Genomic DNA, 141296 nt, shown 5'->3' with positions numbered 1-141296 from the left:
TTGCTCTCCATGATTGACTCTATTGAAATCGAACATTGGAGCTATTGATATTAATTGATTCCTCTTCATTGGGGAGTTGGTCTCAGCCACCATATCAACAATTAATTTTATTACCACTATTCCTGATACCTCTAAGTCGATTTCTATCCAATTTGGTCCAGTGAGCTTAATGTAGCCTGAAAAACTCCTCATATTCTTTTTAAAGCTTAATGATGATGAATTTCATAACTCGACAAACCTCTTTTCCTACTGGGTCTAATTAGAGATTCTCTGATCAATTTATATTTATTAAAGGATTATATTGCTGCATTGAAACCTCTACTACTTTACCAGCTGAATTTTGGTGTATGTTTCACAGCCTTAGTCTCGATAAATGTCTCCAAATCATTTCAGTCATATGGTAAATATTGCCAATATTAACGATGAAAATATTGCCAACATTTTCTCAAAAAAAAAAAAAAAAAAGATGAATTATTAATGCAATTGTGACGGTTATTGAAATTGAGGCACCGTCATATAAACCTCTTCAAAATAAATAAACAAAAAAAAAAAAACAAAAAACCCTTGTTGCACCATCTGTAATGAACCCTCGTTGCTGGGGAACTTGATCTCCTTATTACTCTGGGACCTGGGTGTGTTTGTTTCAGCTTTAAAAAAAATAGATTTTGATTCAAAAGAATCTAGAGATTTATTTTTTAAAGATTTTAAAAAAAATCTGAAGTTATTTGTGTTTGCCTACTATCCATAAAAATCCATTTTAAAAAAAAAAATGAGTTCTAACATGCACATGTGTTATCTCCTTGTTGTTGAAAAAAATATATTTTGAGAAAAACTAATCCTAATAGCTTTTCATTTTAGTGTCAAAATAGATTTTTTTGATAAGATAATTTTTCTAAAAATCCTAAATAAACACTTAAAAATGAAAAAAAGTGATTTTTTTTAAGGGAAAAAATAGATTTTTTTTTTTTGGAAAAAATCTGAAACAAACGGGCCTATGTTTTTAGCAAACAAAAAAATCAAATGGGGTATTAAAATAACTATTGAAACTAATAATTAATCATTAAGAAGCGATTCTTGTTATCACTGATTGGGATCCAAAACACTTCTTTTTATGGAAAATGCTTTCCACGTTAATAGACTTTTAACGAGTCGCTATACGTTTGTCAGCTTTGTTTCATAAGACTTTAGACAGTGTATGTTTCTGGTTAAATGCCAACATAAACCTCCGGAAATTAAGACCTAGCCACGCTCAAGAGATGCCGTATTCTCTTAGGCTTTGTTTGCGAGTTTGGAGGGGAAGGGAGGGGAAGGCTTAGGAAAAAAGGAATGAACAAGTGGAAGAAATAGAGGAAAATGAGAGAGGAGAGCTTTGGGGGTTAACTTTTCTTTATAATACAAAACCCTCCTCATTTGGAGGAACTAAAAAATTGTATTGGAGAAGGGTTTTGGGGGGTTATGGAGGGTTAACAAGAATTCTTCAAATTTAATTTATGTTGTTATAATATTTTTAAAATTAAAAATAAAGTAATCATATGCATTAATTTATCATTCTCTAAGGCTTTGTTTGCGAGTTTTGAGGGGAAGGAAAGGAAAGGCTTAGGAGGGGAAGGGAAGGAAAGGGAGGGAAGGGAGAAAGGAGGGAAAATTTATCATTCTCTAAGGCTTTGTTTGCGAGTTTTGAGGGGAAGGAAAGGAAAGGCTTAGGAGGGGAAGGGAAGGAAAGGGAGGGAAGGGAGAAAGGAGGGAAAACCTTCCCCTTGTTTGGGAGTTAAAAAACCAACAAGGAAAGGAAATGGAGGGCTTATGTTATAATTTTACTATTTTACCCCTTTTTTCTCTTAAAATCAATACATTGTGTTATACTTTGTAATTTTTCTTGAAATTTATTCAAAGCAACTTATCTCATAAAAAGTAAATTATTACGATCTATTTTTTAAAAAACAGCTTATTTATAAAAAAAAGAAGCTTATTACGATCTCTTTTTTAAGAAACAGCTTATTCGAAACAACTTATTTATACAAAACAACTTATTATGATATCTTTTTCAAAAAAACAACTTATTCAAAACAACTTCTTTGTCCAAAACAACTTATTACGATCTCTTTTCAAAAAAACAACTTATTCAAAACAACTTATTCAAAACAACTTATTTATGCAAAACAACTTATTACGACCTCTTTTTCAAAAACAAATTATTCAAAACAACTTATTTATCCAAAACAGCTTATTACGATCTCTTTTTTAATAACAGCTTATTTAAAACAGCTTATTTTTACAAATCAGCTTAATACGATCTATTTTTCAAAAACAACTTATTCAAAACAGCTTATTTATACAAAACTGCTTAATACGATCTCTTTTTCAAAAACAACTTATTCAAAACAGCTTATTTATCCAAAACAGCTTATTACAACCTCTTTTCAAAAAAAACTTATTTATACAAAACAGCTTATTACCACGTCTTTATCAAAAACAGCTTATTCAAAACAGCTTATTTATCCAAAACAGTTTATTACAACCTCTTTTCAAAAAACAGCTTATTCAAAACATCTTATTTATGCAAAACAACTTATTACGATCTCTTTTTCAAAAACAATTTATTCAAAACAGCTTATTACCACGTCTTTTTCAAAATCAGCTTATTTATACAAAACAGCTTAATACGACCTCTTTTTCAAAAATAGCTTATTGAAAACAACTTATTCATCCAATAAGCTGCTTTGCATAAATAAGTTGTTTTTGAAAAAGAGATTGTAATAAGCTGTTTTGGATGAATAAGCTGTTTTTATAAGCTGTTTTTGAAAAAGAGGTCGTCATAAGCTGTTTTGGATGAATAAGCTGTTTTGAACAAGCTGATTTCGAAAAAGAGGTCGTTAAAAGTTGATTTGCATAAATAAGCGGTTTTGAATAAGCTGTTTTTTGAAAAGAGATCGTATTAAGCTAATTTGCATAAATAAGTTGTTTTGAATAAGTTGTTTTTGAAAAATAGATCGTATTAAGTTGTTTTGTATAAATAAGCTTTTTTGAATAAGCTGTTTTTTGAAAAGAGGTCGTAATAAGCTGTTTTGCATAAATAAGTTGTTTTGAATAAGTTGTTTTTGAAAAAGAGATTGTAATAAGCTGTTTTTGAATAAGTTGTTTTGCATAAATAAGTTGTTTTTGAATAAGTTGTTTTTGAATAAGTTGTTTTGCATAAAAAAGAGATCGTATTGAGTTGTTTTGTATAAATAAGTTGTTTTTGAATAAGTTGTTTTGCATAAATAAGCTGTTTTGAATAAGCTGTTTTTTGAAAAGAGGTCGTAATAAGCTGTTTTGCATAAATAAGTTGTTTTGAATAAGTTGTTTTTGAAAAAGAGATTGTAATAAGCTGTTTTGGATGAATAAGCTGTTTTCAATAAGTTGTTTTTGAAAAAGAGGTCGTAATAAGCTGTTTTTGATGAATAAGCTGTTTTGAATAAGCTGATTTTGAAAAAGAGGTCGTTGAAAGCTGATTTGCATAAATAAGTTGTTATGAATAAGTTGTTTTTTGGTAAGAGGTTGTAATAAGTTGTTTTGGATAAATAAGTTGTTTTGAATAAGCTGTTTTTGAAAAAGACGTGGTAATAAGCTGTTTTGCATAAATAAGCTGTTTTGAATAAGTTGTTTTTTGAAAAAAGGTCGTAATAAGCTATTTTGGATAAATAAGCTGTTTTGAATAAGTTGTTTTTGAAAGAGAGATTGTAATAAGTTGTTTTGGATGAATAAGATGTTTTCAATAAGTTGTTTTTGAAAAAGAGGTCGTAATAAGCTGTTTTTGATGAATAAGCTGTTTTGAATAAGCTAATTTTGAAAAAGAGGTCGCTAAAAGCTGATTTGCATAAATAAGTTGTTTTGAATAAGCTGTTTTTTGAAAAGAGGTTGTAATAAGCTGTTTTGGATAAATAAGGTAGCGTTTGACCCGACTAATTTCTGACTTTTCTACATAATAAAAGGAGAAGTTGGGCCAAACACATTTCTAGAGAAGCACTTAATATAAAAGGTTGCTTATTTTTCTAGTGTAAAATACACAAATAAAGTAGTTTTGCTAAAGTTGTTGAAACTAACTTTTGAAGTTCTCGGCAACTTTTTTCAATGTATTCCCCTTCGAATCCTATTGAGCACGTTTTATTTTTCATTTTAATTGATTTTTCAGACGGCATGCATGTGCTCTTCAATTGCTAATTGCTATGTATTATTTTTTGTTTGTTTTTACATTTTTTTTTGAAGACTTGTTTGTTTTTACATTTATTTTTGTTAATTGCTATAATTTGTTTATGTTAAAAAATGGTTATCTTCTATTGTCCGTATTAATAAATTGGTTATAAAAAACTACTACTCACAATTTTGTATCCTCGTACTTTTTATTGACAATGGTATACTATTATTATTATTTTTAAAGAAATACTATGATGTAAATTTAAAGGTCCATTATTTATATATTTAATTAAGATTTTTTTTAAAGATCATAAAGAATTATTTATTTAGGCCTTTTAATATAATTTACAATATCATAAAAAGATATCTATTTTTTAAAATATTTTACTGAACGTTCAAATATAATAAATTATATGTTTTTAAATTTTAATTTTTTATATTGTTTAGTAATATATATAAGGAATTTTTTTCTTTCATTTTTAAATAATTTAATAGTTATTAGATCCTAACAAGGCATTTTCATCAACAAAAAAAAAAATCATAAATGAGGTAATCGTTTATGAAATATCTTCAAAAATTACTTAAAATCATAATGTATGAATTTTTATATATCTTATTCTCCTCTTTATCTATAATATTTTTTTAAAAAATTGTTTCATTATCCCCTAAAAAAATGATTGTTTCTTTTAAATATATTTATTTATTTATCATAATTTCTTTTGAAATATGAAATTTCTTAAAATAAATTCATTTTAAATAAAAACTAGTATTTGGACCCGTGCGATGCACGGGAAGTTGATTATCTCATTGACTAATAAATATGGTAGTTGATCATGAAATGAAATAATAGTTGTTGTTTAGCATGAGTTAATGCTTCGAAAAGACGACAACAACAACAATAACAACCAAACATTATCCCACTAATTGGCCTTGACTACATGGATCAAAATATGTCATATTGTTCTATCATAAACCATATTTAGATCCAACTCATTAATCTATAAATCTTTCGTGATAGTTTCTCTTATAGTTCTTTTAAGTCTTCCTATACCTCTTGTAATATGACCATCCTCTATTTAATCTACCCTTCTTACGATAGAACCTACATATTTTCTCTATACATGTCCAAACCACCTAAACCTATTTTCCTCAACATTTATACTATAGGTGCTACTCCAACTATCTCTACAACGTTGTCATTTCTAATCTTATCTCATCTAATCTTACCACACATCTAACGCAATATTCTCATCTCCGCACACTTACTTTATTCTCGTGTTGGTTCTTAACCGCTAATACTTTGTTCCATAAAACATTGTTGTTCTGACTGCTGTTTGGTATTTTGTCACTTCAACTTAAATGACACATTTGTATCACAAAAAACACATGAGGCTTTTCTCCGTTTCAACCATCCTACTTGAATACAATATGAACCCAAGATTTTTTTGTTGAAAGAATGAAATTAAGATATTTAAACTGTGTAACTTGTATGAAATGATCTCCAACTTTCACCTCTACTTCATCTTTTGCTGAAATTACATTACATATACTATATCTTGTTTCTACTGGAACGAAGGTCTTACGTTTCTAAGACTTGGCTCCAAGTTTCCAACATCCTATTCAATTCTTCCCTTGACTCTCCAAATAAGTCTATTTCATCTACAAAACCCATACATCTTGGTGCTAGCTATTGGATGTATTTTTTTAACTACATCCAAAACTAATGTAAAAAGATAAGGGATTAGGGTTTACCCTTGGTCCAATCCTTGTTATGAAAAATACAATGATAGGGATTAGGGTTGACCCTTGGTCCAATCCTTGTTATATAAAAGTCATTGATAATGCTTCCAAAAGAAAAATAAAAAAAACCCCGAAGTAATTTAGACTTCAACAACATTTTTGGCTCAGAAAGTTGTTTAAGAGACTTAAGAACTTCTATAAATAAGTAAGATACACAATCATTTTCTAAAAAAATAGAGAAACACCAAAAAATTCGGAAGGAAATATGCAACAACTTTTTTGTTTCCAAAAAGTTGTAGTTACGAACTTTTATAAATAATATAAATAAGATTCGCGATCATTTTCTAAAAAAAAGAAATAAACACCAAAAAAAACAGGTAGGATATGTGCAACAATTTGATTGGCTCCAAAAAGTTGTCTAAGAGATTAAGAACTTTTATAAATAAGTAAGATACGCGATCATTTTCTAAAAAAATAGAGAGACCCCAAAAAATTAGAAAGGAAATGTACAACAACTTTTTTGGCTCCAAAAAGTTGTCTAACAGACTTAAGAACCTTTATAAATAAGATTCTTCCCTTGACTCTCCAAATAAGACTATTTCATCTACAAAACCCATACATCTTGGTGCTAGTTATTGGATGTATTTTTTTAACTACATCCAAAACTAATGTAAAAAGATAAGGGATTAGGGTTTATCCTTGGTCCAATCCTTGTTATGAAAAATACAATGATAGGGATTAGGGTTGACCCTTGGTCCAATCCTTGTTATATAAAAGTCATTGATAATGCTTCCAAAAGAAAAATAAAAAAACCCCGAAGTAATTTAGACTTCAACAACATTTTTGGCTCAGAAAGTTGTTTAAGAGACTTAAGAACTTCTATAAATAAGTAAGATACACAATCATTTTCTAAAAAAATAGAGAAACACCAAAAAATTCGGAAGGAAATGTGCAACAACTTTTTTGTTTCCAAAAAGTTGTAGTTACGAACTTTTATAAATAATATAAATAAGATTCGCGATCATTTTCTAAAAAAAAAGAAATAAACACCAAAAAAAACAGGAAGGAAATGTGCAACAATTTGATTGGCTCCAAAAAGTTGTCTAAGAGATTAAGAACTTTTATAAATAAGTAAGATACGCGATCATTTTCTAAAAAAATAGAGAGACACCAAAAAATTAGAAAGGAAATGTACAACAACTTTTTTGGCTCCAAAAAGTTGTCTAACAGACTTAAGAACCGTTATAAATAAGGTAAATAAGTAAGATAGACGATCATTTTCTAAAAAAATAGAGAAACAACAAAAAATTAGGAAGGAAATGTGCAACAACTTTTTTGGCTCCAAAAAGTTGTCTAACAGACTTAAGAACCTTGATAAATAAGATAAATACGTAAGATAGGCGATCATTTTCTAAAAATATAAACAAACAACAAAAAATTAGGAAGGAAAAGTGCAACAATATTTTTGGCTCCAAAAAGTTGTCCAAAAGACTTAAGACCTTTTATAAATAAGATAAATAAGTAAGATACGCGATCATTTTCTAAAAAAAATAGAGAGACGCCAAAAAATTAGAAAGGAAATGTACAACACCTTTTTTGGCTCCAAAAAATTGTCTAACAGACTTAAGAACCTTTATAAATAAGATAAATAAGTAAGATAGGCGATCATTTTCTAAAAAAATAGAGAAACAACAAAAAATTAGGAAGGAAATGTGCAACAACTTTTTTGGCTCCAAAAAGTTGTCTAACAGACTTAAGAACCTAGATAAATAAGATAAATACGTAAGATAGGCGATCATTTTCTAAAAATATAAACAAACAACAAAAAATTAGGAAGGAAAAGTGCAACAATATTTTTGGCTCCAAAAAGTTGTCCAAAAGACTTAAGACCTTTTATAAATAAGATAAGATACACAATCATTTTCTAAAAAAAAAATAGAGAAACACCAAAAAATTCGAAAGGAAATGTGCAACAACTTTTTTGTTTCCAAAAAGTTGTAGTTACGAACTTTTATAAATAATATAAATAAGATTCGCGATCATTTTCTAAAAAAAAAGAAATAAACACAAAAAAAAACAGGAAGGAAATGTGCAACAATTTGATTGGCTCCAAAAAGTTGTCTAAGAGATTAAGAACTTTTATAAATAAGTAAGATACGCGATCATTTTCTAAAAAAATTGAGAGACGCCAAAAAATTAGAAAGGAAATGTACACCACCTTTTTTGGCTCCAAAAAGTTGTCTAACAGACTTAAAAACCTTTATAAATAAGATAAATAAGTAAGATAGGCAATCATTTTCTAAAAAAATAGAGAAACAACAAAAAATTAGGAAGTAAATGTGCAACAATTTTTTTGGCTACAAAAAGTTGTCTAACAGACTTAAGAACCTTGATAAATAAGATAAATACGTAAGATAGACGATCATTTTCTAAAAATATAAACAAACAACAAAAAATTAGGAAGGAAAAGTGCAACAATATTTTTGGCTCCAAAAAGTTGTCCAAAAGACTTAAGACCTTTTATAAATAAGATTAATAAATAAGTAAGATAGGCGATCATTTTCTAAAAAAATAGAGAAACAACAAAAAATTAGGAAGGAAATGTGCAACAACTTTTTTGGCTCCAAAAAGTTGTCTAACAGACTTAAGAACCTAGATAAATAAGATAAATACGTAAGATAGGCGATCATTTTCTAAAAATATAAACAAACAACAAAAAATTAGGAAGGAAAAGTGCAACAATATTTTTGGCTCCAAAAAGTTGTCCAAAAGACTTAAGACCTTTTATAAATAAGATAAGATACACAATCATTTTCTAAAAAAAAAATAGAGAAACACCAAAAAATTCGAAAGGAAATGTGCAACAACTTTTTTGTTTCCAAAAAGTTGTAGTTACGAACTTTTATAAATAATATAAATAAGATTCGCGATCATTTTCTAAAAAAAAGAAATAAACACAAAAAAAAACAGGAAGGAAATGTGCAACAATTTGATTGGCTCCAAAAAGTTGTCTAAGAGATTAAGAACTTTTATAAATAAGTAAGATACGCGATCATTTTTTAAAAAAATTGAGAGACGCCAAAAAATTAGAAAGGAAATGTACACCACCTTTTTTGGCTCCAAAAAGTTGTCTAACAGACTTAAAAACCTTTATAAATAAGATAAATAAGTAAGATAGGCAATCATTTTCTAAAAAAATAGAGAAACAACAAAAAATTAGGAAGTAAATGTGCAACAATTTTTTTGGCTACAAAAAGTTGTCTAACAGACTTAAGAACCTTGATAAATAAGATAAATACGTAAGATAGACGATCATTTTCTAAAAATATAAACAAACAACAAAAAATTAGGAAGGAAAAGTGCAACAATATTTTTGGCTCCAAAAAGTTGTCCAAAAGACTTAAGACCTTTTATAAATAAGATATTATCAAACATTTGAACATAAAATAGATTTTGAAATAAAAAGCAGCATTCACCAAACAACTTTAACTTCATTTCTAAAGCTCATATTTTTAACTTTAAGTTTAAAGTAGCTTCTATGCCTCAAAAAAGTTGGGCCAAACGCACCCTAAGTTGTTTTGAATAAGCTGTTTTTGAAAAAGGCGTGGTAATAAGTTGTTTTGAATAAGTTGTTTTTGAAAAAGAGGTCGTAATAAGCTGTTTTTGATGAATAAGCTGTTTTGAATAAGCTGATTTTGAAAACGAGGTCGTTAAAAGCTAATTTGCATAAATAAGTTGTTTTCTGAAAAGATGTTGTAGTAAGCTGTTTTTGATAAATATGCTGTTTAGAAAAAGTTGTTTTGAAAAGAGATCGTAATAATTAGGTTATATCTAAAATTGTCAATTTGAATTATTATGAGGGCAAAATTGTCAATTTGTATGCTTAACCCCCCAAAACCCCCCAATTTGGGGGAACTTTAAAATTGAACAAATGAAGCCCTTCTAAACCCCCCAAAACCTTTACCTTGTTTTTTAAAAGTCGCAAACAAGGGTTTACCTCTCCATAAGCCTTTCCTTCCTCTCCCTTCCCCTCCAAAACCCAACTCGCAAACAAAGCCTAAAAAACTACTCTTTTAAAAAATTTGATAGATTTCTCTATTTTTCTTCATATTTTGCACCCCTCAAAGCCTTTCCTTTCCTTCCCCTCCAAACTCGCAAACAAGGCCTTAGGTACATAGGTTAGGTCGAATGAAGTGTTGCAAATATCCTCGTGCACTTTGATTAGCACTACTATCCTGATTTGTAAGGTTAGTTTGGTGTTACTATCTTTCACTCTCAAGTACTTATCTGGTTTATGTGCCCAATAAGTTACTAATAATGATAAGAGTAATGATATTTTGACATCCATTTGATGACAACTTTGTTGACAACCTTGTTTTTCTCACTTCTTATTGGCCAAAAACAATGGAGAGAGAAAAATGAAGAGAGAGGATAACAACATCATATGAGTATGAGAGAGAAAGTTGTCCAAAAGTTGTCAAAAAGTGGTTGTCAAAATATCATTTCTCTAATGATAATAATGCAAAGGTATAGCACACAAATCAATAAGCATACAACAGTACCAGTTAGTGGAACAATCATTGAACATGATAGAACCTATTCTACAGCTTGTACGCACGTTCTAAAGCTATAACCCTTTATTGTACTTGCAAACACAACGGGCTATGAGAACCATTTTTTGTCCAATTCCCAGCCTGCCTGCTTGATATGGACCATTAGGTTGGGACTAAGCTTTGCTGGACCCCAAATTCCCCAAAAGGTTAATCTCAGAATTCTGAGTTAATCTGAGTGTGTTAAGTTAAACTCCCATTTTAGTGTTGTATACAGATAGCAGAAGGAATTCCAAACTGACCCAGAACACATGACTTGCTTATTGACATCAAGATTCAAGTTTTTATGCAACCAAGGGACCATAGGTCTCTGACTTTCCAGCAGCTAGCATCTGGTCTCTCTTTTATGCAGTCCAGAAACATTTGTCATGGACCCAAGGCTGCACTAAAACCACACACCTCCTTCAACTTCCAGTTTTTGGTTTTCATCAAAAGGAGGCTTGCTTGAATTGAATCTTATCACCACAGGTTGTAGACTCCTGAGAATCAACCAAGCACAACAAACCAGTCAATGATTTGTACTTAAAATATATAATGTTTGTCAAACCCCCTTTTCTTTTACTTACGCCTAACAAATGCTATTTAAAAAAGCAAAAACACAATCTGTTATAAAAAATCTAATCCTCACAATCTCGACCATTTACCTTATTCATAATTTAAAAATAGGAGATAAAGATGTTGAAGTTAGCAATTATATTCTATGCTTGCTATTCAAACCAGTAAAGATACTTGCCAAACATGGAATGCTTAATAATAGTAATAATACCCCCAACAACAATAGCAGCCACAAGTTATATTTTATATGACATAATACAATACAAACCATAGGCTATGTAGTATGCTAATCCTCGTATAGTAAAACTCGTTACAAAGACTCAGGCTGATAAATAACCGATTATGTATCATTGATGACAACAACAGTAGTTCCAGTACCTAAGAATGAGAATCGGCGAATTAGCATTCCAAATAGTCCATTCTGGTGTTTGCCATCTTTTACCATCATTTTTGCTTTGCTGCCGCCTGCATTAGAAACAAGTCAAGAAAACAGGTAAGATATAGACGACAGAGGTCAAATAAATTATAAAGTATACTGTTATACGGCAATGGAACACACGGATTGTACAGAGAAGAGAGGACCAGTTTTTTTGTTCATCAAAATTGGTTCCTAATATAACCCTAAGATAATGTCTGATAGACAGATAACTAGAATAGAACAAAACCGAAAATGTTATGTGACCCGGCATCAAGTATATAGCAACAAATCCGAAAATGGTGTGTCCAGTTTATTTGTTGATAAGGCTCAATTTCGTCATCTTCACTAGAGTTTGTTATTGAATAGCATCAATACAAGAATAAATATTTATTTATAAATACCAGAAAACTATCAATTGCAAGAGCTGATGAAGTTGTCTTATTATCCTTACAGAATTCCCCCTCAATTTGGTTGCTATATAATTGATGTTAGGCTATATGGATTAATATTTATCACAATTATTATTATACTTAAATAATTAAAAAGCAAAAACACTCAAATTCCATTGGCTTCAACTACAATAACCAAAATACGAAACTGAAATCCAAGGGCAATATAAACCCTTTAATACCAAATTTATGGACAATAATACAAAACTCACACGTTGACGTGTAGAGTTTAAACAATGTTGTTAAATAGTGGTTTTGCGGGTGGCTTCTAGGGGTGAATTATAAACAAAAACAATAACACGTGTACCTTTCCACACATGATCCCTTGTCCCTAGCCCCATCTCTCTCACGTTTGGCTCAGTCACTTTGATGAGTTCCATAATACTGTTAAAACCCCCAAACCGTTCACCACCACCAGAACCTCCCTTCTCCAACAGATTCATTCAAAATTTTATATTTTAAAAATGCTTCTTTTCCTAAACAAAAAACTGTTACTACTTCACCGCCTCACTATGAAATCCATGAACACCCTTTCTCAAATTTGGTTCTGATTCAAAGAGAAAATGAGATCCGTGGTTTGTAATGGTCGATAACATGAATTGGGTCGATCGCATAACTCATTAACCCTTCCATATATACACATAAGGAGACAAAAGATGTTGGATCTGAGGGGCCAGTATGAACATTGCTGTTTGATGCTTGTGAAATTAACAAATATAAAAAGGAAACAGTTTTTGCGTGTTCATTTTTCAATGTTGGGAAATGAGAATGTGAAAAGGGTGAACAAGTGTCTATTAATGGAAAAAAGGGGAAGCAAGCGGTAGTGGGATGGGAGGTGAGAGAAGAAAGAAGCAATCTAGTGTATAATGTGTATACATGTGACTTTAATTAATTCAATGGCTCTCGATTATTATTCATAATAGTTCGCCAATGAGGGATTTCTTTGAACCCTCGCCCAAGAATCCACAGGGTTTGCGTATCTGAATTTGAAATAATTGCTATTGTTCTGCGATGTGCTATTAAATAAATACAAATGTTTTCCAATAGTGGTAGTGACTATAGCGGCGCAACAGCACTTTTAGTAGCAGAATTTTATCAACCCGCTATGTTCTGCGAACTTCAATTGACAACATTTGATTTTAAAAATTGTTCTGCGATAAGCTATTAAATACAAAATGTTGTCAAATAGTGATAGTGACTATAACACTTTTACATGGCAGAATTGGATCAACCCGCTATTTTCCACAAACTTTGATTGACAACATTTGATTTTAAAAAGTATATCAAAACCTAATGATTCACATTCACTACTTAACACAAGTTAAATCCAGATGCTATCTGACATAAATGATGTAAGAAAGTTGGTATCATACTGAACTTTAACGCGATCATTCATTAACTCAATAGAAGGAAAAATAAAGCGGGGAAAAATATTAAAACAGGAAAAGTGTACAAGCAAATGGCATACCTTTTGCAGTTTCATAAGAACAGAATCCTCAAAAGCTTGATAACCAGCCCCAACTAGTTTACTCGGAGCTTCAGGCTCGACAGACTTTGAAGCACCCCAAGAATCTGCTGGCATTGCAGGTTTAAGAGGTAAAACCAACAACGGATTCGCAAGATGACCAATCACATTTCCAATTGTAGCAACCTGAAGAAAGAAAAAAAAAACACAATCACAAATCAGCAAATCACAACAGCAACAAAACCTTAAACCCTCGGAACATAGCAAAATAAATTGATCAAAAACAATCAACCTCATTCGAAACAAACTCCAACTAAATTTACGTCACTAATCAGCAAAAACAACCCAGCACCATTAGAAACACCAACAAAACCTCAAATTTCCAAAATCCAAAACCCTTTTAAATGATTGTTCATTCTCTAAACCTAATAATTCAAAAATTCAAAATTTAAAAAAATAAAATAAGAAACTTACAGCTCCTTGTTTAGTAGCCATGACAACAAGAGCAGAACCCTTTTTCTTACTCCCTTTCCCTTTAATAACAACATCTTCAACTTCGCCGAATTTCGAAAACAATTCCCTCAATTTATCCGCTGAATAATCTTCACCAACCTTTTCCCACGAAACCTTCAAAACCTTTTCTTGATCAACTCCACCGCCACCACCATCAGAAGAAGCAGTGCTTTCTTTCTTCACACCCAAATCAGCTCCCGCTTTCTTCGCATGCATAGCACGAATCCTGGCAATCTCTTCCTTCAACTTCTTCGCAATCCTATCCTCCTCTTCCCTCCCTCTCGCCGCAGAATCAGGCGAAAAAGCTTCACGCTCTCTCTTTTCAAGATCGGAAACCATTTTACGGCGTTTTCCATCGCGCTGAGATTCACGGCGTTGATTTTCGCGCTTGACACGAAGAAGATCGTCGAATAATTTTCGAGCTTTTTCATCTTTGAGGATATCGTAGGAAGTTCGAAGTTGTTGGAAATTGGCGGCGGCGTTGGGGTCGTCGGGGCGTTTGTCAGGATGGAGTTCAAGGGCTTTGGATTTGTAAGCTTTGTTGATATCTTTTTGGGTTAGGTTTGAACCTTCTTCGCCGGAAGGTAACCCTAGCACCGTGTAGTGATCGATGTGTGCGTCCATTGCTTTGTTTACACGGTGTGTTTCTTTGCCGTAGAAAAAGAGAGAGAGATGAGTAGAGGGAGAAAAAAAAAGTATAAATTTGATCAAGATTTATTTTAACCCTCCGATAGTCCGATTTGACGAGAGATGAACAAAGTAGGACTAAAAATTATTTCATCAGAACCAAACTTTGATTTTCTTTGTACTTTGGTACAACTCAATGCAATCATTTGGTTAAGAAATTTAATTAGTTTATTAGGTAAGAAAAATAAATTATCGCTTAAAAAAATAAAAAATTATAAATTAAAATATTTTTAATCATAAAAAAATATTTATAAAAATTATACCAAACCTTTTTTCCTTTTCAAAAGCTCATAGTAATTTATTCTCTATTTGTTTTTTATTTATATAATTTAACTACCGATTTTGAAGTTTAAAAACTACTTTAAAATTAGAAAATAAGAATTTTGCGTTGAAGTTTTTTTTTACCGAAACAAAGTTAACTATTATCATTAATCATCCAATGTTCAATACAAGAAGGATAAGAATCAAAAATACGGTGACTAGCCCAAGAACAGGCCGCCCTAGCTAAACTATGAGCAACCATGTTCGCTTGTCTCCTAACAAACTTCACCTCGAAGTTGGAATGTAAAGATAACTGATAAATAATACTAGAAACAATAGCATAGAATTCCGAATCACCCTGGCACGGAGACGATAGAGCTTGCACTAGAGTAGATGAGTCGGACACGAAGACAACCCGGTCCCATCTGTTCGAATCAGCAAAGTGAAGAGTCTCGAGTAAGGCTACGGCCTCCCCCTCCAAAACTGTCATATTTGCCCGCTGCCATTTTGTTTGAGCCCGAATAAATTGCCCGCGGGAGTCTCTAACACAACACGCAAAAGATGTAATATGGTTACAGTCATGGAACGCGACATCCACATTGCACTTCAACCATGTCTCGCGTGGTTTCTCCCAAACTGAGTTGTTACCTTGCACTCTATTTTGCCCGTGTTGCACAACCGGTTGTGGGGGATGTTTATGAACTTCCTGCCATTGCTGCCATGTGTAAGAGCCCGATTTTTCGATAGATTTATTTTATTATTTATTTATGTGTGCTCGTATGTGATTATTGCCTCTGTGTGTATTCTTGGTTGGGAATTGTATAATTCGTGTTAGAGGGTATTTTAGTCATTTTGGATTCAGGGGTATTTTGGTCATTTTACGAGAAGGGGTAATTTTGTAATTTGATGAGGATTATTTTTAGTAATTATTTTATTAAGTTACTAGAGAGAGTGTAGTAATTATTTTATTACCGGTAAGTGACTGTTAGTAATACATTTTACCGTTAAATGAGTAGTAATATTTTGGGTTAGAATATCAATGGGTTTGGCCCATTAAGGCATTGTGAGTTGAGCCCAATTAAGTAAAGCCTATTTAAACACTAGTGTTAGTAGAGAAATAAGGTTTTTACCAACATTTGTCATTTGAGAAGAGATAGAGACAAGAGAAGAGAAAGGGTTTGAAGGAAGAGAGCTAAAGAGAGCTAGAGGTCCAAGCTTTGGGAGGTAAAGTGAAGCTTTAGCTTGAGTTTGTGGAGAATTAAGGTAAGGGGGTTAGTCTTTACTCATAATCACTTAGTTGTAGCTTCTACCCTAATTTCCTACATAAGTGCTTATTTGAATAATTGATTATTTGTGAGATTAATTGTGAAATTCGTGCTTATGTTGTGATGCAATGTTTGGGTATGTAAATTGAATGTTAATTGAGTGGTTGTTGATGGAATTGCAAGCTTAAATCATGTACATATGTATGCTTTGTGTCTTACCCAAAAATTGATGATATGAGATGTTGTTGTTGATTAATTGTGATGAATTCATGATTGGTTGTTGTTGTTGATGTTGTGAGGTGCTGTTGTTGATGTTAGAAACCTTGGGTAATCATAATCTCTGATGTTGTTATGAATTTGTGTTGTTCATGAAGTTTTCGTAAATATGGGTCAATGATGATTTTTGTTGTAAGGATGTTTTGATGCAAATTTTACATGATTTTGAGTGTCTTTTCATGTTTAGAAATGTTTGGACAAACCTTGGGATCAAATTTGGGCATTGGGAAGTCAAAATTGGGGTTTTGGGGTGAAAATGGAGGTTTTCCCGAGACTGAACTGTCATAACTCGCCACCGCGCTCGCGAGGCGAGTTGGATGCGAGCAGCAGGGGCTCCCTGGAGCTTACTCGCCTCGCGAGTAAAGTTACTCGCAATGGCGAGTTGCACAAGGCAGTACCCCCTATTTCGCGTTCTTGCATCTTTTTCCCTCGTCTCTGTTTTGATTTGGTTTTTGGGGTAAACATGAAAGTTCTAGATAATTTTGTTATCTTTCCAATGACGTTGGTTTGACTTGAAAATGATTCTTGGATTTTAAGTTATGAGGAAAATGCTCTAAGGATGTCTTAGAGGAATTTTTACGAAAACTCCGCATAACCACTTTTAAGTCAACCCAAACCTTATGGATTGTTTCCTATTTTCAAACTTGGGTTCTATAAGTTCAATTGTGGTTTTCAAACTGTGATGTGTTGAGTCTAACTTGTTTTGCTTAGAAAATGGGGAATTTTTGAAAAATGATAAGAGAGACGAACTTTGGGTTTTTCATGATTTCATTGCATTTAGCCAGTGAAACGTAAATGTATCCTCTACTGCACTTATATATGGCCTAGAGGTATACTTAGTTGAGGCATTGAATCTTGTTTACTTGGTTTTGGTTCAATACTTCAATTATTTTGAAAATGAGATATCGATAGACGAACTTGGTTGAAAATGGTTTTTTAAACCAATTACCTTATAAATCTTTCATGAATGGTTTTATATGATTAATTGATGATATGTGGATGATTGTGGACGATTGAATATGATGTTTATCATGAAATGATGTGTTGTTCCATTCTACTTGGTTTATGAAAGGTATATGGAATTGTTATGATATTTGGTAAGAAGATGCTGATATGTGTGATGATGACTCTTATGTGAATTATGGTTGTTGAATGTGTGGGCATGTATACTTGATAATGCAATGTTTGTTGAGATAGTCAATGTAATGGGAGATGTACTTTTACATTGTCGTTGTGATGTTGAAGTTGTGCATTATCGGGTCGTTGTTGTATGTCCATGCATCATATCATATTGAGTCGTATATTGGATGTAAAAGGAGGTGTACTTTTACATAGTTGTTGTAAGAGGAGGTGTACTTTTACATAGATGTGCAGTTGGCATCTAATGACTGTTGTTTCAGTACCGCATGCATGTAAGTGTCGAGAATAGGCGCGTTGCATATTGAAATGGAATCTTGATGTGATATGTGAATGTTGTTTGTTGGTGATAAGTGAATGCTTGCTTGTAATATTTGGATTGGATGAATGAATGAATATCTGGAGGTTAATTGTGTATGCAAGCTATTTGAAAATAGAATTGTCTTATTCATTTCAATTATTATTATTGATTATGATTAATGTAATGCTAACCTCCAGTGGTTTTGACCGCCTACCTGTCTGTATGGATGGGTAGACGCTGTGCAGGAGTAGTCCGCTTGCGGTGAGTGCTTGGATAGCTGGAGTTAGCCTCCGCTATCATTTTGGAGTTTAGTTTAGGGCTCTGATTAGGTTGAGTCGGTGTCCCTTTCTTTTGTTGGATTTTATCTATGTTGAGGTGTACTCGTTGTTGAGACTTTGGAGGATTTTATGTTGATGTCGATGTTTGACCATGGCATATGTATTGTTTTGATTTTGGAGATGTATGATTATATCCGCTGTGACCGATGAGATATTATATATATATATGCATGACTGTTGTTATTTTTTTTAGACGTAGCGTCGAATTCTTGAATATTTGCTATATTCGCATGTTTTATTGCTTTAATAGAGTTAGGGCGTTACACCATGCATCTATAGTGCCGTCCTCCCAATGCTTGTTGAAGTATGATGAGCGGCATTCCAAATGACATCATTACGTGCAGCCCAAATTTTCCAAAGAAGTAAATCCATCCGACCAGCAATGTCTCGGCTTTCGGAACGACATATATCAAAAACAAAATCTGCCAAACTGCTCACAGTTCCAACTCGCGGTTGCAGCACAGTTGAAAGGCCTGCCCAATACCAACTCTCACGCGCCACCGTACAACCCACAAAAGCATGCCAATCATCCTCAACATCCGTATCACACCAGGGACATATCACCTCACATTGTACATGCCGTGATTGTAGTCGGAGACGCGTCGGAACACACCCTCTGCAAATCCTCCATAACAAATTACGTGCTTTGTGAGGGGAATTCACATTCCAAATTTTATGCCACTCTCCTTCAACATGGAACTGATCAGTATGTAAAACTCCATCATAGCAAGTGTATAACCAGTCTTAACAGTATACTTCCCGTTATGTTCCATCATCCACACTATTTTGCATTGAAGTTATTTGGTAATCGTTCGTTACTTTTTCAAACTTTAAAAATAAGTTTAAACAAAAAAAAAATTGGTTATTATTTATCTTTTATACCAATGACTTTTTTATTGTATGTTATCATAATTGAATAAGACATTTAAAAAAGATTTTGATTATTATGCAATCTAATACTCATACTCTAGTACATTGCAGGTTGACGATTTTGTGTTGGCTGGGAAGCAGGCAGTGGTCCTTCAGGACAACAATTCTTTGGATTTGCGTATCGTCGGTCCTTGGTGTGATGCAATCACTGAACTGGATTACAGCCAAGATTCCCCTCCTGGGAATGGTATGTTTCCTTGTGATGAAGGAGTAGCAGCAGACTCTATTTCATTGGGAGACCATGTTTCAAAAGCTTTGCTTTATTTAAAGAGGCTTATGGTAGATCTTTAAAGGTGACAGACTCTAACTTGTCAGATTTCAATGCAAATGTTATTCACGATATGCAAATCTTAGGGTTAGTTCCTTCTGAGGTGCAACAATTTCTGAGTGAATCATGGGCTAACATGGCTCAAAATGTTGAGGATGAACAATTTCAGGTTGTGGTTCCAAGGAAGAAGAAGAACAAGCTAAAACAACATATCGAGCCTAGCAAAGGATTCAAAGTAGGTCCTCGTTCACCTCACTAGTTTGTTTTGTGATGTTGTTCTTTTTGCTTGTATGTTGTTCGTTCTCTTATGATACCGTTGCTTGCGTTTGTTTTCCCGGAGGGTTTTGGCTTTAGTCCCCCCGTATTTGTTTTTCCTTTCTTGATATATGTTTTGGGTGTTGCAGTAGGCAATCCCTCTGCTCCCCATCTTTTGCTTAAAATAAAAATAAAAATACTCTAGTACATTTGCAGGTGATGTCGTCATTGTTCCAAAATAAGTAACCATTTCCTCTCAATTCGCTCACTCCTCACACTGTATGCGCAAATAACAAATATCCTATGCTTGTATAAGAAGATTCTACCTTAAATAACATATATACACACATAATGGGATCATGCTATAAATAAGAATATTTTTTTTCAAAAAAATAAATAAATATAAGAATATCAATCAATTCTTCAAGTGCTATAAATTTTTTTTTTGACCGAAAGTGCTATAAAATTTTAAAACACTCATAAGTTTTCAAAATTTATCATATCAAATTTATAGTTCAAGTATAAATCAACAGACTAATGTGAATGCCCGAATCTTTTACTAGTTTTATTAGAGGTAGATTATACAAATCTGAACGAAATTTCACCGTTGCATTCAATAAAATTTTAATTCATAAAAAAAAACCGAAGGTTCTACCCTAAATTAAAACATATTTTGATAGAAAAGTAATACATCGTTAGTAGACTTATCCAACGAGTACAACATCAATGCTCATACATCTTATCCAACAACTCTTTTAGTACCCAATTTTGTCTCATTGTCCAACACTTCTTTTCTCAATCGTAAATCTCGCTTAGTATGAAAGAGGAACTGTTCAAGACGTGCAAATTGTCGAAACAATCGAATATGTCGATGTTGTTATCTTCCTTTAGATCATGCCCTTAAAATTCTGGAGAAGAATAAGAAGAAGCAAGACTCGTCACGGTGTTCACAAACCCACACTTAATGAAATATGCTACTTCATAGTGTTTTTTATGATTTAACTTCACGTTGTTCTTCTTGTATAAAATGAAGTTAAATGTTTTGATAAAGAACTATTGTGTTACTTAATAAAAGTTTTTCTTAAAAAGGTCTTTTAAGTTGAATGGTTAAATGAAAATAATTTTTCAAAAAGGAAAAACAAAATTCAAACCTCCCCTTTCTTGTGCTTAGTCTGTCTTCAATTGGTATTAGAGCTCTGATCTATTGACTTGACACTTAACAGTGTGATAGTAGAGGCAAATACAAGTGTAATGGATTGGAGGCATCCACCCTCACTCAAAGATTAAATATGTTTTTTTTCTCCATTTAACATGAAGTGTTTCCTTCAACAAAAAAAAAAAAGTTAAGTGTTCCCCCCACTGAAATCAACGATGTTTCAGACATATTGGTTTAAATAAAAAAATATTTGTGTATCTAATAAAGTAGAAATTTGGATAAGAAGCTCGTCAAAGACAACTCTTTTGGACGAGAGGTTGATGTGAGGTTTGGAATAGGCGATGAACGAAGGGGGTGGTTTGATCAATGATTGTTACAAAGGATCGAAGACGGTTGATGATGGAGAGAGACAATTTAGATACGGTAGAAAGAGACTTTAAAATGGGGTTGTCGTCTAGGAAGATTTTGAAGATGCACTCCCAAATCCCATATAATACAACCATTGTTAGGGATTCAGAAACTTCTCTCAATTCACTATCTGGTCAATCCCATTATATCTACAAAGCACTAAGGTTAATACGAACATTGTCTATGACACAAACCTTTGACACTGCTAATGTCAAAAGCTTAGGACACTGACACAAATACATTTATACTTATCATGATTAAATAATATATAAACATATTTTACAAATTAAGAGTGAAGATTTAGATATGCGTATAAATTGTGCAATTTATTTCATTAAATAATGATAATATAAAATAAGACATGTTAAGACAGATACAACAACCAAGTTTTACATTCCTAAGTGGGGTCAGAGTTATATGAATCAAACGATATCATTGTGATTTATCAAAAACCATGTCTTTTTCCAAGTCACTTATCTCAAGATCTTTCATAAATAGGTTGGATAAAGACATGATTTTTTTTTTATAGATCATCATGATATCGTTTGATTCATGTAGTCAACCTCGTTTTTGATTCATGTTGTTAAGACATAATCATCCTTGAATATTGTAACTTAACTAAAAAAACCATTCAGTAACATATCTTTTTTTGATTAAAGGAAGAGGAATTGAGAAACAAATATTGATTTAACAATAGAGAATTAAACTGTCTTAACAATATTTTATGAGGTGTGTCGACAAAAAAAACATTTTATTTTATGAGAAGGAAAAAAAAAAAGTAGATCATTTCGTAGTTAGGAAAAAGAAACACATTTTCAAGCTGCAAAGGAACTCACTGTGATATCTATGGCAGGTGGGTCAGAAGGATTCGTTGAAGCTGATAATGCAGAAGCCATCATTACCAGAATTGAACACAAAACCCGAAAGATCGAAACCTTACTCAAACAGTAACTCTCTCTCCATCTTATGAACAACAAATTTTCATTTCTGTGATTAATCAAATGCTGAATTTTAATGAATTATTGTTGTTAATTTTTATTTTATTTTTGCAAATTTAGGCATAAACCTGTGGAAGCCCTTAAAACTGCCCTTGAAGGAACCTACGCCATGACTAGTGATGAGCGTTGCAAGGTTTCTCCCTTTACTATTTTTATGCATTTTTCTAGAAAAATTTACACTTTATTACTATTTTGTGTTTTTATTTGATTTGGGTTGTTAGAACTGAAACATTGTTTTAGCTATTGTTACTTTAAAACTATGTAGCACCGCACTTTGGATTTAAGACATTTGGTGTCTCAAACGTGCCACTGTCTGACACAAACACGACGCTGACACATGTGATTACTTTCAATTACGTCATTTTTTTCAAATAGTTACCGGTGTCGATGTGTCAATGTCATGTCCAATATCTGTGTTTGTATCGGTGTTTCATAGATTTAGAGTTATGTACAATTGGAGTTTCCAAATGACTTTAAGACAACAACTTAGGGCATGTTTCAATTGGCTTATTTGAGCTTATATACTGACATATGTTTTGTGAGACTGTTTAAGAGAACTTATAAAAACGGCATATGACAGCTCTTTTCAGCTTATTTTCATAAGCTCTTCAAGATAGCTTATGAAAACAGCTTATAACTTATACAAAAACAATTTAACTTTATTTTATCTTTGGCATCTCTGGCTTTACAAATAGCTTTTACACAAGTGTTTATCATGATAATCCAATCACAATAAGCGTTTGTGCTATAAGCTACAAATGAGTTGTTTATCCAAACAGGACCTTATTGATGTTGAAGAAACAAAAAAGTTTTTTTTAAGCTGATTTCCTCCGGTAAAGACTAGTTTTTTTTTTTTTTTAACTTCAGTTGCAGTTTAAAGATTTATAATTTATTGAATTCACAGTATATTTCTCATGCTTCTTTTTTTTTCTTTCAATTTTGGTAGTCGGCACATTGGATCGTTGTGCATAGAGCAATAATGGCTATAAAAGATGTGGATGGGATGCTTTCTTCCTTGGAGCCTGAGTACTATGATATCCTAATGAAGTGAGTGGTGACATATTTGTTTGAGTTCATTTTTACATGTCTGATTGGATAGATTCTTCATTCTTTTCGGAATCTCGGATGCAAATTTGCTTGCTTGATGGTAACTTTTTTAATAATATGAGATTTATAGTTTGTGTTCATTGTAGCTAGGATTCCCTGCATTCCACCTATCGAAACTTAAGTCACAAACATCCTCAAGTTTGCCTTTCCTATCTTGACATGCATCTAGTTATTGACTTTTTATTTGGGAAGAAAAACTTTAAACAATCACAATGGACTTATTAGAATGCAAAAAATATTTGTCTTGCTTTTTCCATTTCATTCATTAGAAAGATAGAGGTGTGTAACATGTAATGTCGTTGCAAGCATGGACTTCCTGGCATGCTTTGTGCTGCACTGAAGCAACTACCGCTAGATATTGGAATCTGGAGCTATATTATTAAATATAAATATTTTCTATTTTTATTTTATTTCACTAGTGGAATGATAAATTGATGGCAAACTTATAACGTGGGTATGAACAACACTAAGGAACACTTAACTAAGTTGCGAATTCATTGGAGTATCAAGTTAAGAGGAAAAGGACAGTATCTTAATATTTTCTTCACTGTTGCAATTTTATTTTTGAACTTTTCTGGCTCTGTAATATCTATTGTATGTCTTTGTCCAAAAACATACAATCATCTTGATGGATCAAAAAGGACGTATAGGTAAAAGATCCTGATGGATTTGACGTCCAAATAGCCGTTCACACTTTACTTTGAAAAGCCTCAGCAGCCTCATAGCATATATTCTGCAAGTAATCAATCATCTTGAGAGATTCGAAAAGGATATTGATCTTTAGGGGAGAGTCAACTCTGCTCTCTCTCCCCAACTAAGCACCTTGTGAAATGTGGTAAAATTAACATACCCCTCATGTAGCCAATTCATTCTCTTCTAGCTGATTTATACATCAGATATCCGATCATCGGAAGCTAACCTGTACAAGGCATCCCATTTGCAATAAAACCTCACGCATTATAGAAAATCCTCTTATAGGGTAAAATCATAATTATTCACTCATTCAGTCCTACAAGTTTAATCATTCACTCAGTCAGTCTCCTATATGTTCAATCTCTCAGAATTTAGTATAATCTTGTGAACTGTTTGTTGGACTCTTCAGGTGGTGAATCTCATGATACTTAATTTCTTTCCAATTATGCTTAGTTCTAAAAGTTGGTTGCTTAAAAAATTAACAAATACTTTGTTCATTATTGTTGGAAAATCCGCCTTCACTGCGGTCTGCCCCTGGCCGCCTAATTGCGTTATTTGAGTATCCTTCAACACCTTCATTGTGTTGGGTTTGCAGGGGTGGATTTAGTCCCACATTGCTTAGAGATATGGCCTGTGTAACTTTCAAAACGTGTGTTGAGTGTTGATAATTTAGAATAAGATCATAGTTAAACCATTACAAACTCAAATTGTATTCTAGAATTCATACTTATTCCTACTTATAGGATACATATGCTTGAGCCGTTGAGTATAGTATTAGCTGCTTTTGATTCAAATTGTCATATTTTCACTTTATAACTCTAGTATAACATTAAATGTGATGGACTGGTGTGACAAGTTTTATGCTGTCATTGCCAACTCTCATCACTGTGTTAAAACATTGGTACTGAAGTGATGAAAATTTTATTCCATTATATGATGGCATGACAACTTATGTATGTAAAATGGTAACTTAAACTAAAGGCTATTATTTGTTTGAACAAAATTTCAAAATTGTTATATAAAAGTTGTAATTCTGTGTAAATGGCAAGTCTCTGGTTTTTTAAGAAAGTTAAGCAAGTATGATTACTGATATAGTAGATAAGTTATGGTTACTATTGTAGATACAATAATCTATGATATTTTCGGATTTCCATCTCTATTATTTGTCCTAAGTGGTTGTTATTCTCCATACACAGGTATTTATATAGAGGCTTATCTACTGGAGATCGTCCAACATGTGACCAATGTCTTCGGATTCATGAAAAATTGACAGAGAGAGCAGGCCATGGTTGCATTCTGCGTTTCTTGACTGATACTGTAAATACAGTTTAATTTCTTATTCTTTTCCTTTTGATGTTTTGAGTTACCTTTTATCTTGGTAATAATTCAGATGTTTGGTTACTGTCGAGTAAAACAAGTTTTGCCTCTAAATCACTGTCTGAACATTAGTGACAAAAGGTGGCTTTAGCTTAGATTCAGTTTTAACCAAATCAATTATATAAAAAATTAAATATTTTCAAAATTACCTTTCAGAAAAAACTTAAACACAATTTTGAAAGTGATGCATTCAGCCAACCGGAACGTGATATTTACAATACATGTGAGACCCACTTAGACATCAAAATATTTTTTAATAATTTATTTTATTTTACTTTAATAAGATATATATGAACCATAGAATAGTATGAACCACAAAATCTATCAATCTCACCAAATTCAGACATTACCTAGATTTGCTCAGGATTATTGTTGATGAATGGTCATATTAGGAGCCGTTCTCCTCATACCAAGGTGCATATTTGTTGATCTATGGTACTTTGGTTAACAGCTAATATCATTCTACTCCACTCAATGTCAGTTGCTTGCAATCGAAGCTAACAGCTCTTGTTATTGTTGCAACTAACTTGATCCTTTGTATTTGGCTATCTATATAAAGCCAATTATGAATAGTTCTGGGTGTTGAATGAAGTTGAAAAATCATAGTAATAGTCATTTAGAGGAGAGGGAAAGCATGCATGAAAATCATCCAAAGAGGTGAATTTGCTAGATAAATCAAGGTTCACAATGAATCTTGATGGGTGATCATTGTAATTTCTTCAATCATATAGTGAGCTTCAAGTCAGATCTTGTCCCCTAGATGTATGAGTTCTACTAAAAAATGGGTTACCAAATTCTTGTATTCATTTTTTTATCTTCCTTTCTTGCGTTTCAATTTCGTTTGTTTCGTATAATTGTTTTATGCAAGTTCTATGCCTGCTCAATACAAAGGTCTCAATCTAGTTCAAATTACTTCAAACAAATGGATTCAGATTTTATTTAAATTTTACTCCTAAAATCTTTAGAAGATTTAAGTTAGTCCACAGAAAATTTATAGAAAAACAAAAAGATTTGGTTCTACATTAATTTTTAACATCAAAATATTTCTTTATATATGTTAAAATTTTATAAATAAAAAAATTATCTCAATTTTTAAAGTTTTGCAATTAAAGTTTCAATTCATACCTCGAACCTCAACATAAGATTGAGGATTTCCACCTCAAGTTAAGATTGAGGATTTCCATAATGAAAAGAAAGAACTTTTTTTTTTAAGACGTCAAGTCTCGAACCAAAGACCACAAAATTGAGGAGTGAATCATGCAACCAAGTGATCCAAGGGAAATTGGCTAAGACACCCAATAGCAATAAACAAGCCAATAGAAAAAGGAGATTCAATATAATTACTAATTCTCAAATATTGCTAATAGTGTTGTTCGAGGAAAAGAAATAAAGTGTCAGAGTTTATATTTTAGGTTCGACAATCAACTATCAAATAACTAAATTTCAATCATTTGGAGAGAAAAAGAGAAATATAGCAAGTTTTTGTATAAGAGATAATGAAACAATACCACAGGTTGATTGAAGTGCAAGATAATTGAAAGAAAATCAAAAGACAGAGTAGAAGAATGGCAAAATAGAACAAGACAAATTGAATGGATAAAGTATCAACGCTAATATCTTTTTGATGCATAAAAAATAAATTAAACTGACATAAACTAAGTTGACAAGAAGAAGCAACAAATTGAAAATAGACTTGTTTGCTTCATGATCATGATTAAAGAAAGTGGTTAGTATCATAAACTCTCATGTTCCTTTCTCCTCTTCCTATTCATCTTTTTCAGTCTCCTTTCTTCGCGTGCCCACCTTTCTTCGAGTTTCAACTCTGCTGCCCACTCTTCCTTCAAATCTTTCCATTTGTTCTCAAAATTGTTACTGAACCTCGTAGCAATTTTGTGAACCTCGTCCTTCCAAGGGTAAAGCAATCCATGAGAGAATACAAACCTCATATCCTCAGCAAACTCATCCGGTGTTGAATAAAACTTCAACTTGGCCTCAATATCCTTTAAACTCTTTGGCATTGACTTCACCTTTGACTCGTCCTCTAAACCCTTCAAAAACTTGATGTCGAGAGGTTGTTTGAAAGCCCATCCATCTCTTCCTTCTAACATTCTACTCACAATCACCCAACATTGCCTCCTCTTGTATGGTTCCATTGGTTTCTTCACTTTCTCGATAATCTCTTTTGCAGTTGCACCATCATTCTTGATCATCTTTTTGCAGCCACCATCATCCTTTGAGTCCTTGGTAGAAATCTTTGAATTTTCTTTGTCAAAAGTTTTTTGTGGGTGTTGATGATCACTAGTAGCAGAAACAGTTGTTGGCTTTCGAGAAGAATGTTCCAACTTCATCCTCTTATTTTCTCCTTGAGAATGAGAACCATGAGGAAAATAGCGTTTTGAGGAAGCCATGTACAATGCAGTACGCAGACAAGTACAAGGAAAAGAGTGAACAAAGTTTTGATGAAAGCAAAGTGGCACTAGCTATAAGCTTGGATACTTTTCATGTGATGACGGTAAAAGAAAACAACATTGATCCTCCTTATATAGAAGAAACATGTAGCACTAATCAAATTACATAAAAAAAAAAAAAATCACATATTCTTTAAAGATTTGGACAGCTGGTAACTTTTTAATACCAAAGATTTGGTTAAAAAATAGATATGCACCAAAATACTCTACAACTTAAAATTTAAACAAATAAAACGAAAAATATATATATTTTGATAATTAAAGGGGGGCTTCTCTCAAAAAAAAAAAAATAATAAAGTGGGGCCGTGACATATAATACAGCCTACATGATTCCAACTAATTGCTTGTCCCACACTCTATAAGCTTGAACGATTTAAAACCTTCAATCCTTAAGCATAAAAAAGGTTTAAGTCTGTTTTTTAAAGGAAAAAAAAAAGGTTAGGTTATTTCTAATTCTGGCTATTTGTAAAAAGAAAATGTTACTTGAAACCAATAATGTTACTCCTTTTTTTCCTTTTCTATTTTTATTTAATCAAAATTACTTTTCTAACTATATGTATTATTATTATTTCTTTGAGACTCACAGGTTGCTCAAATTGAAAGGAACAACGGTGCAAGGTCCACTGTGATACAACCCTGAGCAAGCATACCTCCTCTTCTTCTTAGACCTATTTTTTTCTAAGGTAATTAGTATGAGACTTTATTCTTTAATATACATACAAGGAGACATCAAATTACACCCGAAACTTACTCCAATAAGCACATTCATTCAATACAAAGTTATGGCAGGATCAAGCGGTAGGGAATGAAGAAGTTGATAAGTCTGTGGTAGAACTTCCGGGAGTGTATTTCATTATTGAGAAAGCCCCGTTGGTTATGGCATATCTTGACAAAGTTAGTACTTTTCTTTTCCCTCTCAGTTTCATCTAATGAAATTTTCATTGAAAATAATGAAATTTGTATATTTTATATGTCCTTTTTTTGGAGAGTAACTCTATTAAATCTTCATCCCAAGTTTCAAACTCAGCCTTTATGTAGTTCTCACTAACTGTTGCATGTCTTATTTCAGAATTATCAGATTTTGAATTCAGGGGAGCATGGTGATTTTCTGCGAACGAAAAATATGAATCCTGATGATTATAGGCCAGACATTGTTCATCAGGTTAGCTACTGTTTTCATTACTTTGACAATGAGCTGATTACATGTTTTTGGATTTATTGCTGGATTGCCCAAAGACGCTATGTTGAGATGAAAACTTGTTCTTGAAGAGTCTAATTACAACCCAACTTCTGCCGTTTCTCTGAATAGTTATATTTTGTTTTATGTTCCATTGTAGTTTTCTTAGAAAAGTATTGTATAATATATGTTATATACTCCCTAAAAAGTTTGAAAGATTATCTCATTTTCTTGATGCACCTGACTCTGAATGTATATGGATTTTAGGCTCTCCTTGCAATAATGGGTAGTGCTCTTTGCTCGGCTGGTAGAGTAAGCGCTGTATTCATCAGAACCAATGAAGGAATTCTTATTAAAGTTGATCCACAAGCCAGGATACCAAAAACTTTTGGAAACTTTTGCAATATGATGGGTAAGTTTCTCTACTCATGAAATGTATTATTCCATAATCCATTCTCATTCTTGGCTTTGATCATCATATTGACATCTTTGCTTTTCTCCCACTTCAAAATACCTAATAATTATTTTAGCGGAGTTGCTGCAAAAATCCAGTACCAAATCAAAGGGCAATGAGGGAAGGCTTTTAGAGTTAATTCAAAATCCTGTGACTCAACACTTACCCGTCAACTCGCTTAAAATAGGTGAGTATTATAACTAGGCAATGGTGCAATGTCAATGTCTTCTCGTTTTCTTATGACGTGACACTCTTATACTGTTGTAGGTCTTTCGTTTAACTCGCCAAACACAGTTAAAATAAGCGACTTCGTTGCTGCTAACTGTGATAAGAATCTTGTATTTGTGGTAAGCTTTTGCAAGTCTTTATATACACTTTACAGATGAAATCATTTTTGTTATTTCATGATTGACTGTTGTCTACTTCTTCAGGTTGGTGCAATGCCTCATGGAAATACTGATGCCGACTACATTGATGATTTCATATCAGGTTATTACTTGAACAATTTTGTGTTTATTTCAAAACCAATTTTTGCTGTATTGTTAATGATTGACATGTCTTTTGCATATGGGAGAGAACAAAGTTTATATGATATCCCCTTCACGGTTTTATTTCAAATTCATGGTTCGACATGTGGTTACATTGCTTATTGTATATGGGAGAGATTCTTTCTAACATATCAAACTAATTACTCATTTTAGTAGAAGTAAAAATGAGTATCTGAAATGGCTATATCTTAATCTTGTGTATTGGATGCTGAGCAATGCCTGATTGCACTAGTTAAGTTGCCATAACATTACATATATTTACATATCAAACTATGTTAAAATAATGAGTAGTCCACGTTGCATATATACCATATAAAACTCACACACAACTCACTCTGATGACTAACGTTCAAACTCCGGTCATGATTTTCAACCTAACAAGTTTGTCAATTTATCTAAATTTTACGGATTTGGATGTAAAGTTTTTTATTTTTGGCTAAGGAAGTAAAGTTTTTAATTACACACTATGGGAATCAACCACAAACTTTTGGACCGGTAAATCAAAGATATATGATTATTAATTTATTATTCTAATTTTTCCCTTGTTTTGTTTGGCTATAGTTTCAGGTTATCCACCAAATGCTGACACTTGCCTCTACCGGATCTGCTATGCATTAGAGAGTAATTGGAATTTTTTTTAAATAAAAGATGGGTTTAAAGATGTTCTTTTTGTGGGAAGTACTAATATGGTTGAGACTACTACTATTTAGCATATAACATTTTACATTAGCCTTATCTAACAATGATCCGATTTAAAAGTGGATCTTACTATTTTTAGTAGACTTTAATAGATTATTGCATTTATTTTATGCATTTTTAGTTAATAATTTCTCTTTTTCTCTATTATAATATACTACTTTCTATTTATACTTCTAAATAAAATGATTTCCTTCTTTAAGACTAGATTCGAGCATAATTTGTCATGTTGTGAGAACTTAACCAATTTCGCTCGATTCAACTTCCGATAGTTGTTTACTTTGTTTTTGTTTCTCATGATTATGTTCCCTCCACTTGTATAGTCCTATTCAAGACACATGAGACACTAAATGTGGGTACATATCTCCGTCAAAAATTTAACTTGGTAGGCACTAAAAGTTGAAAGAAAATTTTAAGAAGATTAAAACGAAAAGTTGAAATATTTATAGAGATCAAAAGTTGAACATAACCATTTATCCAGAAAATCATTATAAGAAGATTGTTGGAAGCGCTTGACAAATCATTTTCATTAGCCGTTATTGAGGTATAACTCTTTGAAGAAGACATAACCAAGTTTCTTGAACTTAAATTAGAATATTGAAGAATAGTTAACTTTTGCATGATGTACTTGCAGTGAGTACAATATCTAAGACTAGGGTTTAATACTCTTTAGGTCATGCATTGAGAATGATCTCAAGAGGCGTATTTATAGCCTTTTGTGGGCTTATATTTTTGTGACTTAGTCCCCAAGCAACTTGGACCCTAAGTCATGTTCAGAGCATCTATATGCCTTTTGAGGTTACGCCCTTCAGAGGACGCGCCTAGGGCGTTTGGACCCTTCCAGAGGGTGTTGTGCCCTTAATTATATATTGACGGTCCATATGAGTTGACCAAAACCAAATGCAAAGATTGAATGATTTTTTACTTCGCTTGCCAATGTACTTTGATGTACCAGAGGCACATGCTCCAATTATCGTCTCGAAACTTCGCTTGCTTTCCTAATGCTTTAACATGGTAAAACATGTAGATGTCTTTCTATGCGTGAGACAAACGTTGGAGGATAAAATTGTCCACTTGGGGTATGACATACACCTTTTTATCATCAAAACCAAAGTTTAGGATTTTTTTCAAACAACTTTGGCTCAACAATCTCTCCATTTTTAATGATGACAAACATGTGTATTCCGACTAACAATTTTGCACTTTTAAGAGATAGAACAAACAATAAGATAATAAGGTTTAAAAGCTTCCCCTAAGATTGTGTCGGAGTATGTGAAATATAACACAATTTCAAGATTGTTACAGATGACTAGGGGTGTACAAAACTTAACCATGTCTTGCAACTCATCATGGCCAAATGCAATAAGTCTGATTTGGTCAAACAAAAATAAAAGATAAAAATGAGACAAGACAAGGACACATCTAAAATAGATATTAGGTTCCAACTACCACTCAATTTATCCGTCCCGTCCCAATTTAATTTGAAGATAATGACTATTTTTTATATTATTGTTGATACTCTCAAGCTATTTGCAAATAACCGGTATGGTTTGTAAGAATTTGAAATTTGGTTAAAATTAATCATATTGAGAGCATATAATATGTCACTCACAAATATAACAAGCCACAAAAAATCAAAGAAGCTTGCTTCAAAAAAAAAAATAAAGAAGCCCGTGCGACACGTGTAGGTCTCAATCTAGTTCAAATTATTTCAAACAAATATATTGAGATTTTATTAAATTATATGCTCCCAATATCTTTAGAAGATTTAAGTTGTTGGTCCAGAAGATTTAAACAAAAACAAAAATATTTGGTTCTACATTAATTTTTAACATCAACATATTATAGGTATTGCACAAGAGTGAATTAATATAAAGCCGGCCCTAGTTTTCTAGTGAGAGAAACTCCAACTTCTCTCTAAACTTTTTTTCCCCTTCGTTCATCGAGGAGGGGTGGTTTTAGGTCATTTTTTGACCTAGAATCACCCCTCTACATCTTTTTTCTCTTTTCTTTCAATCTAAATAAGTGGTTTTCACATAGATCAAGTTTCTTCTTTTGTGTTTTTTTGTGATTTCGTCGTCTAAGTGCGGTGTTGTGTTGTTCGTCGTCTTGTGCGGCGTTTGATTTTGCGTCTTGTCGCGGTGTTCGTTTAATTCCTATTGAAAGATCGACATCAGTCAATTACAAATTCAACAAATGATTTGGTCGTCAACGTTGCAGATCCGGAAGCATGTGAATTTCGGTGACTTAGGTTTTATCATATTTTTGTAGGCATTTTGCCGTTTTATGCTATTAACTTGGGTGCTGTGAGTTTGTTCGCAGATTCACCCTTTACGTTTTTAGCGATGTTTGTATCTGATGTACTCTATCAATTTGAATGAATGAATATCGTTTTGTTTTTGTCAAAAAAAAAAACATCAACATATTATATTTGTTCGAAAAGAAACATCAAAATATTCTATATATTTGTTAAGTTTTTATAAATAAAAAAGTATACTCAACTTTTACAAGTGGTGGATTCTAGGATGAGGGATCAATTAAGTCCCTCACCGGTGGACCACAAGAAATTACAGTTGGATTTAATCAATGTATCATATTTGTTGGAAACAAAATTAAGAACATCTACATCTTTCCACGCACAATTTTATCTCATCTCTTCTCCTATCCCTTTTGTTAGTTCCATCACCGACCCTTTCCTTTCTCTTCTCTTGTATCAACGTTCTTCTCCTCCAAGTCCAACTTGTTCTTCTCTTTCACCATTTATCCTCCATTATATTTCTTATAGTTCAATTGTACAATGATTCTTCCTATAATTTTCATCTTTTTGAAAATCACAAATTAGGGTTATCAAAGTCATTACAGGATTGAATTTCATGGTAATGCTGAACTCAACCAAAAGTTTGAGCACGCATGATCTAACCAAAAAAATGTAATTATTAAAAGGAGGCAAAACGAGAAAACCCAAACATGTTTTATTGCATGAATTTACTTATGGTACGTTTTAGAGATTAAAAAGGTGTTGGCCAAAGTGGATTTTATTCCCTTGAAGATTGAATTATAACTCAAGCAATGAATGTGATTGTATTCAATGAAGTCTGGTTATTTTCATTGTTATAAAACTAAGGGTGCTTCAGAGATTGTAGATTTATAATGGTAAATGGTTATAGTGTGGTATGATTCTGGAAGTTATTTAAAACATCAGATGCTGAGAATTGAGAAAAAATAAATAATGAAGATTGGGGCTGATAGAACGTAGGAGGAAGAAGAAGAGACGAGGTGGGAGAGATTGTGTGTGAAAAAGTAAAGATGCTCTCAATTTCATTCTGAATGAATTTGATCCATTGATTAAATCCAACCGTAATTTTTTCGTGGTCCACCGGTGAGGGACTTAATTGATCCCTCACCCTAGAATCCACCTTTAAAAGTGTTTTGTAATTCATAATATTATTGAAAGGATTTTTGAAGACGTATCGAAATTACCAATACACTTTTAATCAAATGGACATTTTTGTTTGGCTTAATACATCGTTTGGTCCCTTTTTTTAATGTCTAAGTTTTTTGATATGATTTTAACCATTTGATTGCATGTCCATTGTATTTAATAGTGAACCTTCGGCACCTAATTTTTTTCACTTTTCATCATCTTCTCTCTTCTCCTTCCTCATATCTTCATCTTTTTCATTCCTCTTTTTCATCATCTTCAACATCAGCTTCATTCTTCTCTCTTCTCCTTCCTCATATCTTCATCTTCTTCATTCCTCGTTTTCATCATCTTCAACATCAGCTTCATCAATCTTTAAAGTTAGGGGACCAAATTGAAATGAATCCAAAAATAAGTTAAGGGACCAAAGCATGTATTAAACCTTTTTGTTTTTAGGAGAACAAATTGTTGTATTTTTATCAATAATAATTAAAGATTCAATTCATACCTCAAACATCAAGCTAATAGAAAAATTCAATATAATTACTAATTCCCAAATACTGCTACTAGTGTTATTCAAGGGAAAAAAATTGGAGTGTTAGAATTCTTATTTCAGGTTTGATAACTAACTATCAAATAATTAAATTTCAATTCAAGCATTTGGAGAGAAAACAAAGAAATATGGCAAGATTTTGTATTAGAGATAATTAAACCATACTACACGTTGATTGAAGTGCAAGATAGTAATTGAAAGAAAATCAAAAGACATATACTTCCTCCGTCCTTTAAAGTAGGCCCCCTTGTTTTTTTCACGTTTCTTAAGAAAAGCTGTCAGTGTAACTAATATGTCTGTTTTGTGTGTTAATATTACCAAATTGTCCTCTGTTTTTGGTTCATAAACATTAAAAAGCTGGCATAAACTAACTAGACAAAAGCAACAAATTAACAATATACTTTTGCTTCATCATCATGAATAAAGAATTGTTGAAGAAAGTGGTTAATATCATAAACTCTCGTGTTCCTTTCTCATCTTCTTATTCATCTTTTTCAGTCTCCTTTCTTCACGTGCCCACCTTTCTTCGAGTTTCAACTCTGCTGCCCACTCCGCCTTCAAATCTTTCCACTTGTTCTCAAAACTATTAGTGAACCTTTATATATGTTAAATTTTTATAAATAAAAAAATTATCTCAATTTTTAAAGTTTTGCAATTAAAGTTTCAATTCATACCTCGAACCTCAACATAAGATTGAGGATTTCCACCTCAAGTTAAGATTGAGGATTTCCATAATGAAAAGAAAGAACTTTTTTTTTTAAGACGTCAAGTCTCGAACCAAAGACCACAAGATTGAGGAGTGAATCATGCAACCAAGTGATCCAAGGGAAATTGGCTAAGACACTCAATAGCAATAAACAAGCCAATAGAAAAAGGAGATTCAATATAATTACTAATTCTCAAAATAGTGTTGTTCGAGGAAAAGAAATAAAGTGTCAGAGTTTATATTTTAGGTTCGACAATCAACTATCAAATAACTAAATTTCAATCATTTGGAGAGAAAAAGAGAAATATAGCAAGTTTTTGTATAAGAGATAATGAAACAATACCACAGGTTGATTGAAGTGCAAGATAATTGAAAGAAAATCAAAAGACAGAGTAGAAGAATGGCAAAATAGAACAATACAAATTGAATGGATAAAGTATCAACGCTAATATCTTTTTGATGCATAAAAAAATAAATTAAACTGACATAAACTAAGTTGACAAGAAGAAGCAACAAATTGAAAATAGACTTGTTTGCTTCATGATCATGATTAAAGAAAGTGGTTAGTATCATAAACTCTCATGTTCCTTTCTCCTCTTCCTATTCATCTTTTTCAGTCTCCTTTCTTCGCGTGCCCACCTTTCTTCGAGTTTCAACTCTGCTGCCCACTCTTCCTTCAAATCTTTCCATTTGTTCTCAAAATTGTTACTGAACCTCGTAGCAATTTTGTGAACCTCGTCCTTCCAAGGGTAAAGCAATCCATGAGGGAATACAAACCTCATATCCTCAGCAAACTCATCCGGTGTTGAATAAAACTTCAACTTGGCCTCAATATCCTTTAAACTCTTTGGCATTGACTTCACCTTTGACTCGTCCTCTAAACCCTTCAAAAACTTGATGTCGAGAGGTTGTTTGAAAGCCCATCCATCTCTTCCTTCTAACATTCTACTCACAATCACCCAACATTGCCTCCTCTTGTATGGTTCCATTGGTTTCTTCACTTTCTCGATAATCTCTTTTGCAGTTGCACCATCATTCTTGATCATCTTTTTGCAGCCACCATCATCCTTTGAGTCCTTGGTAGAAATCTTTGAATTTTCTTTGTCAAAAGTTTTTTGTGGGTGTTGATGATCACTAGTAGCAGAAACAGTTGTTGGCTTTCAAGAAGAATGTTCCAACTTCAACCTCTTATTTTCTCCTTGAGAATGAGAACCATGAGGAAAATAGCGTTTTGAGGAAGCCATGTACAATGCAGTACGCAGACAAGTACAAGGAAAAGAGTGAACAAAGTTTTGATGAAAGCAAAGTGGCACTAGCTATAAGCTTGGATACTTTTCATGTGATGACGGTAAAAGAAAACAACATTGATCCTCCTTATATAGAAGAAACATGTAGCACTAATCAAATTACATAAAAAAAAAAAAAAAAAAAACCACATATTCTTTAAAGATTTGGACAGCTGGTAACTTTTTAATACCAAAGATTTGGTTAAAAAATAGATATGCACCAAAATACTCTACAACTTAAAATTTAAACAAATAAAACGAAAAATATATATATTTTGATAATTAAAGGGGGGCTTCTCTCAAAAAAAAAAAATAATAAAGTGGGGCCGTGACATATAATACAGCCTACATGATTCCAACTAATTGCTTGTCCCACACTCTATAAGCTTGAACGATTTAAAACCTTCAATCCTTAAGCATAAAAAAGGTTTAAGTCTGTTTTTTAAAGGAAAAAAAAAGGTAGGTTATTTCTAATTCTGGCTATTTGTAAAAGAAAATGATTTTTTAAACAGAATTTCAATATAACTCTCAGATAACCTCCTTCAACAAAAAAAAAAAACACTCTCAAATAACCATCAAATGGTTGGAAAAAACTTTAATAAATCCAAGCTATTGAAAGGCACAGATTTAATAATAAGAACAATGCAAAGTGAAAAATAACTTGACAGGATCATAAAAAGCATTGAGTTATTGCCTCGTTGAAAACACAATTGAACTTCTGTGATTTACACTGGGTTTATATTTTGCCCACGGTCTGTTATACTTTTTTATTTATCTCTAAGAATTAGCAAAAAGACGGACACAATTTTTTTGGAAGAAAGACGAACACATTTTTATTGTACTAACGTTTATGAATAATATTTTTTTATGAAATTTTGATTTTGATTAAAACTAAAAATATAAATTCAAACTAATCATGATTATCTATTTCAATGACACCAACAATATAACAAAAGAATATAATCTAAATTCTTATTTTTTCTAATGACACCAAAAACAATCTTTATTATAGAAAAAATTATTTAACGGTATACTTGGAATAATAAAAAGTAAGTATATATATACACTTTTTTTGTTGAAAGGAAGTAATATATATACACTTATTAAAAAAAACTAGACATATATATATACACATATAGAGCCCGTTTGTTATAGCTTTTTTAAGGAAAAAATCGCTTATTTTAAAAAAATAATCACTTTTAAGAGTTTTGCATCCGTATGTTACAACTTTTTAAAAAAATCAGAATCTAAAAAAAATCTAAAAACAGCTTCAAATGAGAAGCTGTTAAGAGCAGCTTCTCAAAAAATAGATTTTTTTAGAGGAGAGAGAAAACGTTGTTTAAAAGATTGAACTAACTTTGTAACAAAAAATTCCTTTTATATAGTTGTATCCAAACAAACTAGATTGTTTGTTTAAAAAAAGTGATTTTTATTAGCGTAAACAAATGCAAAATAGATTTTGATTTTTCACAAAATCTCTAAAATATAATCTCTAAATTATTTTATATCAAAATCACTTTTATTTTAATCCGTAACAAACTGTCCTTAAAGATTGAACTTGTAACAAAAAAATCCCTTTTAATATTTGAACTTAATCTTGTCAATTTCTTTACATTCGAAACAAATCCTAAAACATACTATATATACAATAAAACAAAATAAAATTTACTACTCTTTGTGAAACCAGAAGAATCCTGCTTGCGTGAGTCGTAAGTCTCTCTACTCGTTCTCGTTCCGTTTCATCTTCTTCCTTGTTACTTGAAACCAGTAATGTTACTCCTTTTTTTCCTTTTCTATTTTTATTTAATCAAAATTACTTTTCTAACTATATGTATTATTATTATTATTATTATTATTATTATTATTTCTTTGAGACTCACAGGTTGCTCAAATTGAAAGGAACAACGGTGCAAGGTCCACTGTGATACAACCCTGAGCAAGCATACCTCCTCTTCTTCTTAGACCTATTTTTTTCTAAGGTAATTAGTATGAGACTTTATTCTTTAATATACATACAAGGAGACATCAAATTACACCCAAAACTTACTCCAATAAGCACATTCATTCAATTACACCGTATTTGATAAAGATTTTTCAAAATCAACTATTGTATTGAAAGCTATATAAAATCAAATCTATTTTGTGTTTCAAGAAGATTGTTGTTGAAAATATATTTATGAACAATAAATTTATTTTTGTATAAAAAAAACGTATCTTCAGCGTGATATCCGTGCCAAATTTGAGTTATATTTCTCTATAAATACAGATCTTGTATAAGATAAAATATGAGAGAGTAGAAAAAGAGGGTTTAGAAACAAACAACAAACTAGGTTTATAGAGTTTTCTCTTGGCAACAAACACTAGTTTGAGATTGAATCACCATTGATTCACCTTGGAGAGACCGATTCTTGTTAACCCTTTTGACATCTCTTTGTAAAGTTACTCATCGTTATAGTGGAACTGAGAATTGCTCTCTCCCTAGAGTAAGTCAGTATTAGACCACCGAACTGGGTAAACAAATTTTTGTGTGTTCTCTCTCTTTCTCTTTTGTTTTCTATCTTTTGCTTGTGTTTATAATTGTCAACCACGCTGTTTTGGTTGCTTGATTAATTTGCTCCACACATAAGTATTTTATTGGTGTGATTTTTCAACGAATTGTTGGAATCTGTTTCATTGGTTCATGACATTTTTTGCAATCTGTTTGGTTCCTTTACAAACTGGTGTAATCAATTTTTAATTGGTTCCGGTGTTTGCTTTGTTTGATTTCATTGTTTTTTCTGTTCCACAGAATATGCTTTCAACACAGGATCAAGCGGTAGGGAATGAAGAAGTTGATAAGTCTGTGGTAGAACTTCCGGGAGTGTATTTCATTATTGAGAAAGCCCCGTTGGTTATGGCATATCTTGACAAAGTTAGTACTTTTCTTTTCCCTCTCAGTTTCATCTAATGAAATTTTCATTGAAAATAATGAAATTTGTATATTTTATATGTCCTTTTTTTGGAGAGTAACTCTATTAAATCTTCATCCCAAGTTTCAAACTCAGCCTTTATGTAGTTCTCACTAACTGTTGCATGTCTTATTTCAGAATTATCAGATTTTGAATTCAGGGGAGCATGGTGATTTTCTGCGAACGAAAAATATGAATCCTGATGATTATAGGCCAGACATTGTTCATCAGGTTAGCTACTGTTTTCATTACTTTGACAATGAGCTGATTACATGTTTTTGGATTTATTGCTGGATTGCCCAAAGACGCTATGTTGAGATGAAAACTTGTTCTTGAAGAGTCTAATTACAACCCAACTTCTGCCGTTTCTCTGAATAGTTATATTTTGTTTTATGTTCCATTGTAGTTTTCTTAGAAAAGTATTGTATAATATATGTTATATACTCCCTAAAAAGTTTGAAAGATTATCTCATTTTCTTGATGCACCTGACTCTGAATGTATATGGATTTTAGGCTCTCCTTGCAATAATGGGTAGTGCTCTTTGCTCGGCTGGTAGAGTAAGCGCTGTATTCATCAGAACCAATGAAGGAATTCTTATTAAAGTTGATCCACAAGCCAGGATACCAAAAACTTTTGGAAACTTTTGCAATATGATGGGTAAGTTTCTCTACTCATGAAATGTATTATTCCATAATCCATTCTCATTCTTGGCTTTGATCATCATATTGACATCTTTGCTTTTCTCCCACTTCAAAATACCTAATAATTATTTTAGCGGAGTTGCTGCAAAAATCCAGTACCAAATCAAAGGGCAATGAGGGAAGGCTTTTAGAGTTAATTCAAAATCCTGTGACTCAACACTTACCCGTCAACTCGCTTAAAATAGGTGAGTATTATAACTAGGCAATGGTACAATGTCAATGTCTTCTCGTTTTCTTATGACGCGACACTCTTATACTGTTGTAGGTCTTTCGTTTAACTCGCCAAACACAGTTAAAATAAGCGACTTCGTTGCTGCTAACTGTGATAAGAATCTTGTATTTGTGGTAAGCTTTTGCAAGTCTTTATATACACTTTACAGATGAAATCATTTTTGTTATTTCATGATTGACTGTTGTCTACTTCTTCAGGTTGGTGCAATGCCTCATGGAAATACTGATGCCGACTACATTGATGATTTCATATCAGGTTATTACTTGAACAATTTTGTGTTTATTTCAAAACCAATTTTTGCTGTATTGTTAATGATTGACATGTCTTTTGCATATGGGAGAGAACAAAGTTTATATGATATCCCCTTCACGGTTTTATTTCAAATTCATGGTTCGACATGTGGTTACATTGCTTATTGTATATGGGAGAGATTCTTTCTAACATATCAAACTAATTACTCATTTTAGTAGAAGTAAAAATGAGTATCTGAAATGGCTATATCTTAATCTTGTGTATTGGATGCTGAGCAATGCCTGATTGCACTAGTTAAGTTGCCATAACATTACATATATTTACATATCAAACTATGTTAAAATAATGAGTAGTCCACGTTGCATATATACCATATAAAACTCACACACAACTCACTCTGATGACTAACGTTCAAACTCCGGTCATGATTTTCAACCTAACAAGTTTGTCAATTTATCTAAATTTTACGGATTTGGATGTAAAGTTTTTTATTTTTGGCTAAGGAAGTAAAGTTTTTAATTACACACTATGGGAATCAACCACAAACTTTTGGACCGGTAAATCAAAGATATATGATTATTAATTTATTATTCTAATTTTTCCCTTGTTTTGTTTGGCTATAGTTTCAGGTTATCCACCAAATGCTGACACTTGCCTCTACCGGATCTGCTATGCATTAGAGAGTAATTGGAATTTTTTTTAAATAAAAGATGGGTTTAAAGATGTTCTTTTTGTGGGAAGTACTAATATGGTTGAGACTACTACTATTTAGCATATAACATTTTACATTAGCCTTATCTAACAATGATCCGATTTAAAAGTGGATCTTACTATTTTTAGTAGACTTTAATAGATTATTGCATTTATTTTATGCATTTTTAGTTAATAATTTCTCTTTTTCTCTATTATAATATACTACTTTCTATTTATACTTCTAAATAAAATGATTTCCTTCTTTAAGACTAGATTCGAGCATAATTTGTCATGTTGTGAGAACTTAACCAATTTCGCTCGATTCAACTTCCGATAGTTGTTTACTTTGTTTTTGTTTCTCATGATTATGTTCCCTCCACTTGTATAGTCCTATTCAAGACACATGAGACACTAAATGTGGGTACATATCTCCGTCAAAAATTTAACTTGGTAGGCACTAAAAGTTGAAAGAAAATTTTAAGAAGATTAAAACGAAAAGTTGAAATATTTATAGAGATCAAAAGTTGAACATAACCATTTATCCAGAAAATCATTATAAGAAGATTGTTGGAAGCGCTTGACAAATCATTTTCATTAGCCGTTATTGAGGTATAACTCTTTGAAGAAGACATAACCAAGTTTCTTGAACTTAAATTAGAATATTGAAGAATAGTTAACTTTTGCATGATGTACTTGCAGTGAGTACAATATCTAAGACTAGGGTTTAATACTCTTTAGGTCATGCATTGAGAATGATCTCAAGAGGCGTATTTATAGCCTTTTGTGGGCTTATATTTTTGTGACTTAGTCCCCAAGCAACTTGGACCCTAAGTCATGTTCAGAGCATCTATATGCCTTTTGAGGTTACGCCCTTCAGAGGACGCGCCTAGGGCGTTTGGACCCTTCCAGAGGGTGTTGTGCCCTTAATTATATATTGACGGTCTATATGAGTTGACCAAAACCAAATGCAAAGATTGAATGATTTTTTACTTCGCTTGCCAATGTACTTTGATGTACCAGAGGCACATGCTCCAATTATCGTCTCGAAACTTCGCTTGCTTTCCTAATGCTTTAACATGGTAAAACATGTAGATGTCTTTCTATGCGTGAGACAAACGTTGGAGGATAAAATTGTCCACTTGGGGTATGACATACACCTTTTTATCATCAAAACCAAAGTTTAGGATTTTTTTCAAACAACTTTGGCTCAACAATCTCTCCATTTTTAATGATGACAAACATGTGTATTCCGACTAACAATTTTGCACTTTTAAGAGATAGAACAAACAATAAGATAATAAGGTTTAAAAGCTTCCCCTAAGATTGTGTCGGAGTATGTGAAATATAACACAATTTCAAGATTGTTACAGATGACTAGGGGTGTACAAAACTTAACCATGTCTTGCAACTCATCATGGCCAAATGCAATAAGTCTGATTTGGTCAAACAAAAATAAAAGATAAAAATGAGACAAGACAAGGACACATCTAAAATAGATATTAGGTTCCAACTACCACTCAATTTATCCGTCCCGTCCCAATTTAATTTGAAGATAATGACTATTTTTTATATTATTGTTGATACTCTCAAGCTATTTGCAAATAACCGGTATGGTTTGTAAGAATTTGAAATTTGGTTAAAATTAATCATATTGAGAGCATATAATATGTCACTCACAAATATAACAAGCCACAAAAAATCAAAGAAGCTTGCTTCAAAAAAAAAAAATAAAGAAGCCCGTGCGACACGTGTAGGTCTCAATCTAGTTCAAATTATTTCAAACAAATATATTGAGATTTTATTAAATTATATGCTCCCAATATCTTTAGAAGATTTAAGTTGTTGGTCCAGAAGATTTAAACAAAAACAAAAATATTTGGTTCTACATTAATTTTTAACATCAACATATTATAGGTATTGCACAAGAGTGAATTAATATAAAGCCGGCCCTAGTTTTCTAGTGAGAGAAACTCCAACTTCTCTCTAAACTTTTTTTCCCCTTCGTTCATCGAGGAGGGGTGGTTTTAGGTCATTTTTTGACCTAGAATCACCCCTCTACATCTTTTTTCTCTTTTCTTTCAATCTAAATAAGTGGTTTTCACATAGATCAAGTTTCTTCTTTTGTGTTTTTTTGTGATTTCGTCGTCTAAGTGCGGTGTTGTGTTGTTCGTCGTCTTGTGCGGCGTTTGATTTTGCGTCTTGTCGCGGTGTTCGTTTAATTCCTATTGAAAGATCGACATCAGTCAATTACAAATTCAACAAATGATTTGGTCGTCAACGTTGCAGATCCGGAAGCATGTGAATTTCGGTGACTTAGGTTTTATCATATTTTTGTAGGCATTTTGCCGTTTTATGCTATTAACTTGGGTGCTGTGAGTTTGTTCGCAGATTCACCCTTTACGTTTTTAGCGATGTTTGTATCTGATGTACTCTATCAATTTGAATGAATGAATATCGTTTTGTTTTTGTCAAAAAAAAAAACATCAACATATTATATTTGTTCGAAAAGAAACATCAAAATATTCTATATATTTGTTAAGTTTTTATAAATAAAAAAGTATACTCAACTTTTACAAGTGGTGGATTCTAGGATGAGGGATCAATTAAGTCCCTCACCGGTGGACCACAAGAAATTACAGTTGGATTTAATCAATGTATCATATTTGTTGGAAACAAAATTAAGAACATCTACATCTTTCCGGTGGATTCTAGGGTGAGGGATCAATTAAGTCCCTCACCGGTGGACCACGAAAAAATTACGGTTGGATTTAATCAATGGATCAAATTCATTCAGAATGAAATTGAGAGCATCTTTACTTTTTCACACACAATCTCTCCCACCTCGTCTCTTCTTCTTCCTCCTACGTTCTATCAGCCCCAATCTTCATTATTTATTTTTTCTCAATTCTCAGCATCTGATGTTTTAAATAACTTCCAGAATCATACCACACTATAACCATTTACCATTATAAATCTACAATCTCTGAAGCACCCTTAGTTTTATAACAATGAAAATAACCAGACTTCATTGAATACAATCACATTCATTGCTTGAGTTATAATTCAATCTTCAAGGGAATAAAATCCACTTTGGCCAACACCTTTTTAATCTCTAAAACGTACCATAAGTAAATTCATGCAATAAAACATGTTTGGGTTTTCTCGTTTTGCCTCCTTTTAATAATTACATTTTTTTGGTTAGATCATGCGTGCTCAAACTTTTGGTTGAGTTCAGCATTACCATGAAATTCAATCCTGTAATGACTTTGATAACCCTAATTTGTGATTTTCAAAAAGATGAAAATTATAGGAAGAATCATTGTACAATTGAACTATAAGAAATATAATGGAGGATAAATGGTGAAAGAGAAGAACAAGTTGGACTTGGAGGAGAAGAACGTTGATACAAGAGAAGAGAAAGGAAAGGGTCGGTGATGGAACTAACAAAAGGGATAGGAGAAGAGATGAGATAAAATTGTGCGTGGAAAGATGTAGATGTTCTTAATTTTGTTTCCAACAAATATGATACATTGATTAAATCCAACTGTAATTTCTTGTGGTCCACCGGTGAGGGACTTAATTGATCCCTCATCCTAGAATCCACCACTTGTAAAAGTTGAGTATACTTTTTTATTTATAAAAACTTAACAAATATATAGAATATTTTGATGTTTCTTTTCGAACAAATATAATATGTTGATGTTTTTTTTTTGACAAAAACAAAACGATATTCATTCATTCAAATTGATAGAGTACATCAGATACAAACATCGCTAAAAACGTAAAGGGTGAATCTGCGAACAAACTCACAGCACCCAAGTTAATAGCATAAAACGGCAAAATGCCTACAAAAATATGATAAAACCTAAGTCACCGAAATTCACATGCTTCCGGATCTGCAACGTTGACGACCAAATCATTTGTTGAATTTGTAATTGACTGATGTCGATCTTTCAATAGGAATTAAACGAACACCGCGACAAGACGCAAAATCAAACGCCGCACAAGACGACGAACAACACAACACCGCACTTAGACGACGAAATCACAAAAAAACACAAAAGAAGAAACTTGATCTATGTGAAAACCACTTATTTAGATTGAAAGAAAAGAGAAAAAAGATGTAGAGGGGTGATTCTAGGTCAAAAAATGACCTAAAACCACCCCTCCTCGATGAACGAAGGGGAAAAAAAGTTTAGAGAGAAGTTGGAGTTTCTCTCACTAGAAAACTAGGGCCGGCTTTATATTAATTCACTCTTGTGCAATACCTATAATATGTTGATGTTAAAAATTAATGTAGAACCAAATATTTTTGTTTTTGTTTAAATCTTCTGGACCAACAACTTAAATCTTCTAAAGATATTGGGAGCATATAATTTAATAAAATCTCAATATATTTGTTTGAAATAATTTGAACTAGATTGAGACCTACACGTGTCGCACGGGCTTCTTTATTTTTTTTTTTGAAGCAAGCTTCTTTGATTTTTTGTGGCTTGTTATATTTGTGAGTGACATATTATATGCTCTCAATATGATTAATTTTAACCAAATTTCAAATTCTTACAAACCATACCGGTTATTTGCAAATAGCTTGAGAGTATCAACAATAATATAAAAAATAGTCATTATCTTCAAATTAAATTGGGACGGGACGGATAAATTGAGTGGTAGTTGGAACCTAATATCTATTTTAGATGTGTCCTTGTCTTGTCTCATTTTTATCTTTTATTTTTGTTTGACCAAATCAGACTTATTGCATTTGGCCATGATGAGTTGCAAGACATGGTTAAGTTTTGTACACCCCTAGTCATCTGTAACAATCTTGAAATTGTGTTATATTTCACATACTCCGACACAATCTTAGGGGAAGCTTTTAAACCTTATTATCTTATTGTTTGTTCTATCTCTTAAAAGTGCAAAATTGTTAGTCGGAATACACATGTTTGTCATCATTAAAAATGGAGAGATTGTTGAGCCAAAGTTGTTTGAAAAAAATCCTAAACTTTGGTTTTGATGATAAAAAGGTGTATGTCATACCCCAAGTGGACAATTTTATCCTCCAACGTTTGTCTCACGCATAGAAAGACATCTACATGTTTTACCATGTTAAAGCATTAGGAAAGCAAGCGAAGTTTCGAGACGATAATTGGAGCATGTGCCTCTGGTACATCAAAGTACATTGGCAAGCGAAGTAAAAAATCATTCAATCTTTGCATTTGGTTTTGGTCAACTCATATGGACAGTCAATATATAATTAAGGGCACAACACCCTCTGGAAGGGTCCAAACGCCCTAGGCGCGTCCTCTGAAGGGCGTAACCTCAAAAGGCATATAGATGCTCTGAACATGACTTAGGGTCCAAGTTGCTTGGGGACTAAGTCACAAAAATATAAGCCCACAAAAGGCTATAAATACGCCTCTTGAGATCATTCTCAATGCATGACCTAAAGAGTATTAAACCCTAGTCTTAGATATTGTACTCACTGCAAGTACATCATGCAAAAGTTAACTATTCTTCAATATTCTAATTTAAGTTCAAGAAACTTGGTTATGTCTTCTTCAAAGAGTTATACCTCAATAACGGCTAATGAAAATGATTTGTCAAGCGCTTCCAACAATCTTCTTATAATGATTTTCTGGATAAATGGTTATGTTCAACTTTTGATCTCTATAAATATTTCAACTTTTCGTTTTAATCTTCTTAAAATTTTCTTTCAACTTTTAGTGCCTACCAAGTTAAATTTTTGACGGAGATATGTACCCACATTTAGTGTCTCATGTGTCTTGAATAGGACTATACAAGTGGAGGGAACATAATCATGAGAAACAAAAACAAAGTAAACAACTATCGGAAGTTGAATCGAGCGAAATTGGTTAAGTTCTCACAACATGACAAATTATGCTCGAATCTAGTCTTAAAGAAGGAAATCATTTTATTTAGAAGTATAAATAGAAAGTAGTATATTATAATAGAGAAAAAGAGAAATTATTAACTAAAAATGCATAAAATAAATGCAATAATCTATTAAAGTCTACTAAAAATAGTAAGATCCACTTTTAAATCGGATCATTGTTAGATAAGGCTAATGTAAAATGTTATATGCTAAATAGTAGTAGTCTCAACCATATTAGTACTTCCCACAAAAAGAACATCTTTAAACCCATCTTTTATTTAAAAAAAATTCCAATTACTCTCTAATGCATAGCAGATCCGGTAGAGGCAAGTGTCAGCATTTGGTGGATAACCTGAAACTATAGCCAAACAAAACAAGGGAAAAATTAGAATAATAAATTAATAATCATATATCTTTGATTTACCGGTCCAAAAGTTTGTGGTTGATTCCCATAGTGTGTAATTAAAAACTTTACTTCCTTAGCCAAAAATAAAAAACTTTACATCCAAATCCGTAAAATTTAGATAAATTGACAAACTTGTTAGGTTGAAAATCATGACCGGAGTTTGAACGTTAGTCATCAGAGTGAGTTGTGTGTGAGTTTTATATGGTATATATGCAACGTGGACTACTCATTATTTTAACATAGTTTGATATGTAAATATATGTAATGTTATGGCAACTTAACTAGTGCAATCAGGCATTGCTCAGCATCCAATACACAAGATTAAGATATAGCCATTTCAGATACTCATTTTTACTTCTACTAAAATGAGTAATTAGTTTGATATGTTAGAAAGAATCTCTCCCATATACAATAAGCAATGTAACCACATGTCGAACCATGAATTTGAAATAAAACCGTGAAGGGGATATCATATAAACTTTGTTCTCTCCCATATGCAAAAGACATGTCAATCATTAACAATACAGCAAAAATTGGTTTTGAAATAAACACAAAATTGTTCAAGTAATAACCTGATATGAAATCATCAATGTAGTCGGCATCAGTATTTCCATGAGGCATTGCACCAACCTGAAGAAGTAGACAACAGTCAATCATGAAATAACAAAAATGATTTCATCTGTAAAGTGTATATAAAGACTTGCAAAAGCTTACCACAAATACAAGATTCTTATCACAGTTAGCAGCAACGAAGTCGCTTATTTTAACTGTGTTTGGCGAGTTAAACGAAAGACCTACAACAGTATAAGAGTGTCACGTCATAAGAAAACGAGAAGACATTGACATTGCACCATTGCCTAGTTATAATACTCACCTATTTTAAGCGAGTTGACGGGTAAGTGTTGAGTCACAGGATTTTGAATTAACTCTAAAAGCCTTCCCTCATTGCCCTTTGATTTGGTACTGGATTTTTGCAGCAACTCCGCTAAAATAATTATTAGGTATTTTGAAGTGGGAGAAAAGCAAAGATGTCAATATGATGATCAAAGCCAAGAATGAGAATGGATTATGGAATAATACATTTCATGAGTAGAGAAACTTACCCATCATATTGCAAAAGTTTCCAAAAGTTTTTGGTATCCTGGCTTGTGGATCAACTTTAATAAGAATTCCTTCATTGGTTCTGATGAATACAGCGCTTACTCTACCAGCCGAGCAAAGAGCACTACCCATTATTGCAAGGAGAGCCTAAAATCCATATACATTCAGAGTCAGGTGCATCAAGAAAATGAGATAATCTTTCAAACTTTTTAGGGAGTATATAACATATATTATACAATACTTTTCTAAGAAAACTACAATGGAACATAAAACAAAATATAACTATTCAGAGAAACGGCAGAAGTTGGGTTGTAATTAGACTCTTCAAGAACAAGTTTTCATCTCAACATAGCGTCTTTGGGCAATCCAGCAATAAATCCAAAAACATGTAATCAGCTCATTGTCAAAGTAATGAAAACAGTAGCTAACCTGATGAACAATGTCTGGCCTATAATCATCAGGATTCATATTTTTCGTTCGCAGAAAATCACCATGCTCCCCTGAATTCAAAATCTGATAATTCTGAAATAAGACATGCAACAGTTAGTGAGAACTACATAAAGGCTGAGTTTGAAACTTGGGATGAAGATTTAATAGAGTTACTCTCCAAAAAAAGGACATATAAAATATACAAATTTCATTATTTTCAATGAAAATTTCATTAGATGAAACTGAGAGGGAAAAGAAAAGTACTAACTTTGTCAAGATATGCCATAACCAACGGGGCTTTCTCAATAATGAAATACACTCCCGGAAGTTCTACCACAGACTTATCAACTTCTTCATTCCCTACCGCTTGATCCTGTGTTGAAAGCATATTCTGTGGAACAGAAAAAACAATGAAATCAAACAAAGCAAACACCGGAACCAATTAAAAATTGATTACACCAGTTTGTAAAGGAACCAAACAGATTGCAAAAAATGTCATGAACCAATGAAACAGATTCCAACAATTCGTTGAAAAATCACACCAATAAAATACTTATGTGTGGAGCAAATTAATCAAGCAACCAAAACAGCGTGGTTGACAATTATAAACACAAGCAAAAGATAGAAAACAAAAGAGAAAGAGAGAGAACACACAAAAATTTGTTTACCCAGTTCGGTGGTCTAATACTGACTTACTCTAGGGAGAGAGCAATTCTCAGTTCCACTATAACGATGAGTAACTTTACAAAGAGATGTCAAAAGGGTTAACAAGAATCGGTCTCTCCAAGGTGAATCAATGGTGATTCAATCTCAAACTAGTGTTTGTTGCCAAGAGAAAACTCTATAAACCTAGTTTGTTGTTTGTTTCTAAACCCTCTTTTTCTACTCTCTCATATTTTATCTTATACAAGATCTGTATTTATAGAGAAATATAACTCAAATTTGGCACGGATATCACGCTGAAGATACGTTTTTTTTATACAAAAATAAATTTATTGTTCATAAATATATTTTCAACAACAATCTTCTTGAAACACACAAAATAGATTTGATTTTATATAGCTTTCAATACAATAGTTGATTTTGAAAAATCTTTATCAAATACGGTGTAATTGAATGAATGTGCTTATTGGAGTAAGTTTTGGGTGTAATTTGATGTCTCCTTGTATGTATATTAAAGAATAAAGTCTCATACTAATTACCTTAGAAAAAAATAGGTCTAAGAAGAAGAGGAGGTATGCTTGCTCAGGGTTGTATCACAGTGGACCTTGCACCGTTGTTCCTTTCAATTTGAGCAACCTGTGAGTCTCAAAGAAATAATAATAATAATAATAATAATAATAATAATACATATAGTTAGAAAAGTAATTTTGATTAAATAAAAATAGAAAAGGAAAAAAAGGAGTAACATTACTGGTTTCAAGTAACAAGGAAGAAGATGAAACGGAACGAGAACGAGTAGAGAGACTTACGACTCACGCAAGCAGGATTCTTCTGGTTTCACAAAGAGTAGTAAATTTTATTTTGTTTTATTGTATATATAGTATGTTTTAGGATTTGTTTCGAATGTAAAGAAATTGACAAGATTAAGTTCAAATATTAAAAGGGATTTTTTTGTTACAAGTTCAATCTTTAAGGACAGTTTGTTACGGATTAAAATAAAAGTGATTTTGATATAAAATAATTTAGAGATTATATTTTAGAGATTTTGTGAAAAATCAAAATCTATTTTGCATTTGTTTACGCTAATAAAAATCACTTTTTTTAAACAAACAATCTAGTTTGTTTGGATACAACTATATAAAAGGAATTTTTTGTTACAAAGTTAGTTCAATCTTTTAAACAACGTTTTCTCTCTCCTCTAAAAAAATCTATTTTTTGAGAAGCTGCTCTTAACAGCTTCTCATTTGAAGCTGTTTTTAGATTTTTTTTAGATTCTGATTTTTTTAAAAAGTTGTAACATACGGATGCAAAACTCTTAAAAGTGATTATTTTTTTAAAATAAGCGATTTTTTCCTTAAAAAAGCTATAACAAACGGGCTCTATATGTGTATATATATATGTCTAGTTTTTTTTAATAAGTGTATATATATTACTTCCTTTCAACAAAAAAAGTGTATATATATACTTACTTTTTATTATTCCAAGTATACCGTTAAATAATTTTTTCTATAATAAAGATTGTTTTTGGTGTCATTAGAAAAAATAAGAATTTAGATTATATTCTTTTGTTATATTGTTGGTGTCATTGAAATAGATAATCATGATTAGTTTGAATTTATATTTTTAGTTTTAATCAAAATCAAAATTTCATAAAAAAATATTATTCATAAACGTTAGTACAATAAAAATGTGTTCGTCTTTCTTCCAAAAAAATTGTGTCCGTCTTTTTGCTAATTCTTAGAGATAAATAAAAAAGTATAACAGACCGTGGGCAAAATATAAACCCAGTGTAAATCACAGAAGTTCAATTGTGTTTTCAACGAGGCAATAACTCAATGCTTTTTATGATCCTGTCAAGTTATTTTTCACTTTGCATTGTTCTTATTATTAAATCTGTGCCTTTCAATAGCTTGGATTTATTAAAGTTTTTTCCAACCATTTGATGGTTATTTGAGAGTGTTTTTTTTTTTTGTTGAAGGAGGTTATCTGAGAGTTATATTGAAATTCTGTTTAAAAAATCATTTTCTTTTACAAATAGCCAGAATTAGAAATAACCTACCTTTTTTTTTCCTTTAAAAAACAGACTTAAACCTTTTTTATGCTTAAGGATTGAAGGTTTTAAATCGTTCAAGCTTATAGAGTGTGGGACAAGCAATTAGTTGGAATCATGTAGGCTGTATTATATGTCACGGCCCCACTTTATTATTTTTTTTTTTTGAGAGAAGCCCCCCTTTAATTATCAAAATATATATATTTTTCGTTTTATTTGTTTAAATTTTAAGTTGTAGAGTATTTTGGTGCATATCTATTTTTTAACCAAATCTTTGGTATTAAAAAGTTACCAGCTGTCCAAATCTTTAAAGAATATGTGGTTTTTTTTTTTTTTTTTTTATGTAATTTGATTAGTGCTACATGTTTCTTCTATATAAGGAGGATCAATGTTGTTTTCTTTTACCGTCATCACATGAAAAGTATCCAAGCTTATAGCTAGTGCCACTTTGCTTTCATCAAAACTTTGTTCACTCTTTTCCTTGTACTTGTCTGCGTACTGCATTGTACATGGCTTCCTCAAAACGCTATTTTCCTCATGGTTCTCATTCTCAAGGAGAAAATAAGAGGTTGAAGTTGGAACATTCTTCTTGAAAGCCAACAACTGTTTCTGCTACTAGTGATCATCAACACCCACAAAAAACTTTTGACAAAGAAAATTCAAAGATTTCTACCAAGGACTCAAAGGATGATGGTGGCTGCAAAAAGATGATCAAGAATGATGGTGCAACTGCAAAAGAGATTATCGAGAAAGTGAAGAAACCAATGGAACCATACAAGAGGAGGCAATGTTGGGTGATTGTGAGTAGAATGTTAGAAGGAAGAGATGGATGGGCTTTCAAACAACCTCTCGACATCAAGTTTTTGAAGGGTTTAGAGGACGAGTCAAAGGTGAAGTCAATGCCAAAGAGTTTAAAGGATATTGAGGCCAAGTTGAAGTTTTATTCAACACCGGATGAGTTTGCTGAGGATATGAGGTTTGTATTCCCTCATGGATTGCTTTACCCTTGGAAGGACGAGGTTCACAAAATTGCTACGAGGTTCAGTAACAATTTTGAGAACAAATGGAAAGATTTGAAGGAAGAGTGGGCAGCAGAGTTGAAACTCGAAGAAAGGTGGGCACGCGAAGAAAGGAGACTGAAAAAGATGAATAGGAAGAGGAGAAAGGAACATGAGAGTTTATGATACTAACCACTTTCTTTAATCATGATCATGAAGCAAACAAGTCTATTTTCAATTTGTTGCTTCTTCTTGTCAACTTAGTTTATGTCAGTTTAATTTATTTTTTTATGCATCAAAAAGATATTAGCGTTGATACTTTATCCATTCAATTTGTATTGTTCTATTTTGCCATTCTTCTACTCTGTCTTTTGATTTTCTTTCAATTATCTTGCACTTCAATCAACCTGTGGTATTGTTTCATTATCTCTTATACAAAAACTTGCTATATTTCTCTTTTTCTCTCCAAATGATTGAAATTTAGTTATTTGATAGTTGATTGTCGAACCTAAAATATAAACTCTGACACTTTATTTCTTTTCCTCGAACAACACTATTTTGAGAATTAGTAATTATATTGAATCTCCTTTTTCTATTGGCTTGTTTATTGCTATTGAGTGTCTTAGCCAATTTCCCTTGGATCACTTGGTTGCATGATTCACTCCTCAATCTTGTGGTCTTTGGTTCGAGACTTGACGTCTTAAAAAAAAAAGTTCTTTCTTTTCATTATGGAAATCCTCAATCTTAACTTGAGGTGGAAATCCTCAATCTTATGTTGAGGTTCGAGGTATGAATTGAAACTTTAATTGCAAAACTTTAAAAATTGAGATAATTTTTTTATTTATAAAAATTTAACATATATAAAGGTTCACTAATAGTTTTGAGAACAAGTGGAAAGATTTGAAGGCGGAGTGGGCAGCAGAGTTGAAACTCGAAGAAAGGTGGGCACGTGAAGAAAGGAGACTGAAAAAGATGAATAAGAAGATGAGAAAGGAACACGAGAGTTTATGATATTAACCACTTTCTTCAACAATTCTTTATTCATGATGATGAAGCAAAAGTATATTGTTAATTTGTTGCTTTTGTCTAGTTAGTTTATGCCAGCTTTTTAATGTTTATGAACCAAAAACAGAGGACAATTTGGTAATATTAACACACAAAACAGACATATTAGTTACACTGACAGCTTTTCTTAAGAAACGTGAAAAAAAACAAGGGGGCCTACTTTAAAGGACGGAGGAAGTATATGTCTTTTGATTTTCTTTCAATTACTATCTTGCACTTCAATCAACGTGTAGTATGGTTTAATTATCTCTAATACAAAATCTTGCCATATTTCTTTGTTTTCTCTCCAAATGCTTGAATTGAAATTTAATTATTTGATAGTTAGTTATCAAACCTGAAATAAGAATTCTAACACTCCAATTTTTTTCCCTTGAATAACACTAGTAGCAGTATTTGGGAATTAGTAATTATATTGAATTTTTCTATTAGCTTGATGTTTGAGGTATGAATTGAATCTTTAATTATTATTGATAAAAATACAACAATTTGTTCTCCTAAAAACAAAAAGGTTTAATACATACTTTGGTCCCTTAACTTATTTTTGGATTCATTTCAATTTGGTCCCCTAACTTTAAAGATTGATGAAGCTGATGTTGAAGATGATGAAAACGAGGAATGAAGAAGATGAAGATATGAGGAAGGAGAAGAGAGAAGAATGAAGCTGATGTTGAAGATGATGAAAAAGAGGAATGAAAAAGATGAAGATATGAGGAAGGAGAAGAGAGAAGATGATGAAAAGTGAAAAAAATTAGGTGCCGAAGGTTCACTATTAAATACAATGGACATGCAATCAAATGGTTAAAATCATATCAAAAAACTTAGACATTAAAAAAAGGGACCAAACGATGTATTAAGCCAAACAAAAATGTCCATTTGATTAAAAGTGTATTGGTAATTTCGATACGTCTTCAAAAATCCTTTCAATAATATTATGAATTACAAAACACTTTTAAAGGTGGATTCTAGGGTGAGGGATCAATTAAGTCCCTCACCGGTGGACCACGAAAAAATTACGGTTGGATTTAATCAATGGATCAAATTCATTCAGAATGAAATTGAGAGCATCTTTACTTTTTCACACACAATCTCTCCCACCTCGTCTCTTCTTCTTCCTCCTACGTTCTATCAGCCCCAATCTTCATTATTTATTTTTTCTCAATTCTCAGCATCTGATGTTTTAAATAACTTCCAGAATCATACCACACTATAACCATTTACCATTATAAATCTACAATCTCTGAAGCACCCTTAGTTTTATAACAATGAAAATAACCAGACTTCATTGAATACAATCACATTCATTGCTTGAGTTATAATTCAATCTTCAAGGGAATAAAATCCACTTTGGCCAACACCTTTTTAATCTCTAAAACGTACCATAAGTAAATTCATGCAATAAAACATGTTTGGGTTTTCTCGTTTTGCCTCCTTTTAATAATTACATTTTTTTGGTTAGATCATGCGTGCTCAAACTTTTGGTTGAGTTCAGCATTACCATGAAATTCAATCCTGTAATGACTTTGATAACCCTAATTTGTGATTTTCAAAAAGATGAAAATTATAGGAAGAATCATTGTACAATTGAACTATAAGAAATATAATGGAGGATAAATGGTGAAAGAGAAGAACAAGTTGGACTTGGAGGAGAAGAACGTTGATACAAGAGAAGAGAAAGGAAAGGGTCGGTGATGGAACTAACAAAAGGGATAGGAGAAGAGATGAGATAAAATTGTGCGTGGAAAGATGTAGATGTTCTTAATTTTGTTTCCAACAAATATGATACATTGATTAAATCCAACTGTAATTTCTTGTGGTCCACCGGTGAGGGACTTAATTGATCCCTCATCCTAGAATCCACCTCCCATCTTTCCACGCACAATTTTATCTCATCTCTTCTCCTATCCCTTTTGTTAGTTCCATCACCGACCCTTTCCTTTCTCTTCTCTTGTATCAACGTTCTTCTCCTCCAAGTCCAACTTGTTCTTCTCTTTCACCATTTATCCTCCATTATATTTCTTATAGTTCAATTGTACAATGATTCTTCCTATAATTTTCATCTTTTTGAAAATCACAAATTAGGGTTATCAAAGTCATTACAGGATTGAATTTCATGGTAATGCTGAACTCAACCAAAAGTTTGAGCACGCATGATCTAACCAAAAAAATGTAATTATTAAAAGGAGGCAAAACGAGAAAACCCAAACATGTTTTATTGCATGAATTTACTTATGGTACGTTTTAGAGATTAAAAAGGTGTTGGCCAAAGTGGATTTTATTCCCTTGAAGATTGAATTATAACTCAAGCAATGAATGTGATTGTATTCAATGAAGTCTGGTTATTTTCATTGTTATAAAACTAAGGGTGCTTCAGAGATTGTAGATTTATAATGGTAAATGGTTATAGTGTGGTATGATTCTGGAAGTTATTTAAAACATCAGATGCTGAGAATTGAGAAAAAATAAATAATGAAGATTGGGGCTGATAGAACGTAGGAGGAAGAAGAAGAGACGAGGTGGGAGAGATTGTGTGTGAAAAAGTAAAGATGCTCTCAATTTCATTCTGAATGAATTTGATCCATTGATTAAATCCAACCGTAATTTTTTCGTGGTCCACCGGTGAGGGACTTAATTGATCCCTCACCCTAGAATCCACCTTTAAAAGTGTTTTGTAATTCATAATATTATTGAAAGGATTTTTGAAGACGTATCGAAATTACCAATACACTTTTAATCAAATGGACATTTTTGTTTGGCTTAATACATCGTTTGGTCCCTTTTTTTAATGTCTAAGTTTTTTGATATGATTTTAACCATTTGATTGCATGTCCATTGTATTTAATAGTGAACCTTCGGCACCTAATTTTTTTCACTTTTCATCATCTTCTCTCTTCTCCTTCCTCATATCTTCATCTTTTTCATTCCTCTTTTTCATCATCTTCAACATCAGCTTCATTCTTCTCTCTTCTCCTTCCTCATATCTTCATCTTCTTCATTCCTCGTTTTCATCATCTTCAACATCAGCTTCATCAATCTTTAAAGTTAGGGGACCAAATTGAAATGAATCCAAAAATAAGTTAAGGGACCAAAGCATGTATTAAACCTTTTTGTTTTTAGGAGAACAAATTGTTGTATTTTTATCAATAATAATTAAAGATTCAATTCATACCTCAAACATCAAGCTAATAGAAAAATTCAATATAATTACTAATTCCCAAATACTGCTACTAGTGTTATTCAAGGGAAAAAAATTGGAGTGTTAGAATTCTTATTTCAGGTTTGATAACTAACTATCAAATAATTAAATTTCAATTCAAGCATTTGGAGAGAAAACAAAGAAATATGGCAAGATTTTGTATTAGAGATAATTAAACCATACTACACGTTGATTGAAGTGCAAGATAGTAATTGAAAGAAAATCAAAAGACATATACTTCCTCCGTCCTTTAAAGTAGGCCCCCTTGTTTTTTTCACGTTTCTTAAGAAAAGCTGTCAGTGTAACTAATATGTCTGTTTTGTGTGTTAATATTACCAAATTGTCCTCTGTTTTTGGTTCATAAACATTAAAAAGCTGGCATAAACTAACTAGACAAAAGCAACAAATTAACAATATACTTTTGCTTCATCATCATGAATAAAGAATTGTTGAAGAAAGTGGTTAATATCATAAACTCTCGTGTTCCTTTCTCATCTTCTTATTCATCTTTTTCAGTCTCCTTTCTTCACATGCCCACCTTTCTTCGAGTTTCAACTCTGCTGCCCACTCCGCCTTCAAATCTTTCCACTTGTTCTCAAAACTATTAGTGAACCTTTATATATGTTAAATTTTTATAAATAAAAAAATTATCTCAATTTTTAAAGTTTTGCAATTAAAGTTTCAATTCATACCTCGAACCTCAACATAAGATTGAGGATTTCCACCTCAAGTTAAGATTGAGGATTTCCATAATGAAAAGAAAGAACTTTTTTTTTTAAGACGTCAAGTCTCGAACCAAAGACCACAAGATTGAGGAGTGAATCATGCAACCAAGTGATCCAAGGGAAATTGGCTAAGACACTCAATAGCAATAAACAAGCCAATAGAAAAAGGAGATTCAATATAATTACTAATTCTCAAAATAGTGTTGTTCGAGGAAAAGAAATAAAGTGTCAGAGTTTATATTTTAGGTTCGACAATCAACTATCAAATAACTAAATTTCAATCATTTGGAGAGAAAAAGAGAAATATAGCAAGTTTTTGTATAAGAGATAATGAAACAATACCACAGGTTGATTGAAGTGCAAGATAATTGAAAGAAAATCAAAAGACAGAGTAGAAGAATGGCAAAATAGAACAATACAAATTGAATGGATAAAGTATCAACGCTAATATCTTTTTGATGCATAAAAAAATAAATTAAACTGACATAAACTAAGTTGACAAGAAGAAGCAACAAATTGAAAATAGACTTGTTTGCTTCATGATCATGATTAAAGAAAGTGGTTAGTATCATAAACTCTCATGTTCCTTTCTCCTCTTCCTATTCATCTTTTTCAGTCTCCTTTCTTCGCGTGCCCACCTTTCTTCGAGTTTCAACTCTGCTGCCCACTCTTCCTTCAAATCTTTCCATTTGTTCTCAAAATTGTTACTGAACCTCGTAGCAATTTTGTGAACCTCGTCCTTCCAAGGGTAAAGCAATCCATGAGAGAATACAAACCTCATATCCTCAGCAAACTCATCCGGTGTTGAATAAAACTTCAACTTGGCCTCAATATCCTTTAAACTCTTTGGCATTGACTTCACCTTTGACTCGTCCTCTAAACCCTTCAAAAACTTGATGTCGAGAGGTTGTTTGAAAGCCCATCCATCTCTTCCTTCTAACATTCTACTCACAATCACCCAACATTGCCTCCTCTTGTATGGTTCCATTGGTTTCTTCACTTTCTCGATAATCTCTTTTGCAGTTGCACCATCATTCTTGATCATCTTTTTGCAGCCACCATCATCCTTTGAGTCCTTGGTAGAAATCTTTGAATTTTCTTTGTCAAAAGTTTTTTGTGGGTGTTGATGATCACTAGTAGCAGAAACAGTTGTTGGCTTTCAAGAAGAATGTTCCAACTTCAACCTCTTATTTTCTCCTTGAGAATGAGAACCATGAGGAAAATAGCGTTTTGAGGAAGCCATGTACAATGCAGTACGCAGACAAGTACAAGGAAAAGAGTGAACAAAGTTTTGATGAAAGCAAAGTGGCACTAGCTATAAGCTTGGATACTTTTCATGTGATGACGGTAAAAGAAAACAACATTGATCCTCCTTATATAGAAGAAACATGTAGCACTAATCAAATTACATAAAAAAAAAAAAAAAAAAAAACCACATATTCTTTAAAGATTTGGACAGCTGGTAACTTTTTAATACCAAAGATTTGGTTAAAAAATAGATATGCACCAAAATACTCTACAACTTAAAATTTAAACAAATAAAACGAAAAATATATATATTTTGATAATTAAAGGGGGGCTTCTCTCAAAAAAAAAAAATAATAAAGTGGGGCCGTGACATATAATACAGCCTACATGATTCCAACTAATTGCTTGTCCCACACTCTATAAGCTTGAACGATTTAAAACCTTCAATCCTTAAGCATAAAAAAGGTTTAAGTCTGTTTTTTAAAGGAAAAAAAAAGGTAGGTTATTTCTAATTCTGGCTATTTGTAAAAGAAAATGATTTTTTAAACAGAATTTCAATATAACTCTCAGATAACCTCCTTCAACAAAAAAAAAACACTCTCAAATAACCATCAAATGGTTGGAAAAAACTTTAATAAATCCAAGCTATTGAAAGGCACAGATTTAATAATAAGAACAATGCAAAGTGAAAAATAACTTGACAGGATCATAAAAAGCATTGAGTTATTGCCTCGTTGAAAACACAATTGAACTTCTGTGATTTACACTGGGTTTATATTTTGCCCACGGTCTGTTATACTTTTTTATTTATCTCTAAGAATTAGCAAAAAGACGGACACAATTTTTTTGGAAGAAAGACGAACACATTTTTATTGTACTAACGTTTATGAATAATATTTTTTTATGAAATTTTGATTTTGATTAAAACTAAAAATATAAATTCAAACTAATCATGATTATCTATTTCAATGACACCAACAATATAACAAAAGAATATAATCTAAATTCTTATTTTTTCTAATGACACCAAAAACAATCTTTATTATAGAAAAAATTATTTAACGGTATACTTGGAATAATAAAAAGTAAGTATATATATACACTTTTTTTGTTGAAAGGAAGTAATATATATACACTTATTAAAAAAAACTAGACATATATATATACACATATAGAGCCCGTTTGTTATAGCTTTTTTAAGGAAAAAATCGCTTATTTTAAAAAAATAATCACTTTTAAGAGTTTTGCATCCGTATGTTACAACTTTTTAAAAAAATCAGAATCTAAAAAAAATCTAAAAACAGCTTCAAATGAGAAGCTGTTAAGAGCAGCTTCTCAAAAAATAGATTTTTTTAGAGGAGAGAGAAAACGTTGTTTAAAAGATTGAACTAACTTTGTAACAAAAAATTCCTTTTATATAGTTGTATCCAAACAAACTAGATTGTTTGTTTAAAAAAAGTGATTTTTATTAGCGTAAACAAATGCAAAATAGATTTTGATTTTTCACAAAATCTCTAAAATATAATCTCTAAATTATGGGCCCGTTTGTTACGGATTAAAATAAAAGTGATTTTGATATAAAATAATTTAGAGATTATATTTTAGAGATTATATGAAAAATCATAATCTATTTTGCGTTTGTTTACCGTAATAAAAATCACTTTTTTTAAACAAATAATCTAGTTTGTTTGGATACAACTATATAAAAAGGATTTTTTTTGTTACAAAATTAGTTCAATCTTTTAAATTATATTTTCTCTCTCCTCTAAAAAAAATCTATTTTATTTTAAGCTGCTCCTAACAGCTTCTCATTTGATGCTGTTTTTAGATTATTTTTAGATTCTGATTTTTTTTAAAATCTGTAACAAACGGATACAATACTCTTAAAAGTGATTATTTTTTTAAAATAAGTGATTTTTTTCTTAAAAAAGCTATAACAAACGGGCTCTATTTTATATCAAAATCACTTTTATTTTAATCCGTAACAAACTGTCCTTAAAGATTGAACTTGTAACAAAAAAATCCCTTTTAATATTTGAACTTAATCTTGTCAATTTCTTTACATTCGAAACAAATCCTAAAACATACTATATATACAATAAAACAAAATAAAATTTACTACTCTTTGTGAAACCAGAAGAATCCTGCTTGCGTGAGTCGTAAGTCTCTCTACTCGTTCTCGTTCCGTTTCATCTTCTTCCTTGTTACTTGAAACCAGTAATGTTACTCCTTTTTTTCCTTTTCTATTTTTATTTAATCAAAATTACTTTTCTAACTATATGTATTATTATTATTATTATTATTATTATTATTTCTTTGAGACTCACAGGTTGCTCAAATTGAAAGGAACAACGGTGCAAGGTCCACTGTGATACAACCCTGAGCAAGCATACCTCCTCTTCTTCTTAGACCTATTTTTTTCTAAGGTAATTAGTATGAGACTTTATTCTTTAATATACATACAAGGAGACATCAAATTACACCCAAAACTTACTCCAATAAGCACATTCATTCAATTACACCGTATTTGATAAAGATTTTTCAAAATCAACTATTGTATTGAAAGCTATATAAAATCAAATCTATTTTGTGTTTCAAGAAGATTGTTGTTGAAAATATATTTATGAACAATAAATTTATTTTTGTATAAAAAAAACGTATCTTCAGCGTGATATCCGTGCCAAATTTGAGTTATATTTCTCTATAAATACAGATCTTGTATAAGATAAAATATGAGAGAGTAGAAAAAGAGGGTTTAGAAACAAACAACAAACTAGGTTTATAGAGTTTTCTCTTGGCAACAAACACTAGTTTGAGATTGAATCACCATTGATTCACCTTGGAGAGACCGATTCTTGTTAACCCTTTTGACATCTCTTTGTAAAGTTACTCATCGTTATAGTGGAACTAAGAATTGCTCTCTCCCTAGAGTAAGTCAGTATTAGACCACCGAACTGGGTAAACAAATTTTTGTGTGTTCTCTCTCTTTCTCTTTTGTTTTCTATCTTTTGCTTGTGTTTATAATTGTCAACCACGCTGTTTTGGTTGCTTGATTAATTTGCTCCACACATAAGTATTTTATTGGTGTGATTTTTCAACGAATTGTTGGAATCTGTTTCATTGGTTCATGACATTTTTTGCAATCTGTTTGGTTCCTTTACAAACTGGTGTAATCAATTTTTAATTGGTTCCGGTGTTTGCTTTGTTTGATTTCATTGTTTTTTCTGTTCCACAGAATATGCTTTCAACACAGGATCAAGCGGTAGGGAATGAAGAAGTTGATAAGTCTGTGGTAGAACTTCCGGGAGTGTATTTCATTATTGAGAAAGCCCCGTTGGTTATGGCATATCTTGACAAAGTTAGTACTTTTCTTTTCCCTCTCAGTTTCATCTAATGAAATTTTCATTGAAAATAATGAAATTTGTATATTTTATATGTCCTTTTTTTGGAGAGTAACTCTATTAAATCTTCATCCCAAGTTTCAAACTCAGCCTTTATGTAGTTCTCACTAACTGTTGCATGTCTTATTTCAGAATTATCAGATTTTGAATTCAGGGGAGCATGGTGATTTTCTGCGAACGAAAAATATGAATCCTGATGATTATAGGCCAGACATTGTTCATCAGGTTAGCTACTGTTTTCATTACTTTGACAATGAGCTGATTACATGTTTTTGGATTTATTGCTGGATTGCCCAAAGACGCTATGTTGAGATGAAAACTTGTTCTTGAAGAGTCTAATTACAACCCAACTTCTGCCGTTTCTCTGAATAGTTATATTTTGTTTTATGTTCCATTGTAGTTTTCTTAGAAAAGTATTGTATAATATATGTTATATACTCCCTAAAAAGTTTGAAAGATTATCTCATTTTCTTGATGCACCTGACTCTGAATGTATATGGATTTTAGGCTCTCCTTGCAATAATGGGTAGTGCTCTTTGCTCGGCTGGTAGAGTAAGCGCTGTATTCATCAGAACCAATGAAGGAATTCTTATTAAAGTTGATCCACAAGCCAGGATACCAAAAACTTTTGGAAACTTTTGCAATATGATGGGTAAGTTTCTCTACTCATGAAATGTATTATTCCATAATCCATTCTCATTCTTGGCTTTGATCATCATATTGACATCTTTGCTTTTCTCCCACTTCAAAATACCTAATAATTATTTTAGCGGAGTTGCTGCAAAAATCCAGTACCAAATCAAAGGGCAATGAGGGAAGGCTTTTAGAGTTAATTCAAAATCCTGTGACTCAACACTTACCCGTCAACTCGCTTAAAATAGGTGAGTATTATAACTAGGCAATGGTACAATGTCAATGTCTTCTCGTTTTCTTATGACGTGACACTCTTATACTGTTGTAGGTCTTTCGTTTAACTCGCCAAACACAGTTAAAATAAGCGACTTCGTTGCTGCTAACTGTGATAAGAATCTTGTATTTGTGGTAAGCTTTTGCAAGTCTTTATATACACTTTACAGATGAAATCATTTTTGTTATTTCATGATTGACTGTTGTCTACTTCTTCAGGTTGGTGCAATGCCTCATGGAAATACTGATGCCGACTACATTGATGATTTCATATCAGGTTATTACTTGAACAATTTTGTGTTTATTTCAAAACCAATTTTTGCTGTATTGTTAATGATTGACATGTCTTTTGCATATGGGAGAGAACAAAGTTTATATGATATCCCCTTCACGGTTTTATTTCAAATTCATGGTTCGACATGTGGTTACATTGCTTATTGTATATGGGAGAGATTCTTTCTAACATATCAAACTAATTACTCATTTTAGTAGAAGTAAAAATGAGTATCTGAAATGGCTATATCTTAATCTTGTGTATTGGATGCTGAGCAATGCCTGATTGCACTAGTTAAGTTGCCATAACATTACATATATTTACATATCAAACTATGTTAAAATAATGAGTAGTCCACGTTGCATATATACCACATAAAACTCACACACAACTCACTCTGATGACTAACGTTCAAACTCCGGTCATGATTTTCAACCTAACAAGTTTGTCAATTTATCTAAATTTTACGGATTTGGATGTAAAGTTTTTTATTTTTGGCTAAGGAAGTAAAGTTTTTAATTACACACTATGGGAATCAACCACAAACTTTTGGACCGGTAAATCAAAGATATATGATTATTAATTTATTATTCTAATTTTTCCCTTGTTTTGTTTGGCTATAGTTTCAGGTTATCCACCAAATGCTGACACTTGCCTCTACCGGATCTGCTATGCATTAGAGAGTAATTGGAATTTTTTTTAAATAAAAGATGGGTTTAAAGATGTTCTTTTTGTGGGAAGTACTAATATGGTTGAGACTACTACTATTTAGCATATAACATTTTACATTAGCCTTATCTAACAATGATCCGATTTAAAAGTGGATCTTACTATTTTTAGTAGACTTTAATAGATTATTGCATTTATTTTATGCATTTTTAGTTAATAATTTCTCTTTTTCTCTATTATAATATACTACTTTCTATTTATACTTCTAAATAAAATGATTTCCTTCTTTAAGACTAGATTCGAGCATAATTTGTCATGTTGTGAGAACTTAACCAATTTCGCTCGATTCAACTTTCGATAGTTGTTTACTTTGTTTTTGTTTCTCATGATTATGTTCCCTCCACTTGTATAGTCCTATTCAAGACACATGAGACACTAAATGTGGGTACATATCTCCGTCAAAAATTTAACTTGGTAGGCACTAAAAGTTGAAAGAAAATTTTAAGAAGATTAAAACGAAAAGTTGAAATATTTATAGAGATCAAAAGTTGAACATAACCATTTATCCAGAAAATCATTATAAGAAGATTGTTGGAAGCGCTTGACAAATAATTTTCATTAGCCGTTATTGAGGTACAACTCTTTGAAGAAGACATAACCAAGTTTCTTGAACTTAAATTAGAATGTTGATGAATAGTTAACTTTTGCATGATGTACTTGCAGTGAGTACAATATCTAAGACTAGGGTTTAATACTGTTTAGGTCATGCATTGAGAATGATCTCAAGAGGCGTATTTATAGCCTTTTGTGGGCTTATATTTTTGTGACTTAGTCCCCAAGCAACTTGGACCCTAAGTCATGTTCAGAGCATCTATATGACTTTTGAGGTGACGCCCTTCAGAGGACGCGCCTAGGGCGTTTGGACCCTTCCAGAGGGTGTTGTGCCCTTAATTATATATTGACGGTCCACATGAGTTGACCAAAACCAAATGCAAAGATTGAATGATTTTTTACTTCGCTTGCCAATGTACTTTGATGTACCAAAGGCACATGCTCCAATTATCGTCTCGAAACTTCGCTTGCTTTCCTAATGCTTTAACATGGTAAAACATGTAGATGTCTTTCTATGCGTGAGACAAACGTTGGAGGATAAAATTGTCCACTTGGGGTATGACATACACCTTTTTATCATCAAAACCAAAGTTTAGGATTTTTTTTCAAACAACTTTGGTTCAACAATCTCTCCATTTTTAATGATGACAAACATGTGTATTCCGACTAACAATTTTGCACTTTTAAGAGATAGAACAAACAATAAGATAATAAGGTTTAAAAGCTTCCCCTAAGATTGTGTCAGAGTATGTGAAATATAACACAATTTCAAGATTGTTACAGATGACTAGGGGTGTACAAAACTTAACCATGTCTTGCTACTCATCATGGCCAAATGCAATAAGTCTGATTTGGTCAAACAAAAATAAAAGATAAAAATGAGACAAGACAAGGACACATCTAAAATAGATATTAGGTTCCAACTACCACTCAATTTATCCGTCCCGTCCCAATTTAATTTGAAGATAATGACTATTTTTTATATTATTGTTGATACTCTCAAGCTATTTGCAAATAACCGGTATGGTTTGTAAGAATTTGAAATTTGGTTAAAATTAATCATATTGAGAGCATATAATATGTCACTCACAAATATAACAAGCCACAAAAAATCAAAGAAGCTTGCTTCAAAAAAAAAAATAAAGAAGCCCGTGCGACACGTGTAGGTCTCAATCTAGTTCAAATTATTTCAAACAAATATATTGAGATTTTATTAAATTATATGCTCCCAATATCTTTAGAAGATTTAAGTTGTTGGTCCACAAGATTTAAACAAAAACAAAAATATTTGGTTCTACATTAATTTTTAACATCAACATATTATAGGTATTGCACAAGAGTGAATTAATATAAAGCCGGCCCTAGTTTTCTAGTGAGAGAAACTCCAACTTCTCTCTAAACTTTTTTTCCCCTTCGTTCATCGAGGAGGGGTGGTTTTAGGTCATTTTTTGACCTAGAATCACCCCTCTACATCTTTTTTCTCTTTTCTTTCAATCTAAATAAGTGGTTTTCACATAGATCAAGTTTCTTCTTTTGTGTTTTTTTGTGATTTCGTCGTCTAAGTGCGGTGTTGTGTTGTTCGTCGTCTTGTGCGGCGTTTGATTTTACGTCTTGTCGCGGTGTTCGTTTAATTCCTATTGAAAGATCGACATCAGTCAATTACAAATTCAACAAATGATTTGGTCGTCAACGTTGCAGATCCGGAAGCATGTGAATTTCGGTGACTTAGGTTTTATCATATTTTTTGTAGGCATTTTGCCGTTTTATGCTATTAACTTGGGTGCTGTGAGTTTGTTCGCAGATTCACCCTTTACGTTTTTAGCGATGTTTGTATCTGATGTACTCTATCAATTTGAATGAATGAATATCGTTTTGTTTTTGTCAAAAAAAAAATCAACATATTATATTTGTTCGAAAAGAAACATCAAAATATTCTATATATTTGTGAAGTTTTTATAAATAAAAAAGTATACTCAACTTTTAAAAGTGTTTTGTAATTCATAATATTATTGAAAGGATTTTTGAAGACATATCGAAATTACCAATACACTTTTAATCAAATGGACATTTTTGTTTGGCTTAATACATCGTTTGGTCCCTTTTTTTAATGTCTAAATTTTTTGATATGATTTTAACCATTTGATTGCATGTCCATTGTATTTAATAGTGAACCTTCGGCACCTAATTTTTTTCACTTTTCATCATCTTCTCTCTTCTCCTTCCTCATATCTTCATCTTCTTCATTCCTCTTTTTCATCATCTTCAACATCAGCTTCATCAATCTTTAAAGTTAGGGGACCAAATTGAAATGAATCCAAAAATAAGTTAAGGGACCAAAGCATATATTAAACCTTTTTGTTTTTAGGAGAACAAATTGTTGTATTTTTATCAATAATAATTAAAGATTCAATCCATACCTCAAACATCAAGCTAATAGAAAAATTCAATATAATTACTAATTCCCAAATACTGCTACTAGTGCTATTCAAGGGAAAAAAATTGGAGTGTTAGAATTCTTATTTCAGGTTTGATAACTAACTATCAAATAATTAAATTTCAATTCAAGCATTTGGAGAGAAAACAAAGAAATATGGCAAGATTTTGTATTAGAGATAATTAAACCATACTACACGTTGATTGAAGTGCAAGATAGTAATTGAAAGAAAATCAAAAGACATATACTTCCTCCGTCCTTTAAAGTAGGCCCTCTTGTTTTTTTCACGTTTCTTAAGAAAAGCTGTCAGTGTAACTAATATGTCTGTTTTGTGTGTTAATATTACCAAATTGTCCTCTGTTTTTGGTTCATAAACATTAAAAAGCTGGCATAAACTAACTAGACAAAAGCAACAAATTAACAATATATTTTTGCTTCATCATCATGAATAAAGAATTCTTGAAGAAAGTGGTTAATATCATAAACTCTCGTGTTCCTTTCTCATCTTCTTATTCATCTTTTTCAGTCTCCTTTCTTCACGTGCCCACCTTTCTTCGAGTTTCAACTCTGCTGCCCACTCCGCCTTCAAATATTTCCACTTGTTCTCAAAACTATTACTGAACCTTTATATATGTTAAATTTTTATAAATAAAAAAATTATCTCAATTTTTAAAGTTTTGCAATTAAAGTTTCAATTCATACCTCGAACCTCAACATAAGATTGAGGATTTCCACCTCTAGTTAAGATTGAGGATTTCCATAATGAAAAGAAAGAACTTTTTTTTTTAAGACGTCAAGTCTCGAACCAAAGACCACAAGATTGAGGAGTGAATCATGCAACCAAGTGATCCAAGGGAAATTGGCTAAGACACTCAATAGCAATAAACAAGCCAATAGAAAAAGGAGATTCAATATAATTACTAACTAGTATAGTGACCCGTGCCAAGCACGGGAAATAAAAAACTTTTAGGATCAAATGTATAGATTTTATATTATGTTATAGTATTAAAGTTATAAGTGTGGTTATAATTTAAATTTGACATGGGAAAAAAATATCATCTTAGCATATGTAATATTTTTGCAAAAATACGTCAACGTACTGTATATTATTATTTGTTGACATAATGTATTTTATTAATCATAAAAACTAAAAAATTTATATTTTTTTATATAATAGTCAGTGTCAGATATATACACCTAGTCTGTGAATGCAAACGTTAAATTTTTTACGGGTGTGTATGATGTATAGTTTGGGCTACAGAAACGCCGATTGTTATTTTTTTTTATTTTTTTACAAAATCAATGGTCTAAAGTAAATATTGTATTTTAGGGTAACAACGATGTAAAAAAAAAAGCGTTCCGCGTATTGTTATACCTGAAAAGTGCATCAATTAAAAGTCAATGGCAGGAGGATCTGCTTATATAGAAATTGCATGTCTTGTAATGACCAGTACGCCTTTCAAAGAAATAAAAAAAAAAATGACTTCCAAACAATACGCAACTTTTGTTTTCTAAATTATAGCAACAACAATTGTAAAACATAACCAATGATCATACTTTTTGAAAAACTTCACGATACACAACATTTGTGGTCTCCTTGCAAACATTATTATCTTCATCCAAGATGAGCAGCTTCAAACCTTTTCTAGAAGTAACTCGAGAGACAGCGACATAGAGTTGTCCATGCGTGAACACAGACTTAAGAAGATTAACTCCCACTCGAGATAAAGGTTGACCCTGACTTTTATTTATTGTCATTGCAAAACAAAGCGTCAATGGAAATTGTCTGCGCCTGAATTTGAAGGGTAGTCCTGGATCACTCGAAATAAGATTCATCCTCGGAATGAATACCTTGGTAGCTACCCTTTTTCCTGTAATTACGGTAGCAACTATCATGCTCTTCCCTAGATGTGTAACTGTCAGCCTAGTACCATTACACAGTCCATTGGCATGATCGATGTTTCTCATCAGCATAACTGGACATCCCACCCTTAGTTTCAACCGGTGATTTGGAATTCTAGAGCTCTTAGTACCATTAAGAAATTCTGTTGTGAACCACTCGCTTTGGACATCAAATTTTTCACCCGATCGACAAACAGAATCAGAGCTTAAATACTTTTTCTCTTCATCTGGAATCAGTGACATCATATATTCGTTAACATGCTCAGCTGAATCAAGCGTTGGTGCGAGTATTCCCTTTCTTGGAAAAATAGCGGGTCACCAAGGTTATCATTCAAATCGGGATACATAAAGTCTATAAGTGACATCAACGGATTTGTTGTGTCTGATATGAGCAAATCTTCAGGAATTTCTACCTGCATTTCACCATTCTCATCCGAAGTGTCGTTGACGTCTCTAATTACCAAAATTAACAATTTCTTCCTGCTCTGCAGGTACCGAAGATGCACCTAATCTCATATTAACAGTAAGCCTCAACAAATTACAATAAGCCCATATCTTTGATGAATTGATTGAGGCATCAACAATATCCTGCCTCGTTCCTTTTCGAACAACAGGCAATATCTGCCTGAAATCACCACCTAAAACTACTGTCATTCCACCAAAATGTCTAAACTCGTTTAAGGGATCATTCTTGGACATGGGATCATTCTTGGACATGATATCATGCATTGATCGGTCAACTGCCTCAAAGCACCATCGGTGCATCATTGGAGCCTCATCCTAAATTATCAACTTTGCAGCATGCACCAGGTCTGCTCTAGGACTATCCTTTTCCATCGTAAGCGATGATGCCTCATTAATCTCAATAGGGACTGTTAGTGTCGAGTGCACGGTTCTTCCACCTGGTAATAGAAGAGTCGTTATAGTGCTGGATGCAACATTCAATACAATTAACCCCTTCGATCTAACAGCAGCCGATAATGTTTTCCATATAAAGGTTCTTCTAGTACCACCGTAACCATATAAGAAAAAGAAACCACCGTCGTCAGAATCAACGAACTCCATGATTTTGTCATGCACACATCTTTGTTCATCAGTTAGCATCAGTAACATATCAGCGTGTGTCTTTTCCAGTTCATCTTTGTTGTAATTTAGCTCATCAACGATAAGCTTGTTTGTGAAAGTTGGCATGTCTGTTGCGTTTGGCCTGGGCATAGATTTGAAATCAGTAAGCGACTGTCTGTTTTCCTGAAGCAGCATTTCAATTTCAATCAAACACAGGTTCTTCACGTCATCGTCACTGATATGCAGATCTTCATATTAAATGTAAAGTCACGAAATTAATATTAACACCCTTGCATGCATATGTGTGCACGTTGAAGAGAAAGAAAAAATATTAGCTTTATATGAGAATCCTTTATATTTAAACATATCAGCCTAAAAAATGTGGAAAATGCTGAATGGTATCGTAGAGTCAGTAACTCTTAGTTTGTTCTTTACTATATCCTAAAAAAGTACCTCTTAACTACTTAAACTACTCTAATCAGCCTTTACTATATCCTTGAAGACACACCCCTCGAAAACAACATTGTCATCAAGGTTGGAATGTGCTAAATTTCTTAATGTATAATAGTCTTCAAATGTATCACCCTTATCCCTATTTTTTGTTAGTGAAGTACTGTTTTTCTTCACATCTTCAACAATAACATGAGTAGTTTCTCTCCACTTCCTTTGCATAAGCTTTTCATTTTGAGAAAAAGAGAGATAGAACCATTTGAAATAAATTATTTGTCTAAGAAACTTTTATAAAAATAATTGCCTCGTCCATGTCATTTGCACCCTGATGCTAAACTCGTCATCACAGAATTCCAAGCAATTTTGGCTTGTGTTGCTTCAAAAACAACAACAAAGGAGTACGCAAAGAAAAGTGCGGTGGAGACAACACTAACAAAGCGTATCTCAGTGGAGACATGTTTTTACTTTGAATTTTAATGTTACCTCTTAATGCATTTTAAGTGCAGCTTTTCCTTTTAAAGTTGCATAGTGACACGCCATTTGTTCTAATTCTCATCAATGACAATTACAACATGTTCTAGCGTTAAAAAGAAAAACATATCATTATGTCTTGAAACATGCCTATTTTCATTTCTGTCTTTGTCATAAAAACTAAAAATGATAGTAAGAGAATATAAGCAATGCAACGGAAATTAACGTACTTATTTTATTTACTTTTACTCGAACAATTTACATATTTATTTAAGTTTAACTATATATATATATATATATTTTAAATTGAATATTAATCTACACAAAGTTAGTGAATATTTAAGTTATTTGATATATAAATCAGTATAAATTTAAAGTAACTTTAGTATAAATTGTAAAGTTTTTTTTACAAAAAAATATAACTCGTAATTTTGTGTAATTTTTGTAAAAATATTATATAGTTTTATTAAGATATTTGCTTTTACAAATATAAAGTATATGTAGTTTACAACTATATTTTATTTTAAATTAGTATCTTTATCCTAACTAATAAATTGTTTCAAGGGGTTGAATAGTTCAAATGGTTTGAGTTAAGGAATAAGAAGTTTGAGATACTGTGGTCAAACTGAAACGAAAGAGTAAAGATTAATCTAACAACTACAAATTTGTGGGCTACAATCCAATCTCATATCCTCTTTACATTCACAATATCTTTTTTTCATTCTTATCATCAATAATGCCTACACCATTTCTCGATCTAACTATTCCAGTTTAACAATGCTTAAATACTGAACTATCTAATTCTTTCACCTTTTCACCCACCCACTTAGTTTCTTGTTGGCACTTAAAATTAATCTTCTTCCTAGTCATAACGTCAATGATTTCCATATATGTTCAAGTAAGGGTGCCTTTATTCCATGTTCAAAAACAGATCATACTCTCATGAACTAACTTCTTTACCCACACTTGTTCACAAAGGTGGGGGACCCTTCATTATTTTTTCCTTCATTCAGGCATCGATGTATCCACCTTTGCTCATTTAACATTGTACTTGAGCTATACAACACGTTTCTTCTAGGCACTGACCTAATGTTCACACTATTATATACTTGGTCCATGCCATAGAGATTCAAAGTGTTTCAATTAAATTCAAGTGTTCAAGTTTTAAACAGTAGAATCTAGTCCAAGTCTTGAAATTTTTATAACATTTAATTAAAGAGTTTTTCTATCATGTGCAAATTTACACATGTTAAGAAGTTTAAAGTAGTATCGTTGATTTGGAACTTGTGTATTTTCTATTAATATGTAATTTTTTAATAAATAATTATTGTTTTTCAATAAATAGTTGCTGCTTTTAGATACTTTAACATGTGCTGTAACATCTCAGACTGCTTTTTAGGATTGCCGACTAACCCCACAAACCAACACGAGTCTTTTCAGCATGCTTTGTCCTCACTCACATGCTTATCGGGAAACTCCCCGGTAGGTCACCCATCCTAGTACTACTCCAAGCCAAGCACGCTTAACTATGGAGTTCCTATGGATTGAGCTACCGAAAAGAAGATGCATCTTGTTGATATGGGTAGTACCTAACAATTCTTATAAGCCTTCCTTCAACCATGTAGTCCCATACCTACACGGCCTCCGAATCCCTCTCATTCCGATGTGATTCGGTTCCTCTTATTAACGTGTGCCTGTAACAGCCCGGTGGTCCGACTCATCCCGCTTAAGTCCGGAGCTGGCCTGGCTCCGCCACTGTTATTGTACCACGTTGTGGGTGTTACATGCCCACCAGCTTCCTCCTGGTTCGTCCTCGAACCACACCGTACTGGGAGAAGTCTGCTCTGATACCAAGTGTAACATCCCAGACTGCTTTTTAGGATTGCCGACTAACCCCACAAACCAATACGAGTCTTTTCAGCATGCTTTGTCCTCACTCACATGCTTACCGGGAAACTTCCCGGTAGGTCACCCAACAGCCCGGTGGTCCGACTCATCCCGCTTAAGTCCGGGGCCGGCCTGGCTCCGCCACTGTTATTGTACCACGTTGTGGGTGTTACATGCCCACCAGCTTCCTCCTGGTTCGTCCCCGAACCACACCGTACTGGGAGAGGTCTGCTCTGATACCAAGTGTAACATCCCAGACTGCTTTTTAGGATTGCCGACTAACCCCACAAACCAACACGAGTCTTTTCAGCATGCTTTGTCCTCACTCACATGCTTACCGGGAAACTTCCCGGTAGGTCACCCCCGAACCACACCGTACTGGGAGAGGTCTGCTCTGATACCAAGTGTAACATCCCAGACTGCTTTTTAGGATTGCCGACTAACCCCACAAACCAACACGAGTCTTTTCAGCATGCTTTGTCCTTACTCACATGCTTACCGGGAAACTTCCCGGTAGGTCACCCATCCTAGTACTACTCCAAGCCAAGCACGCTTAACTATGGAGTTCCTATGGATTGAGCTACCGAAAAGAAGATGCATCTTGTTGATATGGGTAGTACCTAACAATTCTTATAAGCCTTCCTTCAACCATGTAGTCCCATACCTACACGGCCTCCGGGTCCCTCTCATTCCGATGTGATTCGGTTCCTCTTATTAACGTGTGCTTGTAACAGCCCGGTGGTCCGACTCATCCCGCTTAAGTTCGGGGCCGGCCTGGCTCCGCCACTGTTACTGTACCACGTTGTGGGTGTTACATGTGCAATAATGCACCCTTTAACTATATATATATATATATAAGATATTTGTTAAAAAGTTATGTGCAATTATTTGTTAATCCATCCTAATGAAACTTGATTGCATCAAGTAATAGATTACAATGAAAACCGACCCATCATGTGAACACATGTAGGCGTGGATACAAAAGCATGTTTGCTTATTTTGAAATAGGTCTCCTCATCGATAATTAATTTTTTTCATACCCATAACGATCATAAAATTATATTTGCTTAAATTTAATTTTTTCTTTGAATATTTTTTTTAATTAGACGACGAATGAATTGAATGATTCTATTTCCCTCATCAATGGAACTCTATTCAGTTCATTAAAAAACAATGACATATTGAAAGTGCCCATCCCACTTTTACTAAAAACAAATAAAAAAAATTCAAGAGAAAAACATGTATATTTTTATTTTATTTTTTAGGAAAAAGAATGGTTTGCATGGTATAATATGAGTTAGAGTGTCCGTTGTACTCTCTTTTATTATGTATTATTTTTCATATTAAAACTCAAAACCTTTTTGTACCAAAAAAACACTCAAAACCTTTAAATATCCAATTTTATTCATTTTACTTCTGATAAAATATATTTTTTAATTTTTATTTAATGCACATTAGGATTATAGAAATAATTGTTTTTAATGATTTCTATAATAAAAAAATTCATAATAAAAACACTAAAAATTTCAATTCTTGTAAATAAAAAACTATAATAATCATTTATAAGTATAATAGAAATTTCTACAACTAATTAATTAGCTTATCTTTAACTTTCATTTAAAATTTAAGGGTGACCATTGTTTTTCTGTTAAATTTTAAATTAGCAACCACATAATATCAAATAAGTTATTTTTCCCAATTTTTTTATCAGTATGAAGTTCATATTTTGATTGATTCTCATGATTACCAAGAACTGACTTGGTTTGATTTATTTTTTATTTGAAAGATGGTTTAATGATCTATTATTTACCAAGAATAGTAGAAACATGTATTGAAGATTCGGATGAGGGTCAAGAGTAAACACAACTAAGAGAATGAGACATACCTATTTATTATTGCTTGATTTAAAATATTCCTTGAATTTGTTTTTTTGATTGACTTGATTGAAGCATTTCAAATTTCCACAATTTGTTTACCTTTAATACAATTAATTCATGGGTTTTATTTTTTAAAAAATAAAAGAGGATTTTTTTTATGATGGTTTAAAAGTCATTTAAAGTTGATTGACTATGGAAAACGGAAAACTTGTTTTATATTCTCAAATGATTTAAAGAACTCAGTGAATTTCTTTTTTAAGATAGCCCTGATTGTAGCATTTCAAAGTTTCAACAAATCATTTATAATTAATACAATTAAAGTATGTGTTTAATTTTTGAAAGAACAAAATAGAATTTTTTTATGCTTATTTAAAGGTTATTTAGAGGTACTTTCTAACAATTTTTTATGTCGTATTCACGCGGAAGTCACGATCCCTTGCTATAAGCATACACAACAACTAATAACAATCACTTGAACTATTTTATTTCTCCCAAGTCTTTGGAATCAAATGTCGTGAAACAAAGAAAAAAAAGATAGCCTATTTAGAAAGTTTGTACCAAATTAATTTCATTCAAAATATTACAATGTTTATTTCAAATATTACAATGCGATAACTTATTTAGAAAGTTTATACCAAATTAATTACATTCAAAATATTGTTGATCCTTAGAGATATTTATCTTAATTAAAAAATAATAATGTCTCGAATTTTCATAATTTATAAACATAAAATATAAACTCCTTAATTACTTGGTCAAAGGTTTATTTCATGGCACTACAAAAAAAAAAAGTTTTATTTCATGGCATTCTTAAATTTTACTCGAAAAAAGAGTTTTCTCTTTACTCTTTTGTGAAAATGACTTAATGAGCTGTAACTATATAAATCAATTAATATTTTTTTTATTTTTATTAATTACCATTTACATTACAACATATATGATGTTGTGATGGATAAATTAAATATGTCAATTAAGATTATTACTTCCCTCAACAAAAAAAATAAAATCATAACAAATTAAATACTAAAATTTGTAAGCAATAAACGAATATACAATTTACCGAAGAAAAGAGGACATGAGACTGTTGGTTTGGAATTGAAACTTGGGTGTTGTCATTTGATAGTGTGTGTGCATGATGTTTATTTTTTATTTTGACTAAACCGACTTTAAAAAATGGAGAAAATGATAAACTCCATTATAAACTAATTGTAGTAAAAAGCATTAAAATGATGATTAATTTATTAACTAATTTCATCAAAATAATACTCATTTGTTCCATTTTTCAGTCTGATTACATATAAATTATAACAAAAAATTATACAATTCTTCTTTGTATAAGAGACATAAAAAGTGACTCATCATAGTAGAAAATTTATCTAGATTCTTTTCTAATAAGAACGACTATTTTTTTTTTTAATCTTAAAGTTTGTCATAATGTCATCTAATTTTTTTCTCTAGGCCCTCGTGTGAAGAATATGTTGTCTTGAACTCAACCACCAAATAATCGGTTTCATCTATAAAATAATATCTCAATATTCTTATTTTTTGTACTTGTTCGTGATTTCTTGATTCAAATCACCTGTATGCATCAGAACCATAAAAGCAAAAAAAAAAAACATAGTATTCATTTATGAACCATCCATAAATTTAAACAGAATAATAAAGAAAACAAAAAAGCATAAACAATGTCATAAAAACATAAGGAAGAATAAAATAAGTCACCGGAAAAAAAATTAAAGGAGAAATGAAGATTTTTTATATAGGAGAGACGAAGAAACTATTTTTATGTTGTGAACGTTTGATTCATCAAAATCGCAGCATGAAAGAAATATTACTCTTGAAACATTGACATCAATGAAAAAAATATGAAGAAAAAAGAATAAAAAAACTTATCAATCTTTGTGTGAACATTTGAATCATCAAAATCACAACATAAAGGAAATATAAATCTTGTAGCATTGATATCACAACATAAAAGAAATATAAATCTTGTAGCATTGATATCAAAGTAAAAAAAAAAATGAAGAACAAAGAATAAAAAACTAAAAAAAATAGAAAGAAAAAGAAAGAGTGACATAGAAAAAAAAAACGGGGGATAAGAGTTGTGAATTGTGATGTGAAATAATGTCAATCCAAATTTCTAATTTATACACTTGTTTCACACCGTAATTTGGTATAATAACCATTATTTTTTTAACATTCTTAAAAAACAATTGTTCTATATAGGATATTCATTTACAAAATTATTTGGTCATGAATCAATTTTAATGTCCTTAAATTATTTTAATAGCCATTAAAAGCGTATCATAAAAAAGTGTCCTATTCTAAGTTTTTTTTTTTTTTTTGAAATCTCCTATGCTAAGTCTGAGGTGATTTTGACATATATATTTAACATAATCATTTAAAAATATCGTAAAAATAGAGGTCATTTTTTTTCTTCCGATTATGTGTTTTTATTATTATTATTATAATATATGTAATGATCCAAGCTCAAACAATTAAAATTTTGATCAGTGATAATAGTGAACATTTTCTCACTAAATGTTTCATTAAAAATAATAATTCTTATTAATAGTTTGTTTTCATTATTGTTTTCACATTATAGTGACATTTAAGTTTGACCCTTTTTTATAATAATATTACAATATATAAACTTCTTTATTTTCTTAACGAAAATACAACATATGCTATTTTTTAAGAACGAAAATACAAAACATAATGAAGTGTATCATTTGGTTTTGTTACTTTTAATTTCAAACACAAAATAATTTAGATATAAATAGATTCGTGTGTATATGTGTGTGAAAAGAAAAAATTCAATTAAAATAATAGTTCAGATATATTATATATTTAATATTCCATGAATAGCAACACATGAAATTAGAATAATTTTATAAAACTCAAATAAAAATAAAATTAACAGCATTAAATGTCAAATTCATTGTGAGCAAAAGAAAACATATATATATATATTTTTTAATAATATGGCTCGTTTGATATAAGTTATAAAACATTTAAAAAAAACATAAAAAAATAATGCATGTTTTTTTGTTTTTTGTTAATAACATGGCTACTTGATATAAGTTATAAAATATACAATGACAGTCTTAAATTTAATCGGTTTCTCTCAAACAAAAAGATTAGTTTAAATAGGGTATCAATCGGTCAATGTTACAACAATATTTTTCATTAAAAAAATTATTATTAATTTCTTTTTTAGAGAATTTATATATTTCATTACATTATAATACAAATAATATAACACAATGATATAATATAATTGATACATATGATACCAAAAATGAATTACAAAAATTAATAGTGAAAGTTATAATAATGCAAAGTTATAATAATTCCAAAAATAATGCATTAGAATAAAACAACATTAGAGTGCCACGTGTCGTGACTTGAAAGAAATTCTAAAACATTAAAATGTGGTGACACATGTCAAGAAGAGAAGAGAAGAAAAATGAAATAGGTCCTAAATTTATATAATATAGATTCTCAAATATTGCTAATAGTGTTGTTCGAGGAAAAGAAATAAAGTGTCAGAGTTTATATTTTAGGTTCGACAATCAACTATCAAATAACTAAATTTCAATCATTTGGAGAGAAAAAGAGAAATAGCAAGTTTTTGTATAAGAGATAATGAAACAATACCACAGGTTGATTGAAGTGCAAGATAATTGAAAGAAAATCAAAAGACAGAGTAGAAGAATGGCAAAATAGAACAAGACAAATTGAATGGATAAAGTATCAACGCTAATATCTTTTTGATGCATAAAAAAATAAATTAAACTGACATAAACTAAGTTGACAAGAAGAAGCAACAAATTGAAAATAGACTTGTTTGCTTCATGATCATGATTAAAGAAAGTGGTTAGTATCATAAACTCTCATGTTCCTTTCTCCTCTTCCTATTCATCTTTTTCAGTCTCCTTTCTTCGCGTGCCCACCTTTCTTCGAGTTTCAACTCTGCTGCCCACTCTTCCTTCAAATCTTTCCATTTGTTCTCAAAATTGTTACTGAACCTCGTAGCAATTTTGTGAACCTCGTCCTTCCAAGGGTAAAGCAATCCATGAGAGAATACAAACCTCATATCCTCAGCAAACTCATCCGGTGTTGAATAAAACTTCAACTTGGCCTCAATATCCTTTAAACTCTTTGGCATTGACTTCACCTTTGACTCGTCCTCTAAACCCTTCAAAAACTTGATGTCGAGAGGTTGTTTGAAAGCCCATCCATCTCTTCCTTCTAACATTCTACTCACAATCACCCAACATTGCCTCCTCTTGTATGGTTCCATTGGTTTCTTCACTTTCTCGATAATCTCTTTTGCAGTTGCACCATCATTCTTGATCATCTTTTTGCAGCCACCATCATCCTTTGAGTCCTTGGTAGAAATCTTTGAATTTTCTTTGTCAAAAGTTTTTTGTGGGTGTTGATGATCACTAGTAGCAGAAACAGTTGTTGGCTTTCGAGAAGAATGTTCCAACTTCATCCTCTTATTTTCTCCTTGAGAATGAGAACCATGAGGAAAATAGCGTTTTGAGGAAGCCATGCACAATGCAGTACGCAGACAAGTACAAGGAAAAGAGTGAACAAAGTTTTGATGAAAGCAAAGCGATACTAATTATTAGCTAGGATACTTATCCAATCTTACTAATTAAAAGTACTAATCAAATCAACATTGTTCCTCCTTATATAGAGAAAATAAATAGTACCAATCAAATCTTTTACCCGTATAAAAAAAACTCAAATCTTGTTTTGCATTAAAAAAAAATCACATCTTCTCTTCATCTTTTATCATTAAAAATAAATCAAATCTTTTTACAGTATTTTTACAAGAACGAATTAGTGTGTTTTTTATTAAGATTACTAATTAAAGTTTCAATTCATGCCTCAAACATAAAAAAAATTAAAAGAGGAAATTACATTGACCTCCCTTAAAGTTTCATTAAAAGACACTCACACCCCCTCTAGTTTTAAAACAAGCACTAACCTCCCTAAGTTTTCATAAAATATACATACACCACCCTTTTCTCCTTAACACCGTTAACTCCCAGTTAAATTCAAAATTATGGAACTTTCACGTTAATCTCCTCAAGCATTCAAACTCACTGCATCATTTTACATTACAACACATTCTCTCACATATAGCAACACATGAATTCCTCATGTTGTCATAGTTCATGTAATTAACTAAATAAATCGAAGCAACTTATGTTTTCCATTTGGCCAAAAACATATTAACGCGCTCAGTGCGTAAATATTATAGAGAGAAGGTTTAATTTGGGTTTGAAACATGGATTTAAACACAATTTTCACACATGGCAGCATCTGTAATCTCGTATATAATAGCAATATGGGCCGATTTGTTATCCCATAATTCCCATTATAATAAGAATAGCATCTGGAAGAAATTAAACCAGAAAATAGTGATTATGCCCAATAATTATTGGGACAAATTAAACGAGAAAATAGAAGAAATGTGTGACGTTTCATATTTCTACGTGTGGTTTCATTTGAAAGAAAGTGGCAGACTTCCAATTTCAGAGGCAAATGGAAGAAAGAAGCATGTCAAAAAGTTGAATATAAGCTAAAGTTAACGGTGTTAACTCAAGAGGGAGGTGAGTGCTTTTTCTAAACTAGAGGAGGTGTGAATGTCTTTTAACGAAACTTTAGGGGAGGTTTGTGTAATTTTCCCAAATTAAAAACATACATAATAATCTTGTTTGCAAAAAACTCAAATCTTTTTAAAAATAAATCAAATTAATGAATCGTAACTTCCAAGTTATGTTTTATTTCCCAAATAGAATCTTTCATTTTCTTTGAGAATTAGAGAGGATAAGCTGAAACTTACTAGATTCATGTTTAACTGTCCCAATTGCAATAGATTCTTATAAGCCGAAGATGAACGATACCAGTAAAAACTGACGATAGGGCACTAATGAAATTAAGTGGGAAAAAAATTTCCTAATTTGAAATTGGTTGAGACTTTGACTGCTAGAGTATTTTCTTCCCTAGTTCTCATTAATTTCGTTCCGGCTTGCGTCCTTTTCAAAATATGTATTCAAAGCAGGTTTAGAGAGTTCATATGAGTTACTTTTTATTCTCTCCCAAAAGATTTTCTTAAAAATCACACAAATAGGAGGTTTTTAAGAATCACAGGATTTTGTCAAAAAAATAATCGCAGGATGGGAAAAGAAGCTCTTGGAATTGTGGGCAGTTGAGTCTGCCAAGGCAGACAGCATCATGAATGATTCTTAATTGGGGAGGCAAGTTCAGGATAAGCTTTCTGCACAAAGTGAAATAACTGAAATTTATCAAGCAATCAAGTGCCAAAGCACCATACAGAGAGAATTATGGATACCAAACTAATTAACAATTCGGAGCTTGGTCCTATAAAACCAAAGCCACTTTTGCCAGATTCCCCAGACTAAAAAAGCTTGTTTCAATTATTAATAAATAGTATAGAACGAACAGATAAATACATCAAGGAAGTGTCCAAGTGACAACTATCCTTATTACAAATATCCTAAATAATGAAATTACAAGATGAACAAGATTATGAAACAAGCAAACATACACTGGGAAAGTAGTCCACAAATTCCAACCATCCCAAACTGTGTGCAACACAAGTAATATTTTGCCCAACCAAAAGTAAAAAATGGTATAGGAATCACAACATCTACGGGTTCTCCTTTTGGACTAACTGAACAGGCTTGAAAATGAGGCACTCAAAACAGACTTAACCTTTATTATATTTATGACGGACAGAACAAATGTGGACTAGGCGAGAAAGCAAATAAACAAATCAATTGCCCATGACATTAGGCGCTGATTGAGCAGGAGACTAACGCAGTATGCAAACTTCTCTGATCATCAATTACCAGCATCTCGGCTGTAAAACTGGTCAAGAGTCTTGGCTGGTATACGATGAAGAAGTTCACGGGGGAAAATCCGGAGTAAGGTCCATGCAAGATCTAGAGACTGGAATATATTGCGGGTGTCGTAGGCTCCCTGGGCAACAAACTTCCTCTCAAACTTGTCCAGAAATTCCAGATACAACTGTTAATAATATGGGGGAAAATAAGTTTCATTAATACCACTTCAAGGACAATTTCACTATATCAAACGAAATATCTCGAGAGAAAATTAGTAGATACCAGGTCCTCAGATGAAAGTGCTTCTTCTCCAACAACAGCTTTCATTGCCTGGACATCCTTTCCAATGGCATAATTTGCATACAGCTGAACAGAAATAAAATAACACCATTAAGATAGTCTTTTTTTTTTTTTGCAACACACACCAATAAGATAGTTTACATATAAAAAAAGAAAACTACACAGGGAACAAACAAGAAGAGACCTGGTTGGACACATCAGAATGATCCTTTCTAGTCATTCCCTCCCCAATAGCACTCTGCAGTGGTGACCAATGATACATCATTAGAGTGTAAACAACACGCCTTTTGATTAAGAAACATATGTTTACCACTTGACAGAACTTTGAAATCAAACAAGATTAACTTTACCTTCATCAACCGAGATAGTGATGGAAGAACATTGATTGGTGGGTATATCTGCTCGAGAAAAAAAAGAAAAAAAAAAGAATAATGCTTAGAATGTTTACCAGGTCACTTAGACTGATTGTATACCAATCTCATACAATTCAGGGATCATATATATTTCATGGCATTCAAACTTGATGTATCAATGAAAATTGAAATCAAAACATTTCAAACTATTTGTTAAAGCCAAGAAAAGAAAGAGAATTGAAAAGTTGAAGAACAGACCAAAATTTTCAGAGAGAATACCGAATCCCACTATATAACACAAGCCAATGATTAACTGCTTTTATATTTAATATATCAAATCGAATTATATTAAATATTATGATGCACTCTGCACCAAATTCTCACATAATAATGCAGCAACTAATCCAACATGGTTTATGGCATTCATCACAGCAGAAAGCTTCAACATGACCCACCTGTCTATTATGCAACTGCCTATCGATGTATATCTGCCCCTCCGTAATATATCCGGTAAGATCAGGAGTTGGATGTGTAATATCTATACAACAGAAGTACAAGAAACATGATCATTCAGCATTGAGATTTGAGAACCTTTTATCCAAAACAGAAGACAAAATTCATTATTTCTTTACCATCATTTGGCATGGTTAGAATTGGAATTTGGGTAATTGAGCCTTTACGCCCCTCAATTCTTCCGGCACGTTCATAAATTGTTGCAAGATCTGTATACATATAACCAGGATAACCACGTCTTCCTGGCACCTCTTCTCTGGCAGCAGATACCTGTAGGATCAAGAACAAGAAGGAGTCGCGCAAATTGTTCGAGAAGAAACTAAATATTTTTAAGTTACTTATCATACTACACAAATATGTGTAATACTTTGAAGTATGAAATTTTAATCCTCTAAAGAAAAATACAGGAGAATGGTAAAAGCAGTAAAAGGTTATTCTAATCTCTTCTTTCAATTCAATGATTATTTTTCCTAATAAATTACAGTTGGTACATTACCTCACGAAGAGCATCAGCATAAGAACTCATATCTGTGAGTATCACGAGAACATGCTTGCCACATTCATACGCCAGATATTCAGCAGTAGTAAGAGCAATACGAGGAGTGATAATACGTTCAATTGTAGGATCATTTGCCTACAGTAAATCCCAATAGCAATTGTACAGACATGTAAGAAACAGGGTAAGAAATAAAAATTATCGGTTGATATCTCATTATAATTTTTTTAATAAGGGGGAAAAACATATGTATCACATTGTGTTCATCAAAAACAATATGTTGATCCATTAAACAAAATAATGAAGTCATGCATAATTTTTATAACAAAAACTACCATTTAACGTTTTTAGAAAATTTTAATTATTTTTCCCTACACTTCGCATGTGTTTGGTTTTGGTTAACGTGCCAAATACTAGTTCTACATTAAAGATGGACATATTACCTCTACATATATATCTATTGATGAATATGTTAGATTTAAATACAGAGAACAAAATGTAATAATTTTATGTTAGTTCCCCCAATCCCCAAAGAAAAATGAAGAATCAAACAAAGACTATACTGTAAGTTAGTTCCAAGCATTATGAGACATTTATTTTATTTAACTTGTAAGCCATTCAACAATCAATACTGGTAAGGAAAAATTCAAAAATATGAAACCAAAATTACCAGAATAAGGGGGAATTAAAGAACATGTGAATAAAGATTTTAAAGATTACCAAATTAAGGAAAAGGGTCACTCTCTCCATTGAGCCGTTCTCCTCAAAGTCACGCTTGAAAAACTGTGCAGTCTCCATGTTAACTCCCATAGCTGCAAAAACAATGGCAAAATTGTCGTCTTCTCCTCCTCCCTGCATAAATCAAGATTTGTAAGAAAAACCACCTTACTCATATTACATAAAGTATGGAAGTAATAAATTTAAGTAAATGACTATGCAAAATTAGACCTCTTAATCTAAGGTAATAAGAAGCAATATGTATATCTATAAGCAATATCACAAGTGAGGATACTTCAAATTATTCATGTCAGTTTCTACATAAGAGTTGTCGGAAATACTATAGTGATAGTGATTAATAAATATGTCAATAGGAATAAAGGGTGCTAATAATAGATATGTACTTTGAGTTAGCTTTATGTTATCATATTGCATTGTGCTCTCTGTTGTCAATAGCGGTCTAACGCGGCGCGATCGCGGCGCGGAGCGGCTGAAAACAGCCTAGCGCGTCAGAACGCGACCGAGTCGCGCGTTAGGCAAAAGCGGAACAAAAGCGGGTCAACGCGGGTCAATGCGGGCAAAAAGCGGGTCAACGCGGGCAAAAAGCGGGTCAACAAAAAAATCTCATCAGAAACCACAAAATCTCATCTCTGTTCTCTGTTAATCATCCTTTTTTTTACAGTCAAAATGAAGAAGAAAGGGAAGAAGTGAAAGATTGATTGGAGATCTAGAGATCTAGGAATTAATATGATCAAGATGAAGTATAAATGTGAATGCAAAATAAAATTTTCTCATCTATATTAATACTAAATATATTTTTTTCATACTTTTTTAGTCCTTAATTAATAATATAATATTTAGTTTTAGTGTCCGCGTCATGTAAAAGCGCCCGCGTCGCGCCCGCTTACCGCGCCGCGTCAATTTTTGGGGTGGCCGCGCCGCGCCGCGTTTCCGCTTTGACAACTATGATTGTGCTTATTTTATGGTTTGACTACTTTTGCAAAGGTGGTTTTACTTTTAATCTTCCTTCAGCGCTGTAACCTTATCACATTTTTAATTCCCAGTTCCTATCTTATAATATTTCTTTTCTTATCCATCATCAATAAGGAAAATCCAAATGAAACACAGATCACAATCAATTTCCAAAAGTCATACAATTCAAGAGCATTTTTATTATCAAGTAGAATTCAAGAGCATTTAACATATTTAATAAAGTGCAATTTAGTAATTTATCTATACCTCAAGAAGATTATCAGACTTCTCTAGTCGCTTGACTAAGCCAGCTTGACGACAAATCTGTGCAGCAATTTCATTATGGGGGAGACCGGCAGCTGAAAATAGAGGGATCTTTTGACCTCTAGCAATAGAATTCATGACGTCAATTGTAGATATTCCAGTCTGTATCATCTCCTCGGGATAGGTTCTCTCACTAGGGTTGATGGAACTTCCTGAATAATTAGAAATATATTAGAATTTAGAAGTAAAAAAACCAGACATAAACAAACATGCAGTAGTAGTACACAGCAGAAGCTAAATACCTGATATATCCAAGTAAGCCTCAGGTAAAATTGGCGGACCATTGTCAATTGGTTTTCCAGAACCGTTAAATATCCGACCAAGCATGTCCAGTGATACAGGAGTTTTTAACACCTACGGATATAAACAAGAGAGGGACAGATGAAGTCAGAGGTGGAATGAATTCCACTATAGTAAAAGCAAAATGTTAAAGAAAGCCGAGCAAAACCAATTTAAAGGAAGAACTTTTATTTCAATTCAATAACCAAATACTTGGCTAAATTGCAGAGGAACAGAGGATGGGCTAAATCTCGTGAGGTTAATCACCTGAGAAATTCCCCCTCCAGAACAAACTAATAGAATAGTAATCAGGAGTGAACCTTGTGATTACTAGAATTTCAATTCGACGCAATTCCTCCCCTATTTTCTAAGCAGATTTAAGCTTTCAGTTTCCACAGTTTCTAGGTTTACATGTATAATATCACAAAATCGAAGTACTCATTCTCCACTACAAAATTTCAAGTTAAAACGCAAAAAACAAATGCATAATGCAAAATTTATCCATTAATCAAGATGACATGCAACACAGTCTGAAGGGGGATAACAGCAGTTTTGGCATGCTTAGGGGATAGTTACAATTGGATTTATCTTCTTTATCATTATCTGGGACGGTTTAGTAGGTAGCAGTAGCAGTTTAAAAGGATAGCCAACCATCGGCTCAATTATGTGTTTTCTATTGACAAAGCAAAATATTATGTGTTTTCTATTGACAAAGCAAAATATAGCTCGCAAACTAACAGCTAATGCATTATTTAGGTCCTGCATAATCCAAATTTCATTGAGATAAGACAATAAACAGCATATATTTTTATGGGAAAAAATCGATAAAATTTGCATTCATTATATTACATGAACTGTTGAATGTAGAGTGAGAGAATTGTATTAAGTAAGAGCATGTACCTCTCCAGTAAACTGTACGGTCGTAAATTTATTGTCAATCCCAGATGTACCTTCAAATACCTGATCAATAGTTTTAATAAAGTCAGTAAACTATAAAATGACATTAACGGTCTTAGCAGAGTAGTAAAACTAGACAGTGAAAAGCTAGAAAGAAAAAAAACGCAGCTACGTGAATAAAGCAGACAGCGATGGAGGTACATTGTTTAAGAATGCTACTCAGAAGCTCGGAACACTTTGGTTATTATTATGCATTAAAAACAAACACAGAAATCTTAATTAACTCAAAAGATAGGAGGCAAGTACAGATGATGGTTATGCATGCTGAAGGCGCTCACCTGAACAACAGCCTTTTCGCCATCAACCTCGAGAACTTGTCCACGCCGGGTAGTTCCATCGCCTAAACGAATATTGACAATCTCTTGATATTTGGGTCCCTGATGCAGTTGACCAACGTAAAATTTAGTCACACTAAGAAAAATAAAAATATCAGAACATTCAATAAGAATATCGGCAAGCAGACTGTCAGTATCGTTACCTTCACTTTCTCAAGAATGACCAATGGTCCGGCAACTCCAGACACAGTCCTGTATTCTGTGACATTAATAAACAAACAGACACATAATTTAGGATAAACTAAATAACAACAGAACGAATACCATGAGTTATCAAGGCAGATTGAAAAATCAAGAAGTCTTGCATGCAAAGTTTGTTTTTTATACATAATAGCAAGCATTTAAATGTCTTTTTATTGATTTATCAATGGCTATGTATACACACACCCACAGGGGAAAATTAACATGCCACGTAAACCAATAAGACACGTACCCATTCCTATCTCCAAGGTGCCGTCGTCATTGTCGCTAGCATTCTGAGCCACACCCATCTTAGAACTTCAAACAATCAAAAAATACAAATGAGAAGCACGACTAAAGCAGCACAGATTCCATCAATCATTAAGACAGCGGGAACAACAAAAAAAACAACAACCAAGTCTTATCCTACTAAGTGGGTTCCACAATTTTCTACTCCCTCCGTTTTAAAATGAGTGTCGCTTTAGCAAAAAAAAAAATTGTTTCAAAATGAATGTCACTTTCAGTTTCCAATGCAATAATAACTTTTTCTTTTCAATTGTACCCTCCAATTAATACTCTGCACACTTATTCCAAAGTATTACTTTTAAAACTAACCAATAGTTAATAAGGATAATTTGGTAAAATAACCATTCTCTTTCTTTTAATCATTGCATAAAACGACACTCATTTTGAAACGGAGGTCATTTTGAAACGGAGGGAGTATTGTATAAACCATATTTCTATTCAACTCATTAAAATCAATACAAATGAAAAAAGAATAATACTCTTAATAATAAAAGCAGTTCTTCAAACGTCATCACAGTAATAAGTGCGTGTTTGATTGAAAATTTGAGAAACGCAATGAAACAAAAATTGATCTGATTGGTTAAAACATAGTGTAAAATTTAGAACCTATTGCAAATGGTAATTTTTGATCGCTTCTTCACAAAATCATACATGAATGAGTAAAAAATAAAATCTAGCAGTATCCACAGTGAATCGAAACTAAACAATATACAATGAAATCAAATAACAACGAAGTAAACTGATTTCAGAGATCGGAGTTCATGTGTACTCTTAATCTAACTTAATCCATCCAAAAATCTGGTTTGATCCAATTGAACTCAGAAACAATGGAATTAGCACAAAATAAAGAATCAGGATAATCTTAATTAAAAATTGAAGGAAGTATGGTTTTAAGAGATCGGAGTGTAAATTAGTTTCATACTGAGATTTGGCGAAATCGAAAAACGAAGAAGAATTGGATCGGAAGAGAGAAAATGACGTACATACCTGTGCTGTGGTTTTTGATTTTTTGTGATCAGAGAGGGAGATGGGAACGTGGGTGAGACTCACTGGGTGATGAAGTAAATAGATCTAATGGACCAAATTATTTATCATTATCATTATATCTATTTTATTTTTTTGAGTAAATAGTCAAAGACCCTCCGAAATTGCAAGGTTCATCAATTACATCCCTGTAGTTAACGAAACATCAATTACCTCCCTGAAATTGTTAAATATTAGTCAATTACCCCCCTCCGTTAATTTCCTCCATCCAACATGCTGATGTGGCAGTTAACTGCCTACGTGGTCAGAAAAGGCATGTCACGTCAGAGCGGGGTAATTGACTATATTTTTTATTTTATTTTTGAAAAAATTTAATTTTTTTTTGAAAAAAATATAATTTTTTTTGAAAAAAAATCTGATTTTTTTTCAAAAAAAACTGATTTTTTTTCTTTTCAAAATCAACATTTGTGCCACCCACGGACCTTGCAAATATCCCCCTGAAATTTAACATTAATGTGCAAATACCCTACTTGAAATTTAACATTAATGTGCAAATACCCCCTCAAATTTAAAATTTATGTAGCAAATACCCCATAAAATTTATAACTTATATGCTTATATCCTCTTCAAACTTAAAACATATATGCAAATTACACTTTGAATCATAAATCTTTGATGGTGAATTAAAACTTATTCATAATCTATAATTTACTATATCTCTAATATAAAAAAAAATCACAACTTTAAAATAAAACTGACATGTGGATCATAACAGATCACCTATTAGGATTCTGGAGGCCAAGCACAACGTTTACTGTGCAATCATTGGGGAGAAAGTGTGCATGAAGATTGAAGATGGTTCATGGAGCCCAATTGGGAGGGAATGGACAGTCAACAAGTGGCCATAACTATGTTGTGGACACTCAACATGCTGATGGGGAATTATGTGTTGCTTAATAGTATGCTTTTAATTATAATTCTAAACTCTAATGCATGATGAAAATGCAGCTCCTTTTATTTTGGCGGCTAGTAGGCTTTGTGGAAACAATAGCTGCTTGTTTCTCTAATGTGTAACAATAAAACAAACATGTTTGTTTTATTTTAAAGTTGTGATTTTTTTCTTTTTTATTGTAATTAGAGATATAGTAAATTATATATTATGAATAAGTTTTACTTTACCATCAAAGTTTTAGGATTCAAGGTGTAACTTACATATAAGTTTTAACTTTGGAGAGAATATTTGCATATAAGTTATAAATTTCATGGGGTATTTGCTACATAAATTTTAAATTTAAGGGGGTATTTGCACATTAATGTTAAATTTCAGGGGGGGTATTTGCACATTAATGTTAAATTTCAGGGGGATATTTGCAAGGTCCGTGGGTGGCACAAATGTTGATTTTGAAAAGAAAAAAAAATCAGATTTTTTTCAAAAAAAATTAAAAAATATAGTCAATTACCCCCCTCTGACATGGCATGCCTTTTCTGACCATGTAGCAGTGCCACGTGGGCAGTTAACTGCCACATCAGCATGTTGGATGGAGGAAATTAACGGAAGGGGGTAATTGACTAACGTTTAACAATTTCAGGGGGGTAATTGATGTTTCGTTAACAACAGGGGGTAATTGATGAACCTTGCAATTTCGGGGGGGTCTTTGGCTATTTACTCCTTTTATTCAGAGTTTAGAAGAGAGAAAAATAAGCGTCAAATTATCATTTTTATGGTTTTCAACGTCAAAAAGAAATCATTTTTATGGTTTTTATAACAAAAAAAAATTAAAGATGAGAGAAAATAAATGTCGAATAAATGTCGAAATTCAAGTAATTTTGTAACAATATTTTTTTATAGTTGTATTTAAACAAACTAAAATACTTTTTTTTTGTCAAGTTGCCTAGTGGCTAGAATTCACTTTTTTCAAGGTTGGTCAAGTAGCCTAGTGACTAGAATTCACTTTTTTCAAGGTGAATAAGTGGGGTGTCCGGGGTTCGAACCCCGGTCCCTGCATATAACAATGCATGTCCCTGCCAACTGAGCTATGCTCACGGGGACATGCATTATTGAATTATTGAATAAATAGACTTTTGTTACGATAAACAAAATAAATTATTGAATTATTAATAAAATATCTAAATTATCAACTGACATGGAAAAAAAAAGGTCGCCGCCAGACCCGGGCGCCCCGGCCCCAAATTTAACGGGGAAAAGCCAATTTAACTGGGTGTGGATGCGGGTGTGGGGAAATCTGGATTTTTAGTACGGGGGTGGGGGATGCTTACCGCCGCCCGCACCCGATTTTTGAAATTTACTTTATTATATTTTATAATCTTATTTCTATAAGCATCGACCTATTTTAATATATTATTACTCTTTAGAAACAAATTTATTATAATTATTTTGCTCTTTTGAAATTTTTTTATTAGATCTTTAATTATTAATATAATTATTTTTTTTAAGGAATTATTAATATAATTATTGCTTTTTGTTACTGTGAAAAAAATGAAAAAATGTGAATTTTATAAATATTTTATAAAAAATAGAATTTTCGCGGGTGAGGGCGGAGCGGGGAGAGCCGTCCCCATTGGAGGCGGGGTGGGGTGTTCAATTTTTACCTCGAATATGATTTGGGGACGGGGATGCTTAAACCCGCCCCCAGTCCGCCCTGTTGACATGTCCACAGTTTGTGTTCGGCTTGAAGATTTGTGAGGTTAGGGTCTTAAGGAGAGAGGATGGAGTGCAATTGGTGCAAATTAAAAAAAAAACTTGGGTGTGTAAAATCGATAAAACAGGTATTATTTATGTATATTTTAAAATTTGTGAGTCTGCAAGTGCACACCTTACGGTGTAAATTTCAACGGGTGTTTATCGTTTGACGCATTCTAGTTGATGATACAGTCTGATCTAGAAAATTTTCAATTAAGGAAGTGTCTTGTTCATTTTTTTTTCTTTTCGTTTCTTACTTCCCAAGAAAAATCAACAAGTGATGTAGTATCGAAAGTAAGTATTTTTGTGTATTGTCTCTGCAGGGACTAGCGCGATATTCGCAGCGTTCAACAATCGATATTGTTCTAAACTTATGGTTCAAATGGTTGATTGATTAAAAACTAATCTAAATTGGAATATAGCGATAAAATTGAGACGAGGTCGGGCAATTCACGCCTGGGGTTAGAGTCGTTAACCAAGCATTAAATAGTGCATTCTAATGATCACTTAAACGGATTCTAGCTTTACTCGATATTATCACATATCGCTCAACAACATCATTCGTGTCCAAATGATGTCGTGATTTCTAATGTATCATTTAAATGTTGATTTCCCAAACTATTAAACAATTCAATAGTCGATTGCATCGTTGTATTGTCGATTTCCCGAACTATTAAACAATACAAAAGCTTTGAGTTCCAATATTCAAAGTGATTATCAAAACTTAAATTCCATGTCTACAATTAAAGTTTTGCTAGATTATTATTCTAACCCTAGATTCAAAAGCATCTCTCAACATCATTTCAAATCAAAGATATAACATTAAACACAAGAATAAAATCAACATCAAGTAAAATATTGTTAGAATCATATATTTAAGCATCAAAAATAGTACATATTAACTTGATCAAGTATCTCTAACCCCAAAAGATGGATTTAGCTACTTACTTTCATAGTAGCCCTGCAAAAATAGAAGAAAAGGTGAAGATTCATGACAAGATTCATGATTTCTCTACAAATTTTGGAAAGAATCCATTTCTAACACTCTTGTTTCATGTTGTTCTCTCTAGAAATGCCCTGTCTCTCTCTAAAAATTGGAAAAATAGAAAAAAGAATGAAGAAGATCCTCTAAAAATGAGAGAAAAACTATTTATATGGCTGAAGTTGTCAGCGCACGCTTGAGCGAGCGGAGGACGCTTAAGCGTGCAGCTGGAAAATCTTTCGTTGGCCATTGAGAAGCTGCCACGTGTGCCTTATCCACTGCAAATAAAAGACTACGCTTAAGCGTGCTGGAAGCGTGAAAGGGCTCTGGCTACTGGAACTTGCACGCTTAAGCGAGCTGAGGACGCTTAAGCGTGCAAACTTTGGTTCATGAGCTTCTTTCTTGATCCTTGCTTGTATTTTCTTGCACAAAAAAGGCTGAGTAAGGCATACAAAACATAAATGACATTAATGCACATAATTGAAGCTTTTCCATCAATAACTTGTAAAACAAATTACCAAAATGCCTAAACTAACAGATGAATTAGATCACTTTTGATCACTTATCAACAATCACCGTCACAATAGCGCTATTATATTTGTATATTTATGTGTTGAAAGTTTAAACTTTTATCCATGTAGTGTTTATTCACCTTTACCCCTTCCACACAGTCACACTTTGATGCTCAAACGCAATAAACAGACTCAACCTTTTTTTTTCTCTCTTCTTGCTTCTCACTCCAACACATTTTTTTCACTTCACTTTTCAAATGTTAATAGAAGATCTAAAATTTCAACGTGGTTATTTTTTTTGGTTTGATTTTCTTTCAAGCATCAATCACACATTGTAAGCATCTCAACATTTCACACACACACACACACACACACACACATATATATATATATATCTTTCAGTCTATATTTTCATAAATAAATCAACACCATCAATTTTATATATTTCATATTTATACATGTATGTTGAAACATCTACGAGAACAAGTGTAACGATTTGTTCAGATATATATAGTTCTATAAATACGATTGTTCCTTTAATATATAATAAAAGTAGCCATATGATAGATGATGACTCAAGTGAGGATTGAGAAATATTTTTGGATGCATGTACCTGTGACAGTGATGAAGTGGATGCAGATTACTGACCCTTTTCAACCACATGTAATCCTATTATTAAAATTGATAATGCTAGTAATTATATCATAGTTGTTGTTCAAACATTCGCGCCAACTTTTGCAACAAAAATGACAACAATGAAGTTAGTTCAAGTTACGATTCCTTTTTGCCTATATATAATCTTATTATTGAAATCGTTAGTGTTAGTAGTCATAGAGGTGGTTCAAAAATTGGTGCTACATATAATAATGTTATTGAAGTTGATATTGTTAACAATCACAGTGGTGGCTCAAACATTGAGGCTGCATATAATCCTGTTATTGAAATCGACAGTGCTAACATTCATAGTGGTGGTTCAACTATTTGTAGTCTTGTTTATCAACCAATGAAGTCTAACCATGCCTTCTTATCAACCAATGAAGTCTAACCATGCCTTCGTTGATCTAGTTAAGGTGTTATGTTGACATTGATTGCAACTAATAGTATAATGTTTTCTATATCACCCATATAGTTCATAATTCAACGAGTTAAGGCCTCATTAATCCCAACAGTAGAAAATGCATTTACGAGTTAATGAACATAATCCTTCTCTAAAATATTTTGGCTATATGTTGTAAATTGTACGACTTCTGCTTATATACAATACTTGTTTTGCACAAAAACATAAAAAGGAGTGTAAAGAGATGATGAATGTCCTACAAGTGGAAGACATAATCCCTCTGGTGAAATTTTGTGCTTGTGTGATCCATGACTACGAGTTTATTTTGCTATAGATAATGAATTTAAAAGAATTTTAATAGGTCCGTCTCTGAAAAAGAAAACATGTGGTTTCTTCAATCGTCTCTACAACTCATTCCGTGCAAGACCTCTTTCAACTCCCGTTGTTGATCCGCCACCGCATACTGCTCATAAGAATCCGACTAAATTTTTGGGTAACAGTTTTTCTCCAAAACCTTATCATCTCCATTCATAATGAATCTCCAACATTTGAATTTGAAAAATCTCGTCGTTTTTCCGACGAAGACTCAACTATTGTAGTTATTTAAAGACATTGATTAACTTCGATATTTTAGTTGGATAGTATGCAGAGGAATAACATGATAGACTGAGCATAAGGAACACAGAGAAAGAGTTGTTGAAGAGGGAGATAGAAAGAGCGTATAGATGGGAGAATGATTGAAGGAAAAAAATAGGTCGTCGACAAAACAAGAGAGTAGCAAAAATGTTCAACAGATATTGAAAAATGTCTTTAAGTTTACGATTCTTGCAAAAAAAAATTAATGGCTTTAATCTCAAAATTTTGAATTTTAAAATACCTTCACCATACTTTTACAAAAACCCTAATATTTCTACCCCACACTGGTTTATATTTTATAGACCAACATCCTCGTGGAGTCGAGTGTAAAATTTATCTATCTGCCTCTTAGCCTAATTGAAATAGTCCAATTGCATTTTTTACGAGTGATGTATATGATTTATGAACGTACGTATGCACGCATGCACATGCGTGCACCCAAACAAACACACTTTAGCCCACCTACCAACCTACATATTTTATACTTGGACCAAAAGCACCCCTTAACTACTGTAAAATAATTTATGAAAACCCAAACACCATTATCCAACACTTCCTTGGATAATAATATAATGATATGATATGTTACATGATATAAAGAGAGACAAAGATAAAATAAAATGTTAAATAAGTGTTGAAAAATTAAGGGTGTTCAAATGTCACTGTCATTAATGGCTAACACTTGGGCGACATTGAGATGTCAATGTCCAACCATAAATATCACAAGTGGCTTTTTTCTCTTTTTTTCACAAGGATTTTTTATTTATTTTTTTGTTCAGTTATGGTTAGTTAATGTCACACGATATTAACACTCCAATGTCACCCAAATATTACCTATCTTTAACTATTTGATTAAATTACATGCTTAGTCTTTTAACCAGTTTTATTTAGGCTCTATGGTTAATATTCTTACATTTTTGAAACACTTTGCTTGTTGTTAACCCATGTGTTTAAGTTGGTGGATGGTTTACCAAAGTCCACAATAATTTTTTGATTTTATCCATTTGATCATTTAGTCAAAAAAAAAAAAAGAAACTTATTTTACCTTTTTTCATCATTTCATGTTCTTTATCTCCTTCATATTCCAATTTCAATAAGCTAATTATATTTTTTTAGGCAAATATTTTTATAAATAAAAATAAAATGATAGAGGGATTGGGGACATTAGATTTGACCCAAGTACAACTCAATCAAGAATACAATATGATAATACAAAAATTGTGATCAACTTCAATCAACCCTAATACATAATATGCGATCAACCCAATTGAAAATACAAGGTGACTGTGCAAGTGTGATTTTATATGTCCCACATCGGATAAAATAGTAAAGGTTGAACACCTTATAAGTAAGAGGATCCATAAACCCATTGCCTTAAGGTTTTGGGTAAGAGTGTGGTGTCTCTCTTGCTTGTGTGGTTGTTCTGGCCTCGATGTGGTGGTCCCCCTGTGACCCAAACTACTACATAAAACATAAACTACTACATAAAATCGTGATTTTATGACGTGATTTTATGTAGTAGTTTATGTAGTAGTTTTATTTGTTGTGCGTTCAATCTCTAACAATTATGTAGTAGTCTACATAAAACATAAACTACTACATAAAATCGTGATTTTATGTAGTAGTTTATGTAGTAGTTTTATTTGTTGTGCGTTCAATCTCTAACAATTATGTAGTAGTTTATGTAGTAGTTTTATTTGTTGTGCGTTCAATCTCTAACAAAAAAAAATTGTTGTGCGTTCAATCTCTAACAAAAATTTTATGTAGTAGTTTTTTTAATTTTATGTAGTAGTTTTATTTGTTGTGCGTTCGATCTCTAACAAAAAAAATTGTTGTGCGTTCAATCTCTAAGAAAAAAATATTATATTATATAAAATATAAATTAATATGTAGTATGTAGTAGTTTTATTTGTTGTGCGTTCAATCTCTAACAAAAAAATATTATATTATATAATATATAAATTAATTTCTCACATCTTTTTTTTTTTGTTGGTGAATTTCTCACATCTTAATACGGGGACAAATTAATCCTTGTGTTACGGTTAGTATAAATTAATTGAGAGATTAATTTGTATCTATTTGAAAATATCAAAAAACTAATTTGAGTATTATATTTTGTCATAGATTGAATTGAGTCGTAAGAAAAACAGATAAATTAAATTATATCATCATAAGATAAAGACGATCATGATAAACAAATAAGTGAGACTAATTTGTATAGTTTGTTTAACAAATAATTTGTTTTGTTTTGTTCTGTTCTGTTCATAATGAAGTGTAGTAGCGTAGAAGAAACAGTTATCACTATAAGTACGACTCTTTCAATTGTAAAATGGATAGTATTAGTAGTAAGTAAGAAGATGATTATTAGCATCAACGGTTGTGAATGAATGAAACTATTTCGATCTTTTCTTTTTGGCTTTATTTTATTTTCTTTTCATTTTTATTCGTCACTCCAATTTCAAGCCTCACATTTCTTCAACACACAAATGGCTGCCACACCAGCTACTATCCCCGTCCGGTCCGACCGTATCTCTGCCGGTTCATCTTTCCCAAGACCACCACCGGTTCGCAGTCTTGTTAAACCGATCCTCACCGAACCGTGGCCGCTACGTAGAAGGTGGAAGCACTCGTCAACGAGGAGCGTGGGACCGGTTCAGGCGAGTTCGCGCGCAGATGACTCAGCACCGTTCGAGATGTCGGTTGAAAACGCACTGAAGCTGTTAGGTGTATCGGAAGGTGCTTCCTTTGATGATATACTTCGCGCCAAAAACTCCATCGTTGCTTCTTGCAAAGATGACCAAGAAACTATTTCTCAGGTTACACCACTTTACTTGTTGTTGATTTGATTTGATTTGATTTGATTTGCAGCTTATTTATTATCAGTTATTTCTTCTATAATGTAAAGTCAAACAACTGTTCCTGTATAAGCTATAAGCTATTTTCATGAGTTGTTATTTATACATGCTTGAGTTTTTTGCCCATGGTCTTGAAATTCATGTACGTACCCCTTGATGTCCTGAATACCTCACAATTTCAGTCTCTAGTCAAGTACTTTTAGTGTTTTATATATTAATTCTATACACCTATTGATGGAATTTCTGTGCATTTTTAGGTCGAGGCTGCATATGACATGTTGCTTATGCAGAGGTTAACTCAGCGGCGAGCAGGAAAAGTAGTGAGCAGCAGTGTTCGTTATGCTGATGTAAAACGTGTTCAGTCCCAGGCTAATAGTTCAATGCCTCAATGGATGCAATCCACCATGAAGAAAGCACCAGTTTCAATTGAGTCACCTTCCACCAGTGATCTTGGTCTACAAGCTGGAGTATATGGTGCACTGATGGGTTTGACCTATTTTAGTGGCTCTTCTTCGCCCCCTGCAGGTTATGCTGGGGCTGATGTTCCGGGACTTATCTTGGCTGGTAGCTTTGGAGCTTCCTTGTACTTCATGACCAAAAAGAATGTTAAGTTAGGTAAGGAGATTTATCATGCACATTGATATTGTAATGCAATGGAATTTTTGTTTCATGAGTGGCAATATTCGTATTGACTTGTATCATGGAATAAAAGTAAGCATTTAGATGGCCATAATGGGTGGGAGAGTAGGATGAAAAAAAAAATGAATGTGATGAGCTTTTCCTTCATGTTTGCCTTTGTTGAAAGAAAAGTTCTAGCAATACTCTATCTTCTATTTGTTAAAATTCATATCAGTTTCACTAAAGTTATGTGGAATCCACATGAATTAGATCCATTAGAACTTTAACCAATAGGAGATAGTGGTTAGAAAATGTTACTAACACCCCTCTTATTGAAACTGTACATTTGAAGACTCATTGCTTTGAAGACACAAAGCAATGAGTGGTATGAGTATGCATAATGAGACCTTGCATCATACAGTGCACCAATTTTGTAGACATTCATAATAAGGTTTTTTTGTATGTTGAATCTTTCACTTACATAGCAACGAGACATGCAACACACCATTCTTTGTCGAAACAATAAGGCCAACCTATTGAATAGACTTCATTTCTTTTGTTATCCCAGACTTTTGATATTAAAAGTTTTGGTATTCTTATACTGCTAATCTGCTGGATATTACTGCTGGTGTCTTTGAAGTGAGGGTTTTATTTACCTAATATGGAGATTGTTTCTGTATAAAATGGTACTGCTGTCAAAAAAGTTGTTTATCTTAACAAATGGTACTTCTAGTTGTGGGTGGTTGAGATCTTTTTCAAAACTTGTAAGACCGTTTACCTCTTTCTTAAACTATTCTCAGTGTAGCTCTACTCTACGTTTAGAAGAGCCAAAATTGACTCCAAAGGTGTATAATTGATTTTGGCATGTTTGGATGTTTTCGGATAGAATTGATTTTGCCTCCAGGATTTATTTTAACTTGAAGATAGAATTTGGGGCTTTTGCCTTTAGAATTGATTTTTAGCTTTGAATTTATTGTATAACCTACTTTCATCTGAATAGCTTTACATTCAACTTACTTTTAGTCAAAATCAATCAATCAAAAAAATTTCTTTGTTACCGCAGAGCCAAATACACTTAATCCTTTTGGATTAGCATAGCATTTTTCTTTCTGTTCACATTTTCCTCCTTTTACACTTCCCTTTTCTATTTCTGCAGGGAAGGCTGTTGTTATAACAATAGGAGGGCTCGTAGCCGGTGCTGTTGTAGGGTCAGTTGTAGAGAACTGGTTGCAGGTAGATATTGTCCCATTTCTAGGGATACGCTCCCCTGCTGCTGTTGTTAGCGAAGTCATAATCATCTCTCAGTTCTTGGTTTCGCTATACCTAAGGTAGACAGGAAAACTTGGTGATCTCGTATTAAAATGTGAAATTTGTAATTATTCATTTGCATGATCATGTCCAAGGGTTGACAGTGAAGGCTACTGTTATAGGGGTATAGCTGGCCCTGTGGCCGCATCAGCTGTAGAGAACTGGTTGCTGTAGAAATTGTCCCATTTTTGGGCATAGGATTCCCTGTTGATCTTGTTAGTGAAATCATAATTCTTGGTTTCTCTTTACTTAATCTAGACAGGAAAACATGGCAACCTTGTATCAAAAGCAAACATGGCAATCTTGTATCAAAAGCTGAAACTTGTAATTTTTCATTTACATGCAGCATGATCATACCTCAAGCATTTTTAGGATGTAAAATGATTGCATATTGTACAAAACATAATATGAAATGTAGTTGTTTATCTGGCAAATTAGAAAGTAGCATGCAATATATATTGTAAAGATGCAGATTTTATGTTCAGGGCTGGTGAGCTTGTTCCAATCTCAATAGTCCAATCAAATTGGATCCTGTACAGCTGCTTTATGGTGCAGCAGCATTAAGAACTGTTAGATTTCGAGAGAGAATTTTTCTCTCTAAATCTAACAATTTCTACATTTGCTTGTAGAGGGTCCAGGTTCATAGTTCAATACATCTTGCTCTAACTATTAGACAGAAAAAGGAAAGGCTTAATACATGCTTTGGTCCCTTAACTTATTTTCGGATTTCATTTTGGTCCCTTAACTTTAAACTGTCTCAATTTGGTCCCTTAAATCTTACACCGTTTACTATTATGGTCCTCTCCGTTAGTTTTTTTTGTAAAAACTGTTAACCTTTGCCACATGTCAGTTTTGATTGGTGATCAAAGGTTGGATTTGAAAAGCACAATGTGGACTCACAACATCTCACAACATATGATAACTCCTATTTTCATCTTCTTCCCTCTTCAACTTCATATATCCTTCATCAACCTTCATAAAAATATATCCTTCATCAACCTTCATAAAAAAAAAATCCAATTTAAAAAAAAAATCCATTTATGGACAATCAAGATTTGTTGACCATTAAGCCCCAAAATCAAAAGAAGAGAGGAAGGGGCGAAACAAAACAACAACAACAATACAACAGTCCCAGCAGAAACAATACAGAGCAACACCCAAAAAACTAGGAAGAAAAAAACTCCCTAAAACCTGTCTGCCAGAAGCCGAAAACAACAGCAGTAAAAAACAGCAGCTGCGCATCAGTTAAAACAGCCAAAACCAACAACAAACCATAATCTGCTTCAGTTGAAAACCCATTCGAACTCTCTCTCAAGGAAGGTACTTCGATTTGCTTCAGTAGAAACTCATAAACTAAGAAATTGGATCTCATCAAATCCTAAATAAATAGGCTAAGACCCACTTTTTGCCCCCTAAGTTTGCAAAAGTTGCGATTTTGGTCCACTATTAAAAAAAATGGCAATTGTGACCCCCTATGTCTACCCCCTTTTGCAAAAGCCCAATTTTGACCCAGTCAACCTTATGTGGCACGCCACATGTGTATTTTTTGATTTTTTTATATATTTTTTATTCCACGCGTATAATTAATTAATTAAAAAAACAAAAATTGGTAAAAAAAGGACAGGCACGTGCTCAAAAAATAAGAAAGAAAAAAGGGAGAGGTTTCTATTCCCCCTCAACCCACGCGCCACTTCCCTCTTCTCTCTGCAACATTCCACCGCCGCTACACCATTTTCTATTCTCCCTCAACCCACCATTTTCTATTCTCCCTCAACCCACCGATTTTCCTCTTAGGATCGAATTTGTTTGTAGATATATTCAATTCATGGTAGGTGAAAACCGGTGGAAGAAGATTCGCGTTCCGGAGAATGGAGAACTGAAAGGGATAACGATAGCGAAAGCAACGATTTTGTAGGGTAATTTTTTGTGGATCCATGGTGGTGAAAGAGTTGATTTCTAATGGAAATGATAACATACAAAGTTTAGTTTTTTTTGTGGATCCGTTGTTGTTGTTGTTGATGCATTCTTTGCAGTTTGTGAAGTATGTGTCTTGTGTTAATGCTTCATCCCATTCAAGTTCAATAGGTAAACAAGAATAGGTGTTGGGCTGTTCGGTTGTATTTGTTTTGTGGGGTTTAGGTGCTGCTGTGATCTCCCTGCTGTTGCCGTGTTGTTCTGTTTAGGCTGGCAGGGTATTTTTGTGTTCTTTAAGGGCAGCTGTAGCGCGCTCCCTTTGTATTTGTTCTGTGAGTTCTTTCCATGTTTTGTGGACAGTCCTCTTTGATGAAGATGAATGTTTCCAGAGGATGAAGATGAAGTGTTTCCATCTTCCTCAATTCACGTGTCCCTTCCAATTTGCCTTTCCTTTAGGAAAAAAGAGTGAGAACGATTGCTGAACGAAGGAGAGAGGAAGGTTTTGGATGATTGAAAACTAATTGGAGGAGGTTCTGGAGAGAGCACGGTGGTGGTGAAGAGTTCGACGGTGGACGGTGGTGGTTGATGAGTTCGACAGTGGACGATGGTGGGTTGAAACGGAGAGAGGACGGTGGACTGTGGTGGGTTCGACGACAATGGTGGGTTGAAACGGAGAGAGTACAATGGATTGAGTTTGGAGAGAGGGCGATGTATTGGGTTTGGAGAGGTTCGACAGTGGTGGTTTGGACTGGGTTTTGGTGAAATTATGAGAAGAGGATGAGTTTTTTGAGAGGAAGAAATGAAGAAGAAGAAGAAGATTTCTCACGTGCCAAACTACTATTTTTTTTGTTATTTTTGGTTTTTTTTTAATTAATTATACGCGTGGAATTAAAAAAAATACAAAATAAAAATAAATACACATGTGGCATGCCACATATGGTTGACTGGGTCAAAATTGGGCTTTTGCAAAAGGGGGTAGACATAGGGGGTCACAATTGCTATTTTTTTTAATAGGGGGCCAAAATCGCAACTTTTGCAAACTTAGGGGGCAAAAAGTGGGTTTTAGCCAAATAAATAAATAAATAAAGTTTTATTTTTTATTTCTTCAGACTTCAAAAATTAAATCCCATGAATTGTAACTTAAAGTTACTGAAAGCAAGAATTGAAATAAGCCCCAAAAATCCTCATAGGAAAAAAGAAAGAGAATACTTGTTTCTGGAAGAAGGAAAAAAACTCAGAAGGGGGTGGAATTTCTTATGTGATTTTTGGTTGAATCTGAAGGGGGTGAATTTTCTCAATGCTTGAAATTTAATCATCACAACAAAAGAGGTCGAAATTGATATCTAGATTGGGGTTGGGTTTGAGAATTGTCGAGGAAGAAGGTGAAGGAAGAGATAAGTGAAAATTGAGAGACAACATAAATTAGGTTTTGGTTTGGTTTGTGGTGGTGGTGACCGTAAGTTGGCGGTGCTAGTGGTGGTGGAGAAAAAGAAAAGGAAGAAGAAGATACATAGAGAGAGTGAGAGGAATTAAAGATCGGTAGGGAGAGTGATGAAGAAATTGTTGTTGTTGTTGATGGAGATAGAGAAAAAAGTTTGTTCAATTTATCATATGTTGCAAGTGTATTGTATACTCGTGTGTGCTTTTCAAATCCAACCTTTGATCACCGATCAAAACTGACATGTGGCAAAGGTTAACAGTTTTTACAAAAAAATTAACGGAGAGGACCATAATAGTAAACGGTGTAAGATTTAAGGGACCAAATTGAGACAATTTAAAGTTAAGGGACCAAAATGAAATCCGAAAATAAGTTAAGGGACCAAAGCATGTATTAAGCCAAAAGGAAATACATGAAAGTTGTAGATTCCTTTTTAATACTTCAAAATGTGTTTTTGACCCTTCACTTTATTTCTTAATTTGTTCCAAACTTAAACCACAGAGTCTCACATGGAAGTAACATTTCTACCCTAAAGGGAATAAAAGGTTTTCGGCCTGCTACATTATTTTTGGGGTTTTGTCCCAAAGTTATATGATAATATAAGTATTTGTCTTTTCTTTTCGAGGGGTCAGAGCATCTTCAAGGGGGGTCCTTACTTAACAAGGACCACTCCCTGTTAAGGACCCTCCATTGGAGGAAGAAAAATTGAGTCCCCGTTAAGGAACGGACAACTATATAAGGACCCTCTCTCTCCTGGGTAACTAACGGGTCCCACGTTTAAAAAAATAATAAAATGTGTACTAATTGGTCCCACTTGCATAAAGAAGTAATAAAATGTGTACTACTTGGTCCCACTTGTAAAAATGACTAATAGATAAATTATTTTTGTTTAATATATAAAGATAGTGGGACATATTTAAGTACTTTTCATTGGAGTCCTTGTTAGTGTATTGTCATTGGAGTCATTGAGTCCTTAATAGGTACTTTTATTAAAAAATTATAAATAAGTGATGTGTCACGTGGGGTCCATTTAAGGAGTCCTTGTTAGGAAACTACCATTGTGGATGCTCTTAACACTTGCTTTTATGTACTTGTACGTATCTGTTTTAAAGACTGCAACTTATGCCTTTTCAGTTTTCAGCATGCGACACAGTTTGTGTTTGGTTGAAAAGGTATTTAAATCAAAAGATTTTCAAAAGGAGTTTATCACTATTCTTGGTCACTTCAGTTAATTTAAAGGACTAAAATTTTATGGATTAAATATATTTTTGGTCCTTATAAATATGTTAATTTTTCGTTTTAGTCCCTCTAAAATTTTCCTTCAACTTTTAGTCCCTATAAAATTTTCAATCTTCACTTTTGGTGCCTCTTTTAAAGTAAACTCATATGTAGAATTCGTATTATTTAATAAAATTTTCCAGAAAAATTCAAAATATTATAAGAATCACTCCAAAAAAAATTCAAAATTTTTTAACAAAACATGAATTTAATATGAATTTTTATATGTTTTAAGGTTAAAAATTCATATTTAATTTGTGTTTTGTTAAAAAATTCTAATTTTTTTTAGGAATTTTTTTTAGAATATTTTATACATTTCTGCACAATTTCATTAAAAAATACAAAAATTAAATTAAAAATAGGGACCAAAAGTAGTGATTGAAAATTTTATAAGGACTAAAAGTTGAAGGAAAATTTTAGAGGGACTAAAACGAAAAGTTGACATATTTATAGGGACCAAAAACATATTTAACCTAAATTTTATTTGTAAATTTTAGAGATTAATTTGTAGGACTTTACAGTTTTAAGAACCCCAATGATGATTCACTCTTTCAAGAAAGTAATACAGTAGTTTTTATGTAATTTGTCAAACACTGGATTTTTAAGTAAGAAGGGCGAGCATATTGTTGAAAGTAACTCCATGCAGTTAGTAAAATGAGTTCCCTATTTCATTGAAAAAATTATGAAAGGTCTAGATCTTAAAATCTCATTTTTGTTATGAGCTGTTTGAATTTTTTATGACAGATTATATGATTGTGTAAATTTAGGATTTCTTGACCGTAGAAAATCTGGGTTCATGCTTATGTGGTTTTTGTTATGTCATTATCAGAGTCTAGAAAGTATAATTGGTAAAGAATTAAAGATCAGTCTCACTAATTTGAGCAAGTATAGGAATGACAATTGGATTCAATTTCTATGGGTGAATGCAATTATCCTGAATAAATGAGTGTTGGTAATTATCTAAAGAAGAGTTGTAGGAATGGATAAGGGTGAGTACTGTAGTACCTGATCTGTTTATACAACATATTTAGTATAATTTATCACTAAAATTTAATTTGATTTAAATAGAGTATATGCTATGTTTATAGCAACATCTTCTGTTTTGTTGATTTTTCTTAGTTCTATTTTACCATCAGATGCTATACTTTTATTAAAATCTGGCATTCAATAACATGAAATTCTCTACAAGAAATTAAGAACTATCACTCTGTACATGACAACTTATGCAAGTCACAGTTTCATACAGAAGATATATGAAAAATCAAGTGAGAATAAATTAATGGAAACCAGCATTTCAGATGATCCAAACTCATAGCCAAGGAAGAAGTGAGTAAAAAGTTTGGAGTATATCCTTAACTTTTATAAACTATAAATAATTTAAGAAAGAAAGAGCTAAAAAAAATAGATTAAAAATTCAAAAACCAGAACTCAGGACTTTCTCCACAACAATACCAACACTAATGGTGCAAATACATAAAAAAATTGATGTCTGCACTCGGTCAACTAAACAAATACCTTAAAAATCGATGATGTCTCAGCGAGCTGCTTCGACATAACATCAGACATAATAAAACATAATTACATAAATCACCTCCCAAATGAACAAATATCACCCTAACTAATACTGGTACAAATCTATTGTCCATTTTTGCTGTTGCAGTTTTCCACATTGCAACCATCATCTTCTATATACGAAATGTTCCCAGCTTTCTCACTATTTTCACTAAAAGTCACGAGATCATTGTACATTTTCTGTGATGCTTTGGAGAACTCTGTCAAAGATTCAAGTACTTGAGAAAACCCAAATTGCAATCCATTCAATGTCATCCTCTGTGTTTCTTGCATGCAACTGTAATGCTTCTCCTTCTCTACCTCAAGTTTTCTCCTCAGTGTCTCCAAGTAATCACTTTTATCCATTAAGCATTCTTCTTCACGAACCGACTCTTCTTCTGATCTATGATCTGTTACTTGCAACTCAAGCATCTTCGTCTTCAGTTTATATGATCCATCATATCTTCTATCTAAATCTTTCGTTAAGTTATCTACTTTCCTCTTCTGTTGCTGCTCTTTATTTTGTTGAATCCAAAGAGCTTTCACATCTTTCACAACACTTTTCAAAGTGAGTGTTACCGTCTTATCAGGCAACTTTCGTAAGGAAGTTAACCAATCGTTGCATATTACGAGTAATGGCGGCCCATTGACTTGAAATGGCATTGGCATGGCAACATTTTTGCTTCTCGAGTAAAATTCAACTTCATGGACAACGAACTTACTTAACCATCCATGCAGAGCTTCTACGTATGCTTTTTGAGCTGCGGTATACTCTCTAAAGCACGCACGCCAATGATGAAGCTCGGCTTCAAGCTGGAGAGTTGCCAATCCACGAGATTGATTGCAAAATTTATCGTACGGGGGACATGTGAAGTATTTGACTTCGGAAAGAATCATCTTCTGAGTTTCATGAGACTCCAACATGATTTTCCACGATTGTGTTAAGCTGCATTTGGAAAATGGAAAATGATAAATCAATGAATTCAAAACTATTTAGTCTCCTTTTAGAATGAATTTCTATATTATCTCACCCTTTCAATAGTTCAACAATTTGAGGCTGTAATTCTTCGTCCCTCATTTTCTGAATTCTCTTTGAGATCGACTCTGCACGTCGAATTGCAACCAAGATCCCAGCATACAGATCTTTCATATCAGCTCTAGTCTTGTCCATGCTTAATTCATCATCTCCTCTAACATTCTTATTTCTCAACTGAGCACATTTTTTCTCATAATTTTTCCGCGTGCTATCTCCAGCCTAAGGCAAGGAATTCACTGAATGTTAGCAATATATGTCAAGGAACAAAACAAGGCCACACTAGAAGTTAAGCACCAACACATTGTTGTTTTGTTCTGTTCAAGAGAATACACATTCAAGCAGTTTCATTTCGTCATAAACAGAAAATATGGATTTGAACAAAAGCAATAATAAAATTAACCTTACCTTAACCTCCTCAAACAATTTCTTTTCCCATGCATATAACCTTCCTAAGGTTAATAAATGACTTCCCGAATCCATTCCTCCATAATCATCAAATAGATCATTCTTATATTCCACCCAACTTGAAGAATCCTTCATATTTTGAACCACCAGACTCTTGCATGATGATTGCCTAGATGACATGGACTTCCATGTTATTGCATTAATGAGTTTGGTCGAACTTTCTGCATTGATATCAGATGGTTCAAACTTTTAATCATGGATACATGGAATATATATCACAACATGAGACATCCAGAGTATCAATTTTGTCATGCCTGTCTATTCAAGTGCATGCTCATTAATAAAATCTAATAGATTAAAACTCCTTAATCTGGCAAAGTTGCAACTAGTCTATGCTCTCAAATCAATAGGGTCAGCAACTTTAAAAGGTTGTGTGGTCATGTAAGAAATGTGCTTATTGTTTGTTTAAGTTCCTAGCCATCACATTCCTACATCAGGGTTCCTTATTCACTACAATTAAATCAACAGGCAGTAACATGCACTAAATCAACTCGGCCATCAATTGGAGATTTGTCAGCTCACATTACAACTTCATCAAATCATATTTAAGTAATCTTCCCAATTGATTTGAGATCTGACAGCCATGATCAATAAATGTGTCAACATTTTTGCATGGAACTCAAATCCCTTACATAAGCTAATTCAACTTCATGCCTACATATTACATGAACCAAATCAACTATCTACAGGTCTTAAGAAGCCCAATGCAGGAATATGACTAAATTCAAATGAATATTTACAGTTACTAAGATGAACCAATGTGTTGGTAAATGGTAATAAGTAATCATCATACCTTGGACATGTTAAAAGTTGAAAAGATTTTAATCAATCAATTCAACATACTCAACTATAATTAGGACTCACCTTTGATTTCCTCCAAACTAGAATGAAGGGGAATTCTATTAGCCTCAAGCATCTTGGTCACACCCTTACCAGACTCATAAGCCCTAATGAAATGGTCCTCGATATCTTTCAAAGCTTCAAGCAACTCTCTCCCTTCTGCAGGTGTATCAAGAACAGCAAGCCCCTTTTGCCCCCCAACATTTTCATTAGCCACATCCACAGCCTTCGCCGTTTCAACACCACTCACAACTTTCCCTCCACCTTCTTTATTATTCTTCTCTTCAACACTCACCACCACCTTATGCTCAAGTTCTACCCTTTCCACTTCCTCCTCTAACTCTGGAATCCCTTCTTCCTCCCTCACTGCCCTCAAATCATCATCTGAATTCCTATGGTAGCCATTCATAACCTCTGGCCTCATACTGTCAAAAGGGTAAAAGAAATCCCAACCAAAATCTCTCTGTGGTGAAGGCATTGAAGGTGGTGGCATAGACATATGATGCATAGGCATATTCATAGGCATGTGCATGTAGAAATACTCACTTGGCTGTTCATTTTGAACTTCTCTACAACCTTCACCTTCTCTCTCTCCCTCTTCCTCAGAAGACTCTGAGGTTGTGGAACCAATACATGAGTCACAAGCAACAGATTCATGCTTGGTTTCTGATGGTGTTTGCTGGAGAAACATAGGGTTATTTATGACATTTTCAGTTGATGAATGAGAAGGAGAAGGGTCAAGACCCTTAGGAGGGAAAGTTATAAGGAAAGGTGAAGAAGGTGAAGAATGTCTTGCAACAAAGAGCTTAATAGCAGCAGCTACAGCATTCAAAGAGTGAAAATATTTACAATGAGCTTCAGCAAGTGCATATCTTTTCTCTACAGCTAGTTTCAGCTGCCGTTTTCTCTCTCTACAAATAGCTACTACTTCTTCTTCTTCCTCTAGTTTTGAGGCAACACACCCCATCTTTAACACTTAACCCTTATCTTCTTTGGCTGTTCCTCTAGAAAATGAAGCAAGAAAGAAAGGTTCTTGCTTGATAGATTCAGGAATGTGTTGTTGTTTTCTCTGACAAAAAGGAGGGAACTTTCACAGACAGAGAGAAAAAACTTTCAAATGGGTTTCTAAAAACACAAAAAAAGTTTCTTTTTTTACCAAGACTGAGTTAAACCATTTCCTCTTTGACAGAAAACCAGCAGCATCTTGTCTCAGGAAGTTCAACACTACTCACAAACAAGAGCAAAGAACATAATGGTTAGTACCAAGTACATAAAATAATAATATTAATAAAAAATGCAGTTATTAGTGGTGGTTTAGTGAAATAAACAAATCCTTAAAAAGTGTACCATTAGCATTAGCAGAAAATCTCCACCTAAAAAAACTGAAAGTCCATAACTTTTTTTGGTAAAATGAAAGTCCAAAACTTGACTACACATTTGTACTGCACTGCAGACAAGGGAGAGAGAAGAGGCAGGTGAGTAAAGAATGTTGGGGCTCGAGAAAGAGAGAAGGGTATGGCCAATGGCCATGGTGAGGCATTCTTGATAAAAGCACTTGTTACAAGTCATTAAAAATTCAAAATACTCTCCGATTTTGTATATAAAAGAAAATTAAATCAACGATTAGAAATATCAATTATCGTTGATTTAACTTTCTCTTGTATACTCCCTCCGTCCCTATATGTAAGCACCCTAATAATAGGGTGCTTATATATATATATATATATATAACCAAAGAGGGAAAGGGTGCTTACATATAGGGACGGAGGGAATATATATATATATATATATATATACACACACACACCAAAGAGAGGAATATTGTATTTTATCTTTTATTCAAAAAAAAAAAAAGAAGCTAATGTTGTATTATTTGTAGAAAATGCTGTGTTTATTCTCGTTTAAATTTCATATCGAGTAGTATGAAAAAAAATCAGTGTTATTATAAATAGGAAAAACTAGTTTGAACTATCTTCAACGCAACAATTTGGTCTTTTGAGTGTTTTGAGTAATGATCTTGTTGTGGGAGAGTTTGGAATTTTTCCTACAAAAAGTATGGTTGAGACTTGAGGGTGTAAGAATAAAGTGTCGCACATGAATTGTAAAATTCATATCAATTTCACTCCATAAATTTTAGAGATAGTGTTGAAAATAAAATAAATATTTCTAACCATTCTCATAATAACATTGTTACTTGAATACATTTACACAAATTAAATATTTTTATATAAAAAGAATATCAATTTAGTAAATTAACATTTTTTTAGTAGTCTAGTGACTAGAATTTACCTTCTTTTTCAAGGTGAACAAGTGGGTGTCTCATGTTCGAACCCCTGCATATAATAATGCATGTCCCTGACAACTGAGGTTTGCTTGCGAGACAGTAAACTAACATCTTTGTGAAGGGTTATACTTGAATGACATTGAATTTTCGTGATATCTATGATTTTATCTCTATCTCTCTACTAACCAGTCATTCTTTTCAATAAAAAATAATTTTATTTTAAAGATTTATCTATCATTCTATTTTATCTTAAGACACTAAATCAACGTCACAAAAACTAAAAGAAAATATTAACTAATGCTCCGAAGATATTGATTAAAAAAATTAATATAACAAGATTATACTAAAATTAATGTAATTAATTTTTTAAAAATGCTATTTTCAACTTAAAACTTATCTTTTCTGACTATTTTAATCAGTACTCCGAGACACAAGTTAACAATTAACATGACCCAAGACTAAAATCAGAAAGTATTTTTGTTTTAGGGTTAATTATGTTTCTAGTCCCTATAAAATAGCGACCTTGTAAGTTTAGTCCCTACTTAATTTTAATAGCATTTTTAGTCCCTAATTTTGTTTTTCTGCACTGAGTATTAGTTCCTACTCAATTCAAATTTGTTTAATTTATGCTTAAACTCTTAAATTTTTGAACAATTTTTTGCAGACATGTTTAGAACATTACTAAAAGTTCGTCCGCAAAAAATTATCGCAAAATTTGATTTCTACATCCAGATTTTATTACTTTTTATCTTTAACTTTTGTCGTTTTAAAAAATTCATATTTAATTTATTTCATGTCAGAAAATTCTAAATTTTAGTAAACGAACCTTTCATAGTGTTCTAATCTTGTCTCAAAAAAATCGTTCAAAAATTTAAGAGTTTAAGGATAATTAATCAAACTTTGTTTTAGCAGGGACTAAAATTATAAGTAATTTTTTTTTATAGGGACTAAAAATGCTATTAAAATTAAGTAGGGACTAAACTTATAATGTCGCTATTTTATAGGGACTAGAAACATAATTAACCCTTTGTTTTATGAAGGGCAATGAGGGAGAGAGGATGTGACTTGTGAGTAAAAAGAGGAGTCAAAGGCAACAGAGGTATAGTAGAGTCAGTAAAAACCGTTCCACCCCACCAGAGGGTAGACAAGAATAGGATGATGGTATTGTGTCAGTAAACGATGTCCTTATTTAATTTCTAATTTTTTTTACCACTAATAAACTCTAGCGTTTGTCATGCAATGACAGAATAATCGTGTGTTTATACCATGAAATGAACGAACGAATAAACTAAATTCGGATTCAAGTGTGTGTTGTGTGGTAGTTTAACAGAGCAAAAAATTGCCAGTACTTAAACTGTGTCTGTGTTTACAAAAATGACGGATTTGTCCCTTTAGGCTTTGTTTGCGAGTTTGGAGGGGAAGGGAGGGGAAGGCTTGGGAAAAAAGGAATGAGCAAGTGGAAGAAATAGAGAAAAATGGGAGGGGAGGGTTTTGGGGGGTTAACATTTCTTCATAATACTAAACCCTCCTCATTTGGGGGAACTTAAAAATTGTATTGGAGGAGGGTTTTGGGGGGTTTTGGAGGGTTTATAAGAATTCTTCAAATTTAATCTATGTTGTTATATTATTTTAAAAATTAAAAATATAGTAATAATATGCATTAATTTATCAATCTCTAAAAACCTTCACTTTTAAAAAATTTGAAAGATTTCTCCATTTTCCCTCATATTTTCCACCCCTCAAAGCCTTCCCTTCCCCTCCCCTCCAAACTCGCAAATAAAGCCTTAATAAGATCCTTTCCGGCCCCAGTATAACATTGCTATTAGATTTTGTCAGTCCAATCCAATGTTTTGAATTTTTCATTCATGTGACGGAAGGGGGAACTAGGATCCTCACGTGATGAAACAAATATGAACAAGCAATGTAGACTATTTGTGTGCTTGAAATATAAAGATGGAAGAGTTTTGGAATTTGAAAGAAAAAAAATGAGAGAGATTGGTTAAGGGTTGAAATTTGAAATATTTGAGAACATGAGAGAAAAATAAGAGAAACCTTTCCCCTATAGGTGATCATAGTCATCATACATTTGGTTTCCATGCAAATAAATATAAATTTTAATTTTGATTGTATAATTTAAAATAATGCGTTTGAATTTAGATCGTGTGATATTGGTCGAACGACTACCGAAGTATTAAATGCGTGAATGTGAGAAATATTAGTTGCAAATATTAACTACTTTTGTTTTTTTTTATTTTTGTAAAAAAAAGTTACTTTTATTAAAATTAATTTTTTGACAATTTTTTTTTAAACTCGATATCTGACCTAAGGATCGAATAATCCGAGACTCTAAGCTAAATATTTTGAAAAACTTATAAAGACGACATATGCAGTGAACTTTTATAAAACAATTATTTTTGAAAATGTAAGCAAAAATGATAAATCAAATAATTTGTTTTTTTTTACATAATACAACATTTTACTCTCTTTTTTCTTTTATCAATATATCACATTTTACTCTAACGACGAGTATTTAAAATTATATGTCCAATAAAAAACAAACCAAATGTTGTACTTGTAGCTAAGAGAGTGAATACTCTTAAAAACTTATAAAAGATGACACTTAATTTGAAACGATGAAAACATTCACTTGCCCTAACCTTCACGACCAAGGCCACCACAGAGTTCACTATTCCGGTTCGTGCAAGTTCAATCTATATTCAATTTAACCCACACCTCCCGTGGAGTTCATCATTTTATGTGTTAATGCCATGTGGTAGGGATGTTAAAAAAACGAAAGTATTTACGAGAAACGAAAGGAGAAAAAATAAAGGGAAATGCAACAAAGACATTTGTTAAGAAGCCTAAAGAATAAGTTAACACATTAAAAGTTTAAAAAGTAACTTTGTTTTTACATAAAACTTATTATCATTTCTATTTGTAAATCCTTAACAGATATAGTTAGAGCACTTCTGAACAAAACCCAAAAATAAAAGGTAACCCTCGGTTTTGAATATTAGAAACAAAAAAAAACACACATATTAAGAAAGTTGATTGACTGCATTTAAGTCATTATAAAAAATACAATTTTTCCAATTTTACCCATGTTTTGGAATCAATTTCTAGTAGTGCACATTTAGACATTAATGATATAAACCTTTTACAAGGAATCATGACTTTTGAACTTCACAAATGGAAAATATTTGGAAAGTGTTAAACATGGGAATGTGAAACAAATTGGATAAAGTTAACGAGGGTAAAATTGGAATAGTGACATTTAATATAATGACTTATGTATACTTTTGTTTACATTTGAGACCATCAATTATTATTATTTTGTTTATTACATTCGAGATCGGAGGGAATAGTGTATTTATAACAAGTGTCAAAAGGACACTTGATAAGAATTCAAAAGAGGAAATGATTTAGAAATTTTATGTAGAAAAAATTCATTTTTAAAGTTTTAATGCATTAAATACACAATTCTAAAAAAAAGTTTATTCTTTAGACTTCTCAACAAGTGCTGAGAGACATCTGTTAACATTTTCATATAAATTATGAGAAATGTTGCATTAAATACGCAATTCTAAAAAAGAAGTTTTTTTTTAAACTTCTAAATAAATACCAAAGGACATTTGTTAGCATTTTCATATAAATTATGAGAAGAAAATACAAATAACAGTTATGCTAAAAAATGATAAAAAGTGATGAATTTAATATTTTAAAAGTTAAAATATTGTTGAATCCAGTACAAACATACTAATATTGGTTTGGTTACCATAACCCATAAATTATTGTCTGCAAACCAAATGGGAACAATTTCCAAGACGGTGGGGGTACATTAAGCTTGAAGCTACTAGCAGTATAACCCGGTCTGAGCAACGAAATTTAATGTATTGAGAAAACATTGATTTTCTAAGAAAAATATTATTCTATGTGTTCCACAATTTTAAATTACAATAACAATCACAAATATACACACAAAAATATCTTAAAAAGAGTGTCATTCTCATTTTTAAAATAGTTTTAATTGATTTTTTAATTTGTATCCTCTCATTAATATTATTATATATTTTAAATCAATTTTTCTATTAAGTATTCATGATATTGAAAAATGAAAATACGTCAATATTTCATGATGAATTTAGTATAATCATCCTTATATTTCTTTCATGGATTGAATTTGCATATGCCGTTAGAGTAAAAAAAAAAATTACGCATGTATCCAACAAAATCTCACCACATAAAAATATGGTTATGCTAACTTGTGCCCTTAGGGCACAAGATAAAAAACTCAAAAGTACTCCCTCCGGTCCTATATATAAGAAAATTTTAAAAAAATTGTTGGTCCTATTTATAAGAAAATATCACAACTTTTGAGGTGTAGTTATTGCTTTAAAGACTTTTCTACCCCTTATTTAATGTTTGTCTTTTTAATATTAGTGGATGTATTTAATGCTTTACAATTTTTTATAAGGGTATATTTGTAAAAATATTCAAAAAGTTATACTAATTAATGAGTGTATTGGTTTTGATGTTTTTTGGTTTTTCTTCTTATATTAAGGACCGGAGAAATATTATCTCAAGTTTTGTATACTCTATCTATTACAAATTCAAATAGTATTAAATTGAATACACAAATTTCAACCAAAAAATTACTCCCTCCGTCCCTCAATAGATGACCTAGTTGACTCCGACACACGTACCAATGCATATGTTTTATCTTTGATATCTTCAATTCTCTACTAAAAAAAATTATGAAAATTTAACATTTTAAAAATATTCATCGAGACGAATCCAACATCTTACATGATATTATTTATCTTTGTGAATTAGTAGAAAAATATGGTCAAAGTATGTCAAGTCAATAATGTATATTGTCAATTAGGTCATCTATTGAGGGACGGATGGAGTATTATATTTGATTCATCAACGTGCGTCTTAAAGACACAAGGTAGCATTTCCATAAAAATATTTCTAGAGATATTTTAAAAACAAACATAGCAAAGATAATATGATCTGATTGAATCTGTATGCTCTCCAATGGCAGCGAAGTGCTGCCCAATAGCTCTTTACACCATTGGTGTATAGAAAACATTAATTTTTTCGTTTCTACTATAACATCCTTAGAAAACTAATTGTGTTTCTTTTGGATAGACACAATAGAAGATTGATAAACGCTATCTTAGTTCTGGATTATGAGAAATGATATTCGAACACCCGTGAATAGTTTTTATAAGAAATGATATTTGAACAATTATTTTTTGATAACCTTTGTGATAACTTTCTCTTTCATACTCACATTATATTTTTACTTTTTTTTTTGTCAAGTAGCCTAGTGGCTAGAACTCACACAATTTAATTGTGGAGAAGTGGGGTGTCCGGGGTTCGAACCCCGACCCCTGCATACTTTTTTCCTTTCTATTATTTAGTTTTTATGTCAATATCTCATTCTCTTTGTAAAATTTTGGTTGTCATAAATATTATCATATAAATAGATATTCAAATTATTCAAAAAAAAAAAAAAAGATATTCAAATAACACAACTCGTTACGTAACGAGGACTACTCTTTTCACCTCATATTTCCTCTTTAAGCCTATAAAATAATATTCATGAGATATCTTTCGAATAACTTATAAACACGCAAATCGTATCGTATCGTATAAGAGTACAAACTGAACCACTTTAGAGGCTAAAAAAGAAAAATTCCTACGTAAGAGCATTTTTTGACTTAATGAAAAGGCTCCACCCTACCAAATATGTAATCTAACATTTGTTCGATATACGTCTTTGTTGAAGACCAGATTACTTAAAAAAAAAAAAACAGCATTTGTTGATTGTTTAGACTAGTTGAAGTGGCAATGATCAAACTTCCATGGAATTGGTCATTGAAGCTTTAATATATACAGTACTATTTATGAATTCAAGGACCCTCCCAATCGCTTTTGAAATCAGGTGAAATTGCTTTGTTTATATTTAATTTAGAACAGTTTTGGTTTTTGTATTAAAAAAATAATTTGGAGATTGAACATTTTATAGTATGAAAGAACATTGATATCGAAATCTAAATTACTAGTATTACATAGACAGATATTTAAATTGAAGTCACACATTAATACAATTTTTTTAATATATATTGGGCATAGTACATACTACCTGCATTCTCCTAATTATGTTGTCAATATTTAATTTAAAATATGACACAAATGTTATTTTGAATCAGTCTCTTATTCGTAGTTTGTGTTTAGAGTTTGACAGTTCCATATTAATAGAGTAAATTTTAATCATCAGTCAATGTTTACATTGGTGAATATTTATACATCATGCACATTATCAATCAAGCATGATGAATTTCAATTTAGTTCCAACCATGTATTCATCTGAATCATATTACTATCTTTTGTATAAATCGGATATCTCCACAAACAAAAATCCTGTTTATGGAGTGGACATTAAAGCACCACAGTTCTTTCAGACAGATTGTTAAAGATGGTTGAATTTGTTATGCCTTCAAAAGATATGCAATTTAAATTATATTTCTACATACTCTAAATCCTACTAGTATAGATCCCAATTAAATTAAATTAAATTAAACATGATCAAGTACCATCATTATCTGTTGTAGTAGTAAAAGGTGCCAATGTGTTGTGAGGGATGCTAACACCACCTCCTCTAACAGAAATACCAGGGAACTTCACAGTGCTTGCTCTACTCATAAGATTTGAGTCAAGAAACACAACAATTACAGTGATATCATCATGGAAATGTCGCCGAACTCCACGGTCAATTTTATTTAAATCTGAATATCTCATTTCTCTCTTCTTTGCTGCTGCTTTAAGCGCAGTTTTCACCATCCTCCTTGCAATTCCCTGAAACAATAACATAAAACATATAATCCATTTTGCACTAAACTCTTATCTCATCTCATTAAACATTACCTATAACAAATTATATGTGATCTCTATAAATCATGGCACAGGCGCATCCTAAATTATCCGCACAAATTTTGTACACAAACATCATTCAAGCATGACCGATACTTGCAATGAAAACGATAAGACATTTACTTCAACCATACAGACCCTTAAGTTTTCAGTCAAAAAAGCAAGAAGTGTATAACTATGATACTATCTATTATAGTTGAAGTTAAATGAGTAATCTTGACTAATAATGGTATAACTATGCATCTTACAAGCACCACCCAAGCATGACCGATACTTGCAATAAAAACGTTTCAACCACACATACCCTTAAGTTTTCAGTCTAAAAAGAAACAAGTATATACTTTTTAATCTTAACTAATAATGGTATAACTATGATACTATCTACTATAGTTGAAGTTAAATGAGTATCTTACAGCGCGAGGATTGTTTTGAACTATATCAACTGCTTCTTGATTGCTGAAGTGCTCCCAGAGCCCATCAGATGCAAATATAATAAATTGATCTTGAGGCTGCAACTGATGCACTAGTATTGATGGTTCTGAGCTCAGTATTGGCCTCTTGAACGGCTGAGGAAGTCGAAACTTGGCATATAATGGTTCTCTATTGAACTCGGCTTTTTTCAAATATACATCGCCAATGCATCTAGAAATCTGAGGGAAAAGATTGTACAATTTATTACAAGGCCCAACTTCCAAGTTTCATGAAATGAAGAACACAAGCGCACAAATCCAAGGGAATTTAAGGCTTTTCTCGTATAATTTAACCAATATTATAATTGTTTGCGATAAAATTAATAAAAATCAATATAGCTATCAGAGACTATCTGTTATGGTTCAGAGACTATCTCACGATCAGCTACTCGTTGCAACTGCTAGCTATCAGTTTATAGAAAAGTGACTTACTTGAATAATTCCCTTCACACGCCAAACATTATGCTTTAAAACAACAATATTTGAATCATCAGGGTGCATAGAATGAAGCTCCTGTCTTATAGACTCTATTGATGCATTGTGCTCTGTTGATAATTGCATGGCTAAAACCTCACCAGTTGCTTTAACTAATCTTCCCAAAACAGCCCTGGAATCACCAAGATTTGCTATATAAAGGGTTCCATTACAAATAACACCAACAAGACAGCAAGACCCAACTGCTGCAATTTGCGGTGAAATTGGCCACAGCTGCGAAACCAGTGACATAAACCCCTCTTCTGTTGCTTGGAATGCCTTGCGAATTACATCAACTGACATAGATTGTTGCTCAGAAGTAAATCCTGAAATTTGAAGTAGAGAAAGAATATATATAAATTCATATTTGGTAATCGGGCAAACAACAATGATTCAAAACACACATGTATGTAAATCTGTAATTGATAGACATACAACTAAAAAAAACAAATGATTGAGCTAAGTGGTTGATGCAGCGTACGTGATGGAACAAAAACAAAATATCAAATCCTCGTTGATTCTACGAATACCCGAGAGATTGACAGCAAAAGGTTGAGAATTTCTCAAATTTTATTAAACATCAAGTCTCCTTCTCATGACGGCAAAAACAAATATAAATAGTGTTAACAAAACCCTAAGGATGTAACAAAACAAACGAAATTACAAAAATATCCCGAAATACTAATAAAATTTAAAACAGCTATTTCCACCCCCTTAAGTGTTGTCTTTTAGTGGAATAGACTTTTTCACTGCATCATCCTCTCCGGGGTGGAAAAGATTCGCCCTCGAATCAGAAGCCATCTCATCTTCGGAAGAAGCATCCATAGAGTAAGGGATAAGGTGCTTGACATTAAAGACATCTGAAGTGTGAACATGACTAGGAAGCTGCAAACGATAAGCATTCTGGTTGATCTTTTCAGTAATTTCCAACGGGCCAATTTTGCGAGCAGCAAGCTTGTTATACTCATGAGCAGGAAAACGGTCTCTTGTCAAAATTGCCCAAACATAGTCACCAACAGAGAATTCAACAATCCGGCGTTTCTGATCAGCCTGTAACTTGTATTTCGCAGTGGAAGCAGTCAGACGTGAGTGGGTTTGTTGGTGTATCTGATGCAGCTGGTCCATAAACTCTACTGCGGTGGCATGGGGACGCACCTTGCAGGGAAGCGCCAACAGATCAAGAGGACCACGGGGAACCAAGCCATAAATAACCTGAAACGGACTGAAGCCAGTGCTACGATTGACCGCATGGTTGTGAGCAAACTCTGCTTGACAAAGCTTGACATCCCAGGATTTAATATTTTCACCAACCAAACTGCGTAGCAAGTTACCAAGTGAGCGGTTCACCACCTCAGTTTGACCATCAGTTTGTGGGTGGTAAGCACTACTAAAGTTGAGCGTCGTGTTTGCTGAACGCCAGAGACTTCGCCAAAAATGACTGAGGAAACGAGAATCACGGTCAGAAACAATGGACGTTGGTAGTCCGTGTAAGCGGTAGATTTCGCGGAAGAAAAGTTGGGCTACATTAACAGCATCTGATGTGCGCTTACATGGTATAAAGTGCGCCATTTTAGAGAAGCGGTCGACCACCACAAAAATGGAGTCGCTTCCCCGCTGTGTACGAGGAAGGCCAAGCACGAAGTCCATGCTGATATCTGTCCAAGGCTGAGTAGGAATAGGGAGAGGAAGGTATAAACCAGCATTAGTAGATGATCCTTTGGCCATCTGGCAGACACGACAACGGGCGACAAAGCGATCAACTTCCTTGCGCATCGAGGGCCAAAAATAAGAGCTAGAGACAAGATGGAGAGTGCGATCACGGCCCACATGACCTTCATTATGCAGTTCCTGTATGATCTTCAAACGCAGGCTGCTCATAGGAATGCATAGCTGCAGCCCGCGGAAAAGAAAGCCATCTTGTAATAAGAAATCAGTGCGTTCTCCGTTCTGTATTTTTAGTAAAATTGCAGCAAAGAAAGGGTCAGTAGCATATAAGTCCATAAGTGAATCAAAACCCGGGACTGTGATTCGTATTTCGGAGAGTAAATTGTGACGGCGGCTTAGAGCATCAGCCACTCTATTAGAAACACCTGCTTTATGTTTGATTACAAAGGTGAACTGCTCCAGATATGCTAGCCAAGAAGCGTGACGGTCAGAGAGCTTTGGTTGGCTACCAAGGTATTTAAGAGCATCATGGTCGGTGAAGAGGACAAATTCACGGTGAAAAAGATAATGGCGCCAATGTTTGACCGCCTGAAAAATTGCATAAAACTCCACATCATATGTGCTGTAGCGAAGTTTGGCAACAGACAATTTCTCACTGAAGTAGGCAACTGGACGACCAGATTGGCTTAGAACAGCACCAATACCAGTTTTGGATGCATCACAATGTAGCTCAAATGGTAGAGAGAAATCTGGAAGCACTAGAAGTGGCGCTGTAGTTAATCGATGCTTGATTTCCATGAAGGCAGATTCAGCATCAGCTGTCCAGGTAAATTTAGTTCCCTTCATACAGTCAGTAATAGGTGCCATGATGCTACTAAAATGAGGGATAAAACGCCGGTAAAAGGATGCCAGGCCATGAAAACTGCGCACCGCAGTAATAGAAGTAGGTTGCGGCCACTGCTCAATAGCGGCAACTTTGTTATTGTCAACAGCAAGACCATCCTTAGAAACAACATATCCCAAAAAATGGACAGAATCTGTCATAAAAACACACTTGTTCGTAGCAACATAAAACTTATCGCGACGTAAGACAAGCAGAACTTCACGTAAGTGTTGGAGATGCAGCTCAGGATCAGCACTATAGATAAGGATATCATCAAAATAAACAACAACAAATTTACCTATAAAAGGACGCAAAGCCTGATTCATAACCCGCATAAAAGTGCTCGGTGCATTAGAAAGCCCGAACGGCATTACCAGCCACTCATATAAGCCTTCACGCGTCTTAAAGGCAGTTTTCCATTCATCACCCGGACGGATTCTTATTTGATTGTAGCCACTCTTCAAATCCAATTTACTGAAAATTGTAGCCCCGGATAACTGATCAAGTAAATCATCCAAACGCGGTATCGGGAAGCGATAACGAACTGTGATCTTATTAATAGCACGACTATCCACACACATACGCCATGTGCCATCTTTTTTTGGGGTGAGGAGGGCGGGAACAGCACATGGGCTAAGACTCTCACGGATGTGCCCCTTAGCAAGTAGCTCTTCTACCTGACGACGAATTTCTTCATGTTCTTTCGGACTCATTCGGTAATGGGGGCGATTAGGTAAAGAAGCTCCCGGAACAAGATCAATATGGTGTTGAATGTCACGAAGTGGAGGCAGTGTATCAGGAAGTGTTTCAGGAAAGATGTCTCTAAAATCCGCCAATAATGGCGCTACGACAGAGGAGGTAGCACCGAGAGGCATATCATCAACAGTCACGTGCTTAGATAGAAGGACAAAAACAAGTCCCGACTCAGTCATAGCTTCTTCAAAGGGGGCTCTAGACAGTAAAGTGGTACTGTCCCCAGCAGTGCGAATCTTACTGGGTAGTAGCACAATCTTTTTCCCACGAAAAAGAAAGGAGTAGGTGTTATCATGACCATCATGCATAACCGAGCGGTCAAATTGCCATGGACGACCCAGAAGAAGGTGGCAAGCATCCATAGGAACCACGTCACAGAATATCTCGTCGGAGTATGTAGGGCCAATAGAGAAGGAGAGCAGTACTCGGTGGGACACAGTGATGCCAGTACTCTTGTTCAGCCACGCAAGTTTGTACGGTTTGGGATGCTTTTCTGGAGTTAATCCTAATTTCTGCACTGCTAGTTCAGAGAGCACATTTTCACAACTGCCAGAATCAATAATAAGTTGACATACCTTTCCTGCGATTGTGCAAGAGGATCTAAACAGGGCAGTACGACGCCAATCTTCATCAGTAACATTAGAATTGAGAAAGGTACGCCGCAACATGAGTAAAGGGCCCACATCCCCCTCTACAAATTCATGTTCAATATCTCCATCAACTGGTTCAGCCTCAGTGTCAAAAATAGGTGGAGAGTCCACGTCTAAATCATTAGCCAGCAAACCTCTCGAGTTGGTTTTTGCCGTATTACGACAATCTGCTTGCCGATGGCCTAATTCACCACAATTAAAACAACGAATGCCGCCAGTGGGACGTGGCTGTTGTGACATGGGACGTGGCTGTTGTGGCATAGCAGAATGCGGTTCAGGACGGCTCGAAGGCATAGAAGAATTGGCATTTATGGCAGGGGTAGGATTGACACGCCGTGCTAACTGTCGTTCAGCCTGTAGTGCGCGTTGATGGGCTTCTGCAACTGTCACAGGGTCAAACATATTAAGAACATCACGGAATTGCGGGCGCAAGCCGCCGATGTATTTAGAAACAAGTTGAAGAGGAGATTCTGCAGTTTCAGTGCGCGCAAGCAATTCATAAAATTCAGTGGTGTAATCATCGACAGATCGATTGCCCTGACGAAGGAGTTGAAAACGCTGATACAACTCACGTTCATAATTGTATGGAAGAAAGGCAGACTGCATGTGTTTCTTAAATTTCTCCCAAGAGTTTATTTTGGCCTTTCCCATTCGTGTACGATTTCGCTTGGTCTGCTGCCACCAAGCTTGAGCCCGTCCACGCAATCGCATGGTGATCAGAGGAACACGACGATTATCCGGCACTTCTTTGAAATCCAGAATTTCCTCTACTGTGTGTAGCCAATCAATAAGTTCATCTGCGTGTAGATTGCCGTGAAATTCAGGGATGTCGACCTTGAATCCTGCTTCCCAACGGCGATCAATACCGTGACGGTCAGCATAAGGGTTGACATTGTCTTCGGTGTCAGAGTCAGAGGGTGTCGGTGGCTGGAGGGCAGCCAGCTGTTGTGTCAGTTGCTCTACCTGCAAACGCAACTGTGCAATTTCCTCACGTTGAGTCGCGTCATCTAGGGTAGCATGAGGAGCACGGTTCCGTGGCGGCATGGTGAAGAACGTACAGACAACTGATACCAATCTGATGCAGCGTACGTGATGGAACAAAAACAAAATATCAAATCCTCGTTGATTCTACGAATACCCGAGAGATTGACAGCAAAAGGTTGAGAATTTCTCAAATTTTATTAAACATCAAGTCTCCTTCTCATGACGGCAAAAACAAATATAAATAGTGTTAACAAAACCCTAAGGATGTAACAAAACAAACGAAATTACAAAAATATCCCGAAATACTAATAAAATTTAAAACAGCTATTTCCACCCCCTTAAGTGTTGTCTTTTAGTGGAATAGACTTTTTCACTGCATCAGTGGTTGATGGGATTCAGTTAATGTCGAACATAGTTGTCAAAGCGGAAACGCGGCGCGTCGCGGCCACCCCAAAAATTGACGCGGCGCGGTAAGCGGGCGCGACGCGGGCGCTTTTACATGACGCGGACACTAAAACTAAATATTATATTAACTAAAAAAGTATGAAAAAAATATATTTAGTATTAATATAGATGAGAAAATTTTATTTTGCATTCACATTTAGACTTCATCTTGATCATATTAATTCCTAGATCTCTAGATCTCTAATCAATCTTTCACTTCTTCCCTTTCTTCTTCATTTTGACTGTAAAAAAAAGGATGATTAACAGAGAACAGAGATGAGATTTTGTGGTTTCTGATGAGATTTTTTTGTTGACCCGCTTTTTGCCCGCGTTGACCCGCTTTTTGCCCGCATTGACCCGCTTTTTGCCCGCGTTGACCCGCTTTTGCCTAACGCGCGACTCGGTCGCGTTCTGACGCGCTAGGCTGTTTTCAGCCGCTCCGCGCCGCGATCGCGCCGCGTTAGACCGCTATTGACAACAGAGATGTCGAATAATTCAGGAAAACACAAGTTCAAATCCTGGCTAGACCAATCTTTGACCAAACTTTACTTATCTCGGCCAAACTCTGGATTACAAAGTACTTTTCTTGGGAACCTGAGGGTTAAGACCAAAATGCATGCAATTAAACAGTTACTGAAATCCACTGTTTTCTTAGTACGTGTATATCTGCTATTTTTTGTGGCATTAATTCAATGGTATGCTCCTAGTCAATTGGTCATAACTCCAACCATTGAGCTGAAACTCGAACTCAATGAAACCTCGCTATCTATGCTCCAACAGTTTATCTGATAAGAGAATGATTCTTTTGTTGGTATATACTGGTTTTACATGAGACGGAAATATTATCTCGGATATCAAAGCAAAAGCAAAAGCAAGCAATAGAATACAAAGTCCTATTTTTTGAATCTTTCTAGATAAGTGATTTTCTTGGTTCTAAAAGATGGGAAAAAACACCAAAGCAACAAGTAGACTCTATGCTAATACAAACAACTAAACAAACTTCAAGAATTGACTAATTTTATTGTCAACTTACTCTTAAGATGTTGAAATAGGTGATTGTTGATAAACCGCGACGTCTCAGGACCTCCATGTCCATCATAGAGGCCAACAAAGGTTCCATAAGGGCCAGACTCATTCAAACTCAGACTACCAGATTCAATCTGGCTCTGATCTTCCAGCAAGTTATTGGCTTGAACTACAGCCATCGAAAAATCACCACATATGTGCTGCCCTGAGTCTTTATACCATAATAGTCCATCTTGTTTACCTCCAGCATCTGACGTTGTGCGCGCATATCCATCCGAACCCGGCCGAAAGCAGGCCTTCAAAAAGTTCACTAACTCCGATAACATACCTCATTTCACCAAACAACCATCAAGGATTTCAACATCTAACCTACAGCTTTCACTCACTATAGACTAATTTGACTATATAGCTACAATCCTGCAATCCTCACAACAACAATGATGATGATTATGATGATCCACCACAAACTACAACAACATGAACAAACAAGTACATATAAAAAAATCAATTATGGTTCAAAAACTTCAATTATAAACTGAAATATAAACTATGGTCAAAAACAAAAAACATGTGACACCCAAAAACAGAAATTGGGTTCTCTAATCATAAATAAAAGGATAAAGAATCAAACTTTTTGACTTGTTTTTACTTTGCAACAAAAATTATGACCATCCATCTACAGCAGCTAAAGTTGACAAAGATATGATTTTTCAGTTCTTTTTAATTGAAAGGTCAAATCCAACTTTTTCTCTGACCAATTTTTGGTCAGCTCAATATGAATGAATCCATTGTTGACATTTTTACATTGAAAATCCAAACACAAGTCACAGAATTATCCATAAAAATCAAGATTTTAATCAAATATGTATGATGAGAAAGAAAATTGAGAAAAAGGGATCTTACCAAAGAATTTATTGGATGAAGAAAAAGATGATCTGAGAATTATGAAGGGCGTGTGAAATCATTAGATCTGGGTATTTATTTATGGTTGAAAAAGAAGAAGAAGAAAAAAGGGGGGGTGTGAAAGAGAATTACTTAGTACTATCTATCTTACTACTACTTTACTTGTGAAATGGGAATGGGCAGGCAAGGAAGAAGGAGTGAGGCAGACAAGGTCCATAAAAAGAGGTTGGAGCCAGCTAAGCAGAGGTTCACCAATGGGCTCCACACCACATTCCAATGCTATGCTATGTTACTCCAATGTTTATTGAACCACTATCAGATAGAGAGAGAGAGAGACTCCATGTGATGTCATTTTTTGGACAAAAATATAATTATGGATATTTTATAAAAATTTCCTTAAGGAGAAATTAGAATAATTGAAAGAAAATCAAATTTAATAATTAAATGATAAGATATATAAAGAAACATTAATGTTTGACAGATACTACCACACCCCAAATAATCCAAGTTACACCCCAAAGTTACTAATATACCCTTTAATTAAAATAAAAATTCAATTCAATTCAAAACCCACAAAACACTGTTACGTATTCTAAGTTCATGTATCCCCTCAAACCCAGAAAGAAGCCAATCACCTTCATCTCCTTCCCAATCGTGCCTTCATCTCCTTCCTGCCAACCGCGCCTTCAGTTTATGTAGTTTATGTAAACTCAATTTACATGAGTTAAGTAAACTGAGTTTACATACACTACGTAAACTGAATTTACATAAAGTTAAGTAAACTGAGTTTTAGTTCATGTAAACTGAGTTTACGTAGTTTATGTAAACTGAGTTTACATACACCACGTAAACTGAATTTACCTAGTTTATGTAAACTGAGTTTACATACACCACGTAAACTGAGTTTAGGTGTATGTTATTCCTTTTTAGAATATGTACGTAAACTAAATTCACGCGAGACCTGTGTGTAAACTTAAATTACGTTACCCTTCTACGTAAACTTAAATCAAACAAATCGACGTCGATAGACAAACGTGAAGTTAACAACAACTATAAACATCCATGGTAAAATTAACAACATCGAATAAATCATAGAGCAAATGATAAATAGAAACTCGAAGAAATTTATGAAATTCACTTACTTGTATTAATCGAGTACGTATCAATGGAAGAGATGTTGATTCAATTGGTGATTTTAGTAGGTATTGATTGCATATCCATGGTGGTTTGTGGGTGAAAAGGGGGTGATGGTTCAGAATGATAATAAAAGAAGGGTTTTTAGAAATTTAGATGAAGAGGACGATTTTGGTATTATTGTAAAAATTTCAATAAATTTGGGTGTAACTAGGATTATATGGGGTGAAACTAGAAAGAGTCTTAATGTTTTTGTGCTTATTTGAAACTAATGCATTTTCACCTAAATCAAGTTGAAATGTGCATTCACACACAAGTTGACATGAAACTTCTTTAAAATTGAAGTGGAACATGTTTTAGATGTAAGTTTAAAAAATCAAACACGTAACTAAATAATTACACATGAAGACATAATTATATTAGTTTTATTTTGATGTTTAAACAACTATATAAAAAAATTGTTGTGGGTATTTTCGTGTAATGAGATTTTTTAAAATGACAAATGTGAGTAGTTAATTTGTTAGTTTAATATATATTCTTTTTTCAACACTTGAACCTGAGACATCCATTGTATAATGAGATTCCCAATTGCGGATTAGAATTTCCAGATTATCCACGACGACACTTTTGTGTTTTGTTTGGTTTATAAATTAGAATTTTTTTTTTTTTAAAAAAAGAAGTCAAAAGGAAATATATTAATACCAATAAGAAATCCTAACCAAGACATTGAGTGCAAAGACGTAATTTAAGGAGCTGCGGTAGACATAGTATAAAGTCAAAGTAACAACAATAATGACCAAGATAGATTCCCACTTGGGTTGGCCTGGTGGTATCGGCTTGGGACCTGGGAGTGTGTTCCTCCTCGAGGTCTCAGGTTCGATTCCCTCTGGTGCCAATTTAGGTGGGCTAGTTTAGCTTCTTTTTGAAGAAAAATGCTAAGTAACAAAAACCTATGCATATGCATAATTTGAAGAGGATTTAGCTTTTAGGTGGGCTAGTTTAGCTTCTTTTTGAAGAAAAATGCTAAGTAACAAAAACCTATGCATATGCATAATTTGAAGAGGATTTAGCCATCAAAAGTGAAAATCAAAAGTAAAATTATCATTTTCGCTTTCAACCACCAACTAAGTAACAAAAACCTGTGCATAAAAACCTATGCATAATTTGAAGAGGATTTAGCCATCAAAAATCAAAAAATTTGAAGAGGATTTAGCCATCAAAAGTGAAAATCAAAAGTAAAATTATCATTTTCGCTTTCAACCACCAACTAAGTAACAAAAACCTATGCATAATTTGAAGAGGATTTAGCCATCAAAAGTGAAAATCAAAAAATTTGAAGAGGATTTAGCCATCAAAAGTGAAAATCAAAAGTAAAATTATCATTTTCGCTTTCAACCACCAAAAAGAGGAAAACTTCACTTTATTAATTAATTGACGCATCTAAGACTTCTTATGTTGAAAGATGTGATTGTTTCTCTTCTTCCAAATTACCAAAACACAGGCCAATCAAATCAATTGGAGAAAAGTCCAAACAGTTTTAGAGTGGCCTCTTAACTTGACAATGTGGGTGAAATAGTCGGCGATATCATTCAGACAAGTTGAAGAAATTCCTAGCTATCGAAAAACAAGAGACCAAATACTCCCAAAGTGATCGCAAACCATAAAAGAATGATTGACATTTTCCTCCAACCTGCACCCTAGTGCACATATTATAGTTACGAGGAAGAACTCATCGTCGAGGCATATTATCCTTGGTTTGTAGCTGATCCCGTAACAACCATCAAACAAGACAACTTTGTTCCAAATAGGGTCAGAAATATTAGGTTGTTCAACGAGCTCCACATTCAACAGTATGGTACATGTTGACTGTGTATCATTTTCCTGGGTCAGTATTCCAGTCTCAAGTATCATCCACATCATCCTAAAAATAACGTCAAACAACAAAACACAACACTATTTGACCATTTCTTCCTCCCAAACTAGTAAATTACGTTGCCACTTCCACAGGTCTCCCCAAGCACCGCATCCTAAAGAGCACACCCCGACAAAGGAAATCGTTCGATTTCAACTAAATCAAACAGATGTCTGAAGCTACTGCAAACCACAAATCCAATCAAAAGAACATTTTGGTTCCATTTCCCATCACACTCACCTCATTATAACGACACATGTTATAAAATTAAAAATATTTTGCATTAAGAAAAATAATTTTAAACAATTTGAATACACAACTCTAAAAATAATATTTTGAATTTAGCTTGTTTTAACATATACTGTTATAACACTTGTCAACATTCGCCGTGTAATTGCTTAAAAGAAAGCATTTCTCATGCAATAAAATAGGAAAAAAATAAAAGACGAAGAAAGTGAAAAGAAGAATAAGTATGTAAAGAATTGATGAAATCACAAAACAGATAATTAGCGAATGCAGATCATTATTAATATAAGGTTTAATTAATTTTCGCTGATATTCATTACCCATAATTTATATATAATGGAAATGTTAACTAGTACCTCCGATACACTGGTTAACATCCTTATATGGTAAACTTAAGTACATGCTAGTTCATGATGAGTGTTTAGCCTTATACTAACTTCAATGTATTTAAAATGATTATAAAATGAATATTTGTATCACTTTAATTAACAAAATTCTCCTTTCTATTTCATTTTTAAAAACAATTCAAGTACATGTTTTTTAAATTCCTTCCATCGATATCAGAGTAAACTTCCCGTCCCTTCCTGGAAGCTTACTTTTTCCCTATAGTCAATTAGAAAAACAAACTTCCCGGAATTAAGTAATGACCCAATGATATTTTCAAAGGATGCGGCAATAAGCAAAATAAACCTTCCCCAGAAAATGTACATCCTGTTCTAAAAACAATATTATTATAATATAATATTTCTACGGTTTGTGTTATGCTATTTAATTTATTTATCTATCAATTCAACATTGATGGCAAAAATATATATGTCATTGCGCATGAATGGAATCGATGGATATCTGAATGACAGGGAACGGCAGAGAAAAATTGATATAGCATATACCTAACATAAGATATAAAAAATTAAATTAAATGTGTCACAGTGACAACCTAATAATCTCATACTCCCTCCGTCTCAGAATATCTGGTCCAATTTAGTTTTTCACATAGATTAAGAAAAATGTATAAATAAAAGGGAAAGTGGCCGTCTCAGAATATCTGGCGCAATTTGGTTTTTCACACAGATTAAGAAAAATGTATAAATAAAAGGGAAAGTGGAATATATTGTATTGAGAATGATGAAAGTAGTAGTATTAATTAGAGTTATAGTATTATATTGGGAATGATGAAAGTTGTATTGAAAATTGAAATAGATCAGTTATTTTGGGACACTTTTTTTTAGTAAATGAGTCAGATATTCCGAGACAGATGCAGTATATATTGTCATTTTGTTGCACGAGTGAACCCAGGCTAGCAAGTAGCTACAAAATCATCCAGACCTTAAAATGTGGGCACTCGAGTGGGGCAATGCCTTATTATTATTATTGCTATTCAATTTAAAGTACAGCACAACTCCAGCATTATTGTTTTTTTTGTTCAGGCAACTCCACCATTATTGTTGCCATTCAATTTTTTGTTTATAATAAGAACAATGAAATTTGAATCAAACTAGAACCTCATTTATACTATCTAAGTCTTCCAACATTATTGGCATTGGATTGAGTTGATTGATATATTTGAGCATTCTCAAACGTGCCACGTAAATTCATAGATTAGTACGTACCTAGAGAGGAGATAATTTTCAAATTTAATAAAAAAGAATAATAGGGATAAAGGTTGGTGATTTGAAACGTGAGAGAGCTGCATGAATGGATCCTTTTAGTTTTTGTTGTAAATATGAGACCGATTTTGCTCAATAGACTAATTACTACTCAATCCGAGTAGAACCATAATGGACAATTGTTTAGGCTAATAGATACATTTATAAAGTTGAATTTGAACTCGTGATCACCGATTATGCTAAAAGATAGTTGAACCATCAATTCACATCCAAGCTCTTGGTGAAAGGATAATTTTCCCCATCTTAATTTTTTTGGTCATACTAAACGGTGCACATGGCACTGATTAAAGATACCCAAAAAGGAAGTTGTAGATTAAAAAAGATTTTTTATGGATTACTTACACAATTTTCAATAAATCAACTACGATATAACTTCCATTTTTAGTATTCTTAACCTGTGTCCGGAGCACCGGTTATCATTTCCCTGATTTTTTTTAGTTCACATTAACTTGACAACATTAAAACCAGCTTCCTTTTTTTACCTTCTTTAGTTTTGTGCTTAATCTTTTACGAGTAGAAAAAGATCATTGTTGTTAACTTGATTAGAAATTAAATTAAGAAAAATGTTAAATATCGCGACAAAACCCATCCCGACATTTTCACGAGCGTTGTTAATTTTTACACCTATAAACTACAAAATACCTACTTCCATTGTTTATTGACATAGCTTCAATGCTTAACATACAACTAACAATTGGATGACCTATGAGGTTATGGCAGTGGTTTAACAATGTGACGGTGGGTTTTGTTTTTCTTTAAACATGAGTCTTTTGTTTTCTTTCTCATTTTGATGAAACACGTGTTCCCTTTTTATCTATTTAGTAGTGGTAGTTTTCTTGTAGAGATTAATAGTAATGGCTATATAGAGGAAAATTGATTAGAAAAAAAGCTATATAGAGGAAAGGAATGCCAAAATACAGCATTCGTGAAAATTCTCGGGAAAAAGGTTTCGCGATATATAGCATGGCTGTTAAATTAAAGGATAATTAAATTTGGATTTGATATTATAACATTTGATGTGCTAATTAATCTTCTCTTTTTGTGTGCATAAAAAGCAATTTTACTTGGCTGTCAACTGTCATAGCAAGCAACTCAACTAGCCATATTCAACACTACTTGATGATTTTCCTGGAATCAAATGTGCATCTAATGTAATAATCAAATTAATTAATTAAACAAGTATATTATGGAATCTTCAAATTACTTTGCCAAAGCCACATCAGCGACGCGCTTAACTATAATATAGACATTTTTTGTGTGAAGGAATATAGACTATAGTATAGACATAAACGCCATGGTAAATTATGTCGTATAGTGTTACCTCTCTATTTTTGTCGAGCCTTGTATGAAAACACGTTTTACCGAACACGTTTTCTAACAAAAATGGTATTTGGTCCAAAAAAGAAAAGGTAAAAATATAGTACTGTTGACAATTAAATTTTTGGTGTTGAAAATAGTTTCATTCATTCATCCTATTTTGGGCTCTTTATTTTTAGCTACCTGAAATGATGAAGATAATACTACTGTTGAATATAAATATGGAAGGTTAGCTGAGGTTTCTTATCACCGCCACAATAATGGGAATGGAAATGGAAAATGTGGATTTATTAAGCTCTTCAACTCAGATAGACATGTTTTGACTTCGATTAAGAAATCAATGCACCTAGTCTAGGTTGTGCTTGCATTCTGCATTTTTTAAGTGGTCCACATGCACATATTTATAATTCTTCTGATTAATTAGTGGTCAATGGTCATGTTGAAAATCATATTTTTTTTTTAATATACATTATTATTATTTTTTCAATTAATAAAGATTTTTTTTTTTATACAAGTTTGTTTCACCTTTTCACCTGTAAAATCTTTAAAAATAAAATGAAAATATGGTTTTATTTTTATTTAGTTTTTATTGTAAGGTTGGATTTTTGCTCTCTCTTTTAAAACAACTTTTATAACAATTTTTTCTCTCTCTTTTTATTAAAAAAAAACAATAAAGAAAATAAGAATGGGAGAAAGGGTAAAAATAAAATGATAGTATAAGAGAGTTGTCAAAGTCAAAGTTAAATCGACAAAGCAAATTGACAAAGTTAACCTTAATTTCAGGCCATATGATGAATTATGGAAGGACATTTTGGTCAGCTTAGGTGTTGTTTCCAGGCAAAGTATAGTTTGGACCACCAAATACATTGCTCCAACTTACACCACCTCAATATAAGCCATTGATATATTATAAATTTATTCTAACGGTCCAGATCTTATGATGAAAAAATGGTTAATTTTAGTTTGGACCAGTGAATGTTGGGGTTCAACTTGGACTAGTTGAATTCTGACCTTTGATATAATATTAATGGGAAATGTTAACTTGTGCCCTTAAGGCACAAGTTAATGAAACAAATATAGAAATAACCCATTGGAATATGTGCATTACATTTAATTTTTAGTTTTTTAATGAGTTGAATGCACAAAATTTTATAAAACATTGCTTCTTTTAGGTTTCTTAACATGTGCTCTAAGGACACAAGTTAACACAACCCAATATTAATTAATATACACGGTTGTGACTTTCTGTCCACTACCAGATGTCTAAGTTAGATACTATGCAAACCTACTCTAAGACTGCCAGCAGAGTAGTGCTGTTGTCATTTTATGAAAATACGGATATTTTTCCAAATTTATGTGAAAATGGTTGCCTCTCTCTCTTCATCTCTTTCCAAATTTATTTTTCTCAATATCAAACATCACATTTGACCATTCTTATAAGTATGTTTCATTTTCACCGAAAAATTGCTTTCTAGAATGACCATTTTAAAACAACGCAGGTTAGGTGTAATTGCCTTGTTGATTTGTGTGTTTAAACAATTTAGAACAACATGCTCTCTCTGATCCTCTAAATTAAAATGGCTCCTCTGTCATCCTTAGTCTTCTTTCTTATTCTTCATCGTCATCATCTCAATGTTACCAAAAACAACAACAAAAGGCAAAGACTTCATATGTGAAAGAGTGGTGATTCTATTTGAATCCCGTTTTCATTGAATCAATCGAATTAAATAAAAGGATTTAAAATGGGACAAAGGGAATTAAACCATGTCTGTGAATGGGTACCTAGAAAGAGATGAAGAGATAAAGGGATTCAATAAATTCTGAGTTTTATTTTAAATCTGAAACTTCATCTGAAAAGATAAGAAGAGATCAAAAAGATTTTAAAATATTATGGGTTTTATTTTAGATCTAAAACGTAATAAAATATCCTTTGAAACCAACCACATCATCCCCGAAACTCATATGAGGAATCCAAAGAAGAAGAAGAAGAAGAAGAAGAGGAGGAGGAGGGAAGCTTTCATGGTGTTGTCGGGAAATTGAGTTTTTTAACGAAAAAAAGGGGTTGCTACACTGTATTTTGCTTTACTATACTGTGAATTTTTTGACCGAACCTTAACCTGCAAAAACAGGTCATTTAACTGGTTCAAGTTGGACCAAAACATACACTGATCTAAACTAAAGGGACCCTAAAAAAGTTATTACAAGGTGTTATTTTAGTGGTGTAAGTTGGGGCATTCTATTTGGTGGTGTAAACTAAATGACACCGTTGTTTCCATTCTAATTCTTATATTATAAAGTAGACAAATTTCTAAAAGGGTATATTTGTAAAAATATTCAAAGAGTTACAACAATTAATGATTACATTAATTTTGTTTTGTTTTTTTGGCTTTTTTTTCTTATAAATATAGACCGGAAGGAGTAAATATATTATGTCTAAAGTTGACATAAATTTTTGTAAAATTATTCTTTTCAATGCGAAACTTATTATTTTTTTCAAAGGCATTTGTAAACTATACCCTATAATATGTCATATGCTTAAACTCATCTGGATATACTAGTAATTTGATAATATTCAACCAAAAAAAATGTAATTTGATGATATTTGTACGTAAAATGTAGTACCCAATGTGAAATGAAAAGTACTGAACATTTTTGTGGAAAAGTACGGACGGAGAGGGAGTTAAGCCCTCCTGCCTTAGAAAGTCTTTTTGATTACATATAGTCCAACGTCATTATAAAGCTTTCTGTCTAATTTTGATTTCAACTCTTCAGCCATCTTACTCAATTGAATTTAGTTAAATGAAGAAAAAAAGAAAAAAATTGAATCAAAAAATTGAAGGCCAAATACCTCTCCTGGTCCTTTAAGTTTCATATTTGTTTCAGATAGATCCTTTAAGTTTATAAGGTTTCAGATAGATCCTTTAAGTTTCGAATTTGTTTCGGATAGGTCCTTTAAGTTTCGAAGGTTTCAGATAGGTCCTTTATGTTTTGAGTTTGTTTCAGATAAGTCCTTTCTATCGACCTCCGTTAAGCCAAAGTTGATCTGTCCGTTAAGCCAAACTCGAAACAAACTCAAAACTTAAAAGGACCTATCTGAAACCTTAGAAACTTAAAGGACCTATCCGAAACAAACTCAAAACTTAAAGGACATATCTGAAACTTTAGAAACTTAAAGGACCTATCTGAAACAAACATGAAACTTAAAGGACTCACGGAGGTATTTGGCCAAAATTGAATTAACTTGGGTCAGCCGGCATGTTTATGTCCACATCAATCCATTGATACGACTAAGGCACTTAGAAAATTCGTTTATGTTTTTCGAATGAAGCTTTTATAGTTATTTGTTTAAATCATAAAAGAAGTGTTAATGTACATGTTAATTACATACAATAAATAGAGAAATGATATTTGAACAACCACTTTTAAACAATTTTTGTGACAACTTTCTATCTCATACTCACATTATACTTTTATTCTCTCTCTTCCTTTTTCTCTCTCTATTGTTATTGTCCAATAAGAAGAGAGAAAAAAAGGTTGTCATTAAAGTTGTTTGATTTTAGTTGTCAAAATATCACTCCTCCAATAAATATATGATCATGCATGCAGGATTAAGGATTTGTTGTAACATCACTGAAAGCTAAGTTTTGGACCATTCCATGTGATTATTCTGAAAAAACTTCAGCAAGCATATTATATTAGGCGGCTAGTAAATTACAATTACAACCAATTGAAGTTGGCGTCCTAATAGCTTGCACCAATTTCTATGTTTTGGTGTAGTTTGGATCAATTGCAAAGTGAGGATGAGATACGAGAGAAAACCAAGACTTACAAGCACATTTGAAATAAAGAAGAGGTTTAATTGGCAACCTACAAAGAACTTGAACTATCAATTCATGAGTTAGGTACGGTAGTGGATTCTTCTACTTTTCTCTCTGAGGTTTGTTTCTCTTCATTTCGTTACCCTATATCTCTTACTAGGGTTTCAAAGTTATGAGAGAGAGTTAAAATCGTCGGACTCGACCTTTTTTAATTTGGATTTAGATTATGTTTGTCTAGGCAAATGTTTTGATCGATCTAATTAAGGTTGATTTAACAGTAAGATTATTGTTTTGGTCATATTTATAAGAGATAAATGAGTCAACAAAAGTTGATGTATTTGATATACATTATGAACAAAATACATCACCTCTGGTTGACACATTCGTCCCTTATAAAAATAAAAACTTTAATATTATAGTTATTTGGTAATTCATTTTTTATTTTAAAGGTTTGCTTCTTTTTTTATTACTTAACAGTGCCTTTGATATGTTAAAAAATAAATGACTAAACAAAACAACTTTAATTGTACTGTATTTGATTGTAAAATTGTTGCTATTAAATAAATTAGGGGTAAAAGACTAGACAAAAATCGAAATTATTGTTTCTCACAAAACCAAAACTCAATTTTTTTTTGTCCTGGCTACAAGTTATCTAAAATATCAAAATAGTCCTTTGTCCATTAAACATCATACAAAATAAAAATTTGTTGAGTACCTTGAAAATTTGTCATATAATGTTATGTTATGTGTTGTGCTATTCTGTCTTGCGTTGTTATGTTAGTACTTACATATTAGAAGAGAGAAATCGCACATTCACTACAAGAAATATTGCATTTTGCCAGGGGCAGAATCCTTGGTAAAATGCAAAAAGCCTTGCCAAATGGACGTTTGCCAGGGGTTTTGCTAGGAGCAGAATCATCAGCAAATCCGCTCATCGCAAATTGTCCTGCCAGGGGTTTAGCTCCTGGCAAAATGCGCTCCTGGCACAAACCCTGGTGTAACCCCTGACAAAATGTGTCACATGCATGCAGGCTTTTCTGATGTACTCTGGCACATGCAGGCTTTTGCAGAGATCACATCAGTCATTTTCAGACCATGCCTGGGAAATTGCCAGGGGTTTACCCCTGGCAAAATGAGTACGAATTTAAAAAAAAATGTTTTTTTAGTTGCTTAAAAAATTAAAATTTAATAATTAAAATAACAGTTTAAATTACTTTAAAATTAGTTTTACAAATTAATTTAAATTTACAAACTAATAAAAAAGAATTTCTTATTTTTTATTTCTAATTATTATTTCCAAAGTTTTATATCAAGAGTAACCTTATAATAATTTGTCTTAAATAAAAAAATTACTTTAAAAAAATCGTATTAATTTTTTTTATTAGACTAGAGTAACCTTATTTCTCATTTCTAATTACTATTTCCAAAGTTTTATATCAAGAGTAACCTTATTTCTCATTTCAACCATCAGCAGCAGCATACATACATACACAACATAACATAAAATAAAAGATCTTATGAGTAACAAAAAAAAATCAAAAAAGATCTTATGAGGAATAAAAAAATCAAGACAGCATAACAAATCTATTTTTTTGGAACAGATCATATAAGGAAAAATAATTCAACACATACAGCACCACATTTATTTATTTTTTCGGCCAGAAAAAAATCAACACAATAAAATCCTTTTATTTTATACATAATCAACACAACACACTTATACTAACCTGTCAAAGAGGAACAACAAACAAATCCAAGAGCAAGCTTCACAGGAGGCAGTGGAAATTACTTTGGCAGATGAGATACAACACTGATGCAGCAAACAAGAAAAAAATAAGTAAATAAGTGAGTATAAAATTTATTGTAAAAATAATACAATTATAACAAAACAATTTTTTACCTCAAAATTTGAAAATAGAAGATGAATTATTAGAGAGAAAGAAGAAATGAGAAGAGGAAAATTTTCTAAGTGAGACAGGGGTGTTTCAATGAATGAATGGAACAGTGTTGTTTTTGTAGAAATTATAGATCTGCAATTTGCCAGGAGCCCAGCCAGGAGCAACCCCTGGCAAAGCTCGGTCTCCAACACAATTGAGTAGTCGCAGGCCTAAAAAAAAAGGTGTCAGTAATTTGCCACGAAATTGTGCATTTTGCCAGGGGTTGAGCCCCTGGCATGTCAGCTTTTCAGAATTTTGTCAAATCTTCTGCCTAATGCAGAGATTCCCTTGACTTTAGGGGCTCAAATTTGAATTAAATTTTCCCGCCCAAAATTTGCCAGGGGTTACTGCACTCTGCCAGGGGTTTGCTCCTGGCTTATGGTCCAGTTTGTAATTGCAATTTGCCAGGGGTTTCCCTGGCATTACTCGTGGCAAATTTGCCAGGAGCTGATGCTCCTGACATTATTCCCTGGCAAAACGCAAGATTTCTTGTAGTGATTAAGGTTTTTTTTAATCAATTACACACAAAAATACATATAATTTAATTATTTAAATAATATACATGATTTAATTTATTCTTCTTACATACTTTTTAGTATCAATGGTTAAAAGGGCAGTAGCCTGAAATAATTGAAAGAAAAAGAAAATCTTTAACCTAAACATTTACAGGACAAAACAATGGGGTTAACATGGACATCAAATTAAAATCAGGTGCATTCACGTTTTCGTTTTTAATAAAATATTATATGATGATATGATCATACTAAATTCTGTGAACATAATAGTGCATGAATTGTTTAGCACCATATTAGTGGAGGTTGGAGTTGGAACATGGTTTGTTTTAGGTTGTAAAATTTTATCTCCGAAACAAACGCAGTGTTCTACCGAGTACACGTTCTAATATTCTACAATCAGGTTTATTTTCACTTTGATTTGTCTTTGTAAACAAAAAAATAAAAAAATTGGAAACATTTATTTTTGACCAGAAAAGTCCGCATTATCCAAAATCTATATATCTTACAATCAATATAAGGTCTTTTTAGAGATAGTACAAGTTATCATTGATCTGTAGTGTAGATGGATGTTTTAAACATATGATAATATGTCGGACCAAAGACTCCTCGACTCTTATGCAATCTCGCATGATACTTAGTTAAGCAAGTAAACGAATGAACTTTAAACCTAATTATAAGTAAAATGATTGGAATGTACTTTGAAGCTGGTTGAGGTCGTTTTGCACCGAATCAGAAACTCAATGCTGAAAACTGCATGCTTTCAATTTTAAAGATGTTACCATGCTTCTTTCTCGAATTCCACCCACAAACATTTTCCTACGGTGATGCCATATTCACATTCGTTTTTCCATGGAAAACCCACAATTGTTCGCAATAGCGTGATATATTTTTTCCACTTCCAAGGTAAAAATATTTTTTTTATTAAAAAAATACACACGTGGCGTCCACGTGTGCGTTGACTGGGTCAAAATTGGTCTGGGGGCCAAAACTGCCACAGAGGCAAAATTTATGGGGGGTTTTAGTTTTTTTTTCTTAGGAGGCCAAAATCGCAACTTCTTGAAACTTAGGGGGACTAAAACTACTATTTAGCCTAAATTATAATAGAAATCCTCAACTTAGAAACCCTCAATTTCGTAAGGAACAAAATTTCAAACATTCAACGCACAATAAGCAACAGTCCAAACATTGGCATTTTGTACAGTAAACATGAAAATCTATATAATATAAATTTACGGCCGATTCCGTAGCCCTTCTCTTATTCTTATGACAAGTGGCATTCTCATTCTCTTCTTTTTACAAATGCTCTCACCACATTCATCCTCACAAAATACTCTCACCACATTCATCCTCACAAATTTGTATTTAATGTTTATGTATAAAAGGAAGTTTTACAATTTCAAATTCTAATATTTGAAATTAAATTAGAAATCAAACATTTCGTATTCAAAAAATACAAACTTTAATAAAATATGCTTTTTTTGAATAATCAGATAATTTAAATTAAAATATTTGAATTCGGATATTAAAATAAAACAAGTAATACGATTTAAATTAAAATATTTGAATTCAGATATTTAAATTAAAATATTTGAATTCAGATATTTAAATATCAAAGAGATCAAATAATTGATATATGTCAAATAATAAAAATATGATTTGATTTGTCAAAAAAAAATATGATTTGATAAAAGTGAAACTTTTTAAAATAATTTAATTAGATTTGGTAGTAACCATTAATTTTTTATATAATTTAAGTTTATATTCTTTTGATTCTATTTTCAAAATATATATTGTATAGTAACATAGTAAGAATTATTCAATCTTTATTTTGGGAAAGAAAAAAAATCGGATATTTTGTTTCAGGACAAAAAAAAAAATCAGAATTGATTTCAGTTAATTGTATTTGATGGACTTGCTAAGATAAATGTTAAACCTTCCCTAAAAAAATAATCCTTAAACCAAAATAAAAAATAGGAATTGGATGTATTTAATTGGAGTTAAAAACGTATCATTGGTGATAAATGAATGAAATAATGTTCAATAATAAGTATAACTCCAAACATAACAAATCAACAAATTTCAGGATCAAAGGGAGACAGGATATTTTTATAAGCAATTATAACAGATATTTTATAGTAAACCTTCCTTATAAACGTTAAACCTTAAAAAAAACGTTAAACCATTTGGGCTGATTGAAAAGGTTAATTATATATGCTCCTTAACAAAAGAAAAATAAACCTTCCCTAAAAAAAACTTAAACCTTCCCTAAAAAAAAACGTTAATTATGGGCTGATTGAAAAGGTTAATTATATATGCTCCTTAACAAAAAAAAATTATGTATTACTTAATGACTGAGATATAAATTTAAACATGTGCTAAAATAAACCTTAAACCATTGGCTGATTAAAAAAGTTGATTACGCTCCTTAAAAAAAAATATTAAGACATTTAGTACATGCCGTAAAATAATTAGTCCTATTTAAGTCCTATTTACTTTTGCATTTAAAATAATAATTAAACAGATCAAATGCCGTAAAATTCATAGTCCTATTTAGTTTTTTTCATATGCAAATCGTGGAAAAAAATTATATTTTACTTAATAGCTAAGATATGATTTGATTGGTTAAGTTACATGTTGTTGTTTTACGTAATTGTCCTCTAAAAGCTATTATAAATTAGACCCTTTGGCCAACACATTCTTCACACCACAACTTCTGTTTTGTAGTTGTCTTTCATATTCCTCTCTTTTTTCTTTGCGTAATTTTCGTATTAGTTTGTTAAGCTGAAATGGATCAACTTCCTTACTCCTTGGAAATGGTTCTAATGGACAATAAGGTAGTTTGATTCCATTTGTTTTTAGTTTTTATCGTTCTTTTTTTTATCAATAATTTTTTGTTTTTTTTTGGTACAGTAAATTGATTCATTTTATTACTCGATTATTGTGATTAAAATTATTGATATATGTAGGCTTTAAAAAAATAAAAAATTTAGTGATTAAAATTAGTTATATAATTTACTCAATAGTTGAAAATTTAATGTGAAAAAACAAATAATTTAATTTTTTAAACCAAACAAAAAATTGAATTGGTATATGATATAACCTTATCATCTCATATGATTCTTTTTAACGAATTCACATTTTAATTAATGAAAATGAAATAACTTATAATATTAAGTTCTTAAAAGAATAACAAATAGTGACTATCAAATTAATTTTTTATACTATTCAAAAAAATAAATTTTT

The 141296-nt window shown here is 32.6% G+C and overlaps 15 protein-coding genes and 1 long non-coding RNA gene across 22 annotated transcripts; 7 read left to right on the top strand and 9 right to left on the bottom strand.

Moving 5' to 3' along the window:
• Positions 1–10443: 10443 nt before the first annotated feature.
• On the bottom strand, positions 10444–14618 carry LOC146959223 (DNAJ heat shock N-terminal domain-containing protein). Of its 2 annotated transcripts, XR_015024837.1 has the most exons (4): positions 13885–14618; positions 13414–13596; positions 11457–11543; positions 10444–11002 (listed from the first exon to the last, which is right to left on the bottom strand). XR_015024837.1 is itself a non-coding variant. In XM_085740773.1 (3 exons), exons 1-3 carry the CDS (start codon positions 14545–14547, stop codon positions 11523–11525), a joined length of 867 nt encoding a protein of 288 aa, XP_085596899.1. In that variant the 5' UTR covers positions 14548–14618; the 3' UTR covers positions 11250–11522. The 2 variants fall into 2 exon arrangements, 1 of the variants encoding a protein (XP_085596899.1); XM_085740773.1 differs by lacking the exon at positions 10444–11002 and having other exon boundaries at positions 11250–11543.
• A 7323-nt stretch (positions 14619–21941) lies between these two features.
• On the top strand, positions 21942–25434 carry LOC146959222 (actin-related protein 2/3 complex subunit 5A-like). The gene is made up of 4 exons (XM_085740771.1): positions 21942–22152; positions 22264–22336; positions 23150–23250; positions 25200–25434. The coding sequence occupies exons 1-4, from the start codon at positions 22052–22054 to the stop codon at positions 25333–25335; spliced, it is 411 nt and encodes a 136-aa protein (XP_085596897.1). The 5' UTR covers positions 21942–22051; the 3' UTR covers positions 25336–25434.
• Positions 25435–27020: 1586 nt separating this feature from the next.
• Positions 27021–28108, bottom strand: LOC146959221 (transcription factor GTE12-like). The gene has a single exon (XM_085735708.1). The coding sequence runs from the start codon at positions 27786–27788 to the stop codon at positions 27114–27116; it is 675 nt and encodes a 224-aa protein (XP_085591834.1). The 5' UTR covers positions 27789–28108; the 3' UTR covers positions 27021–27113.
• On the top strand, positions 27794–30854 carry LOC146959220 (uncharacterized). The gene is made up of 8 exons (XM_085753270.1): positions 27794–27892; positions 28638–28742; positions 28918–29010; positions 29293–29437; positions 29556–29666; positions 29747–29826; positions 29911–29968; positions 30589–30854. The coding sequence occupies exons 1-8, from the start codon at positions 27794–27796 to the stop codon at positions 30666–30668; spliced, it is 771 nt and encodes a 256-aa protein (XP_085609396.1). The 3' UTR covers positions 30669–30854.
• Positions 30855–35752: 4898 nt separating this feature from the next.
• On the bottom strand, positions 35753–36825 carry LOC146959219 (transcription factor GTE12-like). The gene has a single exon (XM_085735614.1). It carries the CDS (start codon positions 36447–36449, stop codon positions 35973–35975), a length of 477 nt encoding a protein of 158 aa, XP_085591740.1. The 5' UTR covers positions 36450–36825; the 3' UTR covers positions 35753–35972.
• Positions 36826–38373: 1548 nt separating this feature from the next.
• On the top strand, positions 38374–41712 carry LOC146959218 (uncharacterized). The gene is made up of 9 exons (XM_085740770.1): positions 38374–38398; positions 38572–38668; positions 39478–39600; positions 39776–39868; positions 40151–40295; positions 40414–40524; positions 40605–40684; positions 40769–40826; positions 41447–41712. The coding sequence occupies exons 3-9, from the start codon at positions 39481–39483 to the stop codon at positions 41524–41526; spliced, it is 687 nt and encodes a 228-aa protein (XP_085596896.1). The 5' UTR covers positions 38374–38398; positions 38572–38668; positions 39478–39480; the 3' UTR covers positions 41527–41712.
• A 5789-nt stretch (positions 41713–47501) lies between these two features.
• Positions 47502–50856, bottom strand: LOC146959217 (uncharacterized). The gene is made up of 9 exons (XM_085740769.1): positions 50818–50856; positions 50548–50644; positions 49614–49736; positions 49346–49438; positions 48919–49063; positions 48690–48800; positions 48530–48609; positions 48388–48445; positions 47502–47767 (listed from the first exon to the last, which is right to left on the bottom strand). Exons 3-9 carry the CDS (start codon positions 49731–49733, stop codon positions 47688–47690), a joined length of 687 nt encoding a protein of 228 aa, XP_085596895.1. The 5' UTR covers positions 49734–49736; positions 50548–50644; positions 50818–50856; the 3' UTR covers positions 47502–47687.
• Positions 50857–52765: 1909 nt separating this feature from the next.
• Positions 52766–53242, top strand: LOC146959216 (transcription factor GTE12-like). The gene has a single exon (XM_085753260.1). It carries the CDS (start codon positions 52766–52768, stop codon positions 53240–53242), a length of 477 nt encoding a protein of 158 aa, XP_085609386.1.
• Positions 53243–58466: 5224 nt separating this feature from the next.
• On the bottom strand, positions 58467–59460 carry LOC146959215 (transcription factor GTE12-like). Its single transcript, XM_085735551.1, has one exon. It carries the CDS (start codon positions 59082–59084, stop codon positions 58608–58610), a length of 477 nt encoding a protein of 158 aa, XP_085591677.1. The 5' UTR covers positions 59085–59460; the 3' UTR covers positions 58467–58607.
• A 1961-nt stretch (positions 59461–61421) lies between these two features.
• LOC146959214 (uncharacterized) lies at positions 61422–64757 on the top strand. The gene is made up of 9 exons (XM_085740768.1): positions 61422–61446; positions 61617–61713; positions 62523–62645; positions 62821–62913; positions 63196–63340; positions 63459–63569; positions 63650–63729; positions 63814–63871; positions 64492–64757. The coding sequence occupies exons 3-9, from the start codon at positions 62526–62528 to the stop codon at positions 64569–64571; spliced, it is 687 nt and encodes a 228-aa protein (XP_085596894.1). The 5' UTR covers positions 61422–61446; positions 61617–61713; positions 62523–62525; the 3' UTR covers positions 64572–64757.
• A 14223-nt stretch (positions 64758–78980) lies between these two features.
• Positions 78981–79944, bottom strand: LOC146959213 (transcription factor GTE12-like). Its single transcript, XM_085735453.1, has one exon. The coding sequence runs from the start codon at positions 79794–79796 to the stop codon at positions 79122–79124; it is 675 nt and encodes a 224-aa protein (XP_085591579.1). The 5' UTR covers positions 79797–79944; the 3' UTR covers positions 78981–79121.
• Positions 79945–81665: 1721 nt separating this feature from the next.
• Positions 81666–88912, bottom strand: LOC146959211 (V-type proton ATPase subunit B2-like). Of its 3 annotated transcripts, none has more exons than XM_085740766.1 (15): positions 88777–88912; positions 87802–87866; positions 87512–87567; positions 87312–87410; positions 86977–87036; positions 86040–86151; positions 85741–85949; positions 84505–84636; positions 83785–83922; positions 83408–83558; positions 83231–83313; positions 82773–82820; positions 82607–82660; positions 82405–82488; positions 81666–82306 (listed from the first exon to the last, which is right to left on the bottom strand). In XM_085740766.1, exons 2-15 carry the CDS (start codon positions 87857–87859, stop codon positions 82121–82123), a joined length of 1470 nt encoding a protein of 489 aa, XP_085596892.1. In that variant the 5' UTR covers positions 87860–87866; positions 88777–88912; the 3' UTR covers positions 81666–82120. The 3 variants fall into 3 exon arrangements, with proteins under 3 accessions (XP_085596892.1, XP_085596893.1, XP_085596891.1); XM_085740767.1 differs by having other exon boundaries at positions 88838–88912; XM_085740765.1 differs by having other exon boundaries at positions 88842–88912.
• Positions 83511–83923, top strand: LOC146959212 (uncharacterized). Its single transcript, XR_015024836.1, has 2 exons — positions 83511–83646; positions 83710–83923. It is a non-coding gene; the product is annotated as an uncharacterized LOC146959212 (long non-coding RNA).
• Positions 88913–97193: 8281 nt separating the features above from the next.
• On the top strand, positions 97194–99941 carry LOC146959210 (chaperone (DUF3353)). Its single transcript, XM_085740758.1, has 3 exons — positions 97194–97542; positions 97839–98196; positions 99356–99941. The coding sequence occupies exons 1-3, from the start codon at positions 97213–97215 to the stop codon at positions 99529–99531; spliced, it is 864 nt and encodes a 287-aa protein (XP_085596884.1). The 5' UTR covers positions 97194–97212; the 3' UTR covers positions 99532–99941.
• Positions 99942–105550: 5609 nt separating this feature from the next.
• On the bottom strand, positions 105551–109595 carry LOC146959209 (protein ALTERED PHOSPHATE STARVATION RESPONSE 1-like). Of its 2 annotated transcripts, XM_085740764.1 has the most exons (6): positions 109377–109515; positions 109186–109253; positions 108054–109098; positions 107130–107350; positions 106720–106943; positions 105551–106634 (listed from the first exon to the last, which is right to left on the bottom strand). In XM_085740764.1, the coding sequence occupies exons 3-6, from the start codon at positions 108994–108996 to the stop codon at positions 105773–105775; spliced, it is 2250 nt and encodes a 749-aa protein (XP_085596890.1). In that variant the 5' UTR covers positions 108997–109098; positions 109186–109253; positions 109377–109515; the 3' UTR covers positions 105551–105772. The 2 variants fall into 2 exon arrangements, with proteins under 2 accessions (XP_085596890.1, XP_085596889.1); XM_085740763.1 differs by having other exon boundaries at positions 108054–109253; positions 109377–109595.
• A 7091-nt stretch (positions 109596–116686) lies between these two features.
• Positions 116687–125692, bottom strand: LOC146959208 (putative protein phosphatase 2C 79). Of its 3 annotated transcripts, XM_085740760.1 has the most exons (6): positions 125508–125692; positions 125236–125289; positions 124612–125071; positions 118158–118525; positions 117669–117905; positions 116687–117180 (listed from the first exon to the last, which is right to left on the bottom strand). In XM_085740760.1, the coding sequence occupies exons 3-6, from the start codon at positions 124928–124930 to the stop codon at positions 116911–116913; spliced, it is 1194 nt and encodes a 397-aa protein (XP_085596886.1). In that variant the 5' UTR covers positions 124931–125071; positions 125236–125289; positions 125508–125692; the 3' UTR covers positions 116687–116910. The 3 variants fall into 3 exon arrangements, with proteins under 3 accessions (XP_085596886.1, XP_085596885.1, XP_085596888.1); XM_085740759.1 differs by lacking the exon at positions 125236–125289; XM_085740762.1 differs by lacking the exon at positions 125236–125289 and having other exon boundaries at positions 124612–125021.
• Positions 125693–141296: the final 15604 nt, after the last annotated feature.

Source organism: Medicago sativa, chromosome 1 (genome assembly GCF_051527215.1).
Source record: "Medicago sativa cultivar Bolivia chromosome 1, Bolivia_mono, whole genome shotgun sequence".
Classification (NCBI taxonomy): domain Eukaryota; kingdom Viridiplantae; phylum Streptophyta; class Magnoliopsida; order Fabales; family Fabaceae; genus Medicago; species Medicago sativa.
The sequence above is the reverse complement of the archived record's forward strand: the minus strand, read 5'-3'. Positions and strand labels throughout refer to the sequence as shown.

Coding starts and splice junctions, on each gene's coding strand:
- LOC146959223 (XM_085740773.1), bottom strand. CDS start 14,547: ATGGACGCACACATCGATCACTACACGGTGCTAGGGTTACCTTCCGGC. Junction 13,597..13,884: donor TGGCTACTAAACAAGGAGCT/GTAAGTTTCTTA, acceptor TTCTTTCTTCAG/GTTGCTACAATTGGAAATGT. Junction 11,544..13,413: donor TTCTTATGAAACTGCAAAAG/GTATGCCATTTG, acceptor TTTCTAATGCAG/GCGGCAGCAAAGCAAAAATG.
- LOC146959222 (XM_085740771.1), top strand. CDS start 22,052: ATGGCAGGTGGGTCAGAAGGATTCGTTGAAGCTGATAATGCAGAAGCC. Junction 22,337..23,149: donor CTAGTGATGAGCGTTGCAAG/GTTTCTCCCTTT, acceptor CAATTTTGGTAG/TCGGCACATTGGATCGTTGT. Junction 23,251..25,199: donor TACTATGATATCCTAATGAA/GTGAGTGGTGAC, acceptor CTCCATACACAG/GTATTTATATAGAGGCTTAT.
- LOC146959221 (XM_085735708.1), bottom strand. CDS start 27,788: ATGGCTTCCTCAAAACGCTATTTTCCTCATGGTTCTCATTCTCAAGGA.
- LOC146959220 (XM_085753270.1), top strand. CDS start 27,794: ATGCAGTACGCAGACAAGTACAAGGAAAAGAGTGAACAAAGTTTTGAT. Junction 28,743..28,917: donor TTATGGCATATCTTGACAAA/GTTAGTACTTTT, acceptor GTCTTATTTCAG/AATTATCAGATTTTGAATTC. Junction 29,667..29,746: donor CGTCAACTCGCTTAAAATAG/GTGAGTATTATA, acceptor ATACTGTTGTAG/GTCTTTCGTTTAACTCGCCA.
- LOC146959219 (XM_085735614.1), bottom strand. CDS start 36,449: ATGATCAAGAATGATGGTGCAACTGCAAAAGAGATTATCGAGAAAGTG.
- LOC146959218 (XM_085740770.1), top strand. CDS start 39,481: ATGCTTTCAACACAGGATCAAGCGGTAGGGAATGAAGAAGTTGATAAG. Junction 40,525..40,604: donor CGTCAACTCGCTTAAAATAG/GTGAGTATTATA, acceptor ATACTGTTGTAG/GTCTTTCGTTTAACTCGCCA. Junction 40,685..40,768: donor ATAAGAATCTTGTATTTGTG/GTAAGCTTTTGC, acceptor CTACTTCTTCAG/GTTGGTGCAATGCCTCATGG.
- LOC146959217 (XM_085740769.1), bottom strand. CDS start 49,733: ATGCTTTCAACACAGGATCAAGCGGTAGGGAATGAAGAAGTTGATAAG. Junction 49,439..49,613: donor TTATGGCATATCTTGACAAA/GTTAGTACTTTT, acceptor GTCTTATTTCAG/AATTATCAGATTTTGAATTC. Junction 48,610..48,689: donor CGTCAACTCGCTTAAAATAG/GTGAGTATTATA, acceptor ATACTGTTGTAG/GTCTTTCGTTTAACTCGCCA.
- LOC146959216 (XM_085753260.1), top strand. CDS start 52,766: ATGATCAAGAATGATGGTGCAACTGCAAAAGAGATTATCGAGAAAGTG.
- LOC146959215 (XM_085735551.1), bottom strand. CDS start 59,084: ATGATCAAGAATGATGGTGCAACTGCAAAAGAGATTATCGAGAAAGTG.
- LOC146959214 (XM_085740768.1), top strand. CDS start 62,526: ATGCTTTCAACACAGGATCAAGCGGTAGGGAATGAAGAAGTTGATAAG. Junction 63,341..63,458: donor AAACTTTTGCAATATGATGG/GTAAGTTTCTCT, acceptor TAATTATTTTAG/CGGAGTTGCTGCAAAAATCC. Junction 63,872..64,491: donor CATTGATGATTTCATATCAG/GTTATTACTTGA, acceptor GTTTGGCTATAG/TTTCAGGTTATCCACCAAAT.
- LOC146959213 (XM_085735453.1), bottom strand. CDS start 79,796: ATGGCTTCCTCAAAACGCTATTTTCCTCATGGTTCTCATTCTCAAGGA.
- LOC146959211 (XM_085740766.1), bottom strand. CDS start 87,859: ATGGGTGTGGCTCAGAATGCTAGCGACAATGACGACGGCACCTTGGAG. Junction 84,637..85,740: donor AGTCTGATAATCTTCTTGAG/GTATAGATAAAT, acceptor TGATTTATGCAG/GGAGGAGGAGAAGACGACAA. Junction 83,314..83,407: donor TCTAACCATGCCAAATGATG/GTAAAGAAATAA, acceptor TCTGTTGTATAG/ATATTACACATCCAACTCCT.
- LOC146959210 (XM_085740758.1), top strand. CDS start 97,213: ATGGCTGCCACACCAGCTACTATCCCCGTCCGGTCCGACCGTATCTCT. Junction 97,543..97,838: donor ACCAAGAAACTATTTCTCAG/GTTACACCACTT, acceptor GTGCATTTTTAG/GTCGAGGCTGCATATGACAT. Junction 98,197..99,355: donor CAAAAAGAATGTTAAGTTAG/GTAAGGAGATTT, acceptor CTATTTCTGCAG/GGAAGGCTGTTGTTATAACA.
- LOC146959209 (XM_085740763.1), bottom strand. CDS start 108,996: ATGGGGTGTGTTGCCTCAAAACTAGAGGAAGAAGAAGAAGTAGTAGCT. Junction 107,351..108,053: donor TAGTTTGGAGGAAATCAAAG/GTGAGTCCTAAT, acceptor ATATCAATGCAG/AAAGTTCGACCAAACTCATT. Junction 106,635..106,719: donor ATTGTTGAACTATTGAAAGG/GTGAGATAATAT, acceptor TTCCAAATGCAG/CTTAACACAATCGTGGAAAA.
- LOC146959208 (XM_085740760.1), bottom strand. CDS start 124,930: ATGTTATCGGAGTTAGTGAACTTTTTGAAGGCCTGCTTTCGGCCGGGT. Junction 118,526..124,611: donor CCTATTTCAACATCTTAAGA/GTAAGTTGACAA, acceptor TTCAAATTTCAG/GATTTACTTCTGAGCAACAA. Junction 117,181..117,668: donor TTCAAAACAATCCTCGCGCT/GTAAGATACTCA, acceptor TTATTGTTTCAG/GGAATTGCAAGGAGGATGGT.